The sequence below is a fragment of the Dicentrarchus labrax genome, unplaced genomic scaffold (genome assembly GCF_905237075.1).
Source record: "Dicentrarchus labrax unplaced genomic scaffold, dlabrax2021, whole genome shotgun sequence".
NCBI classification, from domain to species: domain Eukaryota; kingdom Metazoa; phylum Chordata; class Actinopteri; family Moronidae; genus Dicentrarchus; species Dicentrarchus labrax.
In genome coordinates this window covers 16453797-16597975 of record NW_026136721.1, presented here as the reverse complement: position 1 = coordinate 16597975, position 144179 = coordinate 16453797, and the positions used below count along the sequence as shown (strand labels likewise).

Here is a 144179-nt window from a genome sequence, read left to right as displayed (position 1 = left end):
GTATTTGTTCCAGACAGTAGAGTGATGACAGGAACATTTTCCTGATTGCCAGGTTTGTTGCACTTATTACAATACTAGTCCTGATTAGTTTTCATAACCAATTTTTCACTCTATTTAAAATCTGATTACGATTTTTTCTGCTAGAAAATTTGATTTGATTTTTGCCCCTTCCAGTTTGTTACAGACAAACAACAGTTGCATCATCATATTTTTACATTTAGTTTGCACAGTTTTAGATTTCCACAAAACCTTGCTTCAAAGTCACAGTGCTGTGAAATAAAACCATGAAATGTGTGTAAAGATCAGCCTAATCTTTTATAATGATGCACAGAAGATCATAAACAAATATGACTAATACAACTCATTTGCACCGTGCCAAGTCAAACCCAGCTGTTGCAGCATTATTTGATACCAGTCTGGCTTTGTGCCCTAAAGAGGAGACACTGGTGCCAACATCACCTTCCCACAACCCCCTTTCTCCTCCCCTTTACCCTTCGCCCATTTCTGGGAGCTAATTGGGCCGTAAAGTTGACTCAAGTGCTGAAGCTCAAATAGAATTAGCCTCGTTCTGCCTCATTTGGCAGTAGCAGAGTAATCCAGCCTCCCGCTGTTGCACCGCCGGCAGGCCGCTCTGTGGGCCAACGTTACCTGGTCAAACAGCTGTGTGTAAACACAGAGGAGGCAGGATCACAGCCTACTCCTCCGATGTTCAGTACACAGCATGCAGAGCTGCTCAGGTAACAAAGCTGCTGAGTCAAACAAACCCTTTACTTTCTCTGGTTTGTTAACCATTAAGATTCATTTTATTTCTAAACCGGCAGAATGTAAAAGTGATTATCTGGCCATAAAACCGCAATTCACTATGAAATCATAAACTATTGTAAACATGTTTTGTTTACACACAAAAAATAATGTTCTTATTAAAATATAATAAATATTCAGTAGCACAGTGGAGTTTCCGAGTGCTGTACCCTTTTCAAAACAGGTAGATACGCTTCAGTACAATGTGATAATTTAGATTTAGATGTTAGAACAAGTTTCTGCTCAGTTGGGCTTGTTGAGTCAGGCTCTGTGTCACTCACGCTCCAGACTCTCCTGCTGAATTTAGACAACTGTCAGGTCTTACTACTCCAGGCTGACTGCGCTCTTCTTGCCTGGGACTCACTTTAAAATTGTATGATCTACTGTGCTGTGTCCCATTTGCTTGCAACATTGCTGATTTCACAGCCATGTCTCTTTTTCTACAACCAATTTATTCTGTTCCTATTTCAACTACACTATGAGGTTATATGCAGAATAAAACAGTACAAATATTTTACATTCCTAGCCCTAATGTTCTGGGAACACTGAGATCTTAGTTTGTGGAAACAGATGATGCCGTATGCACTTGTGCATCTTGACAATGACATGTCTAATTCGGGTGTACTGGCTGGTTGGCTCTGGATTCTGGAGGAACCGTCTCCTGATGACACAGAGTGGGAGCAGGTTGTACTGTGTGGTGGATTATTTGTATGAAATACAATCCTGGAACACAAGAAGGAGGAGAGCAGAAGGAAGGGAGGGAAGGATGAACAGAGGTGGCAGCCTAAAGCTAGTAAATAACACTGGCCCGTGTAATGAGCTGCAGGCTGCGCACAGACATCCTAAATTTGCTATTGATTTGAACACATCAGCTTGAGCTGGACCACTGCTGTCAAATCTGTTGGTTTGTGGAAGGGAACAATGATAAAGTGTTTTGATTAATTTTGCTATAACAACCCTTTTTCCTCATTCTTTGGGTCTCCTGCTTTTGTAAAAAAAAAGAGACAAAAGTCATGGAGTAATACAGTATGTGTGTGAATAAGATGTCTGCATGCAATGTTTTGTAAATCATTTATCCACATTTACAGTGTTCCTTCTGCTTCTTGGCTATATTCCTAATAATAATAATAATTACATGGTTAAACAAACACACACGTACATGCTTCATCCAGAGAACAACACATTACAACAGAAACACTGACCGACAGAGACATCGTCTGTAGCTTCCCAAACATTAATAACCTTTTCATTGACACAGACACCATTGCGCCACCAGCTCTGTGGCCCTTGTGTGCTATTTCGCACCATTAATCTTGTTCTGTTTACTCTGGTTAAAATCACTCACCCAGACACCTGTAGGGAGGGTTTAATGACAGCACCCGTGGAGAGACTTGTGTGGTCAGCTGAGCTGGATGATGGCTGGCTAATGTGGTGACTATTAGCCTGCAGGCTTTGCCTCCATTTTTCCTTCTGCACATTCTGACTTTTTCCTTTTGTGTTTGGATTTTTCCCCCCGTGCAGTTTTTTTTTTATCCACTTACAAACAGGCTATTCCGCCAATGTATCTCTCTCGCTCTTCCCCAGTTTTTTTCTTCTCTGTCTCCCATCACCCACTCTCAAACACACAAGTTCAATCTATTCATCTTGCCTGCTGTCCTCTCAATCTTTTTACGCTTTTGCCAGAGTACATAAATTACACCTGATGGCACAGTGAAGATGCTTTCCTCTCTCGCTCTCTCTCCTTCTTGTCTCTCCCTTTTACACTCTTTCCCTTTCCAATTCTTTTTCATTTTCTTTCTCTCCCTATCCTCATCCTGATAGATGGTTTTCCTGAAAAACTGTAACCTATTTTCCTTGTATCTCATTTTTCTTCATCCTCAAGCAGACTTTTCTTTCCCAAGAGATTACGTTAGCCGACTATGGATAGCAAAGTGCACCACTGCTCAGGATCCCTTCCAGGAAACATGTCCCCCATGAAGAAAATGTTGTGGAGCAGTTAAAATTAATTTGTTAAATCAGCCTCTGTTCATCTTTTTGGTCACTTTGGGGCAGAAGAATATGCTATAAACACAACACTGACATATTGTCATATATATATGTATAAAGGTATGGCGATATGGAGACAAAGTTGCCTATTTACAAATCCAGCAGACACAGAGCAGCATTAGCATTCATTTGAATCTTCACTTTCTATTAGCTCTGTTTTAGTCTCTACCCACTCCTGAGGGAAATATCTGGCTCTTTAGCTGTTAAAGTCTCTCTGGTATGTTCATGTCACTTGATCAAATGTTAATATAGGCCTAAAACCTTTGAGTAGTGCAGCTTTAAATTAAATATAGCATGGTACAGACTGTAGACAATCACTTTAAGTTAATTCTCCTACAGATGAAAGTAAAGGAGTTGTTCAGGATCTGCAAGAACAAAGAAAACCCTTCATCAAACATTATATTATTAAATGCAAGGAAAACTCAAATGAAAAGCAGTATTGAACATTTCTCGTCCTCTTTACACAGCGACAAAAGGAATCAGTTCATTGTCTGGAGGTTAGAGAAGGTAAGAATATCTGAGAATTCATATTGAAGCTCCTTCTCATTTATCCCTCAAAAGTTCATTATTGTCATGGAAACCATCTCTTATAACTGTAGCGAGATAGGTATGGAAATACTCCACTTACCAATTATGTCTTTGTGCATACACTTAAAGACAAACTTTGATTCATCGGAGCGTTAATGCCATTCTTTATTCCTGCTAATTCAATTTTCCTACAGTATAAGAGACGGAGAGAGATAGACTGTTCTCTCGCCTGAGTCATATTTACAAAGGAAGCCACACAGCAAACAGAGGAGACAATGGGTTTATCTGCAGTGGCTGACAGAGTTTCAGCATAAAGTGTGCAAGACAGATCAGCTCAGAGCTGTGAGTTTTCCTCTTACAGCACATCTCAGCCTTGGCTTTCTCACATTAACAATGTTATGGATGAGTTTGGCATGAACTCATATATGTATCATTGGATCTGGTACATGAACGTATCAGAGTCATGAAATCTCACTAATATGCTGTATTTATAGCCAATTAACTTTTCACCTCTTTAAAGGACCCACTGTTAATGCACATCAGTCATGTCCCCTCTATAGGAGTTATGAGGTTTCCTGAGCTGCCACTTTGACCTTGGATAATGACGAGATGTTGAGTACATGTGAGCAAGATCATTGAGGCCGAAGAGGATGTCACCACTCCATATGTGCACTAAGCTATTACTATTATTCAGGAGGACCTTCACAACTAACAATAATAAAGTCCTCTATTGCTAGGTAGTGGCAGAAAAAAATAAAACAATTGCAAAAGTCACACTAGCAGCTAATGGCTGTAGGGATCACAATGTTGGTCCCTTGGTTGGTCAAAAGCTGCAGCAAAATCCAGGAGCACAGCCACAACAATTTTCCTGTTCACTTGCTGCCTAATATATCCCACCCACTGACAGGGGCCATGATAACCATATAATCAGTGTTAATGACTTCACCAGTCAGTGCTCATAATGTTATGGCTGATTGGTGTATGAACACTGATCACCACGTGTACTAATGCAGTGCTAGTAAAGTGACCTGGTCTATAAGCATGATGTGTAGTCCAATTCTACTAAAATAATTTCAACATTTGATTAAAAAATAATCTTCTCAAGTATCTTACTCAGCAAAGGGAGTATACTAATAGGTATACAGTAGTAGTCAGCAAAATCTGCTGTTCCATCTTTTGGTAAAAGTACACAGACCAAAAGCTCTTCCAAAGCTTCAAACAGGTACCATTGAGTAAACATGTATTAAAAATATGACATTTTGCTTTGGAAAGCTGTCTAGCTGCAATATAAAATGATATTGGGGGGGTCTCTGCTGCCACTCTCCTTGTCTTAAACTTTTCCATGTATGCACATGGAAGGGCAGGGAGGTGTGCTCTCCCTGCCTTAAGGTTTTCCACATAGGCACGTGGAAGGACAAGGGCCATACCGCCAATCGTAATATTCTGCTTTGGAATAAAAGATATTTTGACAAAAGTGGTCCTGACTGAAATAAGTTGTTGAAATAATGGGCCACATCATATAGCCTGATGATAAACTGACCTGCATATACCTGTGTCAGACCACCGTAAATCTTTAACATCATTCACAAAAGAGTCTGCATTACATCTCTCATATGACCTGCAATAGACAATCCTAACTCCTGATTTAGTCAATTTAGTCTTTCTTGTGAAAGCAAAACATAAATTATTGTTAGTTGAGCCACAACCTGGGTAAAATTGCAAACATCAGCCATAGAAACTGACTTTTTATATAATGGACAATTCTTAGAAAACCAGCCAATATTCAAGTCCCTAAAAAGTCACTATATCTAGATTTTCACATAATCTATCCAAATAATTGACATTAGAACTGGTTGGCCTATAACAAGAGTAGGCTGACAGTAAGGAAGATGAATCTGTAACTACATTAGTTCAATGTCAGACTGCTTGGTCCCAGTCCCCAAGAAGTCGAGGCCATCCGACCCGGCAGACTACAGACCAGTTGCCCTAACATTGCAAGTGATGAAGGTGAGGGACTGGTCTTAGCCCAGCTGAGGCCACAGGTGAGGACGTTTCTGGACCCTTTGCAATTTGCCTATCAGCCCCATTTAGGAGTCGATGATGCTGTCATCTACCTGCTGCAACGAGCCCATGTGCATCTGGATGGTGGGGGAGGCACTGTGAGGATCACATTCTTTGATTTCTCCAGTGCTTTCAACACCGTTGTCTGAAGAGCAGATGCTTGTAATCTTATTAACCTTGTTCCTGAGGCTGCATATATTTAACCCTTCCTTGGCAAACAGCAAAGATGTAGTTTTGTTATTCAGACATATAAAACCAATAAAAACTTAAAAATAAGACAAATGTTGAAGCATGAAATGCTTTCCGCTGATGATTGAGTTTGTCCACCCCTGGGCATGATGACAACCTTATCAGTCCAGGTGAAACGGAAATCAGAAAGCTGTTTGCTTCTGCACATTAACGTATTTTCTGTAAAAACAGGCAGCTAGGGAGGGACTTGTTGTGGTAACTAATAGGGCTGTGTGCTACTTCTCCCCAGTCCAGCAGCTATAGCGGTCCTATTAGCTGACTCTGCCAGGGACTGGGAGCTCCCAATGAAAAGCACGGGACCAAATGCAGCATCCGATGGCGATGGAGGCCAGTTTTCATTATTGCCGGTTTTGGCTCATGCCACCGCGGGGCTAAGTTGGATGTTAGAATGTTAGAGGCATCAACAATTAGCTTGTTTTAGAAACAAGTCCATCTAGAAACTCTGTTAATCACGTCGGTACCATCAAACTCCTCTGTCTGTCTCAGAGGTTGTGTTCACTGGGAGGCTGCTGAGCCCCGTTCAGTTGCTCACTCACTTCGGCTACAGCAGCATTTAGCCAAGATAAGGCAGAGCAGCCGGAGGACGTCAAAAAAAACAATATTTCCTCCATTAAATACGATCCAGCTCCACCCAAATTAGTGATAAAGTTGTGCTTTTGTACAAGTGATAATGCTGTGTTTTTATACAATAATCAGTGAGGTCCGGCCCTCCAGACACAGTCCGCTCCTGCGGAAAGCTCTGCTGTTGCTACCTTGCTATTTAATGAAGCTTTGAATTCATTACGGATTTTTCAAATGACTTTATCTTTGTTTTAGTCTTCTGAATCCCATTCACCTCTTCAGAGGGAGCGGGTCCTCTTCTCTGGAAGCTGTCATGTTTCTGTATTAGCATTTTTCATGAGTTTTGTGGCCACTGTAGATTCTCCTACACGCTTGGAAGGCTGAGCAGTATTCAGTTGGTTGCAATTTGCAATTTCAGAGCTAGATGCCACTAACTCCTACACACTGGTCATTTAACTTTTTACTCTTTACCAATAATTTTAAATTACCAAATATATGACACAATATTGACGTTCCCATCACACTGAGCCAAGATAGTGAACATGGTAAACATTATATAACATATATCTATATAACATCAATATGTTTGCATTGTGATTGTGAGCATGTTAGCATGCTGACATTAGCATTTAACTCAAAGCACCATATAGCTGTAGACTCGCATTTTATGGTCCTAGTGTTTATCTTGTTATCTGAGCACAAGATACTTGCTGTGAGAAACACGATAAAGGTCACACCAGAAGTCCATTCATTTTTCCTACTGCTGTTTTCAGACTTCAAGTTATTGGCATTCGCACCCGGTTAGCTCAGTCAGTAGAGCTGGTGACCCATATATGGAATTGCTGCAGCGGCCCGGGTTTGAATCTGACCTGTGGCCCTTTGCTGCGTGTCATCCCCTCTCTCTCTACCCACCTTTCCTGTTGATCTTCAGCTGTCTCTATCCAATAAAGGAATGAAAAGGCCCAAAAAATAACTTAAAAAAAAAAGAAAAGGTTATTGACATTCACTGTCAAAGTCTTTTTAAATTTGCAAATGTTATTCCTTACTGATGTGTCAACAACTTGATTACTGCCATTCCAATGTATTTGTAAAAGTGAGGCTTGTAACATTGCTTGCATCACAGCAGTTGAGGACAAGCTGTAAAGTCCTTTTGATTTTGAAGGCTTCTTTATTTGTCAGTTCAGTTTTCTATTTTTCGGTTTTAATTAGTGTGGCGAAATATATGCTTCACAGCTAACCAGATCCATTCAGGCTTATCTTTATGCTGACCTCTTGCATTTTTGATTGCAGTTAATGTACAAGGTGATTATTTGGGACTGAACCTGCAACTTTCTGACGTCCCTAAAGGCATCAACCAGTGGCCTCAATTGGCATTGTAACCTGACTGCACTAACACATTACGTATGTTTCTACAGTAGCCCAGAACGGACAAACCAAACACTGGCTGTAGATAGGGCTGTTCGTGTTTTGTTCAGAGAGGTTACTGCACATGTGTTGGTGTTTGTCTTTTGCCCGCCGGAAGTTCTCTCATAAACTGTCTTTTATCTTGTTTTTAGCCACTTTTTATGATAAGCCTTTTAGACTCTGGTTGTTTTTAAACAACAATCTTTTAACTGGCTCAAGGATTTTAGCAATCGGATGTCTGCATTTTGAATAAACATTTTAAAGAGCACACACTCAAGAAGCCATGGCTCCACTCACCTCACCAGTGGACTGTGAGAGCTGAGTCTATCTCGGCCAGAAGATTGCTGAGTTGAAGCTAAGAATTTCCACGCTCTACAAAATCCAGGAGGTGCACACTATCATTTTCGGCCATACACAGGCCTCCGCCACCAGTCTTGAAGAGCTGGCTACCACTGCTCCCTACCCAATGGACGCTGCAGCTTATCCAGCCGTTGCTCCTTTTCCCACTGCAGTCCCCGTCAGTGAGGACTCTTGGTCCAGTTTAGGACTAAACCCAAAGCCCCAGTCAGCTCTGCTCTGTCACACACGTCCAGCCCTGGTCCTCGATATGGTCCTACAGCGGGGACATCCATCATCAGGAATGTAAAAACACAATCCTGCTAAATTTACTGTTTAACGGTGCTGTTTTTATTGACAATTTTAACCTTTTATGGAATGGTTCCCATCCTAATCCTACAGGATCACAGCTACTTTCTGCAACCATCAACTACACCTTGAGTCTTCCACCACTCAGTCAACAATTATCATGATGCTGACCAGGTGGGGCCACATGAACTAGGTACTCTATCGACTACCCTTCACAGCACTACTAGCTCCCGCTGCAGTACGCCTGGTAACTGCCTAAGCTCTTTTTCCACAGTTCTTGTCGGTATCACTGCTAAACACAACAGCATCGAGTTACGGACCTATGGTGTGAATGTCAGTAATCCCAACCACCATCTGCAAATCCACCCAACCTTGACAGTGACCCTGAATATGGCTCTGTTAAATGTCAGATTGCTTTTTTTTATGACCAGATTTTAGATGATAATATTGATTGCATGTTTTTAACTGAAACATGGCATAACACTGACTTCTTATCAAAGCCTCACCACAGTAATACAATTTCTCATATTCATCCAGGAAAGGTAAAAAATCCTCTCAGCGTCAGCATCTTAAAGACATTACATTTGATGAATATATATCTTTTGAATATCACTCCATTATTTTTAGCAGTCCTCCTATACTATGTATGATAGTCAGGGGTCACCCAAACGATGGTCTTCTTTTATTTCAGCTTATGGTACACACTGTAAGAAAAGATGTTCCTGTATTGATCCCCTGTGGGAGAAATTCAAGTTTGACACAGCAGCACAGGGGAAATGTAGTGAAAATGGTAAAAAAAAAAAAAAAAAAAAAATACAATAAAGAATAAAAAATAAAAATATAATGATGATAAAAAATATATATAGAAAATATATACACTTTATACAGTATGCAATAAAGGAATATGCAAAAAATATTTTAAACAGTGTATAGCTAACTGCTAAATGCCCCACTATGGCTGCTAAATGCCCCACTATGTTCACTAGCTAGTTGCAAAAGCAGTTTGTCTGCTGTTTGGTGCTGCAGGTAGTTTACAGTGGGTTTTAAGCTTTTTTGTAGCTGTAAAGGCAGCTGGATGTTACTGACATCTGTTACAGTATGATGGCATGGATTCACACACTGCAGATTTGACAGCTAAACAGGAATTCTATCCTAACCAATATGGGATTTTTGAGACCAATAACAATTCTAGAGGGTGCAGAATTCACAGTTTACAGATTTGGTGGCTGTTGAGCTAGGCCCTGAATGTTTACAACATCTGGCTCAAATGCTGCCTTTGACAGAAATATTGATTAGTGCAGCTTAAATTTAACATAAGAATAAACGTACATGACATTATATTAAAAGCACCTAGCTACATTTAATCCAGTGTTTCGCAATAAATGATTCAAATGGGCTTAAGTAAGGTCTGAAACTTACCTAAAAGTCAGTGCAGAGGACATCCAGATTTAAAGACAAATGTGAGTTTTACAGCTGTTGGAATGAGATAAGATAACATGTCATCAATCACCTTGTGCAACATGCTTCGATAATGCTTCACCTGCAACACTTACACCATTAGATATCAGAAAGTGTTTTTGCTCTGACTTGAATACTATTTTAGGGATAATTTAAAACATTGAACATCATTTAAAATTTGAATATTGACCAGGGAGCAGAGGTATCAGCTGCTGCAGTGAACATATGTCCCACAGTACTGCTATACAACTCGCTACTGCTTACAGTTTTAGTAAGAGCAAGAACTCCTAATGTAAGGTAAACCAGGTGCATGTAAGAATGAATGTGTTGCTGCTTCATCAGTGTTCTTATACACTGCAATTCAAAGTTCCCTCCGTCAGCTTTGTGAATTAAAAATTCAAGAAAGCTGAAAACAAGGAGTGTTCAAGTGTACTCGACAGCACTGATAAGTGAAAGAGGTGACACAGAGGGTGAACGAAAGCATCCAACGAATGCTAAACAAAGCTGTTTTATAGCTGTTTTCATACTTTTTGTTTTTCTTGTAATCCAAAGTTCCACAAAACTGTCTGGATTGATAAATTACAGCATGAGAAGAGTATTAAAAAATACGGTTATCATTATCCAAATATATAGAGATCAGTGCATTATTACGTGTGGAAGCCATATGATACGAAAAAGAGGGTAAACATTTTCTTTCAAATTCACACAGTCCATACATACATGTACATCTGTATTCAGTCCACATACAGAAGATGTATTGTTTGAATTCCTGTGTGTTTGACATTTGAGGTGTCGCCTGAACAGATTTTCAGCCCACCTTTCATCCTCTGGAGGGTAGAGAGGGTTTCAAGAACTAAAATCTCCATTTTACTGTACTTAGCTGGTGAGAGGCGTACCATCACAAACAAAACACAAAATTACTCAACGCCTTCACAGTGAACACATTGCTGGCCTACACACAGCTCTGTACTGTGTGAGATGTTATCCTCTTTTATGTAGTAATTTATGTGTGCATGAAAGTATTAATTTTGATAGCTTTCTGTGTTTCATGACATATCCCCATACATCATATTGTGTACAAAATGATTAATTTCTTTAATAGAAAATAATTAATGAAATAATTGTTTGTAACTCCTGAATGGATGCTGATGCTGTACAGTTTATACTGATGCTAAACAATATGCACCAATGTTTGACTATGTGACAGTAGGATTGAAGGTTTTCCTGTGATTTTAAAATGCTTTTTCCTAGGATTCCACCATAAATTATATAACAGTAAATTATTATTATCAAAAGAGATTTTTTTTTTTTATTAGATTATGTGGTAGCAGAGCAACAACTACACAGAATTGTCTCATCCTCATGCAGTGTGTTGTTTCAGTGGTTCGGATCATTGTTTAGTTGTGACATTAGTTGTGATCATCTGCAGTCAAAGGTTATGTGATGGCTACTCTATACTGCTCCCGGCCAAGAATAATGGTTCATAACCCCTGTAAAACAGCTAATTGTTGTTTTATTTGGATTTTGTTACCTTTGGACAGAGCCACACTAGCAGTTTTCCATCTGCTTTGCGTAGCTTCATAGATTACAGACATGAGAGTGGCATTGATCTTCTCAGTTAACAACAAGGTGAATAAGCATATTTTCCAAAATGTCAAACTATCCCTTTAATGCAAAATGTATTAACACATAATGCACCTTGTTACTTGGCTTCATAAATGTAAAAGTTGATATAAGAAATAATGGGCAGCGAACCTAAAAAGTATTGTTTTCCCAAACTCTCTGCCACTTCACTACAGTTTTCTTCAATCAAAGCTTTCCAGACATTTTTTTTTGTTCAACTGCACAATCGTTATTCCACACACGTTCTTTGTCTCCTATACCTGCACAACCCACAGCTCACAATAACCCTATACTGTTTAAGCGCCTCTCCTCTGATCTTCACCTCACTGAGAGACAAGGCTTTTCTGACCACAGCAAGCTCATAATGCAGCGATCGGCCCATTTGCTGTTCCACAGGGCTGACAGAGTGAGAAAAGAGCACCTGGCTATACGTGATGGGCATTCATGCTTACTTACTCACTGGGTTTATGAAACCATGATGAACCTTTTTTTTCCCACCCAACCTGCGTCTCTGTGATCCTGCACTGCTCTGCACCCCCCCAGATCAATTCCAGGCGTTCTGGGAAAAAAAGCTTTCTCTCTCTCTGCAGACCTGTGGCGCTCACCTACTCATTGGTCACATCGTGGTTCTCCACCGACCGCATTAAGTAACCAGAGGGCTTTCATATCAGTAACAGAAGAAAAAAAACACTGAAGTGCTACATGCCTTATATATCATTATAGGTTTTATCTCCATGCTGGGGGCTTTTGAAATGTCTTTCACTGTAACTGTGTTTTAACAGAGTAGTATTATTCCCATCATTACTATAGCCATGTTTACATCTAAATGCAAGTTTGAAGTGAACTTTTGAAAGTTTGAAAATAAAATGCAAATTAGGTGCCTTTTTCATCAACTGTAGTTTTGACAGAATTTGGGTGTACAGGCTATGTTACACATAGCTGTAATTTCTTCTTCTTCCACTTGGAGCAGAAACAGCTGTAGTCAAGTGAGATATGTTTTTTGCTACATCAGAACTTGCAATAACTTTTTTTTAAAACGCCAAAAAACATAAAAACTTTGCCGTTTCCATCAACTTTGTATAGTGCAATACTAAAATGTGGATACAATTAAATTGATGGGAACAAAGTGTTGTTTCTGAAATGCAGATGCTAATGTTTGAGTGTCCTCAATGAGCCGACAGAGTGGCTGTTGTTTTTGACAGTATTTTCTAAGCAAGCTTCTTCCCTGAATTCATCATAGCTGTGGCAGCATAGACACTGACGTGTCCTTCATTTTCTTTCTGTGTAGACATGTATTGTTTGTTTTTTTTAAAACCTAACTTTTATTCACAATTTCAAGCTTTTGTCTCCACCAAACGTGTCAACTATGTCATGTTTTTTTAATGGAATTGGTGTTGCATTTGTACACGACCAACAAAACGTGAAAGTGTAAATACATCCTAAAAACTTGAGAGTTCGAAAAGAGAGACCTTATCAAAGAGAGAGGAAATGCCTTCCAAAGTACAAAGGTAGGTGTATTGACATAATTAAAAGGCAGTTGGACGGTCTCCTCTGTTGCTGCCAGCAATCATTTGCAAGGACATATCAGACATATTGAACTCCAGAGGAGCTATCCATCTGATTCAGTGATGACTAAACATTGCAGAATTTCTGACACACACATATTTGATACAGAAACATCAAATACACATACAGCCTTTTCATTTTCATTTTCAGTAATTCAGTACACAGTCAACTAGAGGAGTTACTGATGGGTGGACTGACTGAACTAATTGGGAACTAAAGACAACCTCTGAATACTAGTGTGGAAAATGTATCCCAGAGTAATTGAATAATTATTGCTGTTGAAAGACAAGAAGTTGTGTGTGCTGAAAAGTGAAATCAAAAATAGTTTCAAAGGCAATTGGGTAGCTGCGATGGGAAAGTTTCCAAGGGCATGCTTTCACATTGTTAGCTTAATCATGTAGGCAGTCCAAATGCAGGTAAGAAACAAATTGCTTTTGTTTGTTGAAGCAGCATTAATAGATCTCCCAAAACCAGGGAGCAGATAGCTTCCAATACAGACTCACAGCAATTAGCCTTTAACATAACAAATTGAGCTTATGTATTAGCAAACAATTTCCAACTTAGTCCTCCAGCAGACACAAAGCAATATGATCATCCCATTGAAGCTGTCTTTCTCGCCAATATTCACAAAGCTCGAGGTGTCTTTTGGTTTCCAACAACTCTTAAAACATAATATCTGACAAAAAAAACCCCATAAACCTCAATATTAAACTGCTTCCTGACTAGTAAAAGCAACCTTCCCTGCAAAAACAGAACAAAACTTTTATCAGAGGACTGCGTTGGGATTGGAATCCCATAGGTCGTGCTTGGAGCAGACGGTTTTGACTTTGCTGCAGGTCCCAGGATATAGCTAGTGGCAACCAAAAGGATGGAGAAGGTAGGTTACTAGGTAAAGTAATAGATAGGTTTTTACAAATCAAAAGCCAGTAAAGGAGGTGTACACATAAATGGTCAGAATGTTTGTGGGTGCAGGCGGATGTGGAACACGCACACAGCGGGAGTGGGCGGTAATGGTCAGTAATACAGCGGATATGGATGGGAACGGGATTAAGAAAACTGTCCTGCACAGGCTTTGTACCTGGCTCAAGAATATGGGGTAAGGTTTATAAGATCTGGGTTTATGAAATGAAAAATGCCTTTTTAGATCATTCCCCGATCATTTTGTGCTTTAATTTTCCTGTGAAACAAAATGTGAAGTTTACTTGAATAAGCTTGGAGCAACCTATTTCAACGAATACTATAATGTCATCCACCTATCAATCAATCTTTAAGTGATATAGATTCATTTAGCGGGCCTCTCTGATTATTGTTCAAAAACATAACTTCATAATGATGATTTGATGGGATTTCCATTTCTTAGACTTAAAAATTTGTCTTGAAATATCGTTGGACTGGAATTGCTTATATTTTCTAGTTCAGTTTCAAGTTTTCTTCCCTAAATGTTTTGTACCCCATTGTAGCAGTTCTCTGGGAGGCCTTGCTTTTGGAAAAAATGTATCCCTTTTGGCTGCTGGTGAAATAACATCAACAAGAAAAACAACAGCGGAGAGAGAGTGGCTCATTCAGGGCTGATCCTGGTTTTTTTGGTTGTTTTTTTTCCCATCGGGTTTCAAGAGCTCTTGAAGTCAGGTAAGCTGTGAAGTGGGATGCAACAACATCAAAGACAACAACGCTGCTGCAAAACATCAAACATACAGTTAAGATGGTTGGCCTTGAATGAAATGGTACTTACGGTATTCATCACAATTCGTCTTGTTATCAGATACAGAGCAGATACCGTATGTTGATGTACGTTTTTCAAATCTACCCAGTCTTGTCTCACTTCCGTCAGTTTTCTTCGTTGGTTGTTTTTGTCTAGCTTCAACACTTTGGTACCTTGGCTACTGGCAAAATGTTGTGGATATTCATGGTCTCCAGACAAGGATTCCTATTTTTTTTGTGAGCCCCTCATGTTTGGTGTGGCATTATTCTGCATTCACATGGATTTAAGCAGATGGTAGACGGCAGATGGACAGCAAAAGAACATGCATAACGATATGTTGCGTCTGTTAAATTCCATCATAGAGGACGGCAAAAAGTTAAAATTCTTCTGACGGCAATGATGTCTACCTTTGCTGGTATTCTCTGCCGGTCTCATCTAATTTTACTGTCCGGTTTGTCTGTCAGTTTGGTCTTCAGATAATTAACCCTTTACATTTTGGACAAAGCATGAGCTTTCCACCTATATACCATCCTGCAGGCTAATGCTTTTTGGCACTTGGGAGCAGTAGAACAAACTGTTGCCATAACACTGATATCTCATCACTTTGTAAAGTTGATATAGTGACTGTGTTAGCAAACTTATTTACACATCCAGCAGACACAAAGCTACATTAGCATTATTGAAGACTTGATGACAGACAGATGTGCTGATTGCTAGATGCCTGGCAGGTTTCCAGCGAAACCTCTGGCATTTCTCAGTTTGTACATCCTCCATTCCTTTCCACATCTTCTCTCCTCACGTGTTCGTCCCTCCCACCCGAGATGTGAGCGGAGGAGGCGAGCAAAAGACAAACCGAGAGAAGTTAAGGCAACAGGCATTGCTTCAGAGCTGTCATTTTAAAGCAACATCAATTAAATATGATGTGTGGCACAGCTGCGTCATCTGTCCACTGTATGAGATGAGCATGACTGAGTTCATGACAACTTATATTTACTTTAAATTCCATTCACAATGTAGCATAACACAAGAATTTACAGATGTTATACCTTTTTATTTTCACACACACACGTTTTATTGTGTGAAGCACGATAAGTGTTTGTATGAAAACTACTGTACAAGTACTAATTGACATATATGTTACACATAATTAGGTGATATATACTATATACTCCTGGGTTGATGTGATAAATTCATACTAGCAGCTGTTTGCTCTTGTCAAACATCATGTCACAAGGAGAGCAGTTGAATAAGGTGTAGCCCACATTCAACAATAAAAACACAAGTAATATCGTGGTGAAATGTTATTAAGGAATGTGGTTAGAACAGCACCTTGCGAGGGACTATGCAAATAGTGAATGGCATAAAGTTTAATTGTGCATTTGATCATCTTAAATAACTAATACAACTTGTGAATACACTTGTAGTGTGCTCTCGCCATGTCTTGTATGTTCTGCTTTATACATCACAGGTGCCGAAAGGATATATCTGTGCTAGTGTCGATATCGATACCAAGTCAAGAATTGCGATTTCGATACTTTTTCAATACTTTTCCTGAAAAGGGAGAAACACACTCAAATATCATTGCTGTGCTTTATTTTAAAACCGGGACAAGATTTTAATCATATGGCACACTAATGAATGAACATATGAACAGCAGATATATTAAACATTTGAACAAAATATGAAATATCAAAATATCCAAAATAAATTAGAGCAATGACATTCAAGGTAAAAAAATAATAAATGTAGCAGCATTATCTCAGTTATCATAAGAAACATAAGGGAAAACATAACTTTATCTTGATTCTGAACTTTGAAAAAAAGCAAATAAAATATCTCAGATATTGTAACTTATTCTGTCAGTTGTGCAACCTTTCCTTTCAGAGGAGAAGACTCAGCCATTGAGCCTGTGGCTCCAGACTTCTGTAGCAGAAGAAAATGGAAATATTTAAAATATGATGGTGATAAATTTGTCATAACAGAGGACCTAAATAGTTTATGTGTGATAGTAACAATGACTTGTGACTAACTTAGCATCTCTATATGCAGTGGTTAAAGTGATAACTGCTAACATTTACTTAACCATAACATTACCATAATTAATAATAGGAAATAATGAGTTAACCTAATGTTATTTAAGCTGTGATATATGGATTAATATAGGCTAATGTTTCCTGTACTTCAACGCCTGATTTCTTTGATTGTTAACTTTATATTTGAGTCCATAATTTCTTACAAGTTGTTTCACAAATACACCTCCTTTGTGTAGGTCTGTGCTCTTTAAATGCTGTAATAACCCAATATAAATAAATCGCTGACAAACATGCACATGCTCTGTTTATAATCATATAGCCTATAGATCATTTTAGCTGATGTTTGTATGCTTTATTTTAGCAGCTTGCAAATTGTTAACGTTATCTGTGAAAGTTGCATTTTCAGAGATGTTGACTTAGCCGTAGGCAGGCTATTGGTTAGCCATGAGGATAATGCCCATAGTTAGCCTACTATTTCTCTCACAAAATATACCATAACCTACTCATTTGACTTATTTAAGGGCATGAACGTGGTCGTGTCATCTTTCACATACTAACCTGTCGGTCTTTAAACTCCTTGTACAACTCGGCGTGCTTGTCGGCCAAGTGTTTCTCCAGGTTCGAGGTGTTGGCTCCCTTTGTTTGCATTTGTTTGTAGCACTGACGACAAACAGGTCTCGACTTATCGGTAGCTTTGCCCTCACTGTCAGCAAGGTAGGCAAAGTACTTCCATATTTCACCCCACGTCATCTTTTTCTACCAGTCGTGAAACGGCGGCCACGGTATCACTTGTGCTCGCACATGCAGCCATCTCGTTATAGTGTTTGTCACATGACAGCTGCAGCTTCTTTGCTGTGTGCGTGAGGAGAAAAAACACAGACGAAACACCAACATGAAATATGTCTCTTACAAATCTGGAACGCGGTCATTCTTAAAAGTATTGATACTAATACATTTAGGAATCGTGACGTTTTTAATTTCCGAGAATCGCAATACTTTTGAAGTATCAGTGCACCGTGCAACACTAATCTGTGCATGCTTGTTCTTAGTTCCTCTGGCAAGCCTCTTCGCTCCAGGAGCGAGCTGCCCACAGAGAGAGCGAGCAGACAGACAGACAAAACTAAAACACACCAAGCACCCCACATCCATACTATAAAAGGTTGAAAACACATTTTGATGTTTAGCCTACACATTTCATGTGTCAAGTGTCTGAGCTACTAAAAACAGCTTCCACATATGCAACAACGCTGATGAAAGTTATGAGGGTGACCAGAAACATTAAAGATGTGGCTCAAAAAAGAAAATAATCAGTTAAAAGACACAGTGCGTCAGTTCAGGGAACTGCAGAGTGATGTTAGAAAAGACCTTTTCCAAAGCAGCCATTTTTACATGAAATAGGGTAAACACAGGTTTTACCAATGATACTAGTTAGTTCCATTCAGGTCAAACAGAGTCAGGGTGCTGTTAATGTGCATGTTGGCTCACTGGAAAGGCTCTGCTACACTAAATGGAACTGAACCTTAATTAGTATCATTTTAACACTGTTATTTCTACCTGAAAATAGACTTTGGTATGATTTGGTCCTAACTTTTCTCACGGTGGAAGATTGTTTTGGTCCACATTTAATCCAAATGTAACATAAAATTCTGATTTATATTTGCCCATATATCTATATATGAAAACTGATTTAATTTTCAATTGTGCCCAAACTACTTACATTGCCTTGATATTGTATATGTGGGTTTGTCACTACGATAGAGACCAATTTTTCATAGTAATTTAATCCATTGTCAATATAAAACAATTGATAAGTGCAGCTTTAACTTTACCAAAAAAACAAATATTATTTGTTTGTCAGATTGCTATAAAATGTACTAAACTGTAAATTCTTAGCTCCACTACTGATGTGGCTCTTAAATGTAATGAGCTGTAACGTTTTTGACGTTGTAGCCTCTACAGGCCGCTGGCAGGATTTGTTTTTAATCAGTTTTAATCTTATTTTTGTTTATTTGCCGTCCGTCTTACTGGGATTTATAACAGTTAAACTCTTTAACTACCTTCACACACTATGCTGTATCTAGATGTATCCACATCTTCAGTTCTACTCTTTACTTCATCCTTGCAGTATTACCACTGTGCACCACAGGGATTATTTTAAAATTCCAACTGTGCTCCTGTTTCGCCTTCTTTTCAGCCATGGCAAAGAATTGTTTTACAACCCGTGATTTTAGAAAATATGAGTTTTGTGTTACAGAAACTTTCAAACCAGGATTGTCTTCCTCTCCTGGGGAATAGGTGAGGGACGGGCTTCTTCTGCCTTGGTTAGCAGTGCAAGACTACAAGAGCTCAGAGAAATAAAAGATGCAACATGGCGTATGATTACATCTTTCAGTTGGCAATCAGACTTTGACAGCATCTGGGAAGAATCTGGCAGTCAAACTATAATAGCGTCTAGGTTGTATATGTGGCTTGGAGCTGCAGAAAAGAAGCCCTGACATTGCATCTTTGTAGGTTATGGCACCTGTCTAGAGACAAGTGGCAGATGTGAATTCAGCATTTGTTTTCATTGTCAGACATTTAACAACTTTCAAGCATACCGGCAAGTAGATTAAAAAACAAAAAGTTTTTTGATAAAGATGGCCTGGGGAAGTCGAGAGCTGCTTCATAAGGGGGAGGCATGTTGGAATTCAAATAAAAGACTAATAAAACACTCAGCAGAGGGAGAAGGAGACAGTGGAGCAGAAAGAGTGCAGAACGTGCAGCAGATGAAGCAATGAGGCTAAAAACTGGCAAAACAATAAAATGAGATCAGCTGCGCGAATGCAGGAAGCAAAGCAGGAAAAAACTGAATAAAAGGAGAAGAAGAAGATGGCTACCACAAATACAAATAACCTGAGAGGCACTTCTACCTAAGGGGAAAACATATTTGTTTATGACAGATGGAGAGCAGCAGGAGCAAACACAGGCAGAACACGGTGAAACAAATACAAATGCAGTGAAGCATTAATCACTAATTACACCTTTTCAACATTTGCAACAGTATACAAATAATTTAATTGGATTTTGCAGGGTGTCCAGCCATTGATAATGTGAACATTCCTTCCTTCTTTTATGAACAGATTTGTACAGTGCGTCAGTGTCAGAGCTGGGGTTGTAATGTTAAGGTGGAACAGCCAAATTAATTTCCCCAGTGAATCATAGGCCTATCTATTCGCTCGTATCTGTTCTCTCATGTAACCAATATGAATCACTCTAGCGTTGATAAAAATTTGTTTCCCTGCTTCACTTTTCAGCTGTTTTTCATTTATTTATCTCACACATATCCCGCCTCTGATCAGCTTTGGGTTAGAGGAATATTTTCAAATGAGATGTGAACTCTTTGATCGATGCACTCTTTGACATCAGTCACTTGTCATTGGGGCTGATAGGTCTGCTCTTTTTCTGCTGAAATGCGCCACTTTATAAGTGTTGAATTAATTGTCTGCAGGTTGTCTGTAGACCTATTTTGCATGTAAATTACATGAATAATATACATAAATAAAAATCCATATTTTACACAAACAAATGTATTCATACCCAAATCAGACTCACTCGAAAAGGGAAGAGAAAATAAAAAGGCAAAGCAACAGTTTAGTGAACTGACACATTCAGACAGCTGTATTTTATTTAATGTGGAATGACTGTATAGGGAAAACTGCTATTAATGCTGTTAAAGGTCCAGTTAATCACTGTTAAGGTTGACCTTGACTTGCAATGTTAACAAAAGCGAATAATAATGTGTGTATTGTGTATGTAATGTAATGGGTTCTTCTTTGGCCCATGCTACACCCTTCCACCAAGTGTCATGTAAATCGGCCTGTAATCCTGCTGACAGACAAATTCTGAAAACATAACCTCCTTGGCGGAGGTAATAAAGAGCAGGACTGAGCCACTAACATCATGTTCAGCTCTGATAAAGTAAGCACCTTGGCTCCACACAGTGGATGTGTTGGTCATATATGGGGTTTGTTTTCATGTAACCCCAAAAAATAATGTAGTTACACTACAGCCAGACAGCTTCGCCATTTTGGAGATATCCAAGTCTTTGTTGGCCTGTTGGTTGCTACAAGCTATGATTGCACATTGTTTGTTGGAGGGGTCTTACAAACTCTTTCCACATTACCTTCCTCTCAAATCACCAAGCTATAATTGAGCATCATCAGTGCTTCAGTGCAGCCTCTCTGTTAGTATCAGCGGCCAACTCTCTCCCTTTTCTGAGGCCTCCCCTGGCTGTGTTACATAACGCAAGCTGCAATCTTAGCCAAGCAGAGCAGATACCTACTCCCTGTTGTCTTTGCATTAATTAATTGCACTAAATGTCAGTAGCTGCTGGCGATTAAAGACAGCCATCATTTACCAGGTCATGATTTTGATAAGGGCAATTAGCCAACAAGCTGCTGCAGAAAATCGATGGGCAAGGGAAGAAGAGGCTGCCTCCCAGAAATTCCCAGTACTGAGGCTGCCAACATTAGGAAGCAGATACAAGGGATACAAGTAAACCCTGAGGCGTCACCATCTCCAAGCAAGCTTTGAAAAGTAAGGCAAAAAAGTGAATACAAGCTTGTTATGCAAAACAGGAAATCAAGTTGTCATAAAACTGTTGAACCTATGATTAAAGTGAAAGACGAATACAGGAACTTTGTAAACTTTGTAAGTTAAACTATGATCAGAGAAGCTTCTATCCAACTTTTTTTTATTTGATGAAAGCCCAGTTTTCCATACAACTCCAATCAGTAGTGTACTTTCATTTGTTCCAAATCATTCCGCGGTTTCGGAGGCCATTACTCAAACACAATAAACCTTGTAACGCTTACTGTCAAAGCATTATTGATTCATTTCTATCTTTAAATAATAACAGTCATTTCCAGAAGAGACTTGATGTGTTAATAAAAGGCTTCCCCTCTCCTGTCCTTTGAATATTATCTCCATTCCTCTGATTATGTGCCCGCTGGCAGGTTTGGTTCACATGCATATGAGTGATACTGAGGGCAGATAAAGCATCCTGTGGTAATGAAATACTCTGCAGCTGACAAATGGCAGTCTTCACAGCTCAGGCTTTATTAGGTTTAGCCTCTTTAAATGTCTCCTCAGTAGCTTGGAGGAAACTTTACTTTCAGCTGTGAGGCTCACACAGCACAGACAATGTTCAGGAGCATTAACTTTACTCGTTCTCAAGGTGGTGTCGGGCTGTTGCTGTCTATCACGTTAAAACCTCTCATCTCCCATTGCTATTTTCTCACAACCAGAGAAAACTATTCTCATATTGTGCTCATATTGATGTATGGCTGAAATTTTACTGTGACATTTAGAGTCTCCTACACAGAGGCCATAATATCGACGTGCTGTGTCTGACATGAGAATCTGTCAGCCACACCGTGACAAACAGTGTTAAAAAGATGATGGAAAAGATTGTATTTGTCAGGTACTGTGTGTCATAGGCCCTGAGGTCGGGCAAGTTCCTTAACACAGAAGTGATCAGAAAATAAAAGAAACAGAAAACAGCAGCGATACAATCAGGACAAGATACTTTTGCGAGTGGGAAATTTTGCTGGTTGTTTTTCTTTTCATTGACCTTTGGTTTCCAAAAAGTGCCATTGTAAGCATTCCTCACTGAAACCAACATTGCCTCGTACCTTCAATAATGAACTTACTTTCACTCTGATATAAGTCTATCAGTATCTTTCTAAACGTAACCCTGTTTCAGCTTTTCTACTGACCAGACCTGGTGTAGAATGCAGTTTATTTTGTCCATTAGCTTTGATTGACTTTTTCTTCGACAGTAGAGCCTCTAGTTACTCAACCCTCCTCATAGTTCAGTGTAGTGAAGAGTTCAGGTTGCCAGACAGTTTCCTTCACTGTCTACATTGTAAAAGTAGAGTCATGCAAATCTGGAGAAAAACAGGGTTGCCAGGTCTGTTTGACAAAACAAGCCCAAAAGCCAAGGGGCCAGATGTATGAACCATGTCTGCGCATAAAACCATGCGTACGTCTTTTCCCCCACTTGAAGATGCTATTTATAAAAGAAGAATAAGCAGTAAGAATGGTGCACCTCGCGCATACTTCGGACCAGGTGTACACACAGTTTTAAAGAGATAAGTACAGGTTACACAATGTGGTGCACATGAGATATAAGTTGAGAGATGTAACCTTGACATAAAAAATGCTTGTTAAAGTGTTTGTCATTTTGCAGTTTACACAGTGTTCTGTAAAATGTTACTCAGAGGCGCATTTATGAACTTTATTTTGAATTATTCACAAATGAATGAATTTCATAATTTTTGTTTACATTCGCCCCGATTTCTCTGATCTTTTATTTGATCCTGAATTGTGAAGCACTTTGTAAAGTGTCATTAAGAACTGCATAGATTAATCATTTATCATCCTTCTGATGCTTGATGATAATGATTGAAATATTGTAGCAATTAATCTCGCCGATGGGTCATATGAGTTTGAGAATGGTTTTTTTAGGGCGTTTCTACATCCATTTGTTGTGGGAGTTGAAATGAAGCTTGTGTTCCCCCACGCCCGTTTCCACAATGATTGAGATTCATAAAACAGAATCAGGCATATGGCTTTATACATCTGACAAAAAGAATTACATATGCGTCTTTCTGACAAACATTTTGTTGTGAATCTGAAGAGTTTTATGCATCTGGCCCCAGAGCTCACAATATGTCACCGCCAAAACCATATACACTGCTTTCAAAGTCAACAGCATTGCTATTGTTGCCCTATGTCTGAATGAATGTATCGTTTTACTTCATGTGCATTTTACTGTAGTTAATGCAATACCTTATTTCAACTGAAACACCTTATCATGTTGCTTCACTATATTTTAATCATGTGCAAATAGCACTGTTTCTGTTTACCTTATTTCAGCTGATAAATCTTATCCTGTTACAGTTTCTCTTGATTGCTAAGATACGCTTAATGAAACTGGGATCCACTTGATCTTTATCATAGGGCAGCAGCTGTCTACTCTTGCAAATGTGTTAAGACATTTTCATTTATTTCAAACCCTTTTTCAAAACAGTTAACTCAGATCCCATAGAAAGACCCAAAACTATTGGATTAACTATGTTAAACGAAAGGAAAACTTCACAGCTGATAGAAATCACTTGCATAATAATCAATCTAATGACCCTGTGTGAAACAGCCTGCGAGCCAATCTCAGAGAGGCTGGCTGCACCAAACTGGGTCATCTGATGAAGACAATGGAAACATCTGTGGACGCCCTGAGAGAGAGAAGAAACATCACATCATATCAGGCTAATCAACAGAGTGGTGGAGAAAGTCTGTGCTGCCCTGCCACCATCCCTGAGAGCATTTGCAGCTAACTGTACTTTATGTAACCAGTGGCACCTTTGTACATGTATTTATTCAGTGTCCTTGGCTGTTAGCACTGTTTAACCATTTTGTCTTTTTCAGAGTACTTTAACGTCGCAAACAAACAGAAAAAGTGCAGGTTCAGAGTGCATTTATCTATAGTAAAATTATCTTTAGAGAAATTAATACAATTCATACTGTGATATGCTTTCATTTCATTTTTGGCACATAATTCGAAACATCAACAAATTAAGTTTTGACTTGTAGTAGCATGGTGAGTGTGCTGTCTGTCTCGCCTCTGAGCAGGAGCTCAGAGAGAAAGTTGGTGACTGCTGCACCGTGCAGAGAATTTTAAAAGTAAAACACCCGTACAGATGCACTTCTTCCTAAGGCTTTTAATGGCCAACTAAAATTCTTGTAAGCGTGTATGCTGCAGTATTCAGAATTTCTGGCATTGACTTGGTTCTGAAGTATCGGTTCTTGTGACGTCCCTGTGCAGAAGGTTAGCTGCCTTGCAATTAAAAAAGAAAAAAGATAGTTGCTGTATGTTGGTAAGCAGTTGTTTCATTTGCCTCGCAAACTCAAGCAAGTTCTTTACAATGTTGTTTGACATTCTTTCCTGCTGGTGCAGAGAGATGTATTTTCTCCAGCTCCAACTGGAACTGAATTCCAACCATGAAGAGAGGCAGTGGATACTGGATGTGTGTATATCTGCAACAAAATCTCCAGAACTGTAGCTTCGGTCCCTGCCTTGTGCTAACTGGGTCCGTGTATGTTTTGGTCATTGGATTTTCCTTTCAGAAACGGATATTAAAAGACAGAAAACGAGTGGTTATTTGATTTTCGTTTTAAAATACAAAAATTAAAATTGAAATACAAGGCGTTTTTCTTTTTCGTGGTCAAAAAGGGATGAGCGAAATTAAAAAAAATATTCGATTTTCATTTTCTATTTCATATAACAAAAAATAAAATCACTAGAAAACAGAAACAGAAAAAAGGCCTGTTTTTTCATATTCTGAGACCGGATGTTGTCATTTACAGGACGGTGCTGTGGAGAAGAAACAGTAGACTAGTAGACTGCGGTCAATCCAGCCGTGAGTCCGATCTCCGTGGTCAAAACAGCCGCACTTAAATTTCGAGTGTACAAGTATTCTCAGCATTATGGTAAATGCGGAGAAACAGCGTATTTGCTTCCGGTTTTCAAAATAAAGGTATTTAGAACAGTAAGCTATAATTAAAATATGTTACATTAAAGTGTTTCATGCGCCCCTGATGAATAAAAAAACACTTTATATCAAGTATCTTTACTGCACCAGTGTGGAGAAATGCCAAAATAAAAGTCTCATATTTATGCCTCCAGAGATTGCATATTTGACCCTATTTGAGGTACTGTAAAAACATATTGCTCAGTGTTTCCTGGCTACTGATGGTATATTTGACTTTTACACATATGAGACTACAAACATACTTAATATCGAGCATTTTTATTGTACCAATTTGGAGAAATTCAACAATAAAAGTCCATATTTGTACCTCCATGTGGCATATTTTTATATATTTGAGCTACTGTAAAAACACTTTGCTCAATAATTCCTGGCTATGGATGGTATATTTGACTTCTACACATCTAAGACTACAAGTATACTTAATATCAAGCATTTTTACTGTACCAATTTGGAGAAATTGAAGAATAAAAGTCCCATATTCATACTTCTAGATTCCATATTTTCTTATATTTTTGAGCTACTGTAAAAACATATTGCTCAATATTTCCAGGCTATGGGTGAAGCATTTTCATTATACTTCAATAATGCTGCAGTAATCACGACAAAATTTCACACAAATGTTTAATAACATCTTGATAATATAAACACTAAACACAAAATCCTACACAATTCTAATTTGTTTACTTTTCACACAAAATGCAATGCCAGTCCACATTCTTATTATTTTGCTGCTCTGCTGTGTCCATTTGTAGGTAAAAGGGAAAAATAATTAGTTTTAACTTCAAAACACCATTGTACCTACTGTCTCTTCCTCACATATTATTTTTTATATTATTCAGTGTGACAGCTGTTGCAGGTGGTTCCACATACAGTTTACATTTTTACAGTAGCTCAAATATAAGAAAATATGGAATCTGGAAGTATAAATATGGGACTTTTATTCTTCAATTTCTCCACATTGGTACAGTAAAAATGCTTGATATTAAGTATACTTGTAGTCTTAGATGTGTAGAAGTCAAATATACCATCCATAGCCAGGAATTATTGAGCAAAGTGTTTTTACAGTAGCTCAAATATATGAAAATACCACTTGGAGGTACAAATATGGACTTTTATTGTTGAATTTCTCCAAATTGGTACAGTAAAAATGCTTGATATTAAGTAGGTTTGTAGTCTCATATGTGTAAAAGTCAAATATACCATCAGTAGCCAGGAAACACTGAGCAATATGTTTTTACAGTACCTCAAATAAATGAAAATATGCAATCTCTGGAGGCATAAATATGAGGCTTTTATTTTGGCATTTCTCCACACTGGTGCAGTAAAGATACTTGATATAAAGTGTTTTTTATTCATCAGGGGCACAACACTTTAATGTAACATATTTTAATTCTAGCTCCAACTGGAACTGAATTCCATTACCATGAAAAGCGGCAGTGGATACTGGATGTGTGTATATCTGCAACAAAATCTCCAGAACTTGTAGCTTCAGTCCCTGCCTTGTGAAAAAAAAAAAAAGACTAACTGTAATGCAATCTGAACTCTTTTTACTGGTCCAGCAACCGGTTCAGGCACACACTGACAGCCAGCCATCTTGTGTCTGAAAGTTGGAGGAGTTTTAGTGGAGCTTCTCATGAACTGCTGGCAGAGAGCATTGCGTGAAAACCTTGCATACATTTGCGAAGTCTGGTGCGCCCCAGCAGCTCACTAGTAGAGTTTGCACTCCATGTACTAAGGCTGAGTCCTTCCCACAGCGGCCTAGTTTCGATTCCAACCCGCAGCCATTTGCTGAATGTCACCCCCCTCTCTCTCTCCCTCACTCTCTGTCTATCTTTAGCTATACCTGTCAAATAAATGTGTAAAAAGCCCAAAAGAAATTATAAAAAATAAAAGTTTGCAAAATCCGGTACTTTACATTCCTCAGCAACACATGCATTGCACAGAAGGAGCTTAATTGAGTGGTACTCATATTTGACAAACACAACATTGGGGTTGTGCTCTCAGTGGTTCTTGCCGCACAGCCCCCTAATGCATCGTATTGTACACAGCTTGCATACTTGCAAATACTGTTATTAAACTGGAATATCCACCATCTAAATTAATAATACCAGCAAAAGTAGACACAATGCACTGTTGTGTTTGGGTGTAGAATCATATTATAACAACTGTAATACGATTCATGCGCCAACACAGTAGCCCAATAAATGGCACCAAATCCTTTTTAAAATGTTACTGCTGTTGTACAATTGGAGGGAGCTGTGCTGCTGGTCTTATGTCAAAGTGCAAATGCTGTAATTGGGAAAGTACAATAGGTTCCAGTATTGTTTTATTTATTTATTTTTAATTGTATTGTACTGACAATGAACATATGGGAGATCCCACACATGTGGACTGCAAACAGCAAAATGCCAATTATACAACACATTTATCTTTAGATAGATGCTGCAGAGATGCTAATATTGAATGATAATAATAATAATAATAATAATAATAATAATAATAATAATAATAATAATAATGCTTTATTTTGACTTTTCTCGTTTTCTGTCTTGGACAAAACCAGTCATCATTCGCACACACTAAAAGTTGTACTGCAATGACCCTCATGTAACTCACTGTTAGCTCAGTCCTGCCGCTGCTCTGTTCTGCCTCACTGTTGATGTTTTATTTATCCACCTCCACCTTTATGTACATACAAAGATAACTTAATTTCATTAGACCAAAGTCTAATGCATGTTCACCAACAAGCCATAAAAGCAAATCTAAAGTGTCTAAACCAAACCAACACACACACTGTCTTCAGTTACTTTCCATTGTTGTCCTCCTGTGAGCGTTTGATGTTTAAAACAATGGATTACAGAAAGGATGACTCATTTAAGAAAAAAAGGAGAACACAAGGAGAACAGAGAGGTTTTATTAGCCTCACTTTCTCACACACAGTTTGACATGTTTATTTCAGATCTTTTCTAATTAAATATAAATATTTATATTGGATATATCCACTTTCTTACACATGATTTTTATGAAGTTGTTGCTCTCAGTAATTATATGGGCATATACAGGAAATAGTTATTGAACATTAGAGTAATATTGTGACCCTGCTTTCAACACAAAATGTGGCTGGGCTGTAGCTGCCTCTAAAAGGGCTGTGGTTATGTATTTGTTATCGATTTTGTGAATTATAACAGTCTATTTAATAACATTTTAGAGCCAGTAGACCTAGTACCATGCGTGGCGAGACTATGGCAGGAGGAGAGCCAGGAGAAGAGCTATGCTAACCCATCATGGACGTAAGGCTGCTCCTCCTGGCTAATGTCCAAAATACACCAGAATATTTGTGTGAAATGGTGAAGCCTGATATTTGGTATTTTAGACCACTGAAAAGCTATTAAGCACCATTAGAACTTCACTGGGAATATCTGAGTGTCATGACCTCAGCATGATGTCATCTTGGTTAGTCATCTGTGGGAAACTGAGTTTGAAATACCCTAACCATAATCAATGTTTTTAATGATGTTAAAATGTTGTATTATGTATTTTGCACAGTGAGGCATGTGGAAGAAGTGAATCACTGTTGCTTCTACTATCTGCAGCTGCCCATTATACAACCGTGTGAAAGACTGGCTATACTGGTATGAAGGTATGAATGTGTGGGACTGCTTCTCTGTGCCTCTTTAATCAAAGGCTGAAAAGTGCCAAGACGCAACACATACACAATCACCACGGTCATTAATTGTATTAATCTCCTCTTCCAGACCTCATCTCAATCTCAATCAATTGTTCAAAAACAACAATACTTTATTTAAATGTGTTGTTGTTCACAGCAGGACAATGCTTCAGCAACAAACAGTGAAGACATTATTTAGCTGTCTGCTTTAAGCTATAGAGATAGGAGAAAATAAGTAAAAAATCTGCTTCAGTTTTATAAAGAAACTGTGTTACATTACATATAAAGCATATCAAACCTTGTGCATTCTTCCTCTTTACAAATACTTGTTGAAGCAATTCAGCAAAATTGTACAGATGAACAAAAAGCTGTGATCTGTGTTCAGGGGGTTCATAGTAAAGAAGACCCTGTTATTCCTCCAGAATTACAACTTGTGAAAAGTCATGCTGCTTTCCTTTGATGCTTTCTGTTTCATTCTCTCTCTTTCAAAACAAGAACAGCACAAAATGACCCCATTATTTATCCTATTAGAACACAACAATCCCTGCATGTAAAGCTGTGGGAGGAACGCTTCTCTCAATTCTCTCTCAAAATCTGTGCGTCATGACTACATTTGTATTTAGCATTTAAGAGTAAAGCCTCGGAGTGATTCATGTGGCTGTTGCTTTTTTTTACATAACAAGGTGTTTTATTAGTATCACCTCTGTGCACTTTGGGGAGGCTGAGCAGAAGGGGGGGGGGGGTGCTGATGCTAGGAGCATACACAAACCAGAAAAAAATCTTCCATTGGCAGAAATGAATGAAATACAATGCAGCAAATGACGAACGGATATTGTGGAGTGCCAAAGCATCATATGATGAAACCATTTCTGCAAATTAGATATTTACTCATCTTCGGAGAAAAACGGAAGAGGGCAGATAGATGGGGGCAGATGTAATGTGGATTCACAGCAAACAGCAGACAGTGTTTAACAATAATGTTGAAATACAGAACAAACCCCAGGGTTTCGGGGCGCACAAACAACTGTGTGTTTGTGGCCTAAAAACACTATAACCATAACCAACAAATCACTACCATTAATACAAATAAAGACTCAATTTTCTTAGTGTTTGGGGTGCTAAACCATGGCACAAGGTTTTATCATATTACAGACATATATCATGGATTAGAGGATATTGGTTGTTGGGTATTGTCACAAACCAATTTTAATATCAAGTGACTCAAGAGGATACAACACCCAACTAGAAAACAACAATAAAGAAATTTGTTAAACTTTATAATGGAACATTTTGGAGCAGTTTACCCTGAGGATCTCATGTCTGTTGGGTGCAGCTCTGTTTGTCCGTTGCTCTTGGCACCTATCTTGGTGGATCAGACTGTAAGAGTTGATTTGCAAGTGCCCAAAAACGACATGTGGTTACGTTTAGAGTAAAGGAGGAAGTCATGTGATGCTGTTGTACAGTGACTGTCTGTGATGGATGGTCGGGTCCATAAAACATCAGATAAAATCTGATTTGGGGAAACTACTGTTTGTTTTGTGTTCCCAGTCTTTAAAGCATGACATTGTTCCCTAACCACACGTTTATCCTCCCACCAACCCTAACCCTATCTGATCCCAAAGCATAAACTTTTCCTAAACTTAGCCAAACCTTACCCACATTATTGTGACATAATAAAACTAATATATCTTTCAGTTTTGGTAGGCACAGACAAATGTCATTCTAGAGCCCATGGACAAATTCTCTATTTGACCTTTAATTAGTAGGACTTGTTGTAAAGTTAGAGACTCCTCTTAGAGTCTCCTGTCAAGATCCAGAGTTGCTTTACACTTGCATCTCAAAACTCTTTGCAACCACAGTTTTTGGCATCACGGAGGTCCAGTGGAAAACCAGCTGTACACAAATAGAAAGCACATAACTACTGTCCATAAAACATGCTGATACCAGCACAAACTGTGGAAGTCTAAGTAATGATTTAAGTAAAAGTAAAGTTAGCATGACAACTGTCTTTGAGGGTTTTTCACGTCTGTTCTGAAATTCTGAAGTGTAAAAAGGCTCAGCTACTTAGCTGATATATCGCTTATCTGGCACATTTTTTACCCTTTGATAACAAACAAGATGAAAATTAGTCTTCTCTTGCCTATAAAACCCCCCCTTTCTCTTGTCTAAAAACTGGAAAGTAATTTCCATTAGCTGCAGTTCCCTTCAGCTCTATGAAGCTATACATTCTTTCAGCTCATTGTTTTGGTTTTCCAGCCCATAGCTTTACTTTTTTGTTCACTCTCATAAGATAATTTTCAGCCACAGCAGGCAGCTGTGTAAAAGCTGTGATAAACCCACTTTACACGACCAGCTCAGCACCAAACAGCAGACAGACACAGTTAGCGACTAGTTGGTGAACATAATGGGTCATTAAGCAGCTAAAGAGTCAGATATTTCCCTCAGGAGTTGGTGCAGAGCAAACCAGAGCTAGAATGAGAGTGAATATTAGACATACATTGATCAGGTGGCCAGAAACACAACTCCATATGAATGCTAATGTTGCTATAACTGCTAGATGCGTAAACGAGCAACTGTTTGCTAAGACGTTTGCCATATTAACTTGAAGGTGATAATATGTCAGTGTCATGTTCACTTGTTTCCTCTGCCCCAAATCAAAAATCAGTTAATTCAGGTTTAAGTGAAAGTACACAAGAGTTATCAGCAAACTGAAGAATGGCCCTTCTGTTAAATTATTAATTTCCTGATGCGTATGCAGTATTTCTACATTGTAGCTGGTCCCTGTTGTGCTAAAGTCAAACCAGCTGTTCATACCGTAGTTTTATTGACTGCAATGCATCATATTATAAAAGCATATCATAATTAAAACTGTAACCACAGCAATCAAGTAAAAAGTACAAAACTTCCCTCTGAAATGTTGTACAAAGTGGAAGGAAAGTACAAGTACCTGTAAATAGTTGTTAAGTAATTGAGTTAATGTAAATGTTAATCAGGCAAACGTCGTGCATTCACCTTACTGTCTAAAGCAGCAGACAGTTCTTTTCCGACACATGAGTGATAAGTCTACAAAAGCTGCCTTTTAGACGAGGAACCTCAGTGCAGCGACTGAAATTTATCCATACCTCTATTCAAATTCCTCCTCTGCTCATTGTTAATTCGTTTTTTTTTCATATTCTTGAAATGCAGCTGGTAGAGTGAAAGTGCATATTGCATGAATACTTAGTTCAGTACTTTAATGGTTCTTTTAACAAACTCACAGGTTACTTTACCGAGTCATGGAAGTATAACAGCACTAATAAAACTGGGCGATAAACACTCTGCAGGATAAAATTAAAAACCAAAACCCATTTGCCCAAGAAAGCCGATTTAACCCAGGGTAAAACCATAAATGGTAAGTGAAATGAAACAATTATAAAATGGGGTAGACAGCTCACTGTTACTGTCAGAAATGGGGCTCAGCTCAGTGTCCATCATTTACTCCGTCAATTACTTTTGTTTCATGATGGACAGACGTTCCTCTGAGTAAACACTTTAATCTCTCTCCAATCCGCTGCAGGCTGTGTCAAATGAAACGCTCCATAAAACTGTATTCTCAGGCAATGTTTATTTGCTTTTTACTAAAACTTAGGTTTTTCTAGTCACGTCTACTCCAAACAACAAGAAAAAGATTATTTTTCAGTTTGTTTCTTCTCTTTTGAGCTGTTGTTTGTGACCTCCTAATGCCTGGGTCAACATTGCTGCTATTATTCTTCCACTGCAGCAAGTTTAGTAAAGTGAAGCGTAGCAATATTAATTCTACTGTTTGTGAATGTTCCTGTTTGTATTCTCCCCAGCGTCACATCAGAATGATAAGTTCATCGTCCCCCTGCAAAATAACAGTGCAATGGGAGTATGGTTGCAGCATCTTTGGGGGGGTCCTGCAATTGAATCCCACTCTGGTAATACTATACTTCCTGTCCACTGAAACTTAGCTGTTCATGTGTCTGCCGTACGTACAGTATGTATGTGTGTGTGATGAGGAGCGCCTCCAAAAATCACAGGCAGTTTGTCTCTTATCTCCAGGCAGCAGTCGCATCCTTCTGCCTTGTGTCTGGCTTGTTGTTTTCATATTTCTGCTACAAGTTCCCACTTAGTCAAACGGTCATTGGGGAGGAGAGGTCACCAGATGCAAGTGGAGGAAAAGGAGGAGGAGGGAGGATGAAGAGAATAAGTAATGACAGGGGAGGAAGGGAAAGAATGGGAAAGGGGAGGAAGGGAAAGAATGGGAAAGGAGAGTAAAGCAGATTAGTAGATAAATGAGGAAAGAGGAGAAGAGAGGTAGTAAAGGAGAGGATTCGAGGAAAGGAAGGGAAACAAGATAAAAGATGAGTAAAAGAAACCACAAGGATAGGAAAGGAAATGAGAGAGGAAAGGAGAAGAAAGGACAGGGAAGGAAAGAAGAGGGAGAAAGGTGAGATAAGGATAAATGGAGAGGGGAGAAAGGAAATGGAAGGAAAGAAGGAGGATGAACGTAGAAGACAGGATAGAAGAGTAGAAGGGAAAGAGAAAAAGAGAAAGCAAGGCAAGGAAAATGCAGAAAGGACAGAAGAAAACAAAAACAGAGACAAGACCAAAATGGTGGAGAGAAAAAGAGGAGAAGAGAGGAGAAAGAAGGAAAGGAGGAAGGAAAGGAAACAGTGGCCAGGAGAGGAGAGGATGTGGCGAGATGAGATCAGAGAAGGAAAGAAAATGAGGGGAGAGGAGATAAAGAAGAAGGAGGAAAGGAAATGAAAGAAAGATGAGGAAAGGAGAGGTAAGTAAATGAAGGGAGGAAAAGTAGAGAGGAGAGAAGGGGAGTGGAGAGGAAGGGAGGAGGAGGAGTGGAGGTGGGCAGTTCCAGAATAAGCCTGGCTGTTTATCGTTTAATTCCCACAGGAGGGTTGAAATCCTGTGAGAACTGACTACTGTGGAACCCTGGACAGACTCCATGTGGAGAGGGCAGGAGGCAGCGCGCACACACACACACACACACACACACACACACAGTCTGGTAGGGCGCTAAGTTTTGAGGACTGTTACACGGCAGCTCGCCACCTGCTCAATCAAAATCCATGTTGACAGCAGAGTTATTGATAGAAGTATGTTTTATCACAGCATTAAGTCATAAGAAATAGATTTTTCTAGCTGTCAGGGTGTTAATGATAAATAAGGATGAATGATAGCTAGATTGTAAACATCTGCTTGCTTGGCTTTTGATCAACTTCTCAAGACAAGCCTGGCAAGATTGTGACATGTTTTAGGAAATGGGAACAAAGGTTGTGAACTGCTTCCCATGCACAATACGAGGGCATTGAATTTTGAGTATCATGTCATGCAATTCTTGACTAATGTCCAACCAAGTGCTGAGAGCATGACTTTGATGTGATTCTATTTTCTTATGTTATGGGAGATTGATGTCTTTATTTCCCTCAGATAACTCCCAAACGGCCTGAGTAATTCCCCCAGAAACAAACAAGAACCCGAAAAAACGTGATGAGGAAAGAGTGAGAGAGCGCGCCAGATGTCGTCCTCCCCAAAGCTCGGCTCCTGCTTTCTTTCTTCTTTTTTCTCGTCCTCCCTGGGCCAACGCTGACTAGCTTTTTCATGCACAATCGAAACACAAATGATTATCCCATCAGTATTCACAACCAGGCCCTCTCCACGCTGCCGTGTACCTCTCTGCTACCCATGCGTAGTCGTCTCTTTCTGTCTCATTATTCACATTTTGCATCTCTTTTTCAGCCCAACTCCAAGTCCCCTGCTGAAAGGCTCGATAGATTACATAATAGAAGGGTGAAATTAGATAAAGCGAAAGTTTGACAGCAAATCTGTGTGTATATATAGTGAACCGTATACGCTGGGTATTTTGGAGTTTCTTCAAAATATATCCACAGGGGATGGGAAGGGAAGAGGTTAAAGGGGAGATACATTGTGGAGCCTTCTGAGCAGAAAGCAGAATCTTCTCTTTCTCTTACTACCGAGATCAAAATGCTTGGTAGTCTGAGTCCTACACTCTCAAGTTAACACACGCTGGGTGGATGGACAAACACACTCCAAGACACAACGCTGTATTGATTAACAGTGCCCTGTGAAACTGAGAGCAAATAATGTGGCTCCCTGCAGACAGAGAGCCATTTTAAGACTGACCTTTGTTGGGAAGGGATGTTGTGAATTCATTGGCATAGTTTAAAAGTGTTTCTGCTGAACACAACAGCAGAGATGTAGCAGAGGCTTCATAGAGGACAATCTCTCAGATTGAAAGGTTTTGTGTGAGGACAGAAGACTGTTGTGCAATAGCGGGCCTTCTCATTTTAAAGCAGCATGACTGTTGGGTTTTTGCAACAATACCTTGCTCTCTTTCAAATAATAGCCTATTATTTACACGGTATAATGCAGTCTAATGTGCTGCAACAAGCCCGTGTTATCACTTTTTTTGAAGGAACAATGCCGGCATGGTGGCAAAGTCCAGCCGTAGCCGCCACTTTTCCCTTGATCCAACAAAGGAATATTTGTCTCCTACCTGATTTCTCCTGAGCAATTATGTTTCATGTTTCACATCTCAAATATTTACAAACGCACGCTCTCCGGGAGCGTTAAACTCAATTTGTGTGTAAGCGCTCTTCGGGAGAGGCCATGCTGCAGAGTTTTTTGTTTAATTTCTAAAAAAACACAGCATGAGGCCCACAGGCTTTGTGTTGAAAGAGATGAATGAAGGCAGTCAGTCAAAGTGAGAAAGCGCAGATTCGCTCTTGCTCTGTTTTGACACATTACGATATGCAGCTGTTTTTGTAATGACTTTCTAAATTGTGCACAATGTCCCACGGGTTCCCAACCCATATTCTCCCAGCCGCTCCACTGTTTAATGTACACACTACTTGTCCCCTGCCTTCTGATTAGCTGGGAACGTTCCAGAGAGAATACCGGTCTTTTTTCTTCCATTTGTGTTTGCCAGCTGCATAACCCAATTCACCCATAAATATGGGCTATCATGTCCATTTTCCATGCCTGGGCCTCAGACTAATTTACCACTAGCATTGATATGAAAGATGAGCCTTTTGTCTCAGGGAAATAGGATTATTCTCATTGATGGGAAGAGGCAAAATCACATCAGCTTTGACAAAAAGGGGACTGCTACATCAGAAGATGACAGTCAGAATGCAGTTTGGGTGGGATGTAATATAAACAGGAATTAGCGGTGCAGAGCTTGTAGAGGTTTCAAAATCTTGTCATCCAAATAGAAGAGACGGCTTTAGCATATAGATGAGATGGACTTTGTGTTCCCGCCAAAGAGGCAGGTGTACTCACTTCACTCTCTCTCTCTGAATTTCTCTCCCACTCTGTCTCAAACACATAGGCATACCACACACCTGCTCCTCATGAACCCTCGGCTCTACTCTCAATTAGGTGTTTGTTTGCACAATATCAAATCATCCTGGGAGTTTACCTGCTGCTTTTTTTGTCTCTCTCCTAGTCTTTCTATTTTCTTCTTTCTACTTTTTCTCTCATAACTACATTTCCACTAACATTTTCATCCATCTGTCTTCCATGAAACAAATGGGATCTATGTCATGATAACACCCACATGTTAGATCATAATCTACACCATTTTTAATTACATACAATGCACTTCTGTGATTCAGAGGCTTCCAGTCCTGCTTTTAGTTCTACTGAAAGATAGAGAAAAAAACATCTTATTCAAAAATATTCATACTTGCTGACGTAACTACTATTGTACTTGTAAAATTAATCGAAATTACAGGTTTAATTGTTTGCACAAGCAGTGTATAATTGCAGCCTTATAAAGTAACATTTTACAGAAGATTGGCACTCAAATTAAGATTACAGGTCAGGAGCAGCTGCAGGAGAGCAAATCAGAAAACAGTGAGCCTGTTGTCTGTGAGAACAAGAACGTAGGAGTGAAACAAACCACAGAAACTAGGTTACACTGCCACTACAAATGTACTGATAACTGAACACAGAAAATAAAAAATACACTCTGTAGTCTTTTGCATGACCACACTTGTTAAAACAAACAGTATACTTTATTTACCTATTGTCATTCAGTTCAGAATTTGACAGCTGGAAAGGAGGGAGATAGACAGAGGGGATGGCATGCAGCAATGGGCAATCAGTAAGGACTGAAACATAGTATATGTGGCGCATGATCTACCAGGTGAACTACCAGTGCACTCAAACACTTTACCACACTGAGGATGGAAACTACAATATCGTATCACTGAGGGGCCATTGAAGTTCACATTTTTTAGTTGCCCGCCCTGTAGATCCACTGATGTATGAGGTTGCCTAGTGCAACTTCAAAGGTCCATTTGATGACTGTTTTATGGTGAAAGATTCACTTTTGAGTTGCAAAGTAGAAAGTAAGGAGGCATTAAACCCTTGAGAATTGCATATTATGGCCTCAAGTTGTAGTGCTGCTCATCAAAAGTGCAATAAACTGCAGTTCAGTCAGGACCACTTTCGTCAAAATATCTTCTATTCCAAGCAGAATTTACATTTGGCGGTATGGCTCTGTTCTGGGACCTCCTTGTCCTTCCACGTGCCTACGTGGAAAACCTTAAGGCAGGGAGAGCACACCTCCCTGCCCTTCCATGTGCCTATGGAAAAGTTTAAGACAAGGAGAGCGGCAGCAGAGACCCCCCAGGGTACAGAACAGAGCAAGCATCAATGGCAATCAGAAAATGACATTTAATTAATTAGAAACAACATAAAAAGGAGGAGCTGGGGTGGAGGTGGGTGCAAAAGGCTTGTAGAGGGAGCAGCAGAGATAGGCAGGCAGGCTAAAGCAGCTTAAATAAGGCGCCATGCATGATGTTTGCCAATTGGATGCTTGAGGAAATCAGGTGAGCTGTCAGCTGACTGTGTATGGTATCCAATGGGAAGCTTAGAGGAATCAGCTGATGTATGTTTATGACTAGCTGTGATAGTATGATATAGCTGTAACTGAAAGCTAAGCCTGACTTCATGCCCTGCCTGAACTAACACTATGCTCAATTTGTGACTTCTGACCTTCTGTATGGGGTGCTGTTATTGTTATCACATAGAGCTTTTGAACAATATAAATCAGTTCATATGTTCCTTTAGCAATGATCTGTTGTAGACTACAAATCCCATCATGAAATCACAGTCCTGCTTCCAGAAAATGTGTTTAATAGCACACACCAATGTACAAGTGTTTCCATGCAGCTATAAATATTGTTCTATATTTATGCAAACTGAAACTGTCCAATTAGTATGAGCAGGGTCCAAAATTACTAAAATTAACTGGCTCATCTGCCAAAGGCAGGTAAATTAAAAAAACAATTAACAAAAATATTTTAGCCAGCATTTTGTCTCGTGGCTTAACACCAGCAATGTGTCTCTGATGACATGTAACACAGATGTGTCTTACAGCAAAAACATAGACACTGTGTAGAAACTGCAACTAGTAGTAAGCTGCTTTGATCTGATGTGCTGACTTCCCGATAGGTACGGTGAACAGTTAATGTCACATTAGTCTCAGCCGACATAAATCTAAAATGAGATTAAAAATGATTAACCAGCCATCGGGACGGTTTTTCCTTCAAATGCCAAACTGACCAACAGTTTTCGCTTGGAGGATGTTTTGGACCCTGGGTATGAGAGAAATAAACTACAGAGCTATAGTATGAAATATTCAAAGATGAAGATCAAAAACAGATTATTTTTGCCTCCCTGTTTCTTCAAAAGACAAACACACTCATGACAAACACAATGCTGCTATTTATAATCCAGATGCTTTCGTTAAGTCTCCGTCGTTAAGGGCTGCAGCCGTTAAACTAATGTTGAATACTGAATAATTATTCATTATTAAAATAACGCCAAGCATCATGGTCAATGGACATTACCTCCTCAACCCCTGAGCTTAATATAACTGGAGTACCCAGCTCAAGGTAAAGGTGGTAAATGTTCTTATGAGCTGCCGCCGAGTAGTTTAGTTATTAAACAGAGATATCACATATGTTTATTTTTCTATGCGCAAACTGTGCTAAATGAGCTTTTGGACGGGTTGGAATATGGTGCGCATTTGGATATGCTCTCGTCCGCTGTGCGCAATCCTGCCATACTTTGGTTTCCTGGCTTCACTGAATTCACTCATGATGACGTGTCCCGACCACGTACACGCAACTCCCACTACAGCATCCCCCAACTTGAAGCCTCTTGCTCTGAGCGGAGTAGGTATAATCTTCTTCAAACACCCACCAGCTTGTCCAGCAGTACACACTAGACAGTCATTACAGACACTACAGCAACCCACTTCAACTGCCCTCTCTGCTTCGCACTGACTCTGCTCCTGCGTGTCACTGAGCAGATATTCTTCTCTGCTGTCTGTCACTCGTGGAGAGAGTCGGAGGTCCAGCGCAAAGAGCCTGAGTGATGGAAAGAGAGAGAGAGCCCAACTCTTGCTTTTGTCTGCGATAATTACAGAGCCATACGGTGTATGAAATGTGTTAGTTGTTTTTTTAATCTTCCACCTCTGTTAAACACTCTCTCATAATACTCTCATGGTGGCAGACTCGTGATTGATGTGTGACAGTCTTGTGTCCATCAGGGTGATTCACTCTCTAAAGGTAGAATATGTAACATTTCTGCATTCAAATGTCTTAACAACTAGACCACAGTTATATGTTTTGTTGAGTTGTGTACTTAGGTTATCACTAATGTTTCCAACAATGTAGGAGCAAACCCAGAGCAAACTCATTTTATTCAAGGTAAAATTTAATTTGGTCACCTGTCAATGGCGTTAAATCTCCTTTACATTTTGGAGTTGTTTGGTTTTCATAGAACAGCTATGATGTGTATCATTGTGTAGATGCATGTGAGTGTGTATACTTACTGTATATTTATTGTCTAACCTACACCTTTACAACTTAACTTAAAGACCAAAATAAAGATCAATTTAATAATTGATCAAATTTGGTCAAACCAGCACTTTCTTTAGAGTCAGCGTTCACAGCAAAATGTTAAATATGGCAACATTTCTATTAAACACTAGTCTGTTTAGTTTCTTCCTTTAATTCTGGTGGGCAAACTGTGAGTATAGCAGACAGTGCATTTTACTAAATTGTCCCCTAAATTGTAAATCCAACATTAACGTCAACATTCCAACTCCTCAAATATCAGGATTTGTCCCTTTTCTCATATTTTACATCACTGTAAATGTGCTTTGGGGCGGTGGTCGGACAAACACACAAAATGTAAAGGTATCTTTAGCTTTGGGAAATTTAGCTGTTTCATGTAATCAGTTAATGAAGTATAAATCATGAGTTACAGTCTTACATTCCTCAGAGTGCAGATTGTTATAAATGTTGGTGAAACTGAGCTTGATCGCAATGAAAAAGACAAACACTGTATTCATATTGTATGAAAAGTTGTTTAAATGCACTTGCTGTAAAAGGTCAATTGTATGATGTAATTACTGTACTTGAACCATGCGTCAGTATGATTGGAAGTGGTTTAAATGTCATTCATTTAAAAGTATTTGCTGATTTTATTGCCTTCCACATTGCAAAAAGACCAGTTTCAAGTACAAAACTGGCCTTTTTTTGCTGCTTCATCTCCCAAAAACGTCTCCTTTCCTCAGCCAGACTGAATTACCTCGCAGGTCTAATAATCACGTCGTATAATGCTGTGTGGTCTCTGGGACGATGGGAGCTGATTGCTCTCGATCATAATGAGCTCCTGGAAAATAGATTTGTCCAGGCAAATTATTTTCCAGGGAAATATCCGCTGCCCAGCGATGTTTTGAGTCTCCAATCAGACCCAGAGGCCTGACAGCTAATCAGAGCGCCCTTAATGAGACTGGGACTCCATTTTAAATGATACCTCGGAAACACTTTTAAGAGTCCTGCCTCAAAAAGGAGCTGACAGCCAACTATGAGCCGACTGTTAGAAAATATGATCCTATACTTCAATAATATGTTCTTGGATGGTGTAGAGGTATCATTTAGATGACAAATACAGACCTCCTGATATTGCTGCATTAAGGACAAGCAAATAAAAGTAGTGGGGAAACAACAGTGAGTCATCAGTAACACCGTGAATTATCATGTATATTGCAGCCACCTCAAATAGGCGGGTGTCACACTGAAAAAAAAAAGATGTACAGGTAGTAGCATGTGGGTGCCTCAGTCGACATTTATCATCATGACCTTTTCACCCTGTCCACCCACAGTACACGTACACAATGCAGACACGCCCCTCCTCCCATAAAAAATACCCCCCCTCAACACATACACACACACACACACACACACAGAGAGAGAGAGAGAGAGAGAGAGAGAGAGAGATACACAAATGCACAGAAACAAACTGTCATCTCAAATGAGAGGCAGCCAAGTCAAATGCAACTTCATCACCCACGACGCCCACATCCTCAAACTGTAAATGATTGTTTGTCCTGTATGATTTTTGTTGCTGCTGACATTTTGTCCCTGTCTCTTTGAATGGTAGCTGCACTTAGCCACCATGCTTAGTCTTTTGGAGACGGATGTGCACTCTAACCTGATGATCCATGCCCCGATTCCCAGAGGCTAAATGTGTGTGCGCGTGTGTGTGTGTGTGTGTGTGTGTGTGTGTGTGTGTGTGTGTGTGTGAAAAGGGATCTGCTGACTTCAACAGCTGGCTTCTTCCAATAGGCTGTCAGCAAGCACATCCGCTTAATGATATCACTACTGCTTGTTGATGTGTGAGGTAAAGAGAGGCAGGCAGAGAGGAGAAGACAAATATACACATATATATCACTTAATGTCTGCTGACAAATCCCCTGCGCTGCTTTACAATAGGTTCACACTTTTTATTAATGAGTTATTAGTGATTGGGAACAAAAACCACAGTCCTTGTACAGTCCACTGTGGCCACAAGGGGCAATTGCTTGATCATGGTAAATGTAAAAGTAAAATGTAGCATAAAATTAGCAAACTGACTTTATAATGTGACTAAAAGCAGCAAAATCTACTTGATATTTGTTAGCCACTGGTCATACCAGACCAAGTCGAAGCTGTATCTGCACATCTATTTAATTGAGTGCATTTATTGCTTATGTGTGTATTGATCTGTTGGAGAAAGACTGCGTTATTTCTTTTGTATGTGTGCTTGCACAGAACACAGACTGATACATCTGTTACACTGGAGTTGCACTCTAATCTTTTCACTGCAAGTATGTAAAGGAGGCAAGTTGCAGCAACCAATAACTCTTCTGACACACTGTAAATAAGGGCATGTGAGTATTGCACAATGACACACTTGAAAGAATGGCAGCTCTGTCAGTGAAGGGATAGATTTAAAGGCCTTTACTTCCAGACCTTTACTATCAAGTTTACTTTTCTGAGACAGTCTCTCTTTTTTTGAATGAGGATGTTTCATGAACATTAATCAGACACATTTCTCTCTTTTCAAGCTGGCTCCTGATGTTTGGATTCCCTCTGAACTACATGCTACATCATTTTCCACAAAACTCAACATGGAGCATCAGCACGACTGCAAACTTGTCCGTCCAGTGGGAGCTCACCCCATGTGTTTACATGTGCTGCAAATACACATGTACATTCTCACACACACTCCGGCTTTCTCACAGACTAGCACATTTTGTAAACGTGCCGGGAAACACTCCACCAGCTGAATACGAGCACACTCCAGGCTCTGCTAGACGAGGTGCTGGATATACTGTCAGAGAAACTCCCAGTAGAACCATTTAGCTTTCTGAGGGTAGTGCTGTTCAAGTGCCTTCCTGACTGCCAAAAGGACTGCATTTACTTACACTCCCTCCACTGGGAAACACTATATTCTCTGTATTCACTGCACGGGTGATAGTCGCTCTTTTGTTTTATTCACCTATTCTCCTAGACTTGATAGAGGGAGCAGAGTAAAGAGAGAGAGACAGACCAGTCAATCAGGTTCTGGTTTGACAGGCTCCATGTCTTTACCTAATGACACATACCGTGGTAACACAAAACGACAAATGAACCGTTACTTCTCCACTTCCCGTTGCTCACATTACAACTGCATTCATCAACTGCAACTGACTCAGATCCGAGAGCCTAAGCAAACACATGCTAGAAAAAAAAAAAATCATTTTGGGAATTTGACATATAAGACAAAAGACCTCCGTCCAATCACAAACACCATTAATCCAAGGACCAAAGAACATTTGCACATATTCCATTCAGGCTCATTAAGAGCTGAGCTCCTTGTTAATCTCCTGCAAAGGTCAGATTCAACAGACCAGTGAATTTGCACTTTTCTGTTGGAGTGCAGCTGAAGAGCTGGCACAGGAGGACCTGTGGGTTTGCCCTCCTGGTGGCAAAGTATTCACAGGTGGACCACAGGTGAAACAGCTTTCATCTTGGAAACTCTCTTTAACACTACATCACGTTCTGAGAGCAAATTCAGACTGACTGCTGCCTTTCCTGTTTCTAGTGCGTGTGTGTGTGTGTGTGTGTGTGTGTGTGTGTGTGGTGTGTGTGCGGGTGTGTGTGTCAACACAGTGTAACAAACAAAAGGAATTAACGCCACCAACCTGATGCTTTAACTTGCTGTTGAGCCTTGAGACCAGTTCAGGAAATGGGTTTTATTTTTTAAAGAGCCAGCATTTTTCCCACACTTTGTCATCATCATCCTAGCCATCGTCGTCATCACATCATACAAAATGGCACAACACTGTATCCATAACAACGTAAATAAAGACAAATATTCAGACAGGTCATTTTGTACAACATATTGTCATAAAGTACAACACATATCATGACTTCACTATGTTGGTTTCTTTTATAAAAAATAAAAATAACATTTACGATAAAAACATGGTTTCACGGTGGTGTTCCGTTCTGTCTGTGTGATTGTGGTCGGTGAGGAAGCTGTGGCTGGTGGATGTTTTTAAAGGATGCTGCACATAAAGCTCATCCTGGGAAAGCCTTTCCAAGCAGTTACACCTAGTGCGTTCACAAGCCAGTGACCCATGCACAATGGTCAATGTACTTCACAATTTATGTACAATAAAGTAAAAAAACAACAACCTATGTACATAAAGATGGGGTCCATCATACATATCTTCTAGTGTCCCTCCTGCACAATATCTTTTTGAATGACCTCCTGAAGTCGTTGTTAAAGATAGTGTAAATTATGGGGTTCAGTGCACTGTTGCAATAGCCAAACCAGAAGAAGAACTTGAACAGGGTGTCGGGCACCGGGCAGGACTCGCACAGTGTCATCAACATGTATGTAAAGAAAAAGGGGAACCAGCAGATGACAAACACTCCAATGACCACAGCCAGGACGAAGGTGAAGCGTTTCTCCCGGTTCTGTCTGCCCTTCCATCGGCTGCCCTTGGTGCTCGGCACCCGCTTTTGGATGTCAGTGTCCCCTGGTTTGATTTGGCTCAGTTTGGTTTTCCCCTTGGCTGCTTTCTTTTTGATCGAGCAGGGATTGTTCATCTTGTGGTCAGAGGAGGATGACTCCTCAAGATCTAACCCGTTGACCTCCCCCTTCTTCTCATCTGCTCCTCCTTCTCCTCCCACTCCCTCCCTCAGTTCGATGTCCCGATTGCCATTCAGCTTCTCATGGCAGAGGCGGTCCTCAGCCTCACCTGCATCCATGCCATTCTCTTTCTGGTTTGCAGCAGCGACGGTGGCCGCCTTCGGCATCTCCTTCCGCTTCCTGTCTCCCGGTGGCGCCCGCGTCCTCTTTTTGGCGATCTGGTAGATCCGCACGTAGACCAGGACCATGATGACGCAGGGGAGGAAGAAGGACCCAATGCAAGAAGAGATGACATACCACTTATCATTATTGATCTTACACACACGGCCCTTCTCGCTGTTTTCTTTCTCCATGGTGATTAGAGGTGGGAAGGAGATAACTGCTGCGATGACCCACACGATGAAGATGATGCACTTGATGCGTCGTGGCGTCCTCTTCAAGTTGTACTCGATGGCCTGTGTGATGGACCAGTAGCGGTCTAAGCTGATGGCACAGAGGTGGGCAATGGAGGCAGTGCAGAAAAGAACATCAAGCGCCAGATATATCTCACACCACACCTCCCCAAAGTACCAGTATCCCATGAGCTCATTGGCCAAGGAGAAAGGCATCACGAGGGTAGCCACCAAAATGTCCGCCGATGCTAGAGACACCAAGAATAAGTTCTGCGGAGCCCTCAGGGCCCGGCTTGTAAACACAGCTATGACAACCAGCACGTTGCCGAACACTATCAGCAGGATCATGATCCCCACCAGCACAGTGAGCGGCAGGGAGATCTGGAGGCTGTAAGGGGCCACGTCTGGAAGAGTCTGGTTGGTATCGTTGTCAAACCCCATTGGAGCGGATTGGCCCACTTCCTATATGAGTTCACCTGAGGTTAACAAATATCATCACCAGGAAGGACAGAGCTAGTAGCTCACAGCAGGGCTGAGAAAGGAAGCAAGTGAATCACTCCTCTGAGGCTCTCCTGGACTTTTCTCTTTCATCATGTACAGGTTCCTCAAGGATAAGCTCTTAGCATTTACGTCATTTCATCTGAAAATATGAGACAACAAGAGCAAAAATCAGATTCCTTCAGTGCTACCTGCACTTTTCAATCAATTACAACGTGTCTCTTTTTAATATTATTACTAGCACAAGCACTGTGTCATCTCTTTTCCCTGAATTACACTGAGAGAAAAAGCCAAATAAAGTGCGAAGTGATCTTACCTGTGGTAAAGAGCGGTGAGACAACCTCTCCAGTGACGGAGACGCACGGGCATTAAAAAAACTGTCAGTGGGCAACTTCTTAAAGCAGCTTAATAGGAAGCAAAGAGATCCATGCGGCGGATGAGGTCTTCCCTCTGTGTCTCCTCTCTCTCCCCACACAAGGATCCCTGTGCTGCATCTAGTTGTGCTCAGTAGCGGACCTAATAGAGCGCTAATCATGTTATCCCGGGCGCTGCCGTGCTGCTGTCTGCGTGTGGAGTCTCTCTCCTCAGTGTTAACCAGTGCGCCACTCCCTCTCTTTATAGCCCGCACGCTGCAAAAAGTGTCACCGCTCACCGGGTCACTGTGCGTCCACGAGAGTGTCAACACCGGCAGACATGTGGGTCTGACAACATGTGACAGCACAGACAATAACACCAGCTGGAAGCCTGTAGCCTAGTGAAGGAATTACAGGTGGAAAGGAGAGACACCAGCAGAGAGGACAGGGGGGGATAATTACAATAAATGTATTCATTCACACAGGGGACATACACAGGGGACAGGTACAGGTGGTGGACGGACATGTACACATTGGCAATGATGGTAATAAAAGTAGTTTAATGCAAAAGAAATGTGTGACGCTGTGCTTGTTCAGTTAAGTGTTAGTTTCTGGGGTTAAAGTATTTTTGTTATAGTTGTTTTGTTCCTTTCACACATCTGCCACAAAGAAAAAGCTAGAGCTTAAGTTAATGAATATAAAAGGAGAGCTAATTAGATGATTAAGGAAAGTATATTTGTAGAATACCTTTCAAACACAGATGCAATTCAAAGTGCTTTATATAAGGTGATGAAATGTATTTAAAAAACATTATAACAAAAGGAAAATGAAAATGAAATAAATAAAACTGGATTAAAAAAATAACATTAAAAATACAGTAATAAGTTGCACTGAATTGAAGAGGGGAAATAAAAGTGAAAGGTTTTTATTTTGGATTTGAAAGAAGGTAAAGTTTGGTTATATTCAGATTCAGAGTTTTTAATTAAAAGAGAACGCTGAGAACATTTCTCGTGGTTGATCATAACGGTGTTAATTATATCTGGGTAGTCATCAGGAAGGTGTTTCTTATTGTTTTTAGTCTGGTCAGGTTAAGCCTCATTTAAAGTTGGTTGGTTTCATTTTTTTTTCTCTTTATACCCTTGACTTAACAATTTTATTTTCCATAAAAGGTGTGCAGGAATCATTTTTCATGTTTTTTTTAACATGAGATGTAGATGTCAACATTTAGGCTACTTGATTTGTCCTCTAAGACTACAAAATTCCTGATGATGAACTATCAAAAATTAGACAATATTTAAACTATGGGACCTGTTGGGAAAGACATTTTTTGCAGTGCAGCTGCTGGACTCCGTTGCTAAGCAGCAGCCAGGGCCACACCACGTGGATATCAACAGAGGCTTTTATTACTTTGTCCAAACTCAATCTATCTAACAGCCTTTTACACTTCATGTCCAACACACAGGGGGGTCGCAAACTCAGACTGATCCATTGACCTGTACTTGGTGAAGATTTGCCCAAAGGAAACATCTGACATGGTACTTTGTTGTTTACAGATATGACTTGGGAGCAGCAGTGATACAGGCAGGAGCAGGCTATTATTCATCCTCCCTGTGCTGAGGTCTGAGTATAAAAATGTAATCCCTTGTTGGGGGGGTTTGTCAATATGTGGTCTTAAAATTCCTGAAAAGCAGGAGCTTAGACAGACTGTGAATGTTTGAACAGAAGGGTCAGTTGTAACATTTTTGTTTGCCATATAAATATGATAATTAGAAATACATTTTATAAAGCAGTGCATATCTTCTCTAAGTACAGTTTGAAGATTCATAACCTGATCCGCGGTCATTGAATTCAGTGACAGTAACAAGGCAAATATTTAACCTGACATTCACCTGCCCAGTGCTGTTTAACTAGATCATATTTAGCTGTCAAATGAACATCATGTCCCTGAATAACAAGCTCCATCTTGTTTACTTTCTCAACATAAATAAGGTGTGGTTGGTGATGGTAGACATGCAACAGTTAGAGAATGTTATCTCTAAAAAAACTATTAATTATTACCTAATTATTGATTAGACCTTTTTAAGCGACACAAAGTGTGAGAGTTTTCTTTTTCTATCAGTTATTGTAAAACAGAGATTGCAAAACCTGCCACATAAAAAAAAAGCTTAACAGTTACTAAAATTATTTTTTGAACATTTACACACATTTCAACTCATGAACAGGTTCAGTTTTAACTAACATCAGTGTCAGCGGTGAAGACAAACTACTTAATTTAACACTGTTCCCTCTCCTTTTATGGATGGAGTTCACACTGATGGTTACTTTGCATCCTGTCAGCAAATCAACAAAACAGAAACATTTGGTAATATCTCAAACATCGAGGGATTTATCAGTTTCCAAACTCCCAGAGTATTTCCTGGAACTTCTTACCACAAACGCTGAGACTCTCAGCTACACAATTTAATGCAATACTTGGAGGAGAAACTTCCCGAGGAACTGTGGGAGGACATAGAGTACCCTCCTCGTCATCAGTCTGTACTGGACGTGGTCACATTCAGTAAATGACTCTTTCGTATCCACGGGGTCAAAGTGGCCTCTAGTTTTGTAATGACGTTGACTCCATTACATTTCTATTAGCTGTATACAACCACATTTACTTCTACGTCTGCCTGGCCATGATTATGTGCCTTTGACGTTACTTTTCCTCTGATGGTTTTATTCAATTTCTGTTCAATATTCAATATTCTGTTATGCAGTTGCTTTTGAACTGATTATGAAAAATATGAATACATTTAATATAAAATGGCTTTTTAAGACTTTTGGTAACACTTGATTTTACTGGGGTTTAATTTCCACATATATTACCTGGAAAGAACAATGTTAATTGGTACTAATTATAAAGAAAACAGTATTCAATTGGTACTTTTTCAGTTAATTAATTAACATGAAAAAATGTGAATGTTGATAGTAAATAAGGAATAAATAGACTAATGGATGAATATTTACTTGGTTTTAATCATTACCTGGGGTCTTTAGCAACATGGGACTATTACACACTGTCTAACTGATTCATTTAATCCAGTCAAAGTTATGGTGTCACACTGTCACAGTAACATGATGGTGCAGCAGAGTGTCAGGTTTAGTACAGAGCAGCATTTTCTTTGATACCGGAGAGTTTTTATGACAGCAGCAGGCATATCTGAGGCTGCTGATGATGAGGAATTTGTCTGTGAATCAGATTACCTAAAAGCAGACCTGGATAATAATAATAATAATAATAATAATAATAATAATAACAATAATAATATATAAAAAAGACAATTTTGAATGAATAGTTGTGAAAATGTCGTAATTTAATAATAAAAAATAATAATCTGTTTGTTATTGTTAATATGTTCTGAAAAGTTTACAAGCAATATAATATTAATAATAATATTATTTCAATATTAGTTTTAATAATAATATTATTTCAATATGGTTTAATCTAAGTTATATAGCCTACAGTGCTGAGGTATGTATACTAATTCATATTCTTATATACATCCTATAATCTGTCTTTACAGGAAACCCATAAAATAAATCAGTACCTCTCATTTTTAAAACGTAATACTAATACTGTACTAATGTAATTGTAAACTGATAAAATCAACTAAATCAACTTTGTCTCTATACTGAGTGTGAGCGTGAGCAGGACGTGCACCTGAGCGTGACCGTGCGGAGTGACGTCACTCACACCTGTCCTCGCAAGAAAACGGAGGCTGACCCTGTCCTCCCTCCACTGAGCAGAATAAGAAGACATTTCAACATCTGTAAGTGACATTACTTTACATTTTGCAGCAAATGCGTCCTAATGGATTATCTGATGTTCTCCGTCCCAGCGCTAATTGCCAGGTGAGCTCTTAAACCGCAAAATATCTGAGGAGCGGGGAAAGGCTTTTCAGAAGTGAGTGAACATTCAAAGCGCCCACCTGTGAGACACACACACACACACACACACACACACACACAGTCCTCAAATCAGCCTGATTATCCCGTCTTTCCAGGCTGGTTTACAAAGTAGACCGACAGATTGTTTTACGGTAAACATCAGTATTTGGTCGTGGCGCTGGTTGATGCATGAGGGCGCAGGCGAAGCGCAAGGATACAGTGACACCTGTCGTCTCCTGCAAGAGCCTCCCCGCTTCAGAGGGACGGCTCCGCGGGAAAATGATGTTTAGGTGACGACAACTTAGAGGATGAGGAATTGCAGGTCAGTACACTCAGGGTTTTATATTTTAGGTTAGTTACTTTAGCTTTTTTACAGGTCTGAGCCCCGATAAGGGCGAGGACGAACAGAGGAAATCGATCAGCAAACACAATAGAGTTAAACAAGACGAGATGATTCAGTTAATGTGCCTGACAGAAGTGACCCTCACATGGTAGCGTTATAATAACCTTCAGACTGCACCGTAAAGCTCTCAGGAGCAGAGAAACACAGGCAGCTTCATCCTTCCATTAGATTAAGACTTTAATTCACCAGCAGGGGGCGGTGTTGCACTGGAGCAGAGACAACTCAGGCCACTAAAAATAAGGAGTAAAGAGCACAGGGAAAAAATAACAGAACGGGCTTATTGATAGTGTGAAAAGTAACTTTGTATATATGTGAGAAATATAGACAGATTGGGCAGGAGCAAAATTCCCTGAATGATACTTTTGTAACAAAAAAAATCCAAGAGAAGAACCAGTGCAGCTCCATGGTGACACCTACACAATTAAATATTTAATTTTAAAGAACAAAAGTATATTTTTGAGTTATGTTTAGATTTTGTGTGTGAGTTTAGTTGATTTCGTTTTTGTTAATTGCATGTTCCACTTAAAACAAGGATACAATTCAGTGTCAGTAACTGGATGAACTTTACATTTCAGCTCTACGGTTGAAATCCCTTTGAAATGTTGCCAATGATGAGGGTTTGATTCAAACTGTAGGTGAAGTCACTGCTAACTTATTTTCATACTTTATTCGTTGTAGCCTACATTTCACCCCTTCTAAGTTTCTTCTTTTTATACTTTTAAGTAGACAACTTTCTTCTATGATGGAAATGTCAGAATACTTTCTTTAAAGGAAAAATCCAAAATAATTGATAAAAAGCTTTTTAACTGAATAAAAAGATTTTCAGGTTTTTCAAAACGTGAAAATATTCCTAAAAGTCCCTTTTGAAATAAATTTTAAAAAATCTAATTTAATTTTCTTGTAGGAAGCATGTAAGTTGAGAGGCACCTCATAAGTTCAGCAACACAAAACCTGTTGAGCATCAACTGTTCTGTTTCATCGCGTGCTGTTTGTGCCGTTTAGTGAAACTGAAATATACAAAAGCAACACATCATCAATTTGTAAATATTTATCGGTTTATTACAGTTAAAAAGATGTATGTACATACAGAACATCACCAAACATGGTCATTTTCACTCATTTGCAAAGTATGTAGAACTCTGCAGCTAGTTGGTTTCAGGATATCTGTCTTACAATAGGGGTGGCATTGATTAGGTTTGTCATTTACAACCAAGCACACAAATCAGTGTATTTTTCCTCTTTTTCGTTTGCCAAATAATACTTAGTAAAGGCGTATAACCAAAATAAAACGCTAAGTAAAACAAATTGTTGTTGAATTGCTGGTCCAAATCCAAGTTCCTGCTGCCAACGCGCAGCTTTGTATGTACAAAGGTAGAAACACCTCAGACTGGATCCTGGTCACTGTGGTTAGCAATGAAGACTCACATAGAGGTAGTCATGTCTGCATCTGCTCGTCCAGTCAAGAGACAACTGACCCAAAAACTTTGCTTTCAACATCTGTTTGTGGACCCAGATCCCTTTAATGACATTAAAGAAAAGAAGAAAAGTGATTATCTGTCTTTGCTGATTAAATCAAACGGTCATAAAGGTTTTGCTTGGTGCGCATAAGGCAGTCAAGAAAATGTATGAAGATACTAGAGCAGGGTGTGTGTGTGTGTGTGTGTGTGTGGGATTCAGGGTTTCAGGTAGGAGAAAGAGCTGGCGGCTTCACGTCAAAGGGTCATTCCACCAAAACCGACCGTGTATAAGTACAAGAACAAACATTCATGCAGTTATGTGCTCTCCAAATGTGATCCAACATCAACCTGAACAATGTAAAGAGTGCAAGTCATGTTTGTGTGAAAACAAACAGGAGTGTTATTCCTCGCTGTCCCAAACCGCAGATTCGAGATACAGATGTGGTTAAAAATAAATAAATAAAAAGTCTATTAAAGTTTAATCTCAGCCTATTAAAGTTGATGTCATATAATTATTATTATTTCCCCTGATCTGACTCAAACCTGACATGACCTGTGAGCAAAACATGAAAAAACTAGATCTTAGTCATCCCTGGTGGGAAAGCTCTGTCTGAGAATAAAAAGGCCAGTCAGTTTTGGTGGAATTCCCCTTTAATGCCAAAGACAAGTGAGACGCAAGCTAATGCACATCCACTTGGTAGCATAATGGCATTAGCTTCCATTGCACTTCTTGTCTTTTTGTAAAACTCTCATTACATTACAGATTTTGTAATACTGAGTCTACCGTAACGTCAGATTACTGTACAGAGTAAAAGGAAAAATAAGACAGAAAGAAACTAGACCCAAATTTACATTGTAACGACCAGTTGCTTGTCATCAAGTACAGTCAGTGGCCATAGACACAAGGAATAGCCAAACAAACACATAAAAAAGACCATTAAGGCTGCTTGTCAATGTAGATTAAGTAGGATAAGCATTGCCACACAATGCTTCGATACCCTTTGCAATATACAAAAAGGGAGCATTTGCAGATACACCAAATAGCCACTAAATCAAAGTCCTCTACGCAAAAACGCCCAATTCTGACCCAGACAAATCATGTCAAATATGTGTTCAACATGCTTGTTTCCTGTACAAAATAACCAGGCAAGAAAAAGACAAGTTCTATGATCCAGAAAAGAAAAAGAAAAAAAGAGCAAAAGAGGTGAAATGACTTTGATTCTGCGATGCTCTCCATGGTCTAAAATCACAGACAATAGAAAAATAAACACCAATTATACTCCAATTATTTTGGATGCACCAGTATGCAATACATCGTCATCATCTTGATCCAACCAGTCACACCTTTAAACTGAATGGGCCAGACGGTGATCTCCAGCTCCTCCATAGCACATTAAAACTACATTCCAGGATCTGATAAATGCTCTCCGGCCGATTAGCCCAGTTCAGTTTCTAACCCACCTCCCATCATCCTCTGCGTCTTCATACACAGGCATTCCCAACCCTGCAAAATGGCACATGAAAAAAGTAAAAACAGAGAGACTGAATGTAAAAATGGGTCACAGCACTCTCGCTGCATACCTAATGCACATCTCACTTTTGAGTACTCGTTGAAGGCATTTTTCACACAATTGTTTACAGCTAAAAGTAAATACACAAAAAAAAAAAAGAAACTTCCAAAGCTTTTATATAAAACCCAGGAATGCAATGCCTCCGGTGTGTTGAGCGTGAACACACAAAGCCCTTTTTACAATTTTTTTTTGTCTTTTTCCGACAGTCTTGTACTGTAACTGCGTTAAGCTCAAATATGCACCTTGTTGTGTTGTCTCATCGTTGTGTCCAAAACGATTTGATCTGTGAGAAAACCACCGGGCCTGACGCCAAATCGAAAAGGTCAGTGGATTTGTCCCTCGTCAGGTTTCTCGAGTGAAGTCTGTATCAGTGTTGGGAGTGGATCGTTTCCCGTCTCCTGCCCTCACCCGGCTCCTCCCCCGCCCCCCCCGTCTTGTACAGCATATGTTTCAGTCCACGAAAAAGCAGCAACAGGTTCTGCTGGTAAATTAGAAGCAGCGGTACATCGTTCCCCCAGGGACCCGGCCCCACCCCGAGGTGAGCTGTGGCGCTCTTATCAACTCAGGCCTCCCTGTGTAGGAGACTGAACCCCAGCGCACTGAAACACACCAAGCTGCTGCAACAGAAAGAGTAGACCCACACGGTTCAATACAAAACAGAATCATGATTGAATATAGAGCTGGGATGCAACACATTTATAAAAAAAAAAAAAAAAAATAAAAAAAATAATGTTTGGTTTGATTACCTTTTGTTGGGATTTTTAATGTACAGTCACTTGAAATAATACTAACTGAATACACATTTCATCATTTAGAAAAAGAAAACACTCTGATTTAAAATAAACAATCCTGATCTGAAATGCAATAAGCCATTTTGCTTGCAATAGAGAAAGCAGGATATGGGAATCTTAAAACATCTCATAGCCACACAGACCCTTTTACAGTTCAAGAGAGCAAGTTCCTTTTAAGATTGACAGGATAAAACTTCCCCAAAGAAAGTTACTAGTATATTCTGAGCCCGCTAAACTCAACATTTCTATTTCATTGATACAAATTTACATGATAACCGTTTGTTTAACAGATAAAATACTTATTTATTTAACAAAATGCCCCCATTCAAAATAACCAATGAGAGGCTACTGTGTGTTTTTTCTTAATATTGAGGATGCCAATGTGGTTTTAAAAAGTGCATAAGAGCAGCAGCATTGCTGGGACAGTGTGGGACAAAAGAAGATATTAAAAAAAAGAAGATTAAATTACAGATCTAAATCAAGGGAACATTTTCCATCATGTGACTAAGATTCTTAGGAGACCCTGTCAGAAAAAAAAAAAAAAAACTAAAGAAAAAATAAGGATATTAACAAAAAAGGAAGTGTTACCTGTCAATGTTTTATTATCAAACCTTTTTTTGAAGCTCTGATACACTCATCACTCGCTCCAGAGACCCAGATAACGTCTTTTTAAAAACGCTTGATATGTTGGTCAATGATCAATTGAATGACAGCTATGCAGCCCAACACTGAAGATAATATCAAATAAGTAAACATAACTAAAAATTGCACTCAAGGCAACAACCAGGATTTGTGTACATATATAAAAACATCTCCTATCATTTATCCCATCACCTATGTATGTTTGACTTTTTTCAATACCTTTTTGTCACACAAAAGCATTATAGACGGGGGCCACAGCGCCCCCCGTTCTGGAGAAAAGTCCAACTTGCTTTTTTTCTTCAAGCATGTATGATTGGCATTTCTCATATGTATACATTACTAGCTTAATGTTTAACAACTACTGCTGCTATTTGTTAAAAAGATCTCAAGTCACCCTATTTTACAACTGATATCGCTTGCTTTGACAGATTAATGCAACAGCCAAAAGAACACTAAAAAAAGAAAAGAACTAAAGTAATAAACAGCAGTAATAAAAAAGAATTATTGAAATAATTTATATCTTTGTATTCTCATGGACATTTGTGTTTAGAAATGAACCACTGGATCACTCTAAACATAGGCACAGTTTTAAAAAATAAAATAAAATACAAAAAAGAAATTATAAACACGCCATCATTAGACATTTGTTCTCTATGGTCAAGAAGCAATTAACATAAGTTATCTTGAGTGAAGGTGATGTTAAAAAAAGGGCATATCAAAAGAAAAAATAACAAGATGACAAAGTTAAAATTACGGCAGCAGCAGTAAATGTGAAGTTCCAAAGACTTTTTTTGTTTGTTTTTGCATACAATTGTATCCTTGCTCACATAATAGATGCTTGTAATTACTGTAAATACATTGGCAATGGGAGCACGGTTTATATGGTTAAAAGACTTGCCACTCAGCTCACAGTTACTCATTATATATAACTTTATATATCTTCAGTTTTGGCAAAGAGATGGAAATATTTTCCTCTTGTATGATTCGGAATGAAAGATGAGCAGGGGTGGCTGGGGTCCTAAAATGACCGTGATAAACTCTGGACTAACACAGAAGTCAAGTCTCCAAAGATTCCCCTCGTTTCTTCACAAGGATGGTGAAAGGAACATTTTCTTCGTCTTCCTCATCCTTGTATTTGCCCCCCCGACACTGATTGTGGCGAGTCAGTTTTCTTTACAGTGTATGATACACGTAATAGGGGCGGGCAGGAGAGAGGGTGCAGAGCAAGTGGAGGGTTTGGAGTTAAGTAGGACTGGGATTGAGCTGCTCTTGGCTCAGACCATGGCACGGTATGGTCCCTGCATCTTGAGGAACTGGATGATGAAGGAGGGACCTCCCGCGACAATCTGGGGCGGCAGGTGGCTGAGGGGGCAATTCTCGATGCTCATGATGGACAGCTTACTGCAGAGGGCCAGCTCGAACGGGAGGCTGTGCAGGTTTGGGTTGTCGTTGAGGTACAGTTCCTCCAAGTTCTCCAGTGTACCTGAGGACAGACGTCAGTTACCGTTAGTTGAAGCATTTACTGCAGCTGATCCTGTCATAGTCTGATATCAACAGTTGTCGAGCAATACATGTAAAATAAAATATGATTCTCGGAAATAAAAAAAAATGCCCCTCGACCCTCTTGATGCAGTAATTCCTTTGTTATACTAATTTGTGCTGAAAGGCAGTGATTGCACACATAAGAAGAAGAAGTTACAGTATATGAAACAGTAATATATTCTAATGCATCACAACCACAGTTACTGAATCATGATACTCAGGCTGTGAGTAGTGATTATATTCATTGTTAATTATTCTAAACAAAAATGTTCTTGCTTTATTGTTTAGTCTATGAAATGTCAAAAAAGGTGTGGAAAAGATGCCCATCACAATTTATAAGGCCCGAGTTTACGTCTTCAAAGTCCTTGTTTTATCCGACCTTTAGCCCCAAAACCAAAAAGTGTTCAGTGTGCTATTAGATAGGACAGAAAAGCAGCACATTCTCACAGAATGTTTGATATATTTGCCTAAAAATGACTGAATCAGATAATCAATTATCAAAATAGTTTTAATTTTAAGTTTAAGGCCATAGGTTGGTATTGAACCCGGACTGCTGCGGTAAGGCAAGGCACATACGCTCTACTAGACGAGCCACCATGCACCCCAGGATTGGTTTTTTAATTATACATTTTATACTGTTATAGTAAAATGTATTGAGATGTAGTTGTTTCAAATAGAAACCTTAATACCTCTAAGCTACAGGTATAATTAAACACTGGGTCTTGTCTGGATACTCTAAAAATACACCCAACCTTTAGCTTCTTCCTCCACCATTGTAATCTCTGGCTTAACTCCTAACCTCAGCAGTAACCAGCCTAGCCACGTGGGACCAATCACTCGGAGGAAGGGTCAGAGGTGGGACATATTGTGGGCTGTTAAGCTCTTAAATCCTAATGCCTAAGTTTAGCTTTTATCATGGAAACCTTAAACTTTAAATTTGAAAAAAAAGTAGGTTAGACAGCTTTTGGTATTTACTAAAAGACTAATTAATTTATATAAATATACATTGTGCAGGTCTATTTATGTGTTTATCTTTTATGTCCTAGACACACAGGATCCAGCTCAATCACAGTGAAGCATCCCTGGATCAGTTCCCCAACAACCCTGAAGGACACCTTCCAGTAGTAAAGTAACATTTGATTAACAGAGGATGTTACTGATATAAGTAGTTTGGGGATTTGAAGGAAGTACTTACCAATCTCCTCTGGAAGGTGTTGCAGCAGGTTCTCTCCCAAACCAAGATGAGTCAGGTTGGTGAGGTGGCCAATTCCTCTGGGTAACGTAGTCAGCTGATTATTTGTCAACACCAATTTCTAATGAGAGAGTAAAAGCACAGGGAGTTTATAATGTGCTCTAAAGGTTTTCTGGAATGAGAACTGGATTTATCAATCACAGAGTAATATTACAAAATGGCACCTTAGATTACAAACTAGAGAAAAAATATCCCTCTGGTTGCCAATACAATTAGGCTCCGTGTTTTTTAGTTTGTTTTCATGATACTACAACAGTTTGAGTATCTATACGCCCACTAATGTAAGATCGGGTACTGTTTAAATTGCGTTGATACCAATTCTGTTTTTGAAATCAAGAAAATAAGCCAAACTATATTAAAAGCACGATCCACAACTTCTACAGCAACATTAGAGGCATGAAAAGCCACCTGCTGGAGTGTCTCTCTATGACAAGAGTCAGAAACAGGCCTCCTAAGCCATGAACTGATCATGAGCCACATCAAATGCCTTAAAAAGTAAAAAGAAACTGCCAAGATTGAGGCAGTGAGAACTTAAGGTGGATAAAAACAGAGATGAGATGTATCTCTCGTAGTTGTTGTTGTTTGAATAGCAACAGATACAAATCAGACACGACAAAATTCTGTAACAACAAATGACAAAGAGCCTCAAGTATAATGGAGACAACTGGATTTCCAGAAAACTTACTTGTATATCTTTAAGATAAGCAATTTCATTAGGTAGACATTCCAACTTGTTCTCCTCCAAGTCGAGCTCCCGTAGCTTTCTCAAATTCCCAATACCATGTGGTAACTTCTTGAGAAGATTATTGGACAATATTAAAACCTGTTAAGACAGTGACATTTTTCATAATTAGAAACAGATCTTAAGTCACAGTTTGGCATCAGGACACAAGCAATAAAGTAAGCTACCGACACAGTAGTGTCACAACAATTATTAAAACATAGTGAGAAAAAAAGTGTTATATTTTTCAGCCATATTTGAGGAGCCCTATCTTTAAACAAGACTTAGGTCACTATAGTTTAGTAGTTATGTGTTATTAACCACACCCAAAACTAAAAGGTCCAGTGTGTGAGACATTTAGTAAAGTCTACAGGCAGAAATGCAATATAATATTCATAGGTATATTTTCATAAATTTTCACAAGATAAAGGTTATAATGTTTAGAAACAATGGAATAATATGCCATTTATGTAATGAGGCTTTCTACTTCCATCTACTAATTTCACTGGATACTGCACTGGCAAGTTCAATTTCTACTATGTGTGAATGCAAGACTCACCTCCAGAGAGACTAAACCACAGACGTCTTCTGGGATCTTTGTCAGCTGATTGGTGGCCAGGTTGAGCTCAACCATGCTAGTCCATGTGCCAAAGTCCAATGGCAGAGATGTTAACTGGTTGTCCTGAAGAAGACAATGGCATACCGTTATTAGCTAAATAAGTGACAATTCAGACGTCAAACACAAGGACAGTGCTGTTCAAGAGGCTGAGTAGACCAGTGCACTATGCCAGCTATGTTACCTGGTGCCAGGATAATATTTATGCAGAGGAGATTTAAATACCAACTACATTAAGTATGGACATACACCAAGTAAATTAAGTTTTAATACCAGCTCTGTATACGCCTGTCTTAAGGCCAATACAAACTTCAACAGAGGTGCAGTAGTTCTGAACAACAGTGTTAAAAAGTTAAATATGCACAAATAGGTGTTCAGGTTTTTTCCCCCCCAACACAGTGCCACAACACTACTAGGAGATGCAACAATCTGTGTACTACATGTAAATGTATTTTATTTTGTTTCATTTCATTTTCTGGACTACTTTGTAGGATTTTCAACCCACTTTCACTTAGTTTTTTTTGGCACTAAATGTATACACAACATAGCATTTTTAAAATAATAAAACAATGAAAGATGCATCATTGGACCTTGTTTAGTTTAAGTGTACAATTATATCCACCTTTACAGTATCAGCTTGGTTGTATTAACACTGTAGGAAAGCCAACAGTACACAATGCTGAAGACGAGGCTGTGATTTATCAGTTCAGATTTACTTTTCTCATAACACCATTTGTTCAAAATTTTAACATGTCTTTAATAATCATATGAGCGCAGGACAGGATTTATACCACGGTCAAACGGCCAGTGCTGTGGATTCCCCACCGTGTGGCCGTAATGCCCCTTCTAGAATTAACTACCCACATGGTTTGGTATTCCCCTGTTTTGAACTGGCCGTTGCTTCCTTAAATTAAAAGCTGCGGATTTCCTGATAAAGTCTTTTCCGCAACGGTGAAAGAAAAATCACAAGAGAAACCACAAATGACTGCTAAGAGCTAACTAACTGATGCATCACACACTCAAGTTACCCACAAGCCCACCTTTCTTAAAGAGGAAGTATGGGCAGGTAGCTAACAGGTGCAGTAAGGCTGTGGATGTGTTAACCAGATGTGGAGGAAATATTAAGGTTCATTAAGTAAAAGTACTAATACCAAGTTCACCACACTGTGAACATAATTAAAAACCATTCTAAACCTTACTAATGTAAAAAGTATTATAGCAAAATTTACTTTAAAAAAGTCATTGTGCAGTGTTTTACTGTTAATATGTTTTGGATTAATATTACTGCTGCATTACTGTTGCATTTTACTGCTGTATTAAGCAGTCCTTCCAGAAAAATGCAGTTTTTTGTGATTGTTGCGGGCAAAAATCTTTGATTATGCGGCGTTTTCTTAAAAAATGCGATGGAATTTGCGGGATATTTATGCAATTTTATGCGATGAAATTGCAGGAACTTGTAAAAATTGCAGGAACTTGCAGAAACTGTGGTTTGATGAAAAAGAGAAAAAAAAGTGATTTCCCCCAACATCCTGTTCTCACTAGGCTACTACCTTAATGTAAAGAGTAATTTCTTATTACTTCCTATGATAAGCAAACATACTACATGACAGAAAGTGCTGGGAATATTTAAGTTCTCATCTTTTTCGTTTTATTTCAGACCTTAATAAACACATGGCTCAAAGTTACAAAACATTGATGAGTCAAACAAGTTCTGTAGCTTTACAAAAGGAATATGCTTCAACTTCTGTAAAAATGAATAAATTAAATATAAAATGTGTGCTTCCTGTTTTACAGAGGTAACTATACAAAACAGACATCTTCTGTTTAAATAAGTGCTTCCAATGCACAAAGTGCAATCTCTTACTGTAACGTAAATTTACATACTACTAATATACTTAAAATGTAAGGTTTTTGAAACTAGTATGATGTAATTACGTCACTTCATAACGTTCCCATGGCAACAGGGGGAAATGGCTGCTCTTTTGTAAAGTAAATGCAACATTTTTCAACTTTCTGCTAAGATATATGTGACTTTTTTGCAAAGAAAATGCAGGGATTATGAAATCATGCAAGCCCCACATATTTTGCGCGGAAATCGGCAATTTATGCGGCGAAAGTGCAGCGTATTTGAAAAAATGCGGCCCCCGCATAAATATGCAGACTTTGGCTGATTATGCATTGAATTATGCGATCGCATAATCGCGTTTTTCTGGAGGGACTGATTAAGGTTGAGCTTTTTTTTTTTTACTATATATTATATTATGTTATGTTATATTATATATACGGTTTGGTAGTTTTGACCTTGGTGTTCTACATTTTGGCTGCGATGCCCTACTAAGTTTGTATTTATAAAAGGGCAAATTGGTCTTGCCCTAAAAATGACTTAATTGAGTGCATATCTTTGTTTTTTAAACAGTATTGCTCAGATCCGACTCCCATAGGCAGTTTTTGCTGAAGACATTTTGACATGTCAAAGCAGGAAAAACGTGTAAATAAAATACAGAAATGAGTAAAATGCATTTAGCTGCTTCAGTTTCATGGTCCAGGTATTGTTCATGCTGGCTCACTGGGACACATGAATAGATCAGAGCCATCATTAATGTTATTAGTAACACCTGTGCAATGACAAGTCAAAAAGTTTGCTGAGAAAAACTGCCTATTAATCAGGTTTTAATATCTTGTGCTGATGTGATAACATCCAAAATGTATAAAGCAGGCAAAATGAAGGTAATGATTCATAATTATTTGTGCATTGGTTTAGAAATGTTTAAAACAGCTGACATGCAAATATACCTTCATGTTAAGCTTGCTTAACACTTTGGCCCTGGAGAAGATACCAAAGGGGATCTTGTTGATGCGGTTGTGCTCCATGTTGAGGGAGTAGATTGTGGAGAACTGGGATGGTCCACCCACAGGGTACGACTGGAAGCAGTTCCTCGCCAGTGTTAGACTAGTCAGGTTGACCAAACTTGACAGTAGGCCCTGGCCATGCACAGAAACAGAGACATGTGATCAGTACAGACTGATATTTACTCTAGTTACTGCACTAGTAGCCCTCAGACAAATGTAGTGGATTAGCTCTATGTAGGACAAACAGGTATCTCAGATTATTACTTCTAGAGCATAGGTACGGAGGGCGTGATGCTTCAACATGAATTAGTTGTTCGCAAGAAATAGTTGATGTTTATATTATAGAAATTAAGATTGCAATTATATTTGACATTGCGTGTTATTTTTGGTTGTACTTACCTCCGGCAACACTGAAATGTTGTTGTTTTCAAGGTTTAGCTCCTCCAGTTCTCGACATTTGGCTAATGATCTGGGGATGGCTGACAATCTGTTGTATCTCAGACCTAAGCGATTTATGCTTGCCAGATTGCCTACAACAAAAAGAAAAAAACATTTTTTTTTTTATATGTACCATATATTATACATACATGGAATTACAGACTGGTAAATGCATATATTGTATATCAACAATGACAATCAATCAATAACTTTACTTTAGAGTTGTAAAATATACTTATAATAATACCTATAGTCTCTGGGAGGTCCAGGAGCTCATTGTGCTGCAAGTCGAGGTTAGTTATCTGTGTGCAATTCCCAATCTCCTTCGGTAGGTGTTCCAACTGGTTATGGGCAACATCCAGAGTTATGAGGTTGCATAGCTCCCCTGCAGAAAGATGCAAACCCCAGTTAGATTTTAGCTTACTGAAAGTGAAAGTGCTTTCAGTAACCCATCCTCTGCCCCACTGAAGACATCCACTCATTTATCTCATTCCCTCTTTACAGATAATGGCAGTGGTGCAGATATTAAGACCATTTACCAAGTGTTATAGCCAATACTCTCTCTGATCATACACACAGTGCACAGTGCACAAGATACAATGGGAAGTTTCACTAGATTCACCACTTCAATAGTCAGTAATTGGTATGTGATTTTGAACAGCGAGATATGCATTATAGCTGGAGCTGAGGAATAGCGTGTACTCACTATCACCGTATAATAAGAATGTTGTACTGGACAGAAAAAGATGAGTAAAATACATTAAAAACACAGGATGACCTGCTCTCTGGATGGTAATTAACACTCTCTAAATGCTATAAACCCCAATGGTATTACCTCCCACAATTATTTTGCCACGAGGCAAATAGGTTGGCTTCATACGCCGCCTAAATTGTCTTTGCATATAAGGTTCGCTCACCTATCTCCGCGGGCAGCTGTTTAATCTTGTTCTCACGAATGCTAAGCATAGTGAGCTTGGATAGGTTTCGGATGTCCTTCTCCACTGTTGTGATGCGGTTGAAGCGCAGGTACAGCGTGGCCAGAGATGTCAGCCGGTAGACAACAGCCGGTATCTCTCTTAGCTTGTTGTGCCGGAGGTCGAGCATTCGAAGCTTTTTAAGGGAGTCCAGGGAGTCAGGCAAACTGGTCAGGGAGTTCTCGCTCAGGGCCAAAGTGACCAGGCCTGACAGGCAACCCAACTCAGCCGGCAGGCTCTGCAGCTTGTTGCTGTATAAGTAGAGTTCAGCCAGCTGCGTCAACTCCTTAATGGAGGTGGGCAGCATGTGAATAGACCGTTTAGATAGGTCCAGTCTCATTGAGTTCTCCTCCCGGCACTTGTTAAGCTCTTTGATCACCTCGGCATTGCTGGACTTCTTGCGCGTACCTGGCGCCGGGTTTGGCCGCTTTATTGTATTGTCAACGGCGAAGGCAACACCCGGTGTTGAGCTGCTGGTGTCCTTCTTTCCTTCTTTGGCATCTTTCCCTTTGGTCTTCGTTTCTTTGCCACCATCCTTGACTAAGCCGGCTAGAGCCTTGGCCTCCTTTTCCCTTTCTTTCCCCACTGGACCACCTTTGGGGTCCTTTTCTTTCGAATCTTTTTCTTTGCCTAAAGTACTACTCATGTCGACGTTATCGGGCCTCCTACAGAGTTGCTCATGGGAGTCTCTCTTGTCAGGTTACTTATTTGGAAAAAAGGGGACACAGACAGCCAAAAAGGCTTTTAAAGAAAACATCCCCGTGCAGGCCCACACATTTATGATTATCCTTGAAATAAAGACCTTGTGATCCAAAGGTTTTTTTGGATACTTTTGATACTTTGTTCCTTTGTTAAAATGCCATGGGAGAAAAAATCCTTTGAAGTAGCTGGATTGTGGCACCCATGGGCCACATGCTTAAGCGTTTGAACCGCATACAATTCCAGGACCTTCAGATATAAGTTCTTTCAGACTGAAAGGGTCATCAAGGTTTCTTTTAATCCCTGGAAGATTTGCTGTTGGAGAAAAGAAAAAAATATGGGTCACATTTACAATTTATTTTGACATTTTACAAACATTCTCAGCATTTTCAATTTTAACAATTGAGTGTGTTTGCCTGAGTGCTCTTTGTATTTGTCACTTGTTTCTATAACAATAATAATAAATTCCTATGGCTCATCCTTTTTTGTTTTCTGCCAATTTACAAAAAGATATAAACCTAACTGTTCCAAAGGAACAAAACTATTTCCGTCTGGATTTTCTGTCCTCACGCATTCAAAGTGTGATGTGTTTTCAACTAAAAGAAAACACTGCTCACCACAATTTACAAACCTGCTTTGTTTAATCTATATGCCATCTTTAAACTATATACAGCCATACAGGGCACCGTGTTTTGGACAGATGATTGGTACTGTCGCACAAGTCTCTTGGAAGAGGGAGAAAATGGTGAGGAGTGAATAGGGAAGACAGGCCAGAGAACATGGCCAAAGTTTGGGATCACTTCACACTAAAACATAATGAAAACTCAGCTCTGCAGCTCTGAAACATATTGACTCCAGTTTAAGCCATTTTAATTGTCTTTAACTGATTCGTAGCTCCTAAGCTAACTAGCTGTCCAGTCTGGACCAACTCAGCTGTGACATAAACATAACATAAATAGGGACTTTTTATTTCTTTTATGTGGCAGCAAACACAGCCTTTCACTGACCATTATACAGCAACCTGAGCTAATCCACACACTTTATGGTTTACTAACTTAAGGTAACTACCTCTCACAAAGAGTCACTTCCCCACAACAAACCATACCAATTCTATTGTTCTGCATTGTAAACCTTACTACGGTGAAAGTATGCAACTATTACAGCAATATTTATTTTAAAGTTGTCACTGTGCAGTAAAATGGTCCCTGTCAGTTTTAACATTTTGGATTAATATTACTGCTGCATTAATGGAGAACAACACAAACATGAAGCCTTACCCACTAGATAGTAATTGGTTACTATACAAATGTTTGATTGTCTTAAACAGATGAATCTGTGTCTGTTATTGTTATTATATTTAGGTGGAATTTTACTACAAAATGTTTGATGAATAAAGGGACTTCTACCATGCTCATAACAAGGATCTTAACAAACGTCCCAAGCTCCTCTGCAAGATCGTAATCGATCCAAACACTTTCTATTGACTATGTTAAGCCCAGTACATTTCCAATCTATTGTTTGTTTGCTCTGGTAGGCAGCATTGAAAAGGTCTCCACTTTGCTCTGTACTAAAAAAGTACTGCACATAAATAATAATGAGCAAGTGAAATTGAACGTAATAAGCAGCTTCAAATACTGTCAAATACTCATGGCAGAAATTACCCATGCAGGGACTCGCCACTGTCAATTTCCTTGTTTTGCGTCTTTTTCAGCGACATTTTGGAGACGAACCACACCACTAAAGAACTGCTGTTAGTTGAAAACTATTTCATGCTGAAAAAAAGGGAGGTAACTGGCTCATCCCATTAACTTCAGGAGTAACTCTGTGACGTCAGGTGTGACTTCCAGGATAACTCTTTTCTTTTACCTGGCAATTTACTATCCGAGCTGCTCCGAGCAAGTTATCTTTGTGGTTAACTCGATGTTACCCTATAAACCACCTCTCCTCTGCCCACAGTCTGTGGAGAGGAATTCTTGTGAGTATCTATGCCGGCTTCTAGGACCAGAATGCATTTGTTATGATCACATCTAATTTTTAAAGATCAAATAGGCTTTTTATATCAAAAATAAAAGAGTCTGTAATGTTACTTACTCTGTCGACAATGCGCCGCCAACAAGGCTCCCTGTCTTTGTTGGGCCCTACTATAGTGAGATTAGTCAGTTAACTTTTTTAAACTCCTCGTATCCTGATATTATCAATGTACAATATTCTGGGGACAAATATGAAAAAACATCCTTCCTGCGCTGCCAAACACGCCCCTTTTAGGTGAACGTGCACAACCTCAGATTAAGTTGACACCGACTCAACTAACTTACATCGTAATCACCTTCATTGTACCATTTAACACCAGAGTAGCCAATCACAGTCTGTCAACCTGGACTTTCCTTGATAAGCCCCGAGTTAAATCTGAGTAGGTTAATCTCCCTTCATAGTACAGCCCTCTCAAAGAAACCCTGTCCAAAGTCTTTTCTCTGCCACAGAAAATCCACACTGACACTCCTCTCTAAACATATGTTATGCAAAATACTAGACCAACCATTAAAAATATATTTAAGTAAGCTATCATTTAAACTCATCTTAAGGTGGGCCTACTGCAGGCTTAGTGTACATTATGTAGAACAATCAATTTAAAAAAAGGAGCCGTAATACCCTGAGAACATTTTTCCTTATACTTGAGTCTAAAAGAACACTAACAGGTTTGGTGGGTTTTCAGTACCGTGAGCTCTTGATATTGAGTGTGTTGTGCCAGTTTGAGTAAATCTGCTGAATGTACTAAGCATAACCTCACACCAACTTACTCCTACTAAACAAACATGTCCCAGCGGGTGTTGACATTACTGTAAGCCTACTGCCCCACCTAAACATGCATTCAGCTATTTAGCCATCCCCTATAAAGTCTGTAATGCAGCAGTCACATTGGATATTTACGTCTCAAAGACATCCAGACGAAACACACAACCCTCTGGATCTCTACATGACAAACTGAGCCAGAATGTCTGTGTCGTCCTGTCTCTGTTTAGTCTCTGTTGTTGTTGTACCAGTGACTGTGTAAAGCTCTCCTGCACTAGTACAAGCTAAGCCGTGGCAAAAAAGAGAGGCAGGTTTGGCTCAGGATCAGAGCTAAGTGAAAAGGTTAGGACTGCTGAGAGTAATCTTTAGAAGTGGCCTTCAAAGCATGAAGCCCCCACAACAACAGGTCATGTGACCTTTTGGGTAAAAGAAATGTTGGGTCAATAGCAGCACCCCTTACATGATAGAATGCTTGACAGTGTGTTCTCTAAATAAAAAAAGGTATCCACTGCTCTTTCAGCCCGTCGTAAATAAAAGGGTGAACATCTAACACTGACTGAAATGGGCATACCTGTGTACAAAATAATTATGAACATAAAATGAGAATAGCCAGGCCAGCCCAATTGCTGGGGCCATCCAAACCAAACTGTGCAAGCAACTTCCTTTTATGGTTGCACTCTCTATGTCCCTGCACTGGTACATAATTCTGTTTATAACAAAGTGCATTGTAAACATTATCTGTATAGATTTATCTCTGTATAAGACTAAATGTGTTCTGTATAAACTTAATAAAACAAAGAAGAAAAGTTTAACATCCAACTGATCCAAGTTAATTTCCTAGTTAATTTTTACTATTTGTAATGACTATTGGATCATACTATATATTAGATCATACTATATACACTGACATTGTTGGAAGAAAACAAGCTTAGCTCATGCAGGAACTCTTTGTCATCGTTTGCCCAGGTCATGGAAACAAAATATTAACCAAACCCAATCAGGCATACTCTAGGTTCATCTACAAGTTCATATTTCAAATACATGCAGGGTTTCTGCTAAACACCACAGCAGTTTGATTTTAAGGTGACCGAAGAAACTATAACTTCAGGAAAAGGAACGGAAGAAAAGAAAGCTGTGAAACAGCCATTTTGGCAAACCACAGAACCAGGGGTTCATGACATTCAGTTACTTTTCCATCCCTGACGACTTTGAGGCAGTACCCAATGGTTGTACATGAATGTTGTGATGTCACAAGAGCCAATACTTTGGTACCAAGTCGATGCCAAAGCTGAAAATGTGAGTATCGTAGGTACCGGAGATTCAGCGCTTCCGGGCCTGAGGGGGCAGCATACACGCCTATAAGAACTCTAGTCTGCCTTTAATGCCATAGATTGAAGAGGAGCGCCAACCAGCATGGAAGAACAACACGTTGAAGATAGCAAAAAGTAACTACAGCTGCAGTGACAGCTCTGCCTCTACATGTCAAAAAGAAAAACAGTAAAACTCACATATGAACTCTGAGTTACTTGTCAGATGTGTTTTCACATGTTGGAAATACTTTTCTTGGTTTCACACGAGAGGTTGCGCTTTCAAAATATGCAGGAAGAGCAGGAGGACTCATCCATAATGATAATTTTGTGTTGATGTCAATACAAACCAAGCCTCAAAATGACCACAAACCTTAAAATTATAACTGATGGAAACAGCGAGCGGAGAGACAATTTGTGGTGCACTGGGATTTTATAACTAAACTATTTCACATCAGAGATGATGGAGAAAGGCATTAAAACGTAAGGTAAAATGAATTAGACTGATATAGGCTGATATTGATTGAAAGTATGTTGAAGTACATGGGATTTATTGTTTTGTTTTTTTGCTGTAATATCAAATTATTATTATTATTATTATTATTATCGAGAATCATGGAATTTTACTGGTATTGGTATCAACTACTACATTTCTGGTATTGTGACATCATTAGCATGAATGTAATGATTGGACAGTCTAAACAGTATGGGATGGGAAGGGATATGCTGAGATGTAGACAACCCATTACATTGCACAAATGGCAGAATCACTTGGTGGCCATACAATTAAACATGTACTGATCAGAAAACTGCACTATCGTTAAGTGTTCTGTATCCGTTTACAGCCTCTACATTGACCTTCACAGCTGTCCATTTCCAGGTATGTGGGGGTGATCACTGTAAAATATGCCCTTGTGGCATATGATGGCCAAAACCATTGGATAATATTAGTGCAACCGGTAAGTGATCCAACTATGACAAAACTTGCAAGGATTTTGTGAGTGCCATCTAGTGAGGACTACTCATTTAGTAGATGTTAATATGAGGTTCAACTCATATACAGCCTTGAAGAAAGGCTAATGCATGTCCATCAACACTAACACAATGCCACCACGGTAAAGTGCAACTAAACACTTGGACTTCATGGCACTTGCAACCCACATAGACACTAATGAAGTTTCCATTAGGACCATCTTGGGCCTATCTGATAATGCCAGTGCATTTAGGCCTAAGCAGAGGTCTCTACTGTTCTCGTGCTTTTGTTTATTACAAAGCCTTCTGGACTAAATAGGAAAGCCGTGAATGTTGGCAAATCAGATTAAATAATAAAACACATAAATGTTATAGTGCTATGATACGACAAAATACACTACAGATGCGGATTGAGGAAATATCTAAAACCCAGCTGCAGCGTTTCGCCTGTCAGTGTGCTACTGGCAAAGTACAAGAAATTACAAAGCAGAAATAACATGGCCTATCAATTTAAATGATTACCTGGGTAACATTCGGGGGGAAATAGCAAAACTGAGATGAGGTGGCAGCTATCAGCTATAGATAGCTACTGCTACTACACATCAGTCCACAGGACGCAGCTAAGTTAGCTTGAAGGCTACGTGTGCCTATGACAAATCCTTGGAAACAGATTACCGACAAAACGGCAGCAGGTCGGGAAGTCAAGTCGCCTATCGAGATCAATTAATTTACATAATATGAACACCTAAGGAAAACACAGGAGGGTGGGTGCCACTGTGGGGACACTGGTGTGACCATAATACATCGATGTGGACAGTACTAGTGCTACACGTTACATTGTGACTGATAATCCAACATCAGCTCTCGTTAGCTAACTAACTCACGTAAAGGATGAAAATGTGTAACGTCAGCTGAGCCAGCCTCGAAACTGAAAATATCCCCAATATCTGTCGCCAGTGAGCAGGCTTCAAAGAGAGAGGAACACACTTGCAAAGCCTTATTAAAACGACTGACAACAAGGCAGGAAATAAAAGCAGCTAAGCTAAAACGTCAACAGCAGAGCAAACGTCAGCTAACTCGCTAACGTCAGCTAGCGAGTTAGCTAGCCTTCAAGCTAACAGCATATTAGCGTCCAACGAGGAAGAGTAACGGCGCGGACAGGATGAGCTCATAAAACAAACGTCTATCGCTACAGCAAGTATCAGACGGTGCAAGCGGTGTAGAGGTTTCCCCTGACATATTTACCCACATCCAGCGGGGAGCTGTGTCTCAAGCAGTGCTAACTGTGTGTGTGTGTGTGTGTGTGTGTGTGTGTGTGTGTGTAGGCCCGAGCGGAGCGGCTGTCGGACGGGGACCGACCCGAGCGCCGTGAGTTCGACCGAGAGGGGGGAAACCTCTGCTGCAGCCAGCTGAGCGCCATCGGGCAGCAGACACCCGACGGGAACAGCCGGTGGTGGCAGCTGATATCCCCGAGCAGAGCGGCCCCGGGAGGCACACACAAGGCGTGGAGCAAGTGTAACACTGTATCTGAGCGCCGTTCCCGTCTTGAATATTAGCCGAGGAAAAAAAGAAAACACTCTGAAAAACAGCGGCCATTCCGAAGCTGAACAAAAGAGTGCGTTCGTACTCACCACCGCAAAATGACACTTGAGCCTTTCACACGCCGTAACGAGAGACTGGCGAGTGTATAGTCTATGAATTGATGTGCAACCGCGCTGTGGGGGTAAAACGTCAACTGTTAATGTGATAATATAACTGTTTTACCTTCAGAGGTGTGACTCCGCCATCCTTGCTGCTTCTTCCTCCTCTTTTCCTACACACTGCTGCTCCGCTCCCCTCCCTCCCCTGCCACCAAACTGCGTCATTCGCACGCCTAACCAATGTTATCACGAGACTTTGAAATACAATCAAATATTCCTGGATAAACATTGGCCTAATTTACTTACACACACACACACACACAAAAAAAAAAAAGATTATATAAATAATAATAATAATAATAATAATAATATACATAGCAAGTAAAAGTCATACATTCAAGATTTTCCTAAAATCTCTTCCAGACATGTATTAAGACATATAAAGAATACTGCTTGGAATAATAATTTGTGTCTGCTAGGATTTCCCCCAAAAAAGTTTAAAATTCTGCCTCTCCCTCATTGAAAAATCCATAATATATGAGTATGCATATATTTTTAATTTCAGAAGTGAAACCCATGGACACAAAATGTCTTCTACTTCACTGAAAAGTCCATTCTGAGTCACTGATTGGTTTCCAGATTCCTCATCACACTTGGGTTGGTAGTTACATATTTCACCACTATTAGTCTTCAAATAAGATGTGATTTCACAAAATCATGCTTGTACAGAAATGCCTTGAACTCAGATTTAAGATGAGTTCAGAGAAACTTCACCTTCAGAAGATGAGTGTGAAAACTGTCTCCTGGTGCCAGCTCTATACGTACATCATTTGCACAGGGAAGCTTTACATAAGTAAATATAAGCAAAACACATTTTTGAATGGAGGAGGATTTTAAGTAAAAGTGCATTAGTATTGGCAGCAACATATACTTAAAATATCAAAAGTAAAAGTATAAATAATGGAGGATGGTTCTTTTCGGAGCTTTATATTATTCTATTATTATTATTAATGTGTATATTTTGTATACAAATGTGTACAAGAACACATGTAATATAAATAGTAAATGTACCTGTCAAATATATGTATAGGAGTTAGTAGTACAATATTCTCTGAAATGTAGAGGAGTAGAAGCATAAAATAGTATAAATTTAAATACTAGAAGTACCACAAAACTGTAAATAAGGACAGTAACGTCAGTAAGTGCACTGACTTTCAACGACTGGATGATTGTATAATACAATAACTAGAACTAACAAAGGCACTTAAAAGGAGCTTAATTCATATATTATTCATCACTAGGAAATTATACGTTTATGTGATGGTAATCACTCACTGTCTAAACGTGCTAATTAAAATCCCTCAACGATACCACGATGGCAGCAGAAAGAAGAATGAAACAAGTGTTGTAACCTGTTACCTCACCTACTGTATTTATTGTAAATACCTAACCAATTACTAATCACTACAACAATTACACAAAACTCTTAGTTAAACAAATGATCATTGTAGTGAAGGTGTTGAGTTGTTCTGAGAGCCGCCTGTAGATGTCAGTAAAGCGCTGTGACTGACAAATGCAGCGAAGAAGAGGGTCACGTGATTCTCGCGGAAGTGTTGGCTTGACAACCGCTGTAATCTTTTCCAGGTGCTAAAGGTGGGATTAACAAGTTAGATTTTATAAACAGTGTTTTTCATGTAACTTAACGTGTTCACACACGACGGCGCGGATACATTGCAGTGTACTGTGAGCTGTAGTAGCTAACGTACATTTGACAGGTAGCTCGCTAAAAGAAAGCTACAGTGATATCTGTAGCTATCCAGCTAGTTAAGGTAACGTTACGGGTTCCGAGGTTTACTTACAGTCTTTAAATTAGCCCATCGACTCGGTTTGTCACTTTGCTTTAAGGTTAAAGGTCATAATTGAAACACGAACTTTCAACATATTGCTAGCAACAGCTAACAGCTAGCTAAATGAAATGACGCTCCACCACAGGACAGCACTGATGCTCCATTATTTCTCCTTTAGCATTGTGTTATCTGTGATCTGTGTCCGAGTCCCACTGCCTTGCATTGTCTTTCTGATGTTACTGTTATTGATGTATACAGAAATGCAACTAACGTTAATCAGTGTCACCTGACTGCAAACTAAACTTCCAATGTAACCTTGCCATCTTCTGTATTACTGAATGTGCAATATTATCTCTGTGGATTCATTTCTGCTGAAGCTGAGACTATGTGTGTGACCCAACCTTGCCTGAGTGCAGTCTCTTTCAATTTACTACTGGCTTATAACGGAGTCATGAGTCAGATCACCTTTCATTGACAACTGAGAAATATCCAACAAATATATATATATATATATATATATATATATATATATATATATATATATATTTATTCTTGAGCAGTGCTGCTTGCTGTGGCAGGTATTAAATACACGTTTCATGAATCAATGTCAGTTAAAATTAGTTAAAGGAATAAACTAATATGTTTACCTTTCAGCGAGCACTCAGAAGACACAATGCCAGAAGTCAAGTCAGTATTCAGAGAAGTTCTGCCTAAACAAGGTTTGTACCACCAGCAGTCAGCTATTTGGACAGCAGGAGTCACAAACAAAAGCCTGTTTGTGGAGCTCAACATGTGAACTGTTTAGAAATTTGCAAAAGCTTGCAAAATTAGTCAGTGGGTGCTCTGTGCTGTGTGCTCCCTCTTTACAGTCTCTCTTACAGCTCAACAGCATCGACATTGTTGCTGTATAAACAGTTATATCATTTGGGTCAGTACCATGGATGGATAACAATGCATCAGTGGTGTTCAAAGTGTAATGCTTTTTACTGTGTGCCAGCTGTTCAGGGACAGAGCATCAGGTGTGCAAAATATCCACGTTTCATGCAGAGACAGTGATGAAGTAAAAACTGACTACTGGCTACTAGAACGACACAGTTTTGACTGCAAACCTGCCTCGCTGTGATGCTCACATTGCAGTACTTTAAGAGTTTATTTGTAGGTTGAACATTTCTCACTGCTAACGTGCTAGAGGTTTTTGTGAAAAATAGCAACAATCCAGCCAAATCTTTTTATTATCTTTGCATGTTTGCCAAGAATAGTTGATAAAATGTGAGAATTCATGTTGGAGTTAAGTGGTTTTTTTTTTTTTTTTTTTGTCTGTTTTGGCAACATCTACAGGGCAACTTTCCATGGAAGATGTCCCTACCATGATTCTGTGTAAGCCAAAGCTGCTCCCACTCAAATCAGTCACCCTAGAGAAACTGGAGAAGATGCAGATGGAGGCTCAAGAGGCCGTCAAACAGCAGGAACTAGCGACAAGGGAGCAATTGCAGTAGACGAAGGAATGATCAAATTGGCAGAAAATCCCTTCAGATGGATGGCACACACCCAGTGTTTTCCAGCACTGGCAGAACAAGTATTTGTATGGACAGTGAAGCGTAATGTCAAGATGTTGCAGATAAGCTAATGAAGTGGTGGTGTAGTCACCTGAGCTTAACCGCTCTTCAGATCTATAGTCTTGCTGTTAACTAGTCTGACTGCATGTCATTTGTAGGGATTACATCTATTGCTTGCCAGTTTTCCAGTGCAGTTGGCTACCAGGACCTGTGTACTTCTTCAGACTATTACATCCGTGATTTGGCATTAATGCGTACAAAAACAGCTTCAATGTTGAGTGAACATAGGTCAGAGCAATTCATGTGTCAGATAAGAGTTAAAGTTGCATGTAGTGAAGTGTTAACATTGTGACATTCACAAAAACCATTCTTGGATTATTTAACAGTGATTTTAATGAACAAACAAGGAGCAATACATGGTACATTTCACACACCAGTATCCCCCAGATATAAAAATAAACACTCTAAACACCATTTTGTGAAGTTACCCGACTGGTATTTGTTTTTGCACTGTACTTATGTCTCGACACCTTCAATAATGACATCTTTGTGTAATTTTAAAGGGTAAAAAGAAAAACAAAATGTCAAGCAAAGCATAGAAACAGCAGCTAGTTAGGGAGGCAGTATTGCATTTAACCAACATGCTCCCCTTTATTTTTTTTATACCCCTTTATAAAGCTCTTGACACAAAACCAGTCATCTCTGTACAAACACTGCTTTCTAGAAAACACAAAAGGAGTGGCAGTGAAATCAAGAAAATACTGTACAAAACAACACAGAATGACTGACACAGAGAGGTGTGGCACTTTAAGGGTTAGCTTATGTAAATATTTATACTGAAACACCTTGGAGAAAGCGATCTACTTCAGTTTCAATCAAAAGTGCAGTTTTTTTTTGTTTTGTTTTTTTGTACCTCACCTCCATTTCAGAAACGTACATTCTTTTGACTGTTAGAAGGGGAAAAATGTACCTGACTATTCTGAGAAATATGCAAGTAAAAAAGTAGCTCTTCTTTTCCGGAAATCTGGCACATAAAAAGAGCTCCTCAGTAGCTTTCAACTTTGACAACACCACCATCTCCCTCGCTGACAAATCTCTTCCGGCCCCTGACGAGAGACAGAACACATTAACAATCTGAGAACAAAAAAACCCTACAAACACAGGGAAACACATCTCCCTGCAGAGATGAGTGTAAGGTGTGTGAAAACCAGTAGCGTGCACTTACCGACAAGGACAAAGATCCCTTAACTTCACATCAATGATTCCCATACTGAAGCTCTTATCAACAAACTGCTCCAGTATGAAGTATGCACGAGGGACATCAATGTTGATTTCAGCAATGTCCATATAAACTCTTCCATAGCCCTGTGAAGGAAAACAAAGACAATGTATATGAAACAGTATCTTATAACAGGATAGTAACAAATGATGAAACAAGTACGTGCAGTTCATAATTCAAACACCAGGTGGCACCATACCCTTCTCATTTGGTCCACAGTGATGACAGAGGATGCAGAGAGAGACTTGAGTAGCTGCAGAACCATTTTGAATGTTTTCTCTCCTTTGGACTCCAACACCATCACGATCGCCTGAGGAAAGTGGCAAACATACTTACAGCCTAAAGTATTAATCCCCTCAACCTTTGCTCACTTACTGCAGTACAAAACATACTATTATTTTATCTACATAATTTAGATATAAAGACTTATTTAAGACCAAGCTGGGATGTTCTGCTACACAATAAAGCAAAGAGTTTACCTCATAGACAAACTCGTGGTGGAAATGGGGAACCTCCAGATCTCTCAGACATCTCTCAGCCTCCTTGCTGTCTCCAGATAGGATGTACTCCTTAAGCAGCAGGTTCATCTGACAGGACAGAGTAGGAAATTAAAATGATTAACTACAAACAGTTGTTAATAAAAGCACCAATCAGTTGTAATTGTAGGTAATTCTTATATATTTGTAGATGTGTTAAGACTCTAAGGAGAATAGACAGAGAAATGTCCTTCTCAAGAGTAGCCAGACATGTACATCTATACAGTAACACGTTTCTGTAGTACCACTTGTTTTTGAGAATTTGAGAAAAAGCTCTTTTTCATTGTGTACTTTGGCTTCTTCATGCTGGTGAACTGACTGAATCAGATAAAGCTTTCTAACAATAGTATAACAAGTCATAAATAACAGTTGTACTGAATTTTGGTTATAAAATGTGAAATGAACACCAACAAAAAATACATTATAGCTAGACTAACCAAATCTACTATATTACTCATCACAAACTTTACCTCTTTGATGAGCTGTGTGACAGGTCTCTGGCCCCCGCCTGTCCCCCACTGGTTGTCTATGCGTAAGCCACCCAGACTCATCTTCAGCAGCACCGCTGCCCGGTCTAGTGCTGCCCTGGAAGATTAAAGAACAGAATAAAAATAGGCATGGGTTGTGGGGCAAAGTTGTCACACTGCAACAGTAACTTCCATCCATACATCCATTACTGTCCCTTTCCCCTAGCTGCAGATCATCACACTGCTTCTCCTCTAATGTGCAGAAGTTCCAGCGTTGCTCATATTTGTTAAACCTGTTTTTGTTTTGTTTTTTGGACGCTGTGGCTCTGACAAACATCCCCTTTAGTAAAGGTTGCTTGCAATTGTCGAGAAACCTTTGTTTATCACATTGTTGTACTTTGGGTAGGACTTGATGCAATTATATTTGTTTAAAACCCTGACATAATCTCTAAATATTTTCATGAGAAAAGGATAACACAGGAAACTAAAATCAGAGCTAACAATCACATACCTTGTGTATTCACAGTCAACTCTGCCTTTGTAGCCCTCGATGTAGCTCTTGGACAATATTTGGTCGCTAACAGCGCGTGCAATGAATTGGCCCACCAACTGGAAAATAAACACAAAAGAGGGAAAACATGTAAACAAACCAAATCTTATGGCATAGCACCATGTTGAACATAGCAGTTTGACTGTAATCTGATTCTTACACCTGTTATTCTGTCTACTCATTATAAAGCAGGACCCATATTTATTGTATTATGTATTGCCCCTGCTGGTTTTACGAGAAGTCATCTTTGTCCTACTTTAGGAGTTAAGTTATAGATGTAACATTTCGTTACTGCAGTCTGGTTTGGGATTCTTCCAACCCATCTAGCCCCACACACACAGAGATGTTTAAGATGACACCATTAAGGGGAAAGAGGATGGTGAAAATGGTGTTGAAAAGAAAATATTCATGGTATGGTAAGTAATTATTAAGACATTAAGCACTGAGAAACCAGCAATCACATCATAAGATACCAGCCTTGTTGTATATGCTGACAGGCAATGTTTAGTTAGCTAACATAGCGTTAGCTTACCTGCTCCCTGAAAGCTGTAACTTCACATCATTGCTGATGCAATGTCATCTACCTTTTGTTGTTCACTTCACAAAGTAAATCCAGCATATTACCTACAAATATTCTAGTCTGCCATTAAATGCCACAGGAAGAACATGTAGAAGACGCTGACAAGTGCAGCTGTACAGGTGTTTTACTTACTTCTTACTTTTAGACTGCTCGTCTAGTCTAGATATAGATTGTCATTTAATCAACGCGAAATTAGTCGTCAGGAACATCCCTATCACCATGATGCAACTTATTCAGTTTCAAGACCAGTGGGCCCCCAAACACACTGACATTACAGAGGACAGTGGCCTCAGGGGCACGTGTGTGTTTGTTTACAGTAGTGTGAGCACATGATTTGGGGAAACGAAAGAGCTGGCTTTGCTCTTCTGGCCTCAACAAAGCTTGCGCTCATCACTCATCATTGTTCGTGTTCAGACGAGAGGCAGCTCAATCTCATCTGAACCGTGGCTGTGGCTAGACTGGCAGGCATATGAGGAGTGAAAAGAGGAGTGTGTGTGTGTGTGTGTGTGTGTGTGTGTGTGTGTGTGTGTGTGTGTGTGTGTGAGAAAAAGAGTGAAAGGGGTAGAGGGAGGAAGGAGTGGAGTCATGCCTTTTAAAATGGTAAATGGACTATACTTGTATGGCGCCTTTCTGTACAAGTGCTTCACCCATTCACACACATTCATAAAGCCCATACAGGCAAAGCCCATTACAAACAGAGACTGACACTTATTCATACACATTCATACGATACAGTGCATCAGGAGCAGTTTCGACATGCAGGGATTGACCCTGCCTACGAGCCAGGCTTCTGATTAATGGACACCCTGCTCTACCTCCTGAGCCACAGCTGCCCCACAGAGAACTGTGAGAGCTGGACCGAAATGACTAGTGGGCCTAGATGAGACAGTGAAGGGAGGACAACCAATAACCCTTTGAGTGCCCTTCGCTGAGCTTGCATTTTGCGAGTGCAGACACACAATGGCCAGAGATCTCATGTCTGTGCAGGCTGAAAAGGAAAGAGCTCAAAAAACACACACCACAAGATAGCTCTCTCACACCCACACCAGTTCGAACCACTGTGTTGTTCTCTTGTGCTCTGCAACACAACTGTGTAAAACCTCAGACAGCAAGCCAACTTTACACTGAGCGTGACGTGAATCGTGTATTTACCGATTACAGATAGGAGCTGGTTCTGCTGGTCAGTTCGTTCAAGATGTTAATGCTGTATTGTTTTGCTAATTGATCTACGGGTGTACACTGAGTTATCTCCAGGAGACTCACCTGCGGGGCTCCGGGTGTATCCAGGACAAGGTCGGGCAGCTCTCGGAGCAGTTTGTCGAAGGATTTTTCCATGTCACTGCGGGACAGAATGGACCCACACAGGTCAGCCAGCAGTCTGGAAGTGAGCTCCCGCTGGCTGGCTTTGGCCTCCAGGGCCATCGACACAGCCAGCGAGGGTACCTCGCTCCGCATGGGTCCCAGGTTCAGTTCTGCAAGCAGCTCCTGGATGTAGAGAGAGATGTTAACTTGGCACAGGCTTTATGGTTCATGTATTTAAATTCTTGTTATGTATCTGTGTTATTTATAAGCACAAGTTTACCAGCAGCTTGTTTCCTGCACTTACCGCTACTTCATTTGTATCTGCATGTTCAAAGTACTCTTGCACTATGGGGGTGACTGTCTTCTCAAAGTCCCTCTCATCCAGCGGGGGAACCACAGTCTCATACACACAGTTTTCCTGTTGAAACACAATCACATTCCAGGTCTTTCACAATTCCACATTGAAAGTGATTAATGCAGGGCTGTAATCATGGTATTCCAAACACTTCGTGTCTACTGAAGACACATCAGTACAACATCAACATCCCAGTCAGTACCTGAGCTTCGTCATAGTTGGGGTCTTTCTCATCTACTGCCTCCGGTTCATAAACTTCACCTGATCTGCCCCATACACCTTTCCCTCCAGCCCCACCTGTGGACAAAGGTCAGTGACAATGTAACACATGATATTTAACAAGTCACCATCACTCATGTTCAGGCAACATGATTAAAATAAAGCAAAGCCATGAGCAGTGTCATTTTCAAAAGACTTCGTGGCACACATATCTTGGTTACCTGACACAGGAGTTGTTTTGTGAAAAAAAGTTAAGTAGAAGCTTTTGAGAACATTGGGGTCACTTAATATAATGTACCTTAAATATAACACTTGAAAAACCTTAAAAGCCTTTTCAAAGCAGACATAATAAGAAGGGGGAGTGCTGAGGGTTACAGAGGATGGTGTCATGTGTCAAAGTACTGAGACAAAGAAACAGAAAGATGATGATAGAGCAGGGAAACATCTTTAATCTCAAATATCTTTAACAACATCTGTCAGATTAAATCTTATGGAGTAGTTTACACCCACTATAAAATGGGACTGCTTCCAGACAAATCCCAGATAGAATCAACTTTATCATCACATACAATCATACACAGTACAACGTATAGTGAAATTTGTAGAGAGCCTTGTAGTGTCAAGTCTCACTAATTATTTTCCAGTGTAGGTACAGTTCTAATGCCAGGAAGGAAATAACTGTAAAGAAAAGTCTGATGTATTTTTACAAAAGGTCAACCCGTAGGTCTTTACCTTTCTATTGAGTGTGCAGGCAGGTGTTCAGTGTTTTACCACACAATAGATCTCTGTACCCAAAAAAACCCCACAACCATTATTTATCTGACTTCCTCTTTCTGGGCTACAGTTTGTAATATGTGTTACTCTTCAGGAAGGTCTGTTCAGTGGACAACAAAAGTACAACTGTATTATTACACTAATCCCATTCTACATTGGTTAACCTAAAGAACAAACATGCTGTGATATAATCCCTCTATTACACAAACATACATCTGCTGGGTCTAAGGTCAGCACTAACAGATTGCAGACAGTTTAAGAAGCCCAATACCAAGCAGCTTGTGTCACATGCTTTTAAACCTCCATTAGTCCCACCCTGTATGTGGCTTATGACATGCTACTATATTTAGCGGAGCCCACATTAGTTGTGCAAACTTGTCTCACTTCAGCGTTAAAATGTGGCGTACGCTTTTTTTGCTCTCACCAGAGTTTCTCCTGCGACTGTCTTTCAAAACTGCAATGCATGAACATTTAATGCAACAGAGCTCAAATAACAGGGCTTCACTGGCAGGGCCAGTCTGTTCTGTTATATAACCAAAAAAAATGGACAGAAGCTGCGCCAACAGAAACTACACTTGCTCCAGTTCCACTGCCCATGGGGAGAGCAAAGTGACTGAACTGTACTGCAGTCTGCTGAGAGATATATGTTGGCGCTGCATACTGACATCACTGAATGAGGACCCGCACTGAGAGACAGCTGGACTATCAGAAGATGTTGACACAATTCTGATCTAAATACATTTGTGATGAGTCAGTGTTAGGGCTACTTATTAAATACAGTTATGTACAAGGAGAAGACAGGTCCAAGTATCCATCTTTGGTGTGATATAAATTCAATAAGGAACCCCTGTAAGCCATTATCCTATTTACCTCACACAATAAGAAACAAGACACAAAAACAGACAACCAATCAACTCAAACACAAGACAAAGAAATGCTCCATAAACAACTTTACACTTATTTACACAACTCCTCCTCAAGTGGTGAAACATGCATGTTCCATCCAGTGGCAGTATATCACTAACAAAAGTCACTTCTGGTACAGTTACACAAATATTGCCAAGATTATCATCCAACCTCGAGTGTAAATTTCCAGAAAAGCCTTGCTGATCAGATGGCAAGAAAAGGGTTCTTTTAAAACGGGTGCGAACTGCTTCAGATCACCTAACCATTTGTTTACATGCCAATTGGTTTATGGCTCCTAGAAGAAAAGCAATCAGGTGATGACAACAGCAGGTCACACAGTGATGAAGGCCTTCCCTTTATAACACTGAAACACCAGTGGCTCTTTGATAAACCTCAACTCGCCTGTGGCAAAGGTTAACTGAGCCATTTGATCTCTTTAGCAGCACAATGTTAACAGAATATTACCATGCTATCACATTAAAAACTTCTTTAGTCCTTTAAAACGTTAAATCTTCCTACCTTTTTTTGGCAGACCTCTTCCCTTGCCCAATCGGGACTTTCTGTCTAGCAGCTTGCTCTTGGGGCTGGTGGGTGCCACCGAGGTTCCCCTGACCACATCCCCGTTGTCGCTGAGAGAGTCCCCCCTGCCAGAGTCCCGAGAGGAGTTCTTCCTCAGTCTCCGCTTGGCCTTCGCCTTGAGACGCGCCTCGTGGATGCTGTTGCTAGACGAGGACAGCCAGTTGCCATTGATCTCATTGTTGATGTTTTTGTTGGCGATAACTGGTGCACCATTTTCTTCGTCTCCAGATGCAAAGGAGTCACTCAGGTCCCCTGCCTCTGTTGGAAAAAATTAGGGGCAAGTTTCAGTTGAGTAGCTTTTATGTGCAGAACAGATCAGGGAGACTAGAGCTGATGCATAAAATGTTATTTGTTGTATTAATCTGAGTGGGGGGCCACGTGCACATACAATAAAGAGACTGGATTATACTGTTTTTATCTGAAGTCACAAAAAGCTTCAAAATGTAGGATGAGCAGCAGCAGAATATAATCAATGTCAAATTCAACATCACCAAACCTGCAGGCAGTGCAAGAAAATAAGCAATAAACCACTTCCGCATGAAAAAGTCCCAGTGCCCCACATCAGACAGCTGATGAAGCATTTAAATCGCTGTGTAGCTCTCACTTACCGACAGGGTTTGCGTTCAGCCAGGCCTCGCAGTCAGTTGCCATGTTTCACAGTAGAAAAGAGATTCTCCGTGCACAAAAAAACTAAAGGATTTCAAGTGAGACCTGCAACGTTGAAGAGGAAACAGACACTTTATATGCAGACATGCGACAATAACATGCCCAGACATGCTGCAACGCAACAAGCTTCCCCTCCCCCTCCTATCCATTCAAAGTCACACTGTTGGTAAACAATGGCCAACGTCGCGTTAGCTTGAATGTTCACTGTCAAACAAATAGTTACATCGGAAGACCAAACTCCAGAGTAGATAACTGCACATATACAAACGATTACTACTCACACAGGGACTCACAGTGCAGTTTACAGACTGTTAATACACCGATAAACGTCGTTGACTGGCTGTTTATCGTCAGTAAAAGATTACATCGAACTGTACACAGTCCGCTAGCTCTGTGTACATCTGTTAGCTAACATAGAAACAATCCTTAAATCCTTGACAACACTGACATGTAAAATATGCATTTGTATCCCCCTTTCTCCGTCGATTGAATAACTCACAATAAACGTACTGACCGTCTGTTGTGTCTAAGCTTCAAACTCTGACACGAACCCTGTTGTTTTTGTTTTATCTACCCAGCAACGCAGGCACGTAGATCAGTGTATGAGAGATCTGATTGGCTGGAGGTGTGTGGGCTTTTTAAAACATGGACCAATGAAAATGCAACACGGGATTTCCTTCTCGCATATTCTGTGAGGGTCTGTGTGTCTGATGAACTGCTGCCCCCTATCTGTGATACTGTAGCACCACTCTTTATCAGCTACAACATGCTGGATCATTGATAATGAGATTGATTGATTGATTGATTGATTGATTGATTGACTCTGTTATTCTGGCCATAGCCCCAGGAAGTTAACTTAAGTATATTACATTGTGTAAACCTACTGTTTGAGTAAGCTGACTGAATGTCTTAAATTGGGGTTTTTTAATATAAAAAGGAGAATAATTTTGGACAAGATTAATGTTAAATATCTAAACTGAGTTTTAGACATTATTTAGACCTATAGATTTAATTTTAGCTCCCAAATGTGTTTTTTGCCTCAACACATGGGGGAGCTATTTTACAACACTCCCACACACGCTGGTGTAGAAAATGGATTTGTGTGTTGTACCGCTGTTTGTGGGTGCTGTTCATGACTGTATTACCATTACAGGCTACCTCATTGTATTCAAAAAGCAAAAACGTTTGTAGAATCTAGTTTAAAATGTTTATTGAAGTTTTTTTTTGCATCAAAAAAATCATATGAAAAGTTTGTCAAAGAAAACAACACTATCATTGATGTCACAGGATCAGCATTCACAGTATACAAAAACAAATTCTGGCTTGATAATCCTGAACAAATCACTGTAACATCAAACACTGCATGTTTAACTGATAAATTAAATACATGGTCCAGTTTAAGGTCTTCAATATTTAAGGCATTTAATATATTGGCAAATATGACTGGGATTGTCTTATTGAATTAAATCCAACATAAAACTTCCAGAAAATAAAGATCTTTTGCATAGTTGCATCATTATCAAATCAAATGATGAACATTTTCACCTGACAGACAGATACTGTAGTGCACAAACTGGCACAGATAAAAGACATTGAGCAAGAGTCTTTAAAGCCCCAGACATAAATAAAAATGTAAATGTTGTGTACTTAAAATCTGTTCAACAAATACAACAAACCTGAGAATCAGCCTCAGTTTTTTTAACTGAGTAAAAACATTCCTTGGCACATATTTCAAGTCATTTTGCAGCTGTAAAAGTATGACTGTTGCTAGGAGTATAACTAATATAAACTCAGAGAAGGGACTAACATAAGCCCTTACTGAAAAAGCTTCTTAGTAATTACAATCATTGTAAATACATTCCCATTCCAAAAAATATCACACACAATCCAATTAAATAAACTGTAAGAAAATGTATAAACCCCCCAAACATTGCAATTAAATATTGTAGCCTCTCTATTAATGACACTTCAGGTATGTACAAGATTGAGAGCATCTATAGCTGGGACAGTCAGTGCCATTGAAGACATTCAAGCATCCCTCCCCCAAAATATCAAAACCAGTGCAATAGTCCACACACTCTAGCTTCCATGTGTCACATTATCCACGCTGTTGTTGTCCGCAGGCTTGCACCAACATACATGAATCTTCTCCTCTGCTGCTAGTTGATGTCACTGTGCAGCCGCAGGTTCAGCAAGCACGCCCGACAGACCCTCCTCTGCCAGCTGGGACAGGTATTTCTGAGGACGAGTGGAGAAAAAGAAAAAGAACATGAATATAAATATAAATATAAATATATATACATTATTGGTCTGACTGCACACATGTATTTACTCAAATATCAGAGAATGAAAGACTATCAATCAGAAGCTACCTCTTCTTCTTATTCTGTTTTTTTTACTACAATGAAATGCTTTGTTGTATAAGAAAATCAATATATACTGAACAAATTTAAAATGTGGAAACAAATTCACAAAAACCAAAACATATGGAGTGTTGAAGTTAAAGTAAAGTAAAGTAAGTAAAGTCAAACATAAACCTGTAGTCAAAAAGAGGACAAAAACGAATCTAAATCTATTAAATACCAGAACATGCACGCAAACACACACACACACACACACACACACACACACACACACACACACACACACACACACACACACACACACACAGAGCTTTGACAGACAGCACAACTGTTTAAAACAGGTTTTTTTTCCTTTGGAATGTAATCCATCAAATGTTAGGGAATCTCTGCCCGGCTTGCCTCAGCTGTGCTGCCCGGGACGAGAGAAATGTAAGATGGCTTGGTGCTGAATGGCCAAAAATCAGAAACCTAATACAGTTTCAAGTATACATGCAATGTCTATGTTCATTTGTTTGTGTGTGTGTGTGTGTGTGTGTGTGTGTGTGTGTGTGCGTGTGTGAGCTAAGATGTGTAAGTATATATTAATGCGTTGTCTGAGGATGTGTGATTGTAGTTGTGCATTTCCTCTTTCAATTAATCTGTTGATTATTTTTTCAATTAACCATTTAATCTGTTAAATTTCAGTAAATAGAAAAAAATGGCCACCAAAAGTTCCCAGAGCCTCAGCTGATGTCTCAAATTGTTTGATTCACAGCACATTTAATTTAATGTCATATATACACCTTCAAATTTGGGGAAACGGAACCACCTAATTTATGGCATTTTCCCTGACAAATGGCGATAACAAGTGTATTGATAATTATGAATTACTATACATTATGAACATAAATATTAAAAGTTCTGTTGATTGTTGATTATTTAATTGTTTTAACACTATTGTGCATATTGCCATGTTACTATCTAGCAAGAAAAAAATGTAGATACAAAATATGAAACAACTCAACATATTATTATGCTTTGACTGTATTACTGACAGTTACATTAGTTTGACCCTCATGTCGACTGTAGTCCTGTTTAGAAATCAGCACTTTTGTTTAAACATTTCAAATAAGATTTATGCCCAAAATAAAACGAACATGAGAATAAAAGTAAAGAAAATGAATATAACGTGTATGTGCTGAATGTTTGAGTATGAAAACATTACTCATCAACCCAGAAACAGGTGGTGTTAAAAACGTTGCTACCAGACCACACTGACTGTGGACCACACCGGCAGTGCCCTCAGTACAGTGCAGGCGTACACATGTGAATTTTTAATACTATATTTGCTGGTACAAAAGGAGTGATAGCAAATGCACAGACAGACATGTTGTATATGTGCATACAGTGCACACACACACACACACACACACACACACACACACAAACATTTACTGTTAGATACACATATCTACCTCAGCGAGGGTTGGGATGCTCATAAAATTCAGGGAGGAAATAATTAACAAAATGTGGAAATGTATGATTTCAGGTCACTGTGCAGTGTGTGTACCTGTAGGTTCCTGTAGTGTACAGTGCTGCGGCAGTGAGTGGTCTTTGCGGTGTCCTCACTGGTATAGAAAAGTCCGCACAGTTTGCAGTAGAAGCCGGTCCTCGGCACGATGAACTCCACTCCTGTTAGACAGCGAACACAACAATTAGATTACAGCCCCAAAAATCAGCACCTGACAAACGCACCTGTCATCATTTTGACTAAATGCTGCATGTTTTACGTGCATTTTTTTTTTTAATGAATCCAAATTCTGGAAAAGAAAAAAAGTTAAAATATAGTTTATTTTATTTACTTTAAATCTTTTATCCTCCTTTTTTTTCATTTTTTTGTCATTCTTATTTATTCAAATAGATTTTTCTATCAACACTGACAGAGAAACGAAACAACGCCTCTGTCAATTACAGGCTAAAAAATGTTAACTTCTCCTGGTGCACCTCTAACTACATCACTCTCTCTGAGGCCAATTTGATCGATTCTTGTCAACAAAAAAAAATTCTAAATTAAAGAAAATGATATTAAAATGAATAACAATAAATATATATCACTGAAAAGGATGACAAAAGCACCAAAATTAAATTTTTTCTTTAAGTGTTTTGTGTCACTCAGATATGAAAGACTTAGGCGTTCATAGCGAGACTCTTCACATTCAGCGCCACACCACGGACACGCCTTTTGATGCACAGTAAATATTTGATTAACTTTTGATCACCAATGTGTCTACATTGCAGTGATCGAATTTGAAGTTAATCCGATAAAATCTGTAGGAGGAGTTAGTTAAAATTAAAGCCCTGAAATGCCGGAAATGGCATCACAGTTTAACATGTGATTCAAAATGGCCAACTTTGACGGTACGCCACAGACACGCCCTTCAACGTACAGTCATAAATAGCACAGATATAACAGCAAAAGGGGGGAGTCCGTTCAAATCAAGCTAAAGCACAAAAAAAAAAAAAAAATTTTTTTCCCCCCCCCCCACCCCCCCCTTCAACGTACAGTCATAAATAGCACAGCGTTTAATCAGCAACATTTGCTGACTGTACTGACCAATTTTGAAGGAGATCACATAAATTCCCTAGGAGGAGTTTGTTCAAATACATGGCAAAAATTTGCTGAAAGTGAAAATCAAAATCAAAATGACTGACTTTCTGTGGGGTTTGGGTCCAGGAGGCTTTTTTGAATGTCCTAACTTGCTATATATGCCTGCCAATTTTCATTCATGTCCCCTAAACAGGACACCGGGGCTGGTTTTTTGAAAGTTTGTAGGGGGCACTATCGAGCCATTTTGACACACACACACAGGCAACATCCATATGAAATGTAAAATGCTGCCATGTGGGACATGTGTGCCAAGTTTCATGAGGTGTTGAGCCTGTTTAGCCCGCACAAAATGCGATCAAATGTTAAAACAACAAGGTGATGCTCGCTGTGTCACTACGGCAACACGGTTCAATAAAAATTCATAAGATTCGTAAGATGTCATTGTCAACATTCTAAGGGTCTTCTGACCTAATTTCAGCTAGATGTGTTCAATCTGCTGGGAGAAATACATTAAAGTGTAATAAATTCCACCACTAGATGGCGCTCTCACTATTAGAACATAGATGAGTTCAGGGAGGGACTCTTATCAGGCAAGAGAAGTTTGGAGCCAAATGGACAATGTACAGTCAAGTTATAACGAACTTGTGTGTTCTGGCGGTACATCAAAATTTGATGCCACACCACAGACGCCCCACTCACCACAGTCATCACATATCACCAACAATGTGTTTTGCATTTCATAAGTAAATTTCAGCTGGATCTGATCATCCTGCTAGGAGTAGAACATGAAAGTATAAAACGTTATACTTCCTGTTGCCACTAGGTGGCGCTCTCACTATTACTGATTATTATCACATAGACGTGTTCAGGGCGGGACTCTAATTGAACATGTGAAGTTTTGTTGCAGTCGGATCATGTACGCCGAAGTTATGACAACTTTCTGTTTTCATGGTGAAGCTTCGAAAATGGACGCCACGGGACGCCACGATCTTGACACTGGCTCGGTCCCTAATAATAATAACTTATATAGCACCTTTCAAAAACAAAGTTACAAAGTGCTTTACAATAAAACATGAAAACATAAAATATAAAAGCAATGAGCTCCAGAACTTAAAGTACAAACAAGACAAAAGAAGACAATAGATGCAAATGCTATCAGTTAAGAAAAAGCCAAATGAAAATAGTGAAAATAAAAAGTGAACAAAATTGCAACAACAACCAGATGACTCATCGGCGTTCAATTAGTTTCAGCCATGCTATCAATGGACACAGTTTGTTCTGGGCACACACACACACACACATTCATTCTCAGGACATCATACTACAGAAATAGCCTCACTCTTGTGTCTGTCCTGTGGTTTATTGTTGTTACACTGCACCAGGGCTTATGTAAGTCTCCACGCAGCAGGCCCGACACTTGCCATGTGCTTGTCTGTGTCATTCTAGCCCTAATAATAATACGCGTCTCTCAGGGGTGCATTTCACAACCTGCTCACGGAAATAGGTTAGCAACTGGCCAAGCAATTCCAGCCAATTAGAGTGCTAATGCAACAGGTTGTCAGTGCACTTATTAATGGTGTACATGATAACAATTTATCTTTAGGACTAAGACCACAGGCTCAAGACTCTGTGAACCTGTCTGTATCTGTGACAATGATTAAATATAGACTCTGTTTAATCCCGCCAGAGAAATCTGATACAGTTTTCATCATTATTGCTACTCTTCAACTTTTTTGCTTCACCTGATATTTGCTGACCAAACAAGAACTATATTCTGTGTACATTTGAGAATTTGCTTACCCAAAGGGATGCTGTGTTCACTGACAGCTTTGTCTTGCTCACAAGATGGCGAGGGGGCCTCGATCTCTGTGAAAGGCAGAGGAATTATGGGAAAGGCAGGATGCACAAAACCTTAAAAATGGTTTGCCTTTATTTAACGGATTGACTTTTACTCAACCATACGTGTACATTTTTTTAGAAAAGTTTAGGACATTACATAACAGAATTACTAGATATATCTGAAACAATATAGTTAGAAATAAAAAATACCAATCTGTTTGCAACAATCAAGAAATGAATATCGTCTATAGTGTACCAACTACAAACCATTTGTCCGATACACCCTATGTGAAACTCTGAACCTTTTTATCTTGCAAACTGCTGTTTGTGTCTGTGTATGAGTGTAGCAAAGTCATGATTAACTGTTAGGCAATCACTTAAATTAAACAAACCGTAATAAGGGAATGATGATAGGGTAAGAAGTTACATTTCACAAACAAAAAGTATGTTTGTCAAACAATAACTTGTACCTGATGTTATTGTTGCTATAACTGTTTGTCCTGTTCATACTAGCCGTGAAGAGATCTCAGTATAAGAGAATAGGGACAAAATTCACAGACCTCGTTCTGTTCAGATACAATCTGAAGTTCATCTGCAGCTAATATGAGGCTTCAGCACCCTGAATAAGTCAAATCTGTTGATATCTTCCACAGTTAGTGGCAAAATTGCATCTTTTTTTTTTTTTTTTACTATTCCTCCACTGGAGCTCAACAAGGAAACACTGTTAAGAGAAAAGAGGGAATTTGATACCAGAACTTCAGAATGCATTTTTGTACTAAACTTAAATACTGGATTATAATTATTAAATGAAAGATTATGAAATACATTATCAAAACAGTTGACAACTGACTAATTGATTGACTAATCTATCTAGAAAAAATCTATCTTTTGCCTAATGTAACATAACACTGGATCTTGTGGTTCTACGTGTTTGACATCTCTTTTGAAAAGTACCTTTTTTAAGACTGCCATCCTTATGTTGAGCTCCATTATTTACAGTTTCTGTGACCTGTCCTTCTTCCAGGGGTTTGCTGTCCTTTGATCCATCCATGTGATTTTCCATTGACTCTTCTGATGTCCCACTTTTGATTACTTTATCCTCTAAACATGTCTCCTCCAGCGCAGCCTTGAACTCCTCATTGGGGAAGTCACTAAGTTTAGTGGCTGGTAGCTCAGGAGCCACTGGACACTGGGGCCACTGGAGTTTCTGCTCTTCAGGACTGGCTGCAGTTAAAACATTCTCTGGTTTCTCAGTTACAGATGTTTCTGCCTGGTCACCAACATCCTCACTGAACTTTTCCTGATTAGACTTCTCTTTAGATGCCTCCTGCGCCTCCAAGGAGGAAGAAGTAGGTGGTAGTATCTGCTTCTCCACTGCATCTTCCTCTACAGACACTTTGGTGCAGGATGCATACTTTTCCAGCTCAGGAAGGTCTGGCTCAATAATGGAATCATCCTCCCCTCCCACTTCATCTACAGTGACCAGCTCCTCCATGTTCTTAGGATACCAACACTCTTCATCAGTGTCATCTCCACTTTCCCACGTCTTCACCTTAGAAAATAGATCAAGAAAATAACTGTTAACAACTACAGTAGTAGCAGGTACATGTTTACAGTTAACCTGTGAGGTTAAATAAGGGCCTGAAAGAGTTTGAATATTTATTAAAAATCAGATTAATTACTTACAGTGTCTCTACCTTTACTACATTCAGTAGCCTCTTTTGGCTTATTACTTTGCTGAGGTGACACAGATTTCTCTTTTGACTGACGATCCTGGGAAAAGAAAAGACTTAGCAGCTAGAAGGATGTGCAATGTTTACAACAATAACGTTCATATACAAAAGTTACTCACAGTGTTTTCAGTAGCATGCTCTCGCTCATGTTTTTCCGCCGTGGTGTGCCTCCTACTTGTCTTTTTGCTCCTGCCCCTGTCTGGTGAACTCTGCCTCTTGTCTTCTAGGGTTCTGCGAAGTGACTCCTCGGCCATCTCAAACTCAGAATGCCTCGATCTACTGTGGTAGTCACCAGCATCCCTCCTCTTTGCCTTTGCATCATGTCTTTGGTATGGAGGTCTGGGCGGCTTGTCTGACTTGTACATTTGTTCCTTCATGTAGAAGTCATCCTCCATGTTCCTGTAAGAGTGGAAGGACATGCCTTGAGGGCTGCCTCTTGGGTGCCAGTCTCTGTTGCCCCTCATCCCTTCACCACCTCCTACTCCCCGCTCATCTGCAGATCTCGAGTTGATGTGATCTAAGGGTTTCTGGTAAGCTTTCCGACGGTCAGCTGTCCGTCCATTAGGGCGATCGTCTTCCACGCAGCCCCCGTTCCTCCATGGGTCGTCCCTCTCCCTTTCGTCCTCACCCCTTCTTAAGTGTGATGACCAATCCCAAGAGCCCCGACGGGGGCCAAGGCCATTGCTGCTTCTCTCTGGACCCCTGCATGATGCCCCCTGGGGGCTGTGGGCTGAGCTGCATGATGTAAAACTGGGGCTGTGTGAATGAGGACTCAGAGAGCGGCTGATAGGGCTGCGGGAGCGTGCCCTCTCTGGCATGTAGCTGGAGGGAGATGATACAGTACCTTAGACACAGATTATATGGACAAAACCTAAAGCTGCACTTTGTGTTGTAATTTTTGAGATCAGAAACATCACTCTGATTCTCAAGTGCTTAAATAATAATCTTTGACATTTTGCTTTCCTCAACGAGTGACCCAAAGAACTCAGCTGTACAAAAACAGGCACTTGAGACTGAAATGAGAATAAAAAGTTGCCTCACTGTTCAAGTTCTTGCATCTCGTCTCTTTCCCGCTGAGAACTGATATCCTGGATGATCGATTGAACATCTTTACCTGGTTTCTATACAGAAAAGAAGTTCAAGTTTAGTAAATGGCCAACACATAACACATAACCTGCTGTTTACTTTGTTCTCAGTCTCACCTTGAGTTGCAGCTCCTTGTACCTCTTAGACATTCGTATGAGAAGTTTCTGATTGTTGATCATAGCTGGAGTAAGTTGATAGTATTGAACCATAGCCTGAGCTGCTTCAACGTACGCCATCTCCAGAAATGCCTGATGGTAGAATAAAAAATTCTGTAAACAATAATCCCCTTCTGACAGTTATGGTCTTTCTTGCTGGACATCTACAGAAACATATTTCACATCTCACATGTCAGACTGGGATGCAAGCAAATCTTCGAAAATCATTATCACAAGCTATCACATTTCATTACCATCATAAATCACCAGAACAGTTGCTTTAGTCCATGTAACCAATACCATGATTTTAGTATGAATGCTTTAAATTCGATAGGGGTGATGTTAATGTTGCTGTTTACTTCTGATAACTGAAACCTGGGAGCCTGAGGGAGCTGTCATGTACTAGTAGTTAAACAGCCAGTAAGTTATGACAAAGTACGTGATATCTCATAACAGCTGCAGCAGAAAAAAAGCTGTTGATAACCATAAATATGCACATAGATAATTTGGTGATTTGCATTTTGACACATTGAAAATTCACAGGATCATCAGGAGCTTATCTGGACAGAAGTCTGTGCAAACACACACGCTGAGTGAGACTTCAAAGAGGATTTTTATTTTGACACAAGGAAGTGTGCAATTAAAGTTGCTGTCATTGGTTATAAAAGCTCATGAACGTACCACAGGTATGACAAGCAGCGACTTTTTGAAAACAGATGCACAAATGTCAAAGATTACTGTCACACTGGACACTATGATGTGTATTTTAAAGTTGGTTGTTAATCTTCTTGTACTAATGCACTCAATATACATCACTCGGAAAGGGTGTTTTTAATGATGCACAACAAAGAAAGTAAATTACAAAATGAAAATATTCCCTGATGAACATGAATAGCAAATAATTGACAAATAATATTGTTAATGTACCTGATGGGTAGAGCGCATGAGGATATAGTTGGTGACTTTGCCAAACGGTATTCCCAGGTTAATGACATCATTCTCTGTGCAGCTGCCTTCAGGGAGGTTGCAGATGTGAACGACTCGCCCCACTGTGGCCTTTCTGGGCGGAAATGGCTGAAAAATTATAAAAACAAATTCTTGAGCAGTCAGAATATGTTTTAAATATTGCACAGATAAGTGGCAAAAATCTATTGAACATCTGAAAACAGCTGTTGTTGAAGTGAGTCAACAACCTTCTGTAATACTGATGACATTCAAGGTTGACACCCGGGAACATCCTGACAATCAAACTAACACACTACAGGCATAGGGCAGGGTGCAGATATAGACACTACCACACACGTCTCATGGGGGTCATAAGTAAAAAGATTGAGAGGGATGGTTTTTGAGTCTATACATTATTATTTTTCAGTAAAATCTTACTCATTCTGCCTTTAAACATTCAAACTTGCACCAAACCAGAATCAAAATAACTTCTCCCTGCTTACAGTACGATGACATTAACGCCATAGCTAACCTTATTGTGCCAACCTTCCAACACCATAGGGTAAGCTAACTGACGCGACCACAGTATCTCTTTTACTATTTCTATATGAGTATATATACAAGATAAAGTGTCTGTGTGATCTTTGAGCAATCTGTGTGGCCCATCAGAGTCACTCATACTGTAGGAAACTAGTCTGTCCAACCTCAATGTAATACTATCACACTGTCAGGTCATTTACCCTCATTGATACTACCCACATCATTGCATCTATTAATAGTTCCTTGGCAGTAGTGCAGCAGTGATAATGAAAGTTTTCTTGTTTGGATTTAGAGACTTGTCAGCTGACCGTCCCCAGACATTTCACACATTTGACAATAATCCCTCTAGGCTGCCAAGTGTACTGACCTGCATTGCTCAACATCTCTTTGTCTTTCCCCTTTTTCTAAGTGAAAGCAAAGGGGGTACATGAGCAGTTATACTTTTCTTCAGGGCAGCAGTAGTGGCAGCAGTAGTGACAGTACAGACAAAGTAAAAGCAATTCAATTTGTTTTAGTTTTTAGATATTTTATTATTTCTGACAATGTATTGTTTTATTTACTTTTATAGCTTTATGCTTAAGGGAGATGAAGTTAACTGTTTGTATCATTCCTTTCTTTCTCCTTCAGATTTGTCTTTTTTTTTTAAATTATATTTCCTCTGAAATCTCTTATCATTTCAACTATTTATCATCAAATATCTGTCTTTACCTCTAATCTTTGACTTCTTTTGGCTTACAACCACCAAGTTTTTCAAACTATCTGTCCACAGAGTTTAGAGAACAGACATGCTAACAACGTGACAAAGATAAGCTCAACAAAGAAGTCGCTCCACCATTGCAGGGACTCTGGATGTTCTGGTTCGGAGGCATGTGGAGTAGAAGATGCACAATATGGATGTGTTTTCAGCCAATAATTGCTTCTCATGTAAATTTCACATTGTTGCATTTCAAAAAGAAGTTCATAACCTGTACATTTGATGGTAAGGAAGGCTAAGGTGTATTGAGCAGAGAGGGATGATTTAATATTCCATAGTTCTGACCTAACCAAATCTAACACTTCAATTTTCTTTTTTTTTTCTAGTAAAGTATATCACAAACATACTTTAGCTTTCATAGAACATACATTATTGTTATTATCACTGATAATTTATCGGCTATACTTTAATTATGGGAATACTAATTTATGTGCCCCAATAATTATCATGCATCCCTACTCTTTGAGCTGTGTTCAAGGGTTCAAGGGTTGTTTCACCTTTTCCCATTGGTCCCCATGAACAATTTACCTACTACATATTGAGACTTTAAAAACACAAAGGCAGGTACCATTATTTGATTTAATCTGTCTATATTCATCATCAAACTAGCTGGTAGACATACCGTTTGACACCTCCTGTTCCCTTTAACATCATTGCGGACAGCAGTAGTAAATTCAGCTTGTTATATCACAGAGTCTTATTTCTGCAACAATTGTGCTGCAACTGCACTTCTTCTAGTGCCCCTCCTCCTCTTCCTGCGTCTCTGGCTGACAGACCTGACAGACAGTTCCATGTGCGGGACCGACTAGGGTCCTAATTCCACCTCGGACCAAGAGCCATGGTCTCTGTTTTTACAGGGAATTTGTTCAGGGAAAACCCAACACTTAACATACTTAACATACACTTCACACTAGGTCCAACAGCCATTAAGTGCAGAATGAATAAAGGGGAGGAGGAAACTTTTACAATCTCAAAGTCACTTTACTATGCATGCTGAAACATAATCAGAGGCAGGTATTCAAATCATACATGAAGTACTGATCCAAAATGGGCCATAAATAACATGTTATTGTATCTCACAAAACCTTGATTGATAACCTTGGACAAACAAAGGTGAAGTAGTTAATAAACTGAGGACCTTTAAAAGGGTACTTTTAGATAGTAATGATACAACTCTATACAAGTCGGATACTTCAGACACATATTTGGACAGTTATTTCTATTCACAAATTGTGAAAAGATCATATTACTATACAACTCCAATGAAAAGATGTTCTGGATGACTGATAACTGAATTTCTACGCCACGACTTAATGGTTTCTGGCCAGCAAGTTGACATCAACAGCTTCAGATATAAGAGTGATAATTCTATTAACAGGTCCATGCCAGTGCCACCACCAGAATACATAAAGGTCAATGCAGGTTGGGCTCAATAAACAGATCCAGAAATAGGCTGTTTATGTCCTTGGAATATTAGAGAGAACAAGAGTCTTGATCACAGCACTCACTAATGTCTGACCTGTAAAATGTTGTCTGTGTCTGACAGTCCAGACAGTTTGACCACAGCATTGATATCACTGTCAAGGTTGGCTCAGGCTTTGAACAGTAGCTGTTTCTGTTAACCGCCAACTAGAGGTGCAGAGTTATGTCACTGCCTACTCACAAGGAGGCACTATGCACGCTGCCAGTACTGCCTTGAATGATCTGTTTGGCAGATGGGACTTTCAATATATGGAACAACAAAGACAAAACTATTGGGAAAACAGAAATTAGGCCACAGGTTAGACACTAACCTTCAGTATAGTTCAATCCTAAGGATTAAAAAACACACCTAAAGGAAGAAATACATGAGAGGAATACATGTTTCGTAGTCATACTGAGATCAACTTGTCTGGTCCAAATATTTGTCTAAAACATATTTTACTACGATTTAAATATACCATGTGTGAAACCTGTGTCAGTTTAATCACACAAATGTTTTCTATCAATGTACTGATCAGACAGTTTGCACGGTTCACTACAGACTGCAGTCAACAGAGGTAATGGCTTTACCTGCCACGGTGTGTTCAACCATATGTTATGTTGCTGAAACTTCACACTCTGGCCAACTAGTGCCAAATGGTGTAAAGGATAACAACCCTTTCACACATTGCTTTCCTGTTTCTCACTGACAGCACGCTGACTGACATTAGCTGGAATCTCTCCTAAGGGCATGTCTGTTTATTTGTGCAAAGCAGGATCCATGTTGGAGGATCCAGGGAGATGGTCATTCTGGTTTCACAGTTTCTCCCCACGTTCCTACGCAGAGCGCTCACACACTGATCCCTCAGATCACTTTACCAGTCTCTCACCAGTATGAAACTTTACACCGCTGCCTGCGGGTGTGACCTGGGGGTCTTAAGGTCCGTGCTCCTAACAGCAGTTAGCTGTAATCCTGTGTTTATCTCTGTTTGAGTTATGTTATCACATGAAGCTACTGTGTTACTTCAAGCTGGGCTGCTGGACACTAGGACTTCTGTGTACAGGCAAGCATTCATGTGTGTATGCTTCTATTAGGCACATGTGTGAGCTTCAACATACAGGTTGTTTTTCTTTATTTTTATCACATAATATATATATTATTTAAATTTCTTTTAAATGTTACTTAACCAGAAGGGTTTTCTTTTAGTTTCCTACAGTGTATTTCTACAAATGTTGTGTTAAATGTGTTAATCTTTTAATTTTCATGCGTAGATAAATAAAAGTTAATACATAGAAAATAAGTTCACAAATTACACAAATTATGGCACATGGTTGTGCGTGTGCATTTGAATGGGTGCTCTCTGATCAACACATGGTTTTAAAAACAGTAAAACCCCACCTGTTCTGCTTAGACAGGTGTGTGTTTATAGCAACTAACATTAGCTCATGTAGCACAGCCTGTAAATATTTTCCCACTGATACAATAAAACCTCTTGTCAATAACCAACCAATGAACCATATGACTTTCAAATCTCTGAGTTCAGGCTCCTGTTAAATAGGCTCCGCGGGCAATGAAGAAAAGAACAAATGGCTGATTGAAAAAAAATGAGTCACAGGGATTTGTTGGAATGGAGGAAGTGTTTTTTACGGTGGAAAGGATCGTATTTAAAACAAAGGGCCTCAGAGTCTGGAACAGCCCCTGTCGATCACACAAGTCTTTATTCTCAGATCTTAAACACATGAGGCCCAGACTGTCCTGTGTATTTTAAGACTGACAGAACTATATACAGATCAGCAGATATATATATATATATAATTATTATTTTTTTACTATACCGTTTCCTTTTCTTTTTCCTTGTTTTATTTTATCAGTACAAATGAGTATATTTATTCAGATTCTATTTAAATGCAATCCGCTTACACTCTATGAAATGCACAACATTTTTCATTTCTGTGAAAATCCCAAAATTAATATTACGTTGTTCTACAACTTCAAATTCAGGTTCACCATTTAGAAACTTTGTATTATCTTTAATACAATATTGTGTTTTAATGGAAATGGAGAAATTCATAGACTAGGTCATGTCCGGCTATAGTCTACAAGGCATTTATTAATTGATTGAAAATTGACAGGAATTCAGATTCTGTATCGCGATTGTGATTAAATAGATTGTGATAATATTTTCTGTACCCACCCCGACAATATATTGTATGTTTTGGACAAAGAAATTGATGTTAAGGGTTGGTAGAGTACGATCAAGAAGTTAAGAAAACTGCAGCAAAAATACATAAAGTGTGCACCGTGCAAGTCTGTACAGTGTGTACAGTATGTGTCTGTCTACAGGTATGTACTCCTGCATTGTATACGTGTTAATGCTCAGTAACTGTTGAAAGCTGCGTGCTGGGCACCACAGTAGGCTTTCTAAAGGGTTTGCTGGGGCTAATTTTCACCTCGCTCATCATCTGCACTGTGCTTTTCAAGAGACCTGACTTCATGATGGATGCCTAACAACAGCTGCTGTTTTTCAACCCTTGTCAATAGCTTGTACTTTTGAACAGGCAAACTGTGCAGCAGTAGTGACAGATAAGCTCTCAGAAATACTCAGGGATTAATTGGAGCCGGAGAAAACAATTTTACATTTGTTTAGTTATTGGTAACCCTACACATTCCCACAATGTATTATATTTGTACCCTCTACTGTAATCCAAGTGATACATTTGAGTATGCTTAAAAATAGATTAATACTTGATGAATAAGCATCTGTCTATACAATATGGATGAGATATTCTGGACTAATAACAGTTATTTGTAATGTCCCTGTAATTTGTTGTTGCTGTATAACGTTTTATTACTTTTTTACGTCATCGCAACAGCTCTTCAGCAGCTCTTCAGCAGCTCTTCAGCAGCCTTTTCAAATCGATGTCCACAACACTTGTGTCCAGTCACAGTGATTACATGATGGCTTTGCTGTATGTATAAATACAGTAAAAAAAAAAAAAAAAAAAGCTGAAGCACAAATTAAGTTTTTCATTTAGCTCTGCAGTTACAGTCTATGTGTATGATAAAGTTGGAGCTTGTGTAGACAGCTGCTACTTAACATTTAACTGTTTCTGTTATATAAATATTTAAAGAGATGGTTGAGTGGTGTCCGGTTTAAACACGTTTTTACAGGAGGATTCACTGAAAAATGTGAAATGTGTGTCCCCCTGCCTAAAATGAAACTGATTCATCAGTTAATGTTATTATCAATAAAAAGTATAAAGCTGCATAAAACACATACTAAAATCACAAAGTATGAATAATTGTATAAATATCAATACAGAAGCTATTATGCTATATATTCCCATTTTAACTTCCAGCCAGGGGTTGAATAATCATTAAGTGGTAAAATAAGGATAGGCCTACGTGAAAAATCTCAACACATAGTTTCTAGACAGCATTGTAATGACACAACTTGCCAAGCTATCCAGTTGAGTGGAAACAAGTTGTCAAGCCTAGACAAAGCCTCCTGTTGGGCCCCAGCAGCTGTCAACAAGGGGATCTGGGTACATTCATGATACAAAACACACTCGGGGTCCATTCATTATGCACCTTAAACACTTTTCCCTGCTGCTAAGCTACAAAATCTTTAAAGATACATGAGAGAAAAGCAGTGTAAAGAAACGTAATAAAATATAATAATATATCAGTCTGACAATCTTACTCTGAACCAAATAACACTGATGAAAACTGGCCAGTGCCCTCTGAATGTGCTATTGTGGGAGTCATTGATGTGAGTCAAATATTAATCATTGAACATGAAACAAGATATAATCAAGGTGTACCGGATTCAAGTTCTAGGTTGACAGCTGTTCCTTTATCACTAGTATTCTTGAAAGCCTGTCACAGAATTTGCTTTATATGTCGAGGGCAAACTCTAATAATCCTGAGAAAAAATTCATACATTTGTCTGACCTTTGACTCTGGCTGGTGAGAGGAAAATCCGGTGTCTGACATGGGATAAGTCTTCATGGCTGCAGCTGGTAAGTATGATGTATTGGCTCCTGAGGATACATCTGTGGAAAATTGAAATCCTTATATAGTAGACATTTGTCGATTCAGTGTTACAAATATTACCTACAAAGTGTATCATTCTAAATCATTATTTGTTTTTTTTTTGCTTTCAGTAGTTTCTTTGTTTAGTTTTAATTTGTTGAATGTGCTGTAATGATATTGCTTCAGGATCTCTCTACAGTGGCCCATGGTGCTGGCTTACTACAACAGTTGTGTCTTGGGTTGCTCAGAAGAGGATACGAAGGAATTTTTCCTTCTTATTTATAGTTATTGTTTATTGACGTTAAACAACATATTTAAACATTGAATAGTAAAAGAATAAGAATCAATAAAAGGTTACATATGTAACATATGTATGTTCTCTGAGTGAAGAGACTATCTCCAACTTTTGGCTGCTCAAAGACCCGTTCCATGAGACTTGTGACCAATGAGGATTGGCTGCAAAGGCTCTTTCATGCTGTCCGCAGCCACCCACAAGTGGTAATATTTATTTAGTAATTATACATGAAGGAATACTTAAGGGATACAGAAAGCGATGTAGATACAGGGTGGACAGATACCATTGACCTCATAGAGAATAAGTACTGTTTGTCTCTGTTTAGAAAAGCACTCGACGTGGCATCAGCTTTGTGGGTTCATTATAATATGAAATATTATACAGTTATATTATATTATTATTATTATTATTATTATTATTATTATTATTATTATATATTATTTAAAAAAAGTATTTTGAAACACTTTATTCTAACAGCATAAATCCATGTATCAAAATACACTGTGTCAAGTTATAAAAACACGTTGCCTCATACCCTCATGTAACTCTAAAAATACTCTGAACTCCATCTATCACTCTATTTCACATATTCCAGTGATCCGAAAAACGTCACTCTAACAACGATACTAAACAGGGACACTTGTGGTTACTAATGGGTTATCCTACCTTGACTAGCAGCGGAGTAGACCATGGAATTTGTTCCCCCGGTGTTCAGACCTCCATCAGAAGGCCTGCCGACAGCGTAGTGAACAGCTCCAGCTGATACTCCTGCGGAGCTGCAACAATCATAGAAGGCTGATTTTAGCTGCCTCTCCCCTGCCTTACTCACTCATATCTTGTGACAGAGCTCATGTTCATAGAAACATTAAGACAGCTGTATATAGAGCAAGGAAAAGGGAAAATAAAATGCTTCCAGCACTCGAGAGAGAGACATTTGTTCTGAACTGAACAATACAGTTCTAAAGCTAAAATCAACAAAATCACATTTAAACACAGCTGTTAGGCGCGAGGGGAAATGGCCAAACCATGGTCAAGGATAATCATAAAAGCAAACACTGTAGGCTTCTGATTGTTGTTGGATGATAACGGAATACACCACTAGTTTTGTGAAAATCCTTTCACTAAAAATGATAGGCACATTTCGCACATTTCACAAATTACAACCCACTTTAAACTCTGTCCAGTGAATTTGAGAGGCACAGATAACTCACCTCTCTTTTGTGTACAACATTCGGTTCTGCAGGTGTAGTTTTCCCTTCACGTGCTGGTCCCAGTCCTAGAAACACACACATACACACAGACCATCCAAACATAGACTCAAACAGCTTGGACACACTGAAGGCTCACTGCTTACCCTCCCATGGTAGCTCTTATATGCCCCTTGTATAAGCTCACGTCTGAGAGCAATTAAAGAGACAAGATCTTAAATCAGTTAGTTAGTTAGTTAGCGGCTGCCCGTCAAATCAAAACATTTAACTACAGTATATCAGTTAGTTTCAGGTTGAATTTCAAACTACTTGGGGATTGGACTGCCCACTTGCTCATTCTCAACTGTCTTTTGTTAATTAAAGGTCCTACATTGTAGAAAGTGAGATTTTGTGTCTTTTTTTTATTATAAAGCAAAATGTGCCTTTCAACGAGCCAAAAGCACCCTAAGGTTGTGATGTCACAGCTATACAGTCAGCACTCTCAGCCATGCTTCCAGCTCGGCCCACCCAGACCCCCTTTTTTTTTTCCTGGCTTTTACGTCTTTAATGGATAGAGACAGCTGAAGGTAGACAGGCAAGGGGGAGAGAGAGAGGGGGGATGACATGCAGCAAAGGGCCACAGGTTGGAACTGAACCCAGGCCGATGAGGTAAGGAGTCGGCTTTTGTACATGGGGCACGCTCTACCAGGTGAGACACTGGGACGTCCCTTTAGTTGTGGTTTAAAATATTTTTAACACCAAGCGGCCATTCTGTCAGCGAGCTATCGAACTACAGGACGCAAAAAATGTTGATGCTGCACAATCGCTGGATGTCAGGAAGCCAATGTATCATTGCACAGCCTTCCCAAATTTCCTGGTTTTCCCCTCTGATGTCCTCTGGCTGCTTTGCCACAACTCTTTGATTTAAGGTTACAGATTTTTCTGTAGCTAAAGTGGCGGCTAACTACTGCTAACTGTAATGCTAGCTGCCGTTAGTTAGCAGCGTAGGTAGCCGCTAATAACAAGTAAAGCCTTCTGCCAATCAGGGAACTGAGACAGAGTGGTCAGAGGACATCAGAGACCATAAAATATAATCCAGTTTCATCAAAATCAGTTAATAAAGTTGTGTTTTTGTACAGAGACCAAGTCCCCAGAAGCACTCTGCCAGTGTCTATTGCTGCAGCGCTCATAAACACTTTTAAACTGTGAATCATGTAAAGCTACTCTAGTGGAGTCCTGGAATAAAAATATAGAGTTTGAAATTATAGAATTATAGAGCATAATAAATAATACAGTCAAGGTGTGAGCAGATTAATGTTACATTTGGAGGTTAATAACTTTCCTTAGCTTCAGGTATTCTACAGCTACAGTATTCTTTGCAAACTCCTTATACATTTACACACATTGACGGACTGATCGTTCATTCACCTTGAGATTGTAGACCTTCTTGTCACAGATGCTACACTGGTGTGGCAGTTGCGTGGGTGTGACAGCATGGTAATCGTTGACTTGATAAGGCTGAAGTGTTCGGACACCTGAAGATTGGTTTTCCTCGCTTCCATGTAGGGGCTGGTAGCCCCCAAACCCCTGTGTGCCACTTGGACCGAAGGAGGAAACCCCACTACAGGGATTGAACTTGGGGTCAGGGGTTGGCTCCTCAGGGTTATACAGTTCCGTTCTGGACCGAATTGGTTGTCCAGCTGCTGTCCACACGTTGGCAGCATTAGAAACCATATCCGCCTTTCCAGTGTGACTCAGGTTAGCAGGGAATTTCCATTGTTCCTTATGCCCAGTGGAGTTATAAACATTCATGTTCTGCTCATTAACACTGAACCCAGTTTGGTGCCCCAGCATATCCTGCCCACAGAAATCTCTCTGGAAGCCAACACTGTTCATGTTTTTTGCCTGAGTGTTAATCGCTGAGTACTGCCCATCACCAGCCGTGGCTGATGCTGCAGATGTCCCTCCAACTAAGTTGTACTGAAGACGCCTATCAGTATCAGAGGGGTAAGCTGACCCTGACTTTTTACTGTACTCTGCACCATGTTGGCCCACTGTGCCCCCTCCACCAGGATGGTTTAATCTCACATTTCCTGGGTTTTGGTTGAATCCCCCACCCACCAAGGTACCCAAGGCTGAATTTGCAGAGGGAAAACCTAGCACCCCTGTGGGGAAGGCACCCTGAGGGTTCCCAACCATAGTCGAAGTCCGTAGCTGATTGAACAGGGGTTGGGACATGGCGACATTGGAAAGAACCTGATTGAGAACAGTGGCAGCAGTGGCTGTATTGCCCCCCTGAGCCAGTTTGAGGCGATGGAGGGTAAGCTGGGCCTGGAGCTGAGCGAGCTGGAGGCTGGCTGGGGTCAGGAAGAGCTGCTGGTTCTGCTGCTGAGGCCCTGCTGGCAGCTGTCCCCCCACCTGAAGGACCTTCTTATCGCTGCTGTCCACAGGCACCGCACTGATTCTATAGAGAAAAACAAAACAACACATTCTTTAGGATTCTCAAAGGACAAATGCAATTGCCTTGTTAGTGCTCACACAGAAGTTAACGGCTAATGCTTGTGTCTATCATCATATGAATGTTCCTGACTCAGCTGTTCTGAGTTTCCAGCCCAAGAACTGTTATGACACAAGTTTGATACACAGCATCAGTTGCATGTATCCAGCCAGTGTAAACTAAAGGAAACATGAATGCAGAGACAATGCCAGCAGGAACCAATGGGACTGAGGTTGGGTGGTGGTAACAATAAAATATAAACTATGTTTACCTAGGAACTCAGCAATTAAAGTTTTCAAGTTTTCTTTCAAGTTTTACATTTTCAATATAAATATTGGTTGAACAAGATATGGTAGGACAGCTGGTTGAATAGTGGAAGAAGAGCAAGCATCTATTAGATAGTTTAAACATAGATTACATAAACTTAATTTAAAAAGGTTTATTGTCATATGTACAGTAAGAAACACAGTGGTTTATACATACAATGAAAATCTTACTTTGCCCAACTCCCTTTAGACAACACACAAATAGAAGAATAGAATAAAGTTAAAAATATAAAAATGTAAATATACAAATTCAAAATATACAAATTTAAATATAAAATACAACATATAACTTAAAGTGCAGAACATTGTACAGTAAACAAAGAAACCTGAGTTGAAAGGTGCTCTGTGCCTCACAGTTATACTTAAGGTGTGACATTACATCACAGTGGGAGTGATTGAGTGTGGGGTAGGGAGGTGTTGCTGTACTGTTTAACAGTCTGATGGACTGGGGGTAGAAACTGTTAGAGAGTCTTTTTGTCCTTGCTTTCACACTCCTGCAGCTTAATGTTGTCAACAAAGACAATAGGTGGAAGGTGACTGGGACTGATTTTCAGTTTTCAATTACTAGGTGAGAAAACTGGCACAGAAGAGCAATGCATGGTACTAATTGTTAATAGTAGATCAATTTAAAATGTTACCTGTATTTAAAGCAGCACATTTTACTTTAATATCCAACAAAGAAAATAACATTGTTCAGCTTACAGTTAAATTCACACGGTTTTCAATAATTACTTCAATACTATTATAGACTGGTAGTGTAACACTACTACTAATGTATGTCTCCATACATTAGTAGCATGTAACACTGATGTTTAAGCTGCAGTAAGTGTTTATGCTTTGTGAAAACTACCAAACAATGACCACTTTTGTACAGTTGGAAAGTGTTAATGAACATGCAGCTCTGCTAACTAACATTAGAATTACAAGACAAATAAATATTATTTGTAGTACAAAGAGGCATTTACTCAGCACTCCACTGCTTTCCTATACTTTTTGACATTAGCTTTACAGAGTTTCCGCTCCCCACATCAACACAATTCTGTTCCTCACAGCTAGCAAAAGCAAACAAGGCAAATCTTACAAGTTATCAATCAACAGATGGTCGGCAGTTGGACACAGCCATCAGCTGGCTGTCAGTGCTGCAGGGTTTAGGATAAACCAAAGGAAATAATCAGTGCCAAGAGGTATTACGCAGCAGTTTGCAGCTGATGAAGTTGCTATCTAACTCTACAAAGCCTTTGTTTATGGTCAGCAAATGTATTTTCCTTTGGTTATATGGCCGATAAAAGAACGAAAAGAAAGACCGTTATGTCAGCTGATAAGCCAAGCAAATGTTCATTATTATGACTTGCAATGTTCCCAGAATATCTTTATATCTCTTATTATTATTTCATAGTTTCTTTTTAGTCTGTATCAACCACTACCCATGACAGTATGTTATGGCATTAGATTTGTGCCAAAAGAAACAAACAAAATTAGGAATTTGAGAGAACATAAAACTAATTTAAAAAATAAAAGTTATAACTTGGAATCAAATAATTTGTCAAATAGTGTAAAATATTGACATTATTTTGTTTACGGTTCCCTCTGCTTCTCTCTCTGACCTCAGACTTTTGTGCTGACTCCGCTTTGCAGTCTCTCCGCTGCTCTCTCTTGTTTGCGCTCCCTGATTTTTTGTTTGCAGTTTTGGCACAAACCTCTCGGGTGGGCGGGCTTTTTTAGCAGTGCGTCCCCATTGGCTAATTAGTTTTTGACTGACACAGCTCAGTAGGCTCAGTGCCCCGGAAGTTACGTGTAGGTAGCTGGCGCGCTAACGGAGAGAAGATGGATAAGTTTTATTTTTGAAATTAGTTTTATATTCTCTCAAATTCCTATTTTTGTTTGTTTCTTTTGGCACAAATCTAATTCCATAGTATGTTAGCTGCCGCTGTATAATGTAAACAACAGAGCAACAGTGAGAAGGCTCACCATGGCAACACTGTTGTCTGTGTAAACAGTAGAACTCTGGACAATGGTTTAGGAAGACTAAACTGGTAAACAGGTCGATATGGCATAATGTAGCAAAGGATGTGGACTCAGGAATACTGAATCCTAGTGTTCTCAACTCCTTTCTGTCTCCTGGTTTCAAAGACATGACTGACATGAAAACTAGTAAAACTGACCCAATGAACTCCTAGAGAAGTTCCTCCACAGGTTCTCCGCTAAGAACACAGAGATAGTAGACAGCAGACTCCCTAGACCAACTACATCGTATCACTGGACTGGCACATGCTCGCTGCTTGCTGCTCTCGCAACCTTTAAGGCTGACAACATCAATACAGTGTGTTTAAACCAGAGCAATCACATATAAGGTAATGCAAATGAAAATTAGTGGGAAATAACTTTCATGTCACTCTCATGCTACTTTTAGTGTGTGATTTTTTCAAAAAGGCTACCGGGGAAGTGGAGTACATTTTCATTCAGCCAGCTAGATACGTATTTACACACAACATAGACCCTTTTCACAGCAGCAATTTTCACATGAAAGAGTACGGTAATAATCAGGTGTTACCAATGACAGTAATTAATGTTTCGTTCCATCTAGTGTAGCAGAGCCTTTCCAGTTTCATTAGTAACACCTGCGTTTACACTATTTCTAGAAGCTCTGCCGTCCTCAAAACCATTTCAATTACCTCTCACAGTAAAAGAGAGACAACTACTGCAGAGCACAGTTCAAATAGCTACCTCATTTTCCTACGACTGTAGTGTACGTTACAGCAGCTTCCTACAACACAAACTGCTGTAACTGAACCACTCAGAACCACATCAACCACTAGTCCTATGACCCTGTTTGACTGGTCTGTCCTTTCAGTTTCTGATGAATGGTCTCACATGCTGTCTAAACTTAGTCTACTCAACTGTTCATCACATTATCTATGTTAAGCACCTGACACTGCTCTATCTAGCCACTGCTCCTACCAGCCCAACAGAAAGATGACAGACCAATCAGATTAGACTTGGTAAAATCCATAATTGTTCTACATCAGCGGTAGGCAACATTTGGCTCCGGAGCCACATGTGGCTCTTTAGCCCCTCTTCAGTGGCTCCCTGTGGCTTTGACAAAAGATAATATGTAGTTGGTTAATGTTTTTCATTTTCATTTATCATTGTTGTAGGCCTAAAGTGATTCTGTGATTTTGTCAACTATAATGAGCTTCATATGTAACATTCTGACCTGGTGCCTTTTTCTCTATATTTTGTCGAACCTCAATAGCTTTGGCTACTAGTCTTGAGTCTCCCTAGCAAGCCTAGCTTTCCAAATCCGAATATAGAAAAATCTTAAAGGAAAATAAAGAATTTAATAGTGCAAGGACAGATTTGTTTGCCTTCACAACCAACGCTGCTGGCTTACCAGTATGTTTGATCTGCAGCAAGAAATAAGTTTTATAAGACTCAAATATGATTTGCGGCTCCAGACATATTTATTTTCCTTTTGGCCAAAAATAGCTGTTTTGATAGTAAAGGCTACTGACTCCTGTTCTAGAAAAAGATGTGGATGCCATGGATGCCAGAGACACTGACGGACAGGAATTATGGTTATTTGTGGTCAAGTTTAAACAGGTGCTTCTTAAAAGCTTGCACTGCACATGTGGAGAGTTTGGTTATAAAACAGGCTTTGGTTGTACTTCTTAAATATAAGTCTTGCAGAGGATTATCACCACCAGGGAGGCGATGCGGTCTTGCGATTATATTGCCACACCATAAACTCATCACATCACAACTGTCACTCGTATTCCTACTGAGCTATAAACTATCCTGCTGTGGTCCTGAAATCACACCCCTGAGATAGAAAATGAAAACTCAAGCAAACAATGTAAGTTTAGAATTTTGAGATAACATAAATGCTGTAACTCACTTAAGACTTAATGTTGAAATATTGCATCTATTCATAGGTTTTTACAGTTTTACAGCATGTGGTGCTTACTACCATAATATTTATCCAATCAACTCTGACAGAGACTGGGTGTCAGGCTACTCACCAGTTAAGACCTGGTGACTTAGAAGTCTGACACGGTCAACTTCCAATAAGATCATTATGAATTTTGCTAGACTAAATACTAAAAATATAAACTATTGTAGGTCAATTCAATCCACTGTTTGTAAAAGATGTAAACGACTTATCCTGAATATGAGCAAAAACAGAATAAGACTAAAAACCCGGGTACTCGTGGGCATGTAAACATAATCCTACTTTTACGAAAACCTAATTTAGGGCAACTTCAGTAGGATAACGAGAAGGAATTGTGGGTGGCGATTTGTAAACACAACAATCAAAGTGGGCCCCTCATCCCCAGCTCAACGACACTAGAAGTACCTCCTGGATACGTGCTTACGATCTGGCACCCAGTCGCTAAGTTCCCTTCATGCTGTTATTGGCTGGGAGCTACGCACCCACCCAGAAACATCCTGAACACAGCAATCAGACAATAAAAGCAGAGGGAAGGGTCTCTGCAGATATGTACAGACACTGACACACACTTTAGTGATCCATAAGTGATGGAGAGAGTAATTATTTTTATATGCATCTACACATTATATTTTAGGAAAATCCAACTCATTCTGCCTTTAAAGCATCCAATGGGCGTTTTTGCATAGTTTAGGTGTGTATGCACTTGCAATAGATAATGCAGACCTACAATCATCCAAAATCACGTACCACAGTCACAGAGTCTACAGCGTTACACATGCAATTATGATAACTGACTCACTTTGGACAATGACAGTCCCCAGTTTCACTGCCAATTGTACCCACTCTTAAGTGAGCAAGCATGCTGGTGGAGAGATACACTTACACCATTCCAGCTTATGACTCAAAGCTATAAATACTAGAGCTGCCCTCCGCCATCCCGACACACAGTGTCCTTAATAGACTAATATGGACTCTTGGGCTCCTGGCACAGTGTGCTAGACACTTCAGGCCAATCTTGTGGTGAAGAGAGGAATATAGGTGTCAATAAACTGCAACCAGGTGTGAAAGAGTAACACAGGAGATTATGTAGATAAGAATGACAAGAGACAAAAGTTTGCTAATGAAATTCACCTCACTGGGTAAAGCCCCTTGTGGTGGATTGTGATTTATGATATTGGGCTTTATAGATAGAACAGACTTGACTTAAAATCAATTATGAATTAGATCATTCTTCAGTACATACTTTTTTGCTCTTCATACTAAATGACAAATTGATAAAAACGAACTCTTAAAACAGACTAGAGATCTGCTTGTTTGGTCTTTGCATTTGAGGATGAGTAATCATGTTATTTATGCATCATCTACTCTTTTTACCACACAGCTTTTTAAAATTGTCATTACTGACATGTCAATTGCTGAGCAACCCAGAAAGCTTACTTTCAAGAATATTGCTAATTTATTAAATTCAGGAAACTCAGTAGCAGACAAAAACAAATTATTCAACAAATCTTTAAATTGCCAGAGATTACAGAGGCAACAATACATGTCTCTATTGTTGGGTACCAAAAATAAAACCGTTGTAAATTCTTACATGTTTATGATCAGAATATAATATATAGAGCTAATTTTTCAGCTGGGATGTTTTGACCATTCAATGTTTTTATTTTTTTTCATTTCTTTTTCAAATATAATCCCAGACTGTTTGTTACTGTTACCATACTCTACTTTTCACAACCAAAAAAAGCCTCTCAAAGCCACGTCACAGCAGAGCTTCTTTGCCAACAGAAAGCATTAGCTCTGTCATAAGAATAGATTCATGAAGTCATTTAATAACTTATTTGCAAATTGACATGCCTCAAGGTACATGATTAAAAAACAATAAAGTAAACTAAGTATTAAGGACAGGATAAAAAAATAATCATGCAATGTTTGAGTTATTTTGATGAATGTACGGCATCAAATGTGTGTCCACTGTTATCTGTAGAGCACAGAGTACTGTACTTTCACAGCTCACAATGCTTAAACCTGCAACTCAAGAGGCTTGGAAAGAAAATACTGGAATGCCTAGTGAAGTAAAATTATATATAGATCTATTAAAGACAAAGCTTCCAGTGTATAATGTAGGAATCTTTAAGAGGTAAATGTGATGCCTGACTTGGTTTCAAACAAGAACGTACATTTGCCCATTTGGCTGTATTCAGGCTTTAATCCAAATAATTTTTTTATCCTTTCTGGCATAGTAACGCAACTTCAGTCTTTTAAAATTCTGCCTGGCCAGAGTAAAATTTTCTTAGTTTTACCAGGTTTTACAAAGTATATATTAACAGAACATTGGTTGTTTTCAGTGTAAACCTTTACGCTGCTTGATAATGTGATAATCTGCATTGGAACTCAGATGTAGGTCTCTTGATTAATTAGTAAAAAGACACCTATAATGTACGTTTTGGAATTTGTTAAACAAATAATCTCATATCATGGAGAAATGGCTGCAATGTCTGAAATTAGTATTTAAGCCTGACAACAAAATCTAATAGTTGTAGCGTCCAGTAGGAACACCACTGAACCTTTCCTGTCCAACAAAGTATCCTACAAGCATAACATCACATCGCCATGTCCAGCTATGTCTGCATATTATTAATTCACGATAAAACAGCTCTTGTTAAGATAACACAATATATGATATGATACAATTCCACAATGAACAAAAGACTAAAGATAACAATTAAATGTGAAGATTTACTTTTAACATTTGACAATTATAACAGACAAGAATGATTCATCGCTGCAACCTCTAGTTTTCAAAAATAGGAAAGGAAATAATGGTTTCGCTTTAAGATACATCCCCAACTTTCAACTTTAAAGTTAAACTTGCATGCATAAATATATATACACACACACATACACACATATATACATATATATGCCACATTATCCTCCCCCCAAAACAAAACGAAAAAACCCACACACACTTTCACAAAGATCAAAGACACCAAGCTCCGTAGTCATAACAAAACGCCACATGGGCCCAATGAATCCACAGAGCCTCATCGGAGGAAGTAACAATTTAGAGGAAGGATCCAAGTCCAGTCCAGCAAAAGAAGAGCCCTCCACTGAGACAATGAGACATCCAAAAAAAAAAAAAAACATCCAAAAAATGTCTAAACACACTGCAGCTGCACCATAGACAGCTATAAATCGTGCCACTATGGGATCCCCAACACAGGACAGCTGACAAGACTTACCACCACAGACACTGCTCTACAACAGACTAATACTGATAAAGCACAGGAGCTATTGAAGAAACACACCAACCTTGAAAAGACAGGCAGCAGTGGTCCAAGTTGCACCTCTGACACTAAACTCCACAGTGCTTCTCTATAGCCTGACCTCTGCTCAGCAGCTGAGACTGACGTATGTCTCTACCCTCTAACATGACGACTAATGCTAGCACATGTACATTAGCATAACATCACTGCCAGTGGCCTTCACCCTATGTGATTGACGCTGCTTCCCTGTGTTACTGACCACTGGAAAGGCAGAGGAGACGCATGTGATGAAAAGTCACAAGTGGTCAGCATGTGTGTGTGTGTGTGTGAGGACGGGGGTAGACCAAAACATAGGGAGCAAAGTATTTACAGAGGAGGCCTTGGTGTAGTGCTGTGCAATCCTAAAGCTGTTGAGCCCACAGGGAGAGTCTGTAGTCAGGTTCAAAGTGGTAGCAAAATGTCTGATTACTGCTGACCTACAACCACATACATCTTCTGTCCCAACATATGTAATATATAAAATCAAATATCCGGTCCCTCCTCTCAAAGCTGTAAGAACTGCATATTCTTTAAAGAACACCAAATAATACGTCAATTACAGATATAGTCCATTTAGTTTGCCTCGTGCATACAGAGCATAACGTAATGTCTGCATTCATCTCGGCCACAGCGAACTAGATAACAACAAAGCGTCAATGGATCCTTCAGCTCTGTGGAACTGTTTATACTGTACAAGTATGCTCCTTCTGTACTTTCAAAAATGCTCCAATGCCACTAACAAGTCAAAAAGGAAACATGTAAAGAGTTTTTGAATCTATTTTACTGCTCAGGGTTTTATGTGAGATTTCTCTTTTCAGACAGGTCCAGACATTTGCTGTGCTTGTAAAATATAAAATCAACTTTGAAAGTATCAAGAAGCTGCCCTCCATTTAACTGTATCGGTTATTTTTCCTTTGAACATTCAACAAATAAAACAAATTCAAACCTTGAAAGAAAAGGTGTGTTTGTTAACCAGAAAGATGCAAGAGACCGTTTAGGATCATTTTTAGATACATTATATACAGTAACGTCAATAAATCAACTCTTGAGTCTTCTGTATGAATGACAAAGAAATGATAAATATGTTCATAGGAAAGGAGGAGTAGAGGAGTGAAAATTGTACTTCAGACAAATGGGAAGATCATTTTAAATATATATAACATGTATTACACATTCGGCTGAATCTATAAAATTGTTAGGTAGATAAAAGATGATATTGTCACACTGAAATCTACATGTGAAACCACATTTCTAACAATCATGCAATAATATGCAGTGATATATATAATACATGTGGAGTTATTGGAACTGACTGAACTTATTTTGAATACATCTAATTTCTGCTTTCTCTTTAAGAGGGGATGTTTTAAACCCACTGCAACAAGAGCAGCAGTTTTTTTTGTTTGTTTGTTTTTGTTTTTACAGATTTAAGCAAATTAAATGTTCTTTTTGTTTTTCCATTGACAGGATTCCCTTCTTTTTTATGTGTAGAAAAGAACACGTTGTGCTTTTCTTTTCAGGTGAATCCTAATTACTTCCCATTTAATATCATTTTAAAAATTGCAATATTATAATAATGTTATGTTTGCATGCACTTGTAATTCCTTTCTCTTTCTGTTTTTGATTTACTAATTTATAAAGGTGATGTTCAGAGTTTACTTATATATATTGATCACTCCTCGTTAGGCAATAACTTATTAATATATATACCCTCCCGTGCAGAACTTCCACAATATATCTTTTCAGTCAGACAAAAATAAACAAAACAAGTACACACTGTAAAACTGACAGCTACACCACGAAAAAATAATCTCACAGCAAAGCCTAAGTAAGCCTACAATTTCATCTACTGTAGCAATTATTTTTCTTTTCTTCCTTCTTCTATAGAGATTTGTCTGTACATTTTCAGCAGCTGTAAATGTGCGCTTTACCTAAGCATACAAACATTCAACTCCGAGGGAGGTATCCCCCTGACAGATTTACACTATCTGTTAGCATCACACCCAGACAGCAAAGAGAGAACAGGCTGCTTTTTATCCAATGCCAATAACATTAGTGCTATGATATTCAAAAGGGACATCAAGTGATAAAGTATTATTATTATTATTATCATTATTATTATTATTATTATCATCATCTCCACTATTGCAGTGAACTAATTTACACATGGAGAAAGATGTATGGTTACATCAATAACAACCACCACCTCTGGCAATGACAGACCATGTCATTGTCTGTCCAATACTACTACTAATGTTAACACAAATGTATGACCTTGACTGTCTGATTATAATAAATCAGGGTTTCCACTCTTTCTAAGAGACCATTTTCCAGGAGCTTTTCTTGACAATACAGGACAGCTCTCACTCACAGTGGGGGTCAGCATTTATGGGACACACGTGTTTTAATGGCATGCTTGCTGTTCTCAGCTTGCTTGCTATTTTTTGGCTGCGGCTTGGGTGAGAGGCTAAAATATAATAAAACATTTCCAGGACAACATAGTTATTATCCAGGATATTTAGTCATTTTAATCCATTTCTATGACTTAAAAACAAGTCCCTAAATTTCCAGGTTTTAAAGATTTTCCAGGACATTTCTGAAATAGAGACCAGTGACATATCTTACTAGATCCAACAGGCAAATACAATAAATAATAATCTATGTTACTGTACAATGCAAAAACAAATGCATAATGCTGCTGTTTGGTCATATGTATTTTAGTTTATGTTGTTTAGTTTCACTTGAGGACAATTTTCTTTTGAGGCTTTTGTAGCTGATATGTGTTGTGATGCTGGGTGCTCCAGCCATCCTTTTTTGGTGCAGCTGTAAATCCAAGGTTGGTGGGTGGGTGTGAGAGTTTTTGATCCAAAACTACAGCTGGAAACAGAGCTCGAACAGCTGGAAATCACTGGCATTTATTGTTTTATTATTATTTTAAGACCATTTAACTCCTTGCTGATTTCACTCTGTAAATTTGCATTCATCTATTTGTTTTTACATTTGACAGTTTTATCTGTATTTGTTGTTTAGCAAGTCTGCTGTGTCCTGCCACTGTGTGGTACGATAAGATAAGAGTTTTTGATCATAGGAAGGGGATCATAAAAAAATCCACACACACAGTATAGGTGTTTCATAAAACACTTTGTCTGTGGCCCACTAGGTGGTGCCATATATTGCCATAACTAGCCCCAGGAGGTCTGACAGGGAAGTATCAGCCTGCCATATGAGGGCACTGTGCTCATTATGATCAGCAGTTCCTATCCAGCCTGCTAGAATTGGAGTCACGCTGTTTACATTTGCAGGCAGAGATTTACATACTGTGACTCAAAACATAATCTCAGTTTGGTTAGTCCCCTTTTTAATAAAATCAAAATGCTTAAGAGATACTTCTTCCAGTGCCCTATTCAGTTGGCCAAAACATATAGAGGGCTAATAGCAAACACCAAATGGAGACAGCCACATGAACTTCAGAATACGTGACCTAAGACACTAATCAAGAGGAGACTTACTGTTCCCAATATGGCATAAACAGTTACTGACATTCCAGAGCCTTAATTTAACTTTTCAACAAATCAGACACGTATCCGCGGCCTGCATAGTCAACACATAGCCACCATCGTGCCATGAGAGACGGTTTCATGGGGCGAGGTATGGGTGAGGAAGCAGGGTCAGCTTGCCTTGCTCCTCATTTGGCACAGTTGCAAATAGGGGTGGTTCCTGATTTATGGCGTCCTAGCAATGGGTGAAATATCTTGGCCACTGAGAAATAGGGTCTGGCTCCTCATGACCACCATAAGGCCGGCACGTTCAAAATGAGGTGATCACTTTGATTCATACCATGTTTCTTTGATGGTGCTTGTAAAAAAAAGTCAGATTTATGCTGGGGATCAGCCATTGCGTTTTATGAAGCAATATCAAAAGGTGAACTAAAGTTTGTGAGGTAACCAGAATCGCATGTGCGCGGCATTGGCTTACCACTGTCAAATCATTTCACATGCCTGACATTGAGTCACTAAGTCGCACACAAATACACGTTACACACCGAGACATGCAAATAAAGCCTGAGAGGCTTACGCTGGAGAAACATTTTTCTCCACTTCTGTCTCACAAGCACATGGTAGCTGTATGTGATCGCGTTTCAACCATTAGGACAGCGTAACAGGGGATATTGGGGTCATAGAGAAACATACGGGTCAAAGGAACCTTCTGACTTAACAGCTGCCTCCCAACCGTGGAACTTAAAGAGCATTCCAACAAATATGTCCCCCAACAGGAAAACTGCAATTAGTCTTCAGAGCTCTGCTGACAAAGTGCCCACTAGAGGACTTAAGAGTGACATCTGTTGAGGAGGGAACTTATTAAGAAATAAAATATCACTGGAAGCTTGATGACAAACCTCTAAAACAGAAAAGAAATGAGACTCAAGAGGAACACTTTCCAAAGGTGTAAACACACAATATATAGGTTTCTTTCATGGCCTTACGATATGCTCACCGTGCATTTTTCTAACCAGCATTCATTTCAAATGTAAATGTATATAAATTCCAACGCCACCGTTTTTTGACAGATTATCAACACTCTATTCTGGCCTATCGGGTGTTCTGTGGTCAGTTTTGATGAGTGCTGACAAGAGCCAAGAAAAGCCCTCCAGTTACCTGGGATCGGCTGATATTGAGTGTCAAACTGGGTGCTGAGAGCTGAGGGCCAGGTGACTGAGTCTCCCCACAGCCTGCTTGGAGTTTGGACAGAGTGACATCAGAGATTTACTTGGCTTGTCCAAGTTGCTCCCGGCAAAAAGAAGGATGGAGAATGCATAGGCTGAAGGGAAAGTCTAAACTTACTGCAGCTACAGTTCTTGTCACAGTTGCCAAAAGTTTGACAAAACAAGCCCTTGTCCCTGAATCCTCAAGTCGGTCAGAAAAAACAAAAAAGAGGGAACAACATAAGAGGGAGAATTAATGATGATCATTAATGATGATCAATAATGTGAGAAAGAAGACAATGTCCTAAGCAAGTTAATGTAGTTTGGATTAGAGAAATATTTGTCAGGTAGAGATTTGAGCACAGGAAGCATCACAAGACTCAGAAGTGAAGTAATATGAGGAGAGGGGGGAGATTGTGTTGGCTTTGACAACTGAGCCTGACCAGCCATTTTTCCTGCTGCTCTGAAATAGTTATTTATAGCTGCTGCTGGTGTAGACGGTAAATTTCTTTTTCACTGACGGCTGCTGTTCTGTCCAGTGACACATCCAAATTAATAAATAATAAATATTTTTTCTTTATGGAATTCTGCAGTTCAGACTATAAACATATAAAATGCTCCATTACATTTTCCCCAGGCGTACTTATTTGTTATACTCATGAGTAGCTGCAGGGTACAGTAAGGAACACCTAACTGGAGTCTTCCCTGACAGTGGTCAGCAACATTGGAGCTATATCGGGGTACAAGGTGACGTAGCAATGATTCCCACATCCCCTCCCTCGGTCCTCCTCCTTTCATATCACCCTCTCTCTCCCTCTGTTCTTACCTCACTCCCACTCTCCTCCATCTCTGTCCAAAGAAAGCATTGCATTTTACCATCTGTCACTGCTGCCGTGCTTTCAGATACCAATCAAACTGACACTCACTGACTTCCTAACCAATGACAGACCGGCTCCCTTTTCACCTCCCATCATTTAAAATGACTTCATTTGCGCTTGAGCAGTACTTTAGGGTTTCCGGCCCTATGTGTTCATGGGGAATTAGTAAAAGTATAGATTTTCAAAACAAATCAAAATATAGCATGGGTGATCCAACAAATTTGGAGTAAACAGTCCAAGCCCAGCAGCACAGTGACAGGTGGTTGAACATGATTGCCCAGGGAAACCCTGTGGTTCAAGAGACTGTTCAGAAAACAAAAGATCATAAATAAAATCCCCGCCACAGCAATCAATGCACAATATCCTCTTCACTCAGTGTAATATACACTAAATAAGCATTATTACGGCCTAAATTATAATATACATTTAAAAAAAAAAGTGATTAAATTTTTTTTTAAATGACCCTCAACTTCCACGCACTCCCAACATGGGAAATCACATTATAGCATGTAACTGGGCCATAGTGTAGGCCCATGATGATGGGACTCATCCATAGCAATTAACTTTTTATTACAAGCATGTGACTGAAAATGATAGCGAACCAAGGCAAGCATGCACAGGATTCCTTACATGAAGGTGCATCTGCAAAGGCAGACAGAGAAACAAGCAGAAGAGAAAGAGAAGAGTGGCATAGTTCTGACATATTAATACAGTAATAAACATGTTGCCACTTTTCAGTGTGGAAACAAAAAAATTAGGGGCCTTCAGTCAGACTATCTCTACTATTTTTTCATGCATGTTCCTCAGTAATATTGGTCGCATGCAAATAGATCTAAAGGGAAGACAGAGAAAGATAATGACATACAGTGAATGATAATATGGCCTACTGAGTCCTATAAGTAAGGTCAATATTTGGCACATTTAGGCAATCGTGAAAACGTTGAAATACAGTATCATCCTATTACCATAGCATGATAAATCAATCGACACACCACAAGGCAAGGAGGTGAAGATGATAGTCTTGAGAAGACAACAGATGGGTGAAACATTTAGGGGAAAACAGCCAGTGAAACACGCACACTCATATAGGTCTGACAGTGACAGGCAGGGCACTGCGGCCATATGGCTCAACATGTCTCATCCTAGGAAGCTGCTGGCATCACAGGCTACTCAAATAGCCATTAGTACAAATTACGCAAACAATGAAAGCAACTGAGCTCAGCAACTTTTCCAACAGCTGCTCTGCAGAACCCCCTAAATGACAGTTGAACAAAACGGGGAAAAGCAAAAAGAGAAAGTGGTCCAGCAAAACCCCAGTGTAAGTGAGAAATCCCCCTCAAAGCCAGTGAACAGAATGGGTTGGCTATGCCCTGGAGTAATGACCATCGAGGGATTTCTATGTGGAGACTGGTCATTGAAATAATACACAATCGTAAAATAGAAACAGTAAAATACTATTAATTTTGTGTTTTATCATTTTATGACTACAAATGTCAGTATCAAGAGCTGGCTTTATTTTCATGCACATATAAAACAAAACTAAAAATGAATTAACACTTTTACCCACAGCGGCATCTGAGACTGGAGCTGCCAGGAAGAAACAGATCTGAAGCAAAACGAAATTTGACATATTTCTTCAGAAAGTGCTCACGCAACATATGGGAAAGTATGTAATTCAATGCTTCTGCAAGACAGTAAACTTTTACAAAGCCAATATGAGATAGAGAAGTTTTAACTTCAACTTCCTCTAACAGTCTACAAGGGGGAACTGGCAACTCCACACTGCGGGGAGGCGGGAAGGTTACTGCCCCGCTATCTTCACATTGATGAGTCACTGACAGCCGTATCTGAGCTGTTCCAGACCCACACACAAAAACATGCAACTGTATTTATTTCATCGTTTGGTGCCTTCTTTCTTTTTAAAAAAAAAACAAACACAACATGACAGCCAACGACATCAAAGAATGTTTTTTTTAATTGTCAATGCAAATTTGAACTTAAAATTGAACAATATATTAACTTTTAACAGTTTGCAGTATATGTGAATATACTGATACCAATAAACACAAAACACTTGGATACAAATGTATATAACAAATTCAAATGATAAATAAAACCCAGTCAAACTACAATAATTTAACACTAAATAACAGTTACAGTCAATTTTGAGTTGGTATTCTTAGTGTTCTACAAACTCCAGCTTCAAACTTAAGCAATTCTACAATTTACTAACTTGAGGAAAGGCTGCTGTCATCATCATCAATGGTCTCTCTTTTATAGATATAAATGGCAAGTCATTATGACACAACTACTATTTATATGTACACGAACCATCACCCATTGTTACATGGGGTCGCACCAATGGTCGAGCACAGTCCAGGCTACCTGCTGCCGTAATGATGACCTGCGATGGCACACGTGCAGTGATGCCTGTGTTGCCTGTAAGGCCTGCTCTAGAGGGCAACCATTTCATTAGACAGCTGTGGTACCAAAACGAGGCATCAGCCTTGTGATTCGGCCCAGTAAATACCAGTCGTATCAGAAAGGGTGCCATAAAAAAAAAACTTGCACTGCAGGTTTTAGCTATAACAATTCAAGTTACTCAGATAAACATGGAAGGTAGGCAACAGATTAATATCAGCAGTGCACTCACAGCCAATTCCTTTATAAAGAATATATCAAAGGGTAAGTTGGAAGCCACCACCTGTGCCGGACTGATAACCTGGGAGGTTAATCAACAGGAAGTTCCTTGGTATGGATTTTCACCTTGTGCTGACAAACACAGAGCCTCCAGGCCCCTTCCCTCATCACACGGGGTATTTTAGGTGGCCCATTAGCATGCCTGAATTCTAATCTGTTCCTCAAACTGTCAGGCATGACAGCACTGCTCTATTGTTTTATCTTTCTGTTTGTGTATGCACCTACACTGCTCTCTTGCTCTCTCTTCCTGCTTTTTTCTGTTTCACCCTCTCTGCCTTCCCACTTTCTTCCTCTCTTTAGCCCTGCCTCCCCAGAGACACATGCAAACATGTATTCATCCGTCCCTGACACTTACTGATTGCGATAGTAGTGAGGCTGATAGCAAAAGCCAGGAATAGAGGTTGACATAACATTGTTTCTACCTCGGAGCCAGCACCATGAATGAATGTTGGAAAATGGGGAGTAAGTTGTATAGTTATCTTAGTAAACTCTTATTCCAAGTAGAGCCACAAACATACACAAACTATGTCCATTACTCTAATATCTGATCTTATTATCATTGTTAGTTGGCCAAAGTAGTCTAATATAGTCTAATATACAGTGAGTGTGAGTGTCAGCTGCTTCTTGTAGTAAAACTAGTGTACATGTTTAACTTTGACAGTCTCAGCTGAAGCTTTACTTCTTGCGGTGGAGAAAAAACAATGTGTCATAGAAAGAAAGAGAGTTATATAACAGTGACAAGTCAAGCATGAAGATAACATGAAGGGGATTCTTTTGCTTTCACCCACTCATCCAATAACCTGTATTAACACTGTAAGAACAATTATAACATTGCTGTTAAAGCAATAATAATCCCTACCCCAACCAAAAAAGAAAAAAAAAAAAACTTGTAACAACACAACAATGATGATGCATGACCTGACCTAGTTTCAGAAGTAAATGTTTTAGTGTTATGTAAGGTTTGTGCTGACAGACAGTGCAGTGACTCACTCCAGACCCACAAACCTTTACATGAGTCACCACTACGCCCAAAATATACTACATTTTGAACCCCTGCTGCTTCACACTTTTGAGACACTCAATGCACTTAAATTTAAGAGGAGGATGAGTTTCATCACAGATCCGATTCTTGCAATGGCGGGAGGACTGTAGACTAAAAGCAGATTTATGCTTCTGTATCAGGGTATAAAGGCAGATATACTCCCAGGGAATGCTGCAGCCTCCTAATCTATAGGATGATGCTACGTGTGCTCAACCGTGTGTTGACTGTAAGAATTGTTAGTGGTCAAATTAGGTAGGTTTGGGTTTTCTCTTACCTGAAATACTTGAATTTCCACAGAAAATAAAGCACCTTCCTCATCACCTCACTCCTGTGCTCTTAAGCAAGCCACTTAAACTCTTATTGTTCCAGAGGAGCAGTAACCAGAAGATAAGACTGTGGTTGTACGACTGCTTTCTGGGACTTGAACTTTCTGCAGTACCATAATTTCTTCTTCATCTGAAGATAAACTAAGTGTGATTGCACATTTTGCTATAAGGACCAAAGCTGTTGATGTTGACAGCAAGATAAATCAGTCAGTTTGTGTAGAAGCTCAATCGCTTAATTCTAGTATTCTGTTGATACTGGAGAATAGGGTTAAAAGATTTCAGGTAGATTCCTGCTGGAGAAAACTGATTTGTTGGACATGTGTACGTCTAAATAAGTCAACTTCCCATATGAACAGCGGAGAGAGAACAGCAAGCTATTTGTAAGATCCAATCACAGTATAAAAAACTCTGTACAGAGCCTGTTCTGTCACTGAGCCGTCAGTCTAAAAGAGAAAAATACAAACTTGAAAAACTTTTCAAGTTGCAGAGTCATATATTTAATTAATATATATTTATAAAACTTTAAATAAACCGGTGTGGTAGCTGCATGTAAATGCATGTTATGACCATTTTACTGCACAGTGCATAAACACATTCTCTAATTTCATTTTCTCCCAAAAACCTGGAATCTTTTTTTTTTTTTTTTATGTAAAAGCAGTCGATGAAACATTTGACACTCAAAAATGCTAAGCTACCGTTACAGTGATTCATTATAAAATTACCTCAGTTTTATGAGTTTGGAAAAGATATTCATAAATGACAGCCATTAACTCATTTATTATTATGGTGCAGAGAGTCTGGGGAAGTGTCATGGTTTTGGATTACAGGAAAGATAATACAAAGTGGGCTTGGTGACAGATTGAGTGGTTCTCACTGGTGGCAATGTGGTCTCATGAGAGTCACTCTTCCTATTGCCATCCTGCTCAGCCCATTTAAATCTAATCCCTAAATGTAAATCTGTTCCAAAGTTCTGTAAGATCCCACTGGTGTAAAATCTGCGGCTAACCTGCGAAATAGCTTAAGAGAGAAGTGGTGAGGTTAATGTGTAACTGTAGCTGCAAAATATAGTTCCTTTATTCAGTGTGCGAACTATACCACGGCTTTCGGGGGAGCTCACTTTTTCTACTTTTACTGAGTGATATATTTTCAGATATTTTCTGATCTGAAGTTTATGATATTGGGCTGTCACGCTTCAGTGGTAATGGCAAGAATAGCAGTATCTTTTTTTAAACTGAATGAGTCACCCTCATGCACAAACCATACTGTACATCAATAGTAGCTAAGTTTTCACATAATCCATGATGATGAAGAGATAGAAAAAAAGAAAAGCGTGGGAAAAATAGCCTATTGCGGTCCATCCACGATCGCAACGATTTATGTAAATTCCAACCAATCCCTGTGAATTCTGCACAACCTCGTAATTTTGTCCAATCACCACAACTTTTCCACAAATTTGACCAATCGTAGTCATACATGTTGAGTCATGCGTCACCAAACTCACTTCCTAATTTCTAGTGTTGATGATACAGACGTGCATGACACAAACGTCTCACACTGACCCTCCAAACAAAGCTTAAAACCATTATTACATGCATCGCAATTTTCTAGAAAGGCTGCAGTGAAATCAGACATTTCTAATCCTTAAATAAAGTCATTATATTTAAAATGTTCTCACAAATTGTGACATAGCCAAAGATATCACGTTGGTATCTGCAGACATTCTCATTGCTGTTTGTCCCAAATTACTTCACAGTTGCCTTGCTGTATTTGTATGTTTCATCATAGTTCTACTGGACTGTCCTAAAATTGTGGGCTAAAATAGGCTTAGATATAGTAGTCCTGCACCACTCACCTAATACAGTACTTGAATGCAAAAAACAAATCATTAAAGCTAAACCTCAAACATCATTGTTTCATTCCAAATATGTTGTTGTACTTCCACAAATAAAACCTTTATTACTCTCCTAATACGGTCTTATTTGAGTCTAGAACTACATTTTAGCAAGACATCTCTTACTTACCTACCATGCCACACAGTAGAAACACCTTTATTTATTTTGACATCAGACACAAGGCCACAAAGCGTTCTCAACTGTCAACAACTCTACATAATGTCAGCGGCCGTGTTCACTTGCTTCCTCTGTTGGCACAGGCTGGTCACACAATGGAGACCCAATACTCCACAGTGGATATCAGACATTTTGATCTATTAACATTTCTGTACATTGTATTAACACATTACAACGGCTGAGTTTTACAGTAAACCCCTACTAGAAGGCCTCCCCACCCACCCAGTACACCTGCTGGTAAATGATGGTGGGGAGAACTGGAGGGTCGGTTTGGGATATGGCAGGTCTGATAATTTATACACTGCCCACCTGGTGCCCTCCAGATAGCATATGTTCTGAATGTACCAGAAGGAGAAAAGCATCTACCGTCTACTGCCTCAGCCCAGCTTTCCCTTTTCGCCTCAGACGAAAACAAAAAGGAACGTGTCAAAAAGCAACATGAGACAGCCCTATTACATGTCCAACTGTATCTTCATACCACCACAAATCACCAAGCTTCTTCAAGCTGCCACTCATTGCCACACATGGTCAAAAGCATATAGAAGTGTGAACAGTGCTGATCTGTTACATGTTCATGAGAGTTTCATACATAAAGTGTAATAATTTGGTGAAAACAAAGGAACAGTTCATTAAATTACCTAAGACCAGCATGGTAATTGCCTTCCTGTGATAGAAAAGAACATATATGTCCTTGTGGGACACCACTAATCCCAGGCCCATAAATCTGGATCTGTAAGACATGCAGAACGAAACATGTAAAAGCTTGTTTTACAACCTACACATGTTGCTCTACTACGCAAACAAGTCAGATTGGTAATGCTTAAGTGCTTGGCACACAAAATAAAAATGTAAAAAAATGTAACTGCAAGGTATGTAAACAAGGCATGTTATAACTATCCATAATGAAATATTTTAATGAAATAAATAATTCTTCTGAATCACTACTAAGATGAAATTCATCAAAAACAACTACACATAGACATACGCCTGCTGATACTGCTACTTGCTTATCCCCACCAAACAGTGATTAATTCTTCAAATTATAATCACTAACCCTTTTGATTTCTGCAACCAACTAATTTCAAACCCTAAAGACAAAGTTAGAGTAAATCTTTAATTTATAACCAACTGTGCAGTAATATAAATTAACCACAAGCACCCACAGACAGTACAGAAGTACATACTAAAGGACTGCAATGGACCCAATCTTGTGGGAGCGGGTGGTTTTGACTTTGCTGTGGGTTCTGGGATTTAGCTAGAACCAACCAGAAAGATGGAGACGGAGTCCACAAATGAAGTTGAAAAGAAGATTAAAGCAGGTTTTTACTAAACAAAAGCACAGCAAGGCGAGTCTGATACTTGAAGAAACTTCTCAGTTGTTACTGACACTAAAATATCGCGTTTTCACTTGGAATACAAGGAGACGCAAAATCTCTATTCGGGAAAGCAGTAATGGTCATAAATCCAGCAGGGAATCCCGGGAGCAGGATAAAGAAAATGTAATTTCAATGTACAGCATGAAGCATTAGACAGTGCTGACAAACTCGCAGATCACGCACATATTTCTCTAGTAGTAGAAATGTGTGGCAAAGTGGGAATAACTGAACATAAGAGCCATGAATTACTTACTGTGGCGGACGGTCTAAATAAAGTTGTGTATATAGAAAATAATATGGATGTAAACAAATTTCTCCTTGGAAGGTAGACAAATCCGTTATCTGTCAGTATGCTCCTATAAACAGTCAATACACAATATCATTTCTGACCCCTCTGTGTGCGTGCGTTTGTGCTGCACCTGTGTATGGCGGAGGTACAGTAAATTTGATTTCCTGTATTTAGTCCCTCTCACCGTGCGGACGAAAGCAAAATGCCTTTGGGGTGAGCACACGTGCTACAATCTCCCCAGGCCTCAGCTGTTGGTGCCGGCCTAACAGAACAGAGCAGAGTGGCTGCATGGGACTTAAAACAGGGGGTGGGTTTATGTGTCACTTAGACACCCCTGCTCTCCTTCTGTTAAATCTGGAGGGCAACATGCTTTCAGTACATTCTCCAAATTTGTAGCTGAGGCGGTTCAATGAACTGTGTGACCTTGAGCTGATGGTTGACATTGCAGGGTGATATCAAAACGAAGACTTTAATCTATTCATTAGGAAAAGACATAACCAGCTATAATATACTTAACTAAACACTGACATATTATTTATAATGTTAGTCTTTCCAAAATTGTCTTTGGTCACTGCATAGTGAGAGTCCATGAGGGGCCAAATGACATACATTTTATCATCTGCACATGCTCATGTGGACCCCTCTGTGGACTTCCAAAATGTGTGACCATGCTGACTATACTTGCCTACAAGCCACATGCGCAGAAAACATCTCTCTGCCTTGAACAATAACTGGCTCTGCACAGCTGAAGTAGTGGGTTGCCCTTAGCATGCTCAAACACTGCTCAGCTCAGCAAGGTCCTGTGTGTTTTTAGTGTATAACAGAAAATGTGAAAGTCAACGAAGCAACCAAAAAAGATTTTGGCTACAGACCAAAATTCTAAACATTACCTAAAGAGGTGAAAAGTTTTACTAGGAAGCAGCTCCAGCAGAGACCTCAAAAACTGTTATAATCATTAGCATGGTCTTTTGCAAGTGTCAAAAAAGGAACTTTGCATGTTGCATGTAAAGTAGCAGCAACATTTAATCCTCCATTTTCCCTCCCTTTACCATCTCTTGAATAAACACAAATAAGCATCTGATTGACACCATGGAGTAGAGGCCTCCTACTTATGTTAGCCTTGTCAAAAGAAAAATAGCACAGCGGTGGCAGAATTGACAAGATCTTAAAACAGTATCTGACTCACTTATGACTCATGGAACCAAATGTGGGAATTAGTAATGCTGATTTCAAGCAAAGTGCCCACATACTCCAGCCTACCTACACTACCTGATCAACAAAAGGGTGAAAACGCAAACAGACATTTTTGAGAAAGTATACTTTTCCTCTCTTTGCTTGACATAACACAGCAGACAGCCCCCATTGAGGCTGTATTAGACTTTAGTGTTGTTGTATGTTGCACAGAAGGGACGTTGTTATACCAACTGCTGGCTGGCTTAAGTCATTTCAGTATTCCTATTGCTGGTGTGAATGCAAACAAACAAACACAAAAGATGCTGGTGCTCTATTATTCATATATAAAACTTTAAAAGGACCACTGTGTAGAATTTAATTGCAAATAGCAGTGAAATTGCAGAACTACATGAACATTGCTCGCGTCGGTATTTGACGACCTGGGAATGAGAATGGGTTGTGAAGTGTGTAGGAGAAATTTGCGACAATGCGAAAGGCCCTGTCTACAACCACTGTTTGTATTTTCCAATGTGGGCTACTGTAAAAACATGGCAGTTCAACATGGCAGCCTCTATGGAAGGTGACCTGCAGCGTCTGTAAATTAAAAAAAAGGCTCATTCTAAGGTAACGAAAACACAATTTCTATTTTCAGGTGATTATACACTAATGAAAACATATCTATGAATATTATATTCTATTTCGGCCAATAGATCCTCCTAAATGTTACACACTGGATCTTTAAGTATTTATGTGATCATGGGAAGGAATTGGTTGAAAAAAAGCTGGCATGTTACATTATAATGTCCATCTTCTGGTCCATTACGGTCTGTCATTCACCCTGTATTGGAATGAAAGACTTATGGTTTCTGTTAATTTGACAATGCGTGAAGTTGTGCATGGGGCTTGAGGAATACCTACGCCATATGGTTTGGATGTGTGCAAAAGTGTTGTCATTTCTGGCTTCTGACCTTAGTACTATTAGGGGTGGCCTTGCAACGCAAATGTCAGATGCTGGGACCTCATCTTATTTCTAGACACAGAGAGGGTTAATTGTTAGTTAAGTCCTTAAAAAACTTTATATAATATGGGATCATCCAATATCCCTGAGATTTGATAGGAACTACAGTGATGTCATTTCCCCATGGACTAAATAAAATTCAAGTGTAAAATGTATAGAATTACATGTGTGCACATATAAAAACAACACGTGATACCAACACAGTAACTACGGTATGCACACTCTTAGAGACAAACACACATGAATGTAAGATATTTTATCTGATTAAAAACTTTGCACTTGCATATGTGTGTCATTTTAATATGTGTCTTGCAGCCTGCACTTTATATTTCCCAAGGGGCAGTGCACTTCATTAGTTTCAAATGAACAACCCTTTAAATTTAGATTGTGTTCACACTGAGACCTTTAAACTCTGCCAGCTCATATATTTAAGCATTAAGGACGGGGAAGGTAGTGATGAAGAGCTGATCCCAGAGGACGTGACTGATTGTCTCCTGTATTTTGAGCTAAAGTCAACTCCTGCTGAATGTTCCAGGGATTCAAAATCTCATAAAGGTAATTCTTTGTCCCAGTAGCTGTACCTATATATTTCAGTATAAACGTAGATGGAAAGAGTATATGTAGTATATGTCTTTCGGTACTTTAAATATATTTTTATACTTTCACTTAGTAGTCGTAGTATTTTCGCACTGATATTGTTGCTTAAGTAAAAGATATACAATTGTTAGAGCTGAATAACTGAAACCAGCTTAAGGCGTTAGAAAGCTGTTTTGTTGTAATAAATTAAGCATAATAATTTGTGCATTAAGCAAATGCATCGGTCTCCTTGACTACTAATAATTGGTATGGAATCTGCCCTGAAAATAAACCATTTTGGTCAACCCCTACTATAGAATTAACGTCACGCAGCAATGTGTAGCGAAGGATACAGTTCACTGGCATTATTTATCTGACCAGCCATATGTATCTGTATGTGTGTTTGCTGTCACTGATCACTCTGGGCAATTGTAATCAAGCCATACAAATTATATCACAGCTAATATTGTACTAGCCGACATTTTTTCTGCATCACATCAAAAGACGATCATACCACTTGAGTCACATTAAAGCTTCATTTATAGCGGCCCCAGACCAGAAACTGTGACAATTTCAGGATTAACTGATGTATCCCACTCAAGCCTGTCCAAGTTATGTGCAAATCTCATTGGTAAATATATACAGATGGAAATATTTGACAACACTCTTTTATCATTGCAATCTTTTAATGGTGATACAGTGTATAAAGACATTTAAGCCTCTATAACTCCATCCACTCCCATTGTTCCAGATATTTAACCCTGCTAAGTCTACCAACTCAACGCCTGTAAACCCTTTTCTACAAGGACATCATACTGTATGAGGATGAGAACCACAGACTATCAAATCTACATTACTGGTGGATATTTGGTGACAAGCTTACTGATGAAGTTGGCTGCATCACACAATCACAAGGCAGCACAATCTCTGGTGTAAGTAAAAAGAAAGCCAAAAGACAAATACAAAATCGATTTCAAACTGTTCTTTGGTGTGTACAATAAAACATCAAACACAGTTTACAGTTTACGTCTAAGTTTGAGGGACATTCTTATTCTCATGGCACCACGTCCGGATTTGGGCTGTCACCAAAGGTTGTGACATAACAAGCTAAAGCTGGATAATGAGGTAAATGCAGGATGCACCTAGACTTGAATTACGTCACCTCAAAAGAAGACACCAACGTGGCCACGGTAAACTACGAGCCCTCAGAAGCCCCTGGCTGGTGCCACGCAACTGTCAGCCATTTAACATCAAGATTAGCCACAGTTGCTGCCACGTGTCAACACAGCAATGAACACATGCTTAAGGTGGTGGTGGGGGAGTGAGATTGTAGTAAGACTACAGAAGGTGACACAATAAATATACAATTCCTGTAAGCAAAGGGAGAAAGAAATCAAATTCTAACCTACAGGTAATGTATAGCCAGGACATAATTAATCTACTGCATCAGTAGTCAGATGCACTGATGAAAACTGTTGCTAAAGAAAATAACATCTAGTTCCTGGCACAGTGAGGATTTTATCACAACCTCCTAAAAGTATTTCAAAATACATTTTGTTTAGGCAACAGACACACTGATCATTGTTTATACACTGCATTTCCTTCTCCTAGAGCCATCTCGTCTGTATAAACTATGAACTACTCTGAAACAACAAAATAACATTCTTCTTTGCTCAGCCTTGTTCAAACAAATGTCATGAATTTCAAAGGAGTACCCCAATGTCACTACTGAATGTAAAGCTGTAAAGCCAGCTCACTAATTAATCGTCACATCTAAGTCCAGACAAGCATTTGGGAAGAGCCACATGAGGTGCGGGAAAGCCCGCCAGATTAGCTCCTGTAATGACCTTCAGCAGGACAGAAACTCTCACTTCACCAGTCAGGTTAAGTTACCTATCTGTTGTAATAGTTAGAAGATTTAACCACATACCCAAAGTTTACCCATACACACCTAGTCAGACAGACAAAGATAGATGGGCAGATATGTAACTAAAAAAACATAAAATCAAACTTCTTTCTTCTTAAGATTGTAGAAGGAAAAACCAGCACAAAATGAATTGCATGTTTCCATTCAAATCAGTGACAATGCCACCAAAGTATTTGTTTTGCTTGAATATATTAAATTAGCTGAAAAAGAAATACAAAAGAAATTTCTTTGCATTCTTTCTGTAATCTGGCCATTGCTCAGTCATTACCTATCTGTCCTGATACTGTAGAAATTGACACAAGACACAGGAGTGGTGTGAATTAACTAGCAGTTTTTACAACTAGCCACAAAATAAAAGGCAACATAACATCTAAAGGATTTATTCTAAACTGCTTTAGAGCAAAAGGCGGCCTTTACAGCGTGGAGTGTCAGAAAAGCAATATAACGACACCTGGTGCTTTCAGGTTATGCCATGAAATGTAGCTGCGGCTTTGCTGCCACCACAGTTCAAGAAACAAATCTAACCCTTAAACGCATAAAGTGTGACCCCCAATAAAGTGGAATAAAAACAGAAAACCACAACTAAGTGAGATTTACCTTTCCTGTGGCATTTTCACAAAAATTTCACAAAACATGTGAACCGTTCTTAACTCATCTCTTTGACCACAAACCTATTTAAGCACGATATATCAGAATACTCAGAATTCTAAACCATAGCCACCTGGATCATTCAGCCCTATCATTATTCAACGTACCAACTTCTTCTTCTTCTTTACCCAACCCCATCCCCCATCTTGTCCCTCTTGGACTCCAGTTCATTAACTGATCAGACCTGCTATTGAACTCCCTCTGTATTTCTATTATTGTTACAACTGTCTGTTCATTTTGTTGTTGTTTGTTTGTTGTTTATTTGTTATAACATCCTCCATTGTCCATTTTACTTTTTTAAGGGAGTTTTGCTTAGAAAGCTTGGGCAGCAACCACGGTTAACATGAGCATAATTGTATTGTGCTATACAAATGAACTTGACTTCAGAAGCTTTTCACACAACTACAAAGTATAGTAAGAGTATAATCTATTACACAGTAGAGTAATTCAATTTTGTCCTCTCGCATGAAGCTGAGCTGCATTTTTAATCTATTAATTTTGGAATTTGAGATTTTCTTGAATCATGAAAATAAGTACGGTCAAAAGATAGAAAGTACTTATTGTAAAGCCCCCTTGGGGCAAATTATTTGTGATATTAAGCTTTATAAATAAAATTGACTTAACTAAACTGTAAGTCTTGCTATGTTATATATTATATATTATATATAACAGTACAGTGACTATAATTATGACATAAATATGAACCCTGGTGTATCTGGCTTTATGTAGTTGTGTATTAACAGTTGTTCAGTGTATCCTTTAGAAAGAAGAAGAATATGATTGGCTAATACAAAATCTTACGCCCTGCAGGATATCAGTTGGGGCAGCACATCCTTAATTCGTTGACGATCTAAAATAAGCAGCAGACTGAAAATCCATGTATGGACTGCTGGAGTGTTTTATTTTGGAGCTTAGCAAATAATCAAATTAAATGTTTCCACCAACACATTTACATAAAAATACACACTCACAATTTCCTCTTATTTACTACACTCCTGGGTCCATGACAAATCTTTGACCAATAAAGCCAGTAGCATCCAAAAGCCTCCAGTGTAGCACACAATCTTTAATGCAAATAACACGGTTGTGTGGACAACAATACTAATCAATAAAAAGAGAGAACAATTAATTCCTCTCTTAATATACAATGCTGCAAAGCACTCTATTGCTGTTTAGCGGCGAGATACGTAAAGCGTCAGCTATATGGCGAAGCTGACAGACTGAATGTAGGGCCTTGCAGTGTTTTCACAGCAAGACGCCTGACTTAAATTACTTCACCAGATGCATTTTTTTTTTTAGAGACACTACGCCGTAATTTCTCAACTCTAAATAAACACATTTTTAAAAATGTGTTCTAAAGTGTTGTAGAGAAGATATGGTATGTTCGACATGAATTTGGTGGTTTTATGTTTATAGTACATTGTTGGAAAACACCTTATTTTGTATAATCATTTTAACTTAACTAACAGAAATTAATTTGTGTTGATAACCGCATTCACTTAAAAGGTTTTTTGCATTTAACAAAGCTGTACAATTTAAATGATGTACATTGCTGTATCTTGGGAAAATAATATTTATTCCCTTGTGGGTAAAGGTGCAAATCTTAAGACGGATAACACAGTAGAAAGTAGTTTAGTTAATTATATTTAATATATGACCACTAAGTATTTTTAAAACTTACGTTAAACAACCTAAACAACAAACTTAAACATTCTAATATTTTTGCATTTATATAGGTTTCAAAAAATGATTTTTTTTTTTCTCCTGGATTTACACAGTGCATGTAATAGTTGTAAAAATTGAAGGTAAAATAAAACAAATTCTTGTCTTCAGTTCAGCTGGAGTTAAAACTAAGAACATGACTTGTTATATAAGACAGATAAGACAGTAAAGCCAATTTTCTGTGTTTTCAAAAAACCTAATCACAATTTTTAGGTACTTAAAACAAAGAACAAATTAAATGATTAATTATACAACAAACATTTAAATCAAATTATCTTGATCAACTCTCACATTTATAGAGTACTCAGGCCAGTCTTTACTTACTAGACACAAACATCTATGTTTTGCACAATTAGACATTTATGTTATTTTCTTTTTCTTTCTTAAAATAAAACTACTTCAAAAAGATGAGACCAATAAATATTAGATATCAGAAATGATTGAATGAGTGAAATAAGAATACTTTTTGTCTTTTCTCTGAGTCTCTTTAAGAGGATATGCATCTAAAGTTAGTTTTAAACTGTTCATACTCTTGATATTTACATTTTTACAAGAATATAGTCCAGTTTATACACACTCTTGTTTTCTTAGTCTTTGTTGTATTAGTCTTAACACTACTTCACAGGAAATACCTAAATGCTTAGTTTTACAACAGACAGCACATTTTAGTTGCACTGTAGGAGATTTCATGCGGACGGACATTCCAGTACAGATATAATTCATCTTCCAGAAGTACTTCCCACCAACAAAGCTTCTTTTGGAAATTACAGTGTATTCATGAATGCCGTCAACCAAATCCCTGTGGAACAAATGAATTTTTCATACAGCCATGTGAGAACCAGGCATGTGCCTATACTATATATACCTTCTGGTGGTGGTGAACATAGTTTCCTCTTACCTCTGCAAGAGTTCACTTGTTGTCTCAGGGGGGTATCCGCCACTTTGTCCTTTTCCCAGCATTTTTGTATGGCCTTTCTTGACACTCTCACTGCTACTTGTCCGATCCCAAGCTTGCTGCATGGCAATACAAACTCCCTAGCACCACCTGCAGTCTTAACACCCCTAACCTCCCTAAACACCCCCCTCAAAAATAACTATCACAGTCCAAAGACTGCAAATCCTGATGAGGCAACTTTCTCTTCTCTAGCCTGCTCTGTTCTTCTCTCCCCTTACTGCATGGACAGATGACAGAAAGGCCAGCAGGCAGGAAAAGACCGGCTGCTGAGCAGGGGCTCTTCCACTCAGCTACTCCTGATCGACAGCGGCAAAGGCAGCAAAGCCCCCTTTAGGCTCTTCTCTCTAACTCTCTTTCCCTATAAACTACACTATATACTCGTACAGGAGTTTCCTTCACTTTCCCTCTTCTCTCCAGAGTCAAAACATGGGGGAATCAGAGCAGAGCCTCTTCAAAGGGAAACAGGAGGTTGACTGAGTGAACGTTAAGAGGGAATAACAGACGAGGTGGGCTCAGGGGACAGCAGAAGGGGGGTGAGTTGAAAGGGACCAAATGGGAGTTCCTGCCCGGGACAGCTCCACGCGGCACAACAACAGGGACAAGAAAGTCCCTCTTGCCACTGCTGATTATCACCTCTGCAGTCCCACACAAACACACACCCACAGACACACGCACTCTCACATAGTCTGGCCAATGAAGGGATTCACTGTGGTTCTGGGAATGCCATCAGTCACTCAGTAGGTGTCGGGATCAATTTAGCTGCTGAATCATTGGAGGGGTCCAGTCTCCAGCCCTGGAACACAGTGTCAGATTATTCACATTTTGTAATGGTCTGGCAGTCTGAGGTTTCACATCTGTGAGCCAAAAGGTAGGGTGTGTTTGGCAATAAATCATGATTAGGGGGAGAATAGTACTGAGTGAGAGCACATCAGAAAAATCCTCAAAGAGTGCACCACACCTCACAAGGAAGAGACGGGTCTAGATTCAAGGGTTGCCTGGTTGGATATTTATTTATTTGTGTATTTATTTGGGTTGGATAGGACACTGCGATTTGGCAGGGAATTGATATTGTGACTGGGAACCTAGACTGTTTCCAAAGGATCAGTCTGAGAATCTGAGTTTGAATTTCCTATTCATACTGTATTATGGAACATAAACCATTTCCATTTCTGGAAAACTAACTGTCTCCACATAAAAACACAATCATTTGAAACTAGATATTTATTTATCACCTGAATAAGACAGAACCTCAATTAGGGTAATAGGTAACACCTGAGTTTACCCTACTATTTCATGTCAAAATTGTGGCTGTGAAAAAGGTCTATTGTAATCCCTTTTGATGGTTACTTAATTATATGAAAAATAATAGCAAGGATAGATTGATTATGTACATCCAGTTGTTCACAAAACAAAAGGACATTTGACTATTGCATTTAACAAGCAGAAGTGGTGTAAAATCAGACTAGTGGTCTTAGTTCACACAACTGAAGCATTCTTATGGTGTAATCTGACATTTGGACGTATTATGAATCTACTTCAAAAATGTACAGAGATGAGAGGAAAAAAGAGACACGAGAAAATAAAGAACTGGAGTTCGCTCTGAATGGTTGGTGTGTACATAGCTAGCTACCTTACAGCTAGGGCTATCACAATCTTGCTTCTAAATCGTTTGTTAGATCCCCGCCTGTCCAAAGGGGGAAAAAACATCTGGCTGATGGTAACCTACACCTGCATTTTTTAACTTGACACCTAGCCACTGCCGAAGTCAGAGATGTTTCTTTGATGGGCCCTCACTGTCCATGGTAACAGCAGCTAGCTCAGTGTTTCTGCTGGTAACATTTATTCACATTTTAAGACATTTAAGTCTAACTACTATGCTTATTTAGCCACATTACAGCGGACTGAAGTAGCTTAACTACCCCTTATAGCATACACTTTTAGGTGACTTACTTGAGTCACAGTCAAAATCTGAGTTGTTGATCAGCTCAAATCTTAGCTGACGGCAGACAAAATGACGCTGCCTTCTGTCCCAGGAGTGTACTGTACCTAAATTATGAATCATGGTAAAATATCAATCAAGAGCAGAGGCATTCTCTCCATCCTCACATTGTCTGCTTCAATGATGAATGGCAAAATTGAAAAAATATCTGACAGATTTGTTGCTGACAACCACCAGGAAACTCTCAATACGCGTTGTATGTGCACAAGCACGTGCATATATTCATGTGACAACTCTACATAACAATCCCCCCACTTATTTTTGGCCCTGTGAGAAAGCAGATATCACTGTAGCATGAAGTGGTTTCTATAATGGTGCATGCCTGGATGACTCAGTGTTGAGCTTGGCAGGAACAGAGGTGAATTACAATTTAACTATTTGACCAGAGAATCTCCTCCAATCTTTCAAATCCATCAAACTCCACATCCACAATATAATAATAATAATAATAATAATAATAATAATAATAATAATAAGTTTATAGTTACCTCCGCAAATGTTCTGAATGGATGTTTCTTATACATACAGTATAACAGTTCCCTTCTCTTGATTTATGTAAGAAAAACTTTATCAAATAGAATTTATCCCCTTTCCGGAGAACGGTGCACCAATCCAGGTCAACAACACGTAATTGCAGATTGTAATTTCCCTCCTTGGTCTGCTATGTATCCACAGGATGTAGTGGCAGGAATTAATAATGAAAGAGACTTAATTTAAAAAATTGAAAGTTGATACAAAAAGAGCGTCACGCCTTTATAAGTTGCCAGGTACTGTACACCATCTTGTTTGAAATAAAATATATGACCTACTACACTGCAGCCACAGCCGTTTATGGAACGGAAAAAACGTCTCTGAAAACTAATACCAACATGCACATATTTGACAACACTGCTGCTACTCCAACCTTTATTAACCTACCTAATTATTACAGTGACAACCATGTGGAAGAAATTCACAATCATCCATCTGATCTCTGTCTGTATGTTGTCAGTAAAGCCATCTCATTACTATAAAAGTGTGTGTTCAAACCATATTTCCTATAATTCACAAATGCAGCCTCACCGGCTAATATCAGCGCAGTCGTGAGACCTGAGAACACGCTGAGTAGTGATCTGTCATATACAGTGTAACACCTGTGGTTGAAAAGCTGAGTGATGAAAAGTAACTTTTGAGGCTTGAGAGTGGCAGTAAGAAGCCCTGCAAGGAACTAACAAGTGACAAAGTGTGGGTCAAAAGACTCATACGATCAAGCTCTCAGTAGCAAAAAGATTTCCCTAAAGCTAATAAGCAGTTTTCCTTTACTTCATCAATAAAAATATTTATTGCTCAACAATATTTGTAAATGTGTTTGAAGTGGTTTTAGTCTTTCACAAGTTTGTGTTAATGTTGAGAAAAGGGTTTAAGCCTTTTTCCTTTCTAAATTGTGTTTTGTACAGTTGAAATTATGAACTCCTCATGCTACGGGAATTCATTTAGAAGAAATCTAATTTTTAAATATTTTATGTCCGAGCTACAGAATATTTGTGTATGCTACAAGATGCCCAAGCTCTCTAGCACTGCTGATAGTAAAAATAGGAATGCAAGTTTTGTATGATGACGCAATGCTTTGGCTCTGTCGTCTGAAAATATATGATTCAATTTAACTGAAATAATATAAATGTCTGTGTGAAAGAAACTCCATAAGAAATGATTTTGGCAAATAATCATGATACTGTAGACTTTAAGGACATGAGGCCAGATCTCGTGTGTCTGAGTCTGTGTGTCTGTGCTTAAGCTTACAGTATGTGTGTCCAAATTGGTATGTGTGGATTTGAAAGCAGTACAGTATATCTTACCCTGCATGCAGTCATTATTAGTAGATCATTAAGAGGTATTTAGAGTGTTTACTTTTACAGGGATAAAGGTAACAAGGAGATGGTTTGTTCATCGTGCTAATCTTGTTGGATGAAAAATGTAATCGTACCACAACTTCTCTGTATCAGTATCACCATTATATTTTGTGACACAATGATTCAGTGAAGCAAAGTCAACCATAACAATCCATACCATTTGCCAAATGCTGAATTAAGACTGTGCTACGTAAGAGGCAACTCCCTTTCCAGGCGAGTTTTCCAGAATTGCTCCCAGTGCAGCTGAGAATTCCTCTCTGAGCTGAGCATTCCCATGAACAGGGGAATGTTTATTTTGCAGAGGATTTAAGCTGACATGTGTGAAATCATTAAGCAGGCTTAGTTTGTTAATTAAAGCCATTCTAATATTCTACCTTTAGCCTCATTAGTGTGAGACCTCTATGTTGAGAACTGAGGAGGCTACAGTATGTGACAAGCCAAAGCTCACAAATTCATTTATGAACACATGTGACACACACATCCATACACACACATACATAGTGAAGGTCAAATGTGGTTATGGCTATTGCATGAGAAGAAGGTATCTATTTCAGCCGGCCCCTTTCATTGTGTGCACACTTTAACGGGCACGGCACCAGCTAGCGCCAATGACTTACACAAACATACAATAGTGTTTATCTGGTTTGGGGTTTAAGCTGTTTAACATAACTGTATCTTTTTATATGATTCATTATTATATGAAAAAAAACACATATAATTTCATTTAAATAAATTAGAAAATACATTTCTTCCAAAAATGTATACTTTGCATGATGGAAGAGCCACTGACAGAGAAATCTTAAACTTGCCATTAATCTCAGGCCAAGAAAAGTCTTTGGTTTCATTCCATAAAGTACAGGCATGCAGATTGAAGTTCTGTAGCTCATTAACTTTAAATGTAGCTTCACTTCTCGATATCGTAACTAATTAACTGATCAATTTACATATCTGTCCAACCCAAGCACATACACATAAGCAGGCATACACTTTCAAAAATGTCCATCTAAATCACTAATAAAAGACCCTGGCATTTGCACTGGTGCCCTTGTGGCTAACCTCAGAGAAGTTATGACCAGCTATCAGCATTTGGCCAAGGATCCAGAGAACACATGACCCTATAAAACAAGCTTAAAAAAGGAATGAGGCCCCGGCAATCACTGACAATAACAGCTTGTAAATGCCATTGTTCATGACAGCAGTTGCATTTTTCATTGTTGAACTAAAATTACACAGTGACAGGGCCGTGCCACAGCATACAGACTCGCTAGCACCCAAAAAAGTCTGTTTTAAAACAGGGTTTATAAACAGTTGCAAGTTTTATAGACCTGAATTTATTTTCAAACCTGAGAAGCTTTAACCCTCTCAAATGAGGAGAGAGTTTGTTAACACATTCACATTTTATAGACTTGAACAGCCCCTAAACTAACTAACAAATAACTGAGTGGTAAGTCTTGTAAAAAGATTGTACAGATTCTTGTAATTAAATTGGTAGTCTAACTTCTATGGGTAAATACAAATTAAAGTGTGAAATTACAACTTCACACTTACCTTAAAATTACCATCATAACCTTCGATGGGCAAAAGCAAGTAGACATCTCACTCAGCCGAGGTTCCTGACAGGGATGAGAAGAGTATTAGTAGTAAATAGAGGTACTATTTATCCAATAACGAGTGTCTAAAGCTACTATGTTAAGAAAATAGCTCTATTGAAGGCTTCTTTCAGATACTTAGTGAGATGTGGATTCCTGACTGTAAGCATTTCAGTATAGGCTCGTCAACAATCCCTCACTAACTCCACCGTAGTGAACATCTGTTCTCTATAAAATACCTTTTTAAGAGTTTTCTTAAAAATAGCAGTGTCACAGAAAAGTTGCTTACAACAAACTTAAAAAGGAATATTCTCCTGACTGAACTGTAACAGCATAACTATACAGTACAATTTACCCCTTTCAGTGTACAGTGCTCACTTTTCTGAGTAAAATATACAATGCAAAGGAAAGTAGAAAGGTACTCAAGTTGTAATGAAAATGCCTCTCAGTTACTACAACAGTACTTATAAGTGTTCAGTTGCTGTATACTTATACAACATACACTAAAATAAGCCTTTGAAAGTAATATTTAAGAATATGAATCTGCAAAATTAATAAAAAATGTATCATTTTAGTATATTTAACAAATCAACATATTCCCAGTTTATCAAAGGTTTTAAAGTTGCTGTAATGAAATACCTTGTATTGGGTAGTTCTTTGCCTGGAAAAGTCCTGTGACGTTCAGAGCACTCAGCCTTTTTTCCATTTAAAAATGCATCATCAGAGATGAAGTAAAAACATCATAGTGAGCACAAGCAGCCATAGACACCGGGACTGAACAGGCACAGACTAGAGCGTCACCTTCCAAATCTCAAATATTAACAAAAGAAATGTCATGACAAATGACGTTGTTTGACTGACATGATCTCAAGGAAGTGAAGTATAAAAACACCACAGTGACTGCTCAGAACTCAAAGATAAACAACAAAATCTTAAAGATTATCACTTCAAAATACTCCTGTTATATATTCTGTCACTTTTTTAATGGTCAAAGAAGCCCCTGATCATTTTACAGCAATTCAGGTTAAATTACAAAAGGTTGAAAAGTCATGAAAAACAACACTGATCTATCTCGACCATATCACACTTCACCACAGGCAATCTGCGAGGGTCATGTAGTGAAATCATAGGCCGATCGGCTGGTGACCTTTGGTTCCACGGAGTCTAAGCCAGGGCCTCCTGCAGGGCTCCAGCAGCTCAACAGCAGGCCAGCAGGGGTTAATGTCGGTCTGCCTGTCAGGGAGATTGGGGTCAGCTAAATAAATATTACTCTGAGAAGACCCCTGGTAATATTATTCTTCAATTAAAACTCTACTCTGTATTTATATCCATATTAATTGCAGGTAAATTCACACATAACTGAATTTAAGTTTTTAATAATTCCAACTTACTTTGAGGATATCTTTATTATCAAGGCTAAGTTTCATCTGTCTTTTTTTTTTTCCTGGCGGAAATGGCCTTCCATAGCTTCCATAGGTTAGCCCAAGACACAGAGGTGGTGGATTAGTATGCCTTGTCTGGCTAACCAGGATAACTTTCCTATCCAGTATAATACTGGTAGGTCATAGGTTAGCTAGCAGTTACAGGATAGTGTGGCTAACTATAAACCCTAGCCTGTATAATCTTGCAGGGAAGTCGGTGAAGTTAAGTACTTTACTAAGGCTAGTGTGGCTAGTCTAACTAATTGCTAACTTACCACTCAGACCTAAGTAGACTTACTAAGTTAGCTAACAAACCACACACACAAAAGGAGACGATAAATACAAGATATAACAAAGACTTGATTTACCTTCAAACTCCACAGCAAGCAAATACTTGAATCCATTTGGTCCAACACAACATGACTGAAATAAAGCTCAACTGCATATTACAACATCAGGAACTGTATCTTCCCTGCCTCCTTCCTTTGATTTTTTACTGCAGACATTCATCAGGTTTCTTAGTTTCTTCAGTTTCAGGGTCCTGGTATTGTGCGTGCTGCCTCACTGTGGCACTGTCATGAGTTACTTGAGTTATACCTGAATGTAACAGAGCCATCGTTAATGTTATTGATAACACCTGTGCTTTACCCACTATGACAAGTCAATATGTTGTGAATAAAGCCTATGGGAAAACAACACATTTATTATCTCCCGTACTGATTCTGACCTCATGATGTTGGGTTTTGTGAGATTCACAGGTAGTGATGAGGAAAAATGCAAAAGCACACAAACTGCTGCTTTCTAATACGAACTACTTTCTTCATCTTTTCGTACCAGCCCATTTATACTCTGAGGCCTCTCCTTATCTCATATATTACTTTAAGTAAGCTGTAAGTAAGCTAACAATACATGTATGCAGCAAGCAGAAGTATTAGTGATAACTTACCCAGCACTTCAATTCATTTCTTGGTCTGGAGTCCTTTCCTTTGGTTGATAGAAGTTTCCTCTCATTAACCACTTCAGGAGATTATCTGAGGCCATTATTGTCAATGAGCAACTTCATTGTTCAGAGATATCATGTTAACCCAGCTATAGGATTTTAGCAAGTTGCCATGGTTACTGCTGTTACAACAGGTAAGGTAGCCTTATAATGGTGACCTAGTTTACTAACTGCTACTAGAGGTGCCCTGAATAATAATAAAATGCTTAAAAGTGGGGTTTTTTTGGCAAATTGTCACAAAAGTTAATTAAATATGATATTGAATTAAATATGAAAACTGTCGAGCTGACTGTGTTACCTTGAGCAGAAAAGCTATCAGACATGACAGTGTAATGCTGCGTTCAAAGGAACACGGAAAATGTGGTACTTACGTGAATTTAGTTCATTGCTCAAAAAGGTCTATTTTATTACATTACATAATATTACATAAGGATGTGTCCTTTGTTTTCGAGTTTTGTTTTCTTCCTACAAACTAAAGTGGTATATAACTCACCACAAATACTACAAATATGTTACGGTAGACATATTATTCCCTGGAGATAGTATGCCCTGTGTATTATCTGGAGATCCTAAGCAAAGAATTAGTTATTTATTAGTCTAATAGTTAATGTAATGCTTTTTTATGAAAGACACATCTGTTAGCCCAAATATTCACAGCTCACTCACATCATCTCTGACCCCCACATTCATACCACCACAGCGAGCCCACTGTTTTAACTCTACCAGTCAAACAATCTACAGCTCTTTGGCTGCACTTACTGAGATTTAACTTAATGAATTGAGATTATTTTTCTCTCATCAGTTCCTTGGCAGCCTGCAGCTCATCCCTCACCACCACTTTTAGGCTCCAGCTCAGGCTTTGGGACGGTAACATGTTGATATAGGAACGTTAACACAGACCAGAATCACATCTGCGATAGGCAGTGAGACAAGCAGACAGATGACAAACAGACAGATCATCTGACAGGCAGATAAAACAGACCGATATATAATGACTTTGGAGCAGCAGAGAGAGCTAGTCAGCTTGTCAGGCCTTGCATGGCAAATGGACCACCATGAAGTGCAAGGACAGAGCCAATCTGTTCACAAGGCATCCCCCTCCTCCTCCTCCTCCTCCTCCTCCCACTCTCAACCGCAGTTAATAAGCACCTGTTGGACAACAAATTAACTTGTTGACTGTAAAACCTGGGACAGCTTTATGCCTGTTTTTATGATAAGGAGCTTGATTATGGGAGATGGTATTATCTGTTCATTACTGTACTCCACAATCTGAGACCAGAGGGCAGAGAGGCAGGTGGACGGTCGGAAAGATATGGTGTTTATTGTCTGAGAATGGAGGGAAGAGGGGATGCCGAGGAAAGAGGGGTGGATTAGGTAGTGGAGGAAATACTATACAGGCGGGAGAGAAGAGAAGAGAAGAGAAGAGAAGAGAAGAGAAGAGAAGAGAAGAGAAGAGAAGAGAAGAATGTAGTCCTGCATACATGCCTTTTTTTAAAAAAATACAACTTAGATTGGTTAAACAGCTCATTGGTAAAACAGATATTAACTTAGCTTTCAGCTTCTACAATAACTGCAACAAAGACACCATAATTCCCTCAAAATGACACCTCTCTAAACCTACAGCATAATCTCAGAAGGTCATAAGTTTAGAAAAGTTGTTTACCAAGACGGTTATAGCAAGTTTACAAGGTAATTTACAAGCTATTTGTCATTTTACAATGCAGGGTTGTATAATGAAATTCAGGTTGTTGTTTGCTTTGTGCTACTCATAAAAACAAAAACAAAAAACATACACACAAATTAAATACAGTAAAATAATAAAAATGAATAAGTCATATAAATAATACAACTATTTAACATTTTGAGGATGAATTAAGCAGTCTCACAGTCTCTCTAAATGACCTTTGATGGGCACAGGTGTTAATGATAACATTAGTGATGGCTGAATTCCATTTAGCTGCCTCGGTTTCAGGGTCCTGGTATTGTGGGTGCTGGCTCACTGTCACACTGTCGTGGTTTACTGGGACACTTGAACAGAACTGAGCCATTGTTAACACTGACAGCTGTGTTCTCCTTACTATTAAGAGTCAAATGCAGCGAATAAGGCCTATGGAGAAAGATATGATATGAAATGAAAACAAACATCTAACTGAGAATCTGAATAACAAGTGGAGGTTGTCTACAGTGGCTGGGCTGCAAATCATTTTATGGGCTGAATTGTCCCCCCCCCAATAGTGCAGAAAATGGCTTTCATAACTATTAAAATAAATATATAATAAAGACTGTAAGAAGAAAACTTACTTGTATTTTTACCATACACATCACATCAACAAGAGAGGTTGTGGGAGTATGGTGGAAGAGAAATGAACTGTCGGCCTTCCTGATCCTCATCTGTCAGCTGACTTGGCGACAGATAGCGTGCAGGGTTGTTAATATCTGGAAGCTAGAGCAACAGATCTGCTCTCTGCTGGCAGGCTCAGGCACAGAGGGATGAGGTGTGCTGTCACTATCGCACCAGGCTCACTGCTGTGTTGGCAACCATCTTTTAAACCAACTGACTTTGAAGGGTTTTTTAATGGAATCAGAAAAACATCAAGTGCAGATAATATGGGTGACGCAACAAAGGACAGCTGAAGTCAAACATAGTGTATAATTTAGCTACATCATTTAGATGATTATCTCCCTTCTTGAATTCTTGATGTTATGTGTCAGGCTTTTTATTTTTGTCGAGGTACAAAATGGATACGAACATTCACTCTAACTTTAATCTGCTTTATATCAGTTAGTTTCTAACACACACCTGGTACAACCACCACTCTACTGTAGATATATAATCTTATTTATATATAGTGGGGAGTGTCTCGCATAAAACATAACTCCAATACATAACTTTAATATTTATATTTTTATATCTGAAAGCTGTCCTTGAGCTGGAAAGAGTCTTACATTGATCATTATGTGGTAACCACGACTAAATGCGGGCGTCCTAGTGACCTTGGTTTGTTTTTATTATTTTAGTCTTTTAAAGTCCTATTTATATATGTATAATATATATGATGTAACTTCCATTATTAAATTTCAGGCAATTTAAGCTCTAATCCAGAACAATTTAGAATAATTACCATTGTGTAATAAACTTCTGACAATCAAATATAAATGGAAAGGTGCCATATAAACATGTAAATGAGTGTTCCTCACACCCCGCGGTGTGAAAATGTAAATAAATGTTCCCTATCAGAATAATGACTACAGCTAAGGAGTGAGATATGGGGGGTTGTTATTTCTATTTTTCACTTCAGAAGTGTGAGTGCGGCGGAAGCAGTACAGCAGAGTGTGATGTGGAGCAGTGTATACCAAGATACAGAAGGCCAAAAGAGTATATAACAATATATGTCTGATTGTTTTGTTTCATTTAGTGGAAGCTGACTTCAGTTATGTCCCCCCAACAGCAAGCCAGAAACATGTTTCTGCTTTAGGGAACAATAAAACTGGTGTAATAATGTAGAGAACAATGAAAAGTCCAGTTGTGGGTACCTCCAAAGGTTAAATACCTCTGACGTCATGTGCCATGTGAGCCCTGGCCAACGCACCAGACAGAGATGCTCTGGAGGTCTGCGGTATTACAATAGGGGTCCACCAATCCATCTCAGGAGGTCAGGACCTTTCAGACACGCTGCCAGTGCAAGGTGATGGCGACCACGTATGTGGGACATGTGGGATCTCCCCTGGCACAAAGCAATTCAACAGGATTACTGATATAAAAAACAAAATGTAACAAGGGCCGTGATGAGTGCCAGATTCTGTCCTTGATGACAGACAGTTGTGCCTCCCTGCTGACTCTAAAGCTGGATGGAGTTTTCTGGCATAGATATTTCAAGATTAATTATAATTGATCCATTAAGGTTATT

At 39.2% G+C, this 144179-nt stretch overlaps 4 protein-coding genes across 6 annotated transcripts; all 4 read right to left on the bottom strand.

Moving 5' to 3' along the window:
• Window positions 1–43538: 43538 nt before the first annotated feature.
• On the bottom strand, window positions 43539–45980 carry adra2a (adrenoceptor alpha 2A). The gene is made up of 2 exons (XM_051385593.1): window positions 45670–45980; window positions 43539–45495 (listed from the first exon to the last, which is right to left on the bottom strand). The coding sequence occupies exon 2, from the start codon at window positions 45294–45296 to the stop codon at window positions 44028–44030; it is 1269 nt and encodes a 422-aa protein (XP_051241553.1). The 5' UTR covers window positions 45297–45495; window positions 45670–45980; the 3' UTR covers window positions 43539–44027.
• A 5089-nt stretch (window positions 45981–51069) lies between these two features.
• shoc2 (SHOC2 leucine rich repeat scaffold protein) lies at window positions 51070–70513 on the bottom strand. Its single transcript, XM_051384438.1, has 9 exons — window positions 70423–70513; window positions 62834–63904; window positions 62164–62301; window positions 61878–62008; window positions 61422–61610; window positions 58572–58694; window positions 57977–58114; window positions 57235–57352; window positions 51070–55980 (listed from the first exon to the last, which is right to left on the bottom strand). The coding sequence occupies exons 2-9, from the start codon at window positions 63534–63536 to the stop codon at window positions 55772–55774; spliced, it is 1749 nt and encodes a 582-aa protein (XP_051240398.1). The 5' UTR covers window positions 63537–63904; window positions 70423–70513; the 3' UTR covers window positions 51070–55771.
• Window positions 70514–74076: 3563 nt separating this feature from the next.
• pdcd4b (programmed cell death 4b) lies at window positions 74077–82524 on the bottom strand. 2 transcript variants are annotated; one of them, XM_051384999.1, is made up of 12 exons: window positions 82414–82524; window positions 81857–81959; window positions 81189–81506; window positions 78973–79067; window positions 78720–78833; window positions 78377–78598; window positions 76495–76592; window positions 75987–76101; window positions 75460–75567; window positions 75180–75290; window positions 74927–75066; window positions 74077–74807 (listed from the first exon to the last, which is right to left on the bottom strand). In XM_051384999.1, exons 2-12 carry the CDS (start codon window positions 81897–81899, stop codon window positions 74747–74749), a joined length of 1425 nt encoding a protein of 474 aa, XP_051240959.1. In that variant the 5' UTR covers window positions 81900–81959; window positions 82414–82524; the 3' UTR covers window positions 74077–74746. The 2 variants fall into 2 exon arrangements, with proteins under 2 accessions (XP_051240959.1, XP_051240958.1); XM_051384998.1 differs by having other exon boundaries at window positions 82429–82524.
• Window positions 82525–83107: 583 nt separating this feature from the next.
• On the bottom strand, window positions 83108–133012 carry rbm20 (RNA binding motif protein 20). Of its 2 annotated transcripts, none has more exons than XM_051385349.1 (14): window positions 132284–133012; window positions 102324–103359; window positions 100920–100984; window positions 100375–100484; window positions 99333–99433; window positions 92605–92751; window positions 91639–91770; window positions 91478–91557; window positions 90556–91258; window positions 90390–90476; window positions 89658–90255; window positions 88665–88730; window positions 85827–85948; window positions 83108–84152 (listed from the first exon to the last, which is right to left on the bottom strand). In XM_051385349.1, exons 1-14 carry the CDS (start codon window positions 132301–132303, stop codon window positions 84084–84086), a joined length of 3336 nt encoding a protein of 1111 aa, XP_051241309.1. In that variant the 5' UTR covers window positions 132304–133012; the 3' UTR covers window positions 83108–84083. The 2 variants fall into 2 exon arrangements, with proteins under 2 accessions (XP_051241309.1, XP_051241308.1); XM_051385348.1 differs by having other exon boundaries at window positions 132317–133012.
• Between the last annotated feature and the right edge of the window lie 11167 nt (window positions 133013–144179).

Coding starts and splice junctions, on each gene's coding strand:
- adra2a (XM_051385593.1), bottom strand. CDS start 45,296: ATGGGGTTTGACAACGATACCAACCAGACTCTTCCAGACGTGGCCCCT.
- rbm20 (XM_051385348.1), bottom strand. CDS start 132,438: ATGCAGCAAGCTTGGGATCGGACAAGTAGCAGTGAGAGTGTCAAGAAA. Junction 91,558..91,638: donor ACAAGGAGCTGCAACTCAAG/GTGAGACTGAGA, acceptor TTTTCTGTATAG/AAACCAGGTAAAGATGTTCA. Junction 85,949..88,664: donor TGAACACAGCATCCCTTTGG/GTAAGCAAATTC, acceptor GCTGTCTAACAG/GAGTGGAGTTCATCGTGCCG.
- shoc2 (XM_051384438.1), bottom strand. CDS start 63,536: ATGAGTAGTACTTTAGGCAAAGAAAAAGATTCGAAAGAAAAGGACCCC. Junction 62,302..62,833: donor ACAGCTGCCCGCGGAGATAG/GTGAGCGAACCT, acceptor ATCTTTCTGCAG/GGGAGCTATGCAACCTCATA. Junction 58,695..61,421: donor TAAGCAAGCTTAACATGAAG/GTATATTTGCAT, acceptor TGTCTTCTTCAG/GACAACCAGTTAACATCTCT.
- pdcd4b (XM_051384999.1), bottom strand. CDS start 81,899: ATGGCAACTGACTGCGAGGCCTGGCTGAACGCAAACCCTGTCG. Junction 81,507..81,856: donor GCTGAACGCAAACCCTGTCG/GTAAGTGAGAGC, acceptor TTTTTCCAACAG/AGGCAGGGGACCTGAGTGAC. Junction 78,599..78,719: donor CAGATACAAATGAAGTAGCG/GTAAGTGCAGGA, acceptor CTCTACATCCAG/GAGCTGCTTGCAGAACTGAA.